The following is a 129,491-nucleotide window of genomic DNA, read 5'->3' as shown; positions in this document are numbered from 1 at the left end:
CCTCGCGCATGTCTTTGCGCTCGATGGAAAGTAAAGAACATCCTGTGTCGAACCATTAGATAAAACTGCGGGAGAGAATGCGAATTTTTCACCCTTTCGGGATGAGAACGGAAATAAGGTTAAGGTAGAGAGAAGCCGTCAGCCGTGGTCTCGCACGGAACAATGAGAGAATGTGATGACTGCGAGAGAGGAGCGGAAGGTGACGCGCCGCAGTCCGGCTCCTAACCTCTGAAAAGGTTCAACGGTCGGAGCCGGTCCGGCGAGCGACAAACCAGCACGCGTCTTGCTTGGAAAGCGCCGGGTGGACGGATTCCGTGCGCAAATACTTGAGCGGACCTCGGAGGTGCTCACCACGCGAGCATCTCCATCACTGACTGCAGCGGGTAATATCTGGAGAATTGCACAGGCCTTTGTCGCACGACCGGTTCACTCGGCGACACGGTCCCAGACTCCGGGGTTCCTGGGATGGTACAGGTCAACACAGCCCCGTTGTGGACATCGGGAGCACCCGATGCCCAGCTCACACCGTCCCAGCATGACGGAACACGACAAGAATACACGACGCAGATTACCGAAGCCATCGGTCATGCGTTTCTTTCTTTCTGCGTTACCCTTCAAGCAGCATCACTGCAGAACCCAAAGCGCTTTGCCAGTCGGGACAGCCGATTCCAGCGAGAGTACCACGGACATCCTCGGGTCATTATTTAGCCGAGAGACACAAAAAGTAGCCGCAGAGCCACATCCATCAAAGCGCAGTCAGGTATTCAAGCTGTAGAGAAGGCAGAGAAGGGCACAAGCCCAGATGAAGGGTAAAACACGTGGCGTCCCTTTGAGTGATCTAGTGAGCTCCTCTTTTATGATAAATCTTCCATTGAAGCGTGAAAGAAGGTGTCGTGCATTTAAGGTGTCTTACTATCTCTTCGTCGCCGCGGCTGAGCCGAGATAACCGTTCCGGAAGAAGAACGGGTGTTCGGTAGTCTGGATTTTAGACGCCATCCTGTCCAGGTGCAGCTGCTGACTGCTCAAGCGTGACGGTGTCGAGTGGAGGTAGAGCAGCTGTAAGCCGGTGCTGCAGAACCAAAAGTGCTTTCAGGATACACCGCATCGTCAGTTTATGGACGCAGTTCGGATCGAAAGTCGCCTTACGGCTCAATTTGCTCATGAATCAACTAAAGCACAATCACACACACACACACACACACACTTTCAGAACCACTTGTCCCATACAGGGTTGCAGGGAACCGGAGCCTACCCGGCAACACAGGGCCTAAGGCCGGAGGGGGAGGGGACACACCCAGGACAGGACACCAGTCCATCACAAGGCACCCCAAGCAGGACTCGAACCCCAGACACACCGGAAAGCAGGACTGTGGTCCAACCCACTGCGCCACCGCACCCCCTAAAGCACAATCAATGAAAGAATAATAATACAGACACCCTGTGATATGTTCGCTGGCTCGGGTCATAAAAAAAAAACAGAGACAAATCTATAATGGATTAAAAAAAAGTTGCGACGAGACTTTTGCTTTATTTATTTTCATCATCCGCTCATGTAATGCGCAGACGGTCCTCGGTCTCTCTCGGAAAAACAGCGTGATGTAGGAAACGCCACGGATGTTTTATTTTACGTCGAATTTCAGCCTCCTTTAAAACGATCGAAAAAATACATCATCTCCACAACCTCCTTGAACGATGACTCTTGACCGCTTCATCGCGTAAACTTGCGCAAACATTGTCGGCATCCGGTCGCTTTCAGTTTGCTTGATCATCTTCACAACTGATAAAAGTGCTATAACAGAGATGTCCTTCCGGGTATTTGCTGCATCGAATACGTGCAGAATCATCGGGCCACATCGGCGACAAGAACGGCAGTCGATCCAACGAGCGTTCGGGTGCTCAGCCATCGTTCATTCGTACGTCTGGGTCAGTTGTGTGTTCGCAGATGCTAAACCCCTAAGAGGCAGGGGAGACGGCACAGCGGCACCGTTTAAATAGTACGTGTCTCCAAGTCTCTCAAGTTGTGGCCTCGCAACATCCGCTGGAAAACCCGAAAATGTGGCAATTCCTCATGTCCATCTTTCGCAAATGGATCTAAAAGGCAACATCTGATACATTTTCTTTTTATTAGACACAACTGAGCTCCAGAAAATATCCCGATCCGCCGAGGGAACGGCAACAGTCGATGACCCGACGGCACCGAGCACTTTGAAGGAAGGTGTATGTTGGTGCCGTACAAGCCGCACGAAACTCAACGCGAGCGTGTTTTTACGATTCAAAATGTTGTTCGAAGGAAAGGGTGTGAAACGGTTTCTTTCCAAGAGGGCGAAGGGAAACGTTTGAAACGGGAGCGCTAACTAAACACGGTAATTTTACAACATATTCGAGCCATTAGGTCATTAAGGGTCCGCAGGCGGTGAAGCGGGCAGAGCTGATGCCCGGTGCTTCGAGGACCCAGGTTCAAAGTTTTACCTCCTCCTGTATTCCGAACGTGACTCGAGACGGATGTTTACGGCGCTTGTTCCAAACCAAACAGGACATAAAAAATGCAGAAGCGGTCACCGTCCAGACGCACGTGTCAAAGGTGACTGAATGATCTCCGACGCAGGCGAGCCGCGCCGGCCAGCTGGACTCAGCAAAATGACCAACATTTATTCACATTTAGTGAACGAGAGCAGACGAGGTCGCCTAAATTTGACCATCGCCATAAAATCACCGCATAAACAAGGTGGTTTCAACCTTGATCTTGCGGAGTCCCTGTACCAAATAAAAAGTGATTCATTTTTCTTCCTCATTTGTCTCGTGTTGAAGTGGGTAATCGGGGAACTACCGAACTGATGCGGAAAAAAGGGACTTTTTCTATAACTTATTTATGAGTTTAAGGGTGAAAAATTAGTACTCATTGCTGCTCTTTCTAAAACCTGCAGGTTCTCCTCAAAAAAATACCAAGGTCTCTGGGGTAGAATTACTCTGGGGTAAGTCAGCTGGGGTGGCACGGGGCCGTACCAGGCAGAACCGCTGCCGCACAGCGTCCGGGCCCGTTTGGGCACGGTCTATGCGGAGTTCGCATGTTCTCCCCACGCCTACTGAGCGCTCCTGTCGCAGCCCGAAGGCGTCTTTTAAGGGGAATGGTGACACTAACCCGCCGCTAGTGCGTATATGTGTGTGTGTGCGGCAACCTTGCGAGGGGCCGGTGTCTCGCCCAGAGCGTACGCTCACTAGCTGCATGTCCTGCGCTCCCGGGAAAGGCTCCCGACCATCACGACCCCGACTGGGACGAGCGGTTAACGATGGCAGGATATAAGTGACATGTCAGCTGTTTAACACGATAAATTTAGGGGTAAGACGGGAAAAAACTGAATACACGGGGAACCGGCATGGCGAGGGTTCGGGAGGCATGACTGGCTTTTTGAACCGAATGAAACGTTGCCGCGCCCAGCGGAACTTTATACAGCACAGCGGACAACGTGTCAAACGCAGTAAAGGTTGTGCAATTCCACCAAAGCGAGAATGACTCAGAAGTCGACTTGGCACGAATTACAGCACGGATCTTCCGTCACCTTTCTCCACGTTTTTTTTTTTTTTTTTTTTTTTTACACAGTCAGAAAGAAGCCCTTTTTTTTGAACTGCGGGCTCCTTGCGTCATGCGCCGCGGCTTTCGGGCCGAAATCGGCCGAGTAAGTCTGAATCGCGTTTCGGAGTGCTCGGATGGGTCCATAACTAATGTGAATGTTGTATAATGCGAAGACGCTCCCTTATGTCAGCATGTCGGGGCAGAAGCGCTGCACAGCAAGAGTTCTGGCATAATCTGGAAAATGAAAAGTGATGAGAAGCCCTGAAAATCCAGAGGTGATGAGTGCTCTCCTGCCTCAACCCCAGAAACAGAACAAAAAAAATCACATTATGAGGGTTCATTCTTGAAAAAAAAAAGAACGTTTAGAACCAAACAAGAAATGTTTTAATCATCGTTACTATATAATAAACACCGTACCCAGCTGTATTCCACCGTAACCGAAGGCCAGATTCAGATGGTTTAGAAACAAAGGGCATGCGAACGTCTGCTGGTGAAAAGAAAACATAAACCCTGCATTCTCTCCCTACGGCCAGCAGAGCGAGCCATGGGCACAGTAAATGAAGGAAAATACCGTGTTTTTTCCCCCCCTGCTGCCCATCCTGCTCTCCTAATGTTCTGCTGCGTCACACATCACAAGAAGTCCTCTACAGGTGCCGTTTGCACAAAAGTCTCCTCCGCGGAAACCATCGAGTCCTGTACACCGATATTTACACAACTTCAGACACAGAGCACAATGACAGCATTTGCAAAAGAGATGACATCAACTCTGAGTTAAGGACAGAGCTGTGAGTCTGAGCAGCTGACGAAGCAGCTAAAGTATTTTACAGATCTGTCATTTTATTTGGGCAACGGCATTGTGGCACAGTAGGTAGCGCTGGTGGCTCACGGCTTGGGACATTACTTCTGATCCGGCTCAGTCAGTATAATAATAATAATAATAAGAAGAAGAAGAAGAAGAAGAAGAAAAAGGTGTGTAAGATCACTCATACTTTGAACATATATTGAACAGCAGTGTTTTAAGTACGAATGGGGGTGCGGTGGCGCAGTGGGTTGGACCACAGTCCTGCTTTCCGGTGGGTCTGGGGTTCGAGTCCCGCTTGGGGTGCCTTGCGATGGAATGGCGTCCCGTCCTGGGTGTGTCCCCTCCCCCTCTGGCCTTACGCCCTGTGTTGCCGGGTGGGCTCCGGTTCCCTGTGACCCCGTATGGGACAAGCGGTTCTGAAAGTGTGTGTGTGTGTGTGTGTGTGTGTGTGTTTTAAGTACCCTACGTTTGTTTCAGTATCACGCAGACTGCACACGGCACGTACGCCACTCCAAGGATAAATCTGTAACCGAACCAGACGTGGAGCTTACGAGCAACAGAAGAATAATAGATCGTAACAGCAAAGTGCACCCGGAAAGTTTGACAAGTTTCGGTGTAGAAAACGTGATCGCGGCGAACGGACAGGTTTGCTACATACCTTTGCAAAACGCGGTGTTGTCCACGTCCTTCGCACCTGCAGGCAGGAAAAGCAGGAACACCTGTTCACTTTACAGCCCTGGACTTTGTACACTCAGAACTGCTGATTAGGACCAACGCAGAGGCAGAAAACAATGTTATAATGACGACAACAACAACAACAATAATAATAATAATAAAAATAATTTGCTGACACCTTTGTCCAAGGCATCTTACAGTATTAGGTAATCAATATTGCAGTGATTTACGCATATTTGTACAGCAGGGTGTTATTACTAAGCACTGTAAGAAAACTACAAGAAAAAAAGCACTTTGAAAGTACTGCTGATTATTATGGCGATTCACCAGCAACAAGAAGAAAATATCACTTTGATCTGTACTTCATTTACCTGTAAAACATCTGAAAACCTCACAGCAACTGAGATATGATACGTTGCAATGCCCCGCAGCCTCACAAATAAAGCTGGACACTTTTCATCGCGTGCATGCTTGAAATATCCATAAGCACGCAACAAATCTTTTCACATTTCTCAGACGTCACGCACCCGAATTACATTTTCGTGTACAGTTCGGTGAAATGAAGACACTCACGAAAAGTAGTTCAAGGGTATATGAATGAATTTACCTTTAACATGCAAATAGGACAAGGGATTCATCTCACGGAAGAGGAATGTGTGTCACGAACCTCGGAACATGAGATACTCCAGCAGCGCTGTCACACCCATGGGCCCTGTACACAGGTGACTGAGAATGTGCCTTTATATTATAAGCAGTGCATGGCCGTACATGTAAATAAGGACGAAAACAAAGCATATCCAGATCCCACTTGTGCGATCTGTCACACAAGCAGTCCTGTGACTGACCCTGTGTGTGTGTCTAGTGATTATGTACGTTATCCACGTGGGAGAAAAATCAGACCCACGAAAAGGATTTCGTTCACTGAAAAAAATGTTGGAATGTTGGAACGGTTGTGCATGTGCTCAGACAGAGTGACACATCTGATTTCAATACCGTGACAAGGGTAAATCTGCAAAGTTGAGCGCCGATGTCAAAACTGTAATAAAAGCAATAAAACTGAGAAAGAAAAAAAAAGAAAAAACACAAGACACTGCATCATCTGGGCTTTTCTCTCTAACGCAGAGAGGCTGGAAAATGTGAAATGCGCAGCGAAGAAAGTTCGTTATGTCAAGCAGCTCCGGGGGGCTCCGATTTCTGCATTTTACCCCGTTTCATCAAGCACTGGTACTGGCTCTTATGATGCGCTAAAGGAGATTTGGGAACAGGACTCGTGTCTTTTGGTCATTCGTGAATGGTCATCTTTATGTGCTAAAGTCTTCCCTGGCTGCACTTCCCTCAGCGTGCAGGAACAAGACCGCACGTTCGTTCACAGAATCTCCCTCATTCCAGTGCACCTTCACAGGAAGCTCCCAGGGAAATCTCAGCTGTGTCTTCAATATAACGCCCTTACACACAACGAAATACATTTATCCTGGGAATGTGATTAGACAAAAACTTTTTGGAATGGTGCTCACACACCATTCGGAAAATCTTTAACAAAAAGTTCGGTTCGTCCCCATCCAGTTTCTTGTTGGACCACAACCCAAACTCCTTTTTTCATGATGTTATGGAATGTAGGCTAACAGCAGCAAAAATGTTTAGTGTTGTGGTTTAAACCTGAAGTTCCCTCTGTAAAGGGAGGGTGGCTTGGTGGCACAGCAAGTAGCACTGCTGTCTCACAGTGCCTGGGTGGTGCAAGAGGATATGGGTTTGATCCCTGCTCTGTCCGTCTGGAGTTTGCATGTTCTCTTGGTGCTCTGGTTTCCTCCCACACTCCAAAGACATGCTGTTCAGGTTCCCCATAGTGTGTGAGTGACAGAGAGAGTGTGTTCCACTGATATATGGATGAGTGGCCCATTGTAAGTAGTGTATCTAGCAGTGTATGTCTTTGGGTGCTCTGGTTTCCTCCCACACTCCAAAGACATGCTGTTCAGGTTCCCCCATAGTGTGTGAGTGACAGAGAGAGAGTGTGTTTCACTGATATATGGATGAGTGACCCAGTGTAAGTGCTGTATCTAGCAGTGTAAGCTACCTTGGTGAATAAGGTGTGTGGGCTGATAAAAATTCATTGGAAGATGCTTTGGAGAAAAGTGTCTGCTAAATAAATAAACGTAATGTGAATGAGTGAAGTGCTTAACTTCCTTCCACTTGAAACATTTACATTTGTTTTCCATGACAATTCAGAGCAATTTTGAAATATCTAGACACCCTTCAGGAACTTATTAGACAGAGTTGTATTCATACCTGTAATATGCTGTAACCTTCTGACCTTGAGCCCTTGCTTTATGTTTCTCCATGTGCTGCCTCTGCCTCTGCGTTGCTCTGGCCCAGTGCTGTTCATAAAAGCAATTAAAAAATGTGTGCGTATGAATTCTAGGGCATATCAACATGTCAGGTGTTGGCGGTTAGCAGTAGTACTGAATGGAGTGAGACACCAGTACAGGAGGGACACATTAACCTGGGCTGAACACTGGGGAGCACAGCCACTGCACAGCCACTGCACAGCCACTGCACAGCCACTGCACAGCCACTGCACAGCCACACCAACATGTACAGTCTCCCCACACCTTACGAAGGTAACGTGAAAGCCCTTTGTTGGGCTACGTCAAGCACGTAATTGCATTGGTTCCAGCAGTAAAAATTTTTGTTTCCCTGAGCACCGAAACTGGCACCCCTTTATGCTAAAATGCCACCAAATCCCATTAAAATGGACAAAGTTAATTCAATAAGGCGGCAGAAGAAGGCAGTTTGCATTCATTGATTACCGGAGCTGGGTAGTAATGCAGTAAATGTAATTCATTGCTCGTACTTAAAATTTGTCATTTCATTTGTCATAGTTAAATTTGTCATTTCTTTTGCTGTAAGTACATCTGAAAGAAAAACATTATTTTTACATCATTATATTTCTAGAACCCTCTTTTCGTTACTTTTCAGTTTTTCACATTTAATATTTTCAACTTTCCTTCAAACAATTTTCTCTACACCGCAACTTCAATAAATATATAATTAAACCCCTTTACTTTCCGCTGTCCTCTGCGGATTTCATCGGCCTGCATGCAATAAACTAAATGAACACGTCTCACAAACATGAGGGTCACGGTCAGCGCATTAATTTTAACTCGTTCTTTTGAACTGCATATTTTACTTTACTTGGAAACCTGCACCCGGGGTAACGTTATAACACAGCTTCTGTTACGATAATGTTAACGTAACAAATGTTTCAGTACTGATTCTCAAATTATTTGGCATTTATAGTAGCTTAATATTGTGGCGCGCAGCACCGTGGGTTTGGATGGGGTAAAGAAGGATGCGGAGGCAGTGCTCATAACGAACGGTTTATTCGAAGACCAGCACAAGGGAATAATGCTCTCTGTCCAAGGACCCCTTTTCCTCTAGGACCTGCACTTACAGCCAGCCCGCCTTAGCGCCCCTAGACTCTCCCTACACAGTGGCAGACACAGTCAACCCACCATTTCCCCCCGAAGTGGCCCCAGCGGTTACAGACATTATTTACAGATTTCCCACAATGCAACTATTTACATTAAATCAGTAACGCGGGTCGTTACAATATTGACTGTAGCTTCTGAATATTGTGAGAACATCTTCTAGTAAAGCTGGACACTTTCTCCCCACCGTAGTCCCGTTTGACACCGCTACCTCGCACTGGAACCGACAGTCCGCTTATGCATGGACGATCAAGGGTACATTGGCTACGCACCCACTTCACACGTGCGCTGCGCTCTTTTTCTGCCAAAGGATGTAGCGTTCCGTCCTGAGAACAGACTTGGAGCGCTTTCACGAGGTTACGGATGAAACAAATGAGAGCCATTAGTGCTGGAACATCATTTAAAACTTAGGTAACAATACAATGTGATATACTGTATGTCAGCTATAAAAGAGACCTGATAATAACATGTGGATATGTGAGTTTTCAAAGCGATGTGAGACAATTAACATGTGCGGGTTAATCGGTCACGAAAAATGCGGAATAATTTAATGTATCAAGGGGAACAGTTTCGATGACAGCGAGTGCAAAACATGTGGTCACTGGTTAAAGCTCATCGGCAAGGATACGTGGACGCTACGCAGGATAGCTGTTACATCCCTCAAAAGCACACCCTCAAAAATTACAACAGAACTGAATCGGCACCTTTGTGACCCAGTCTCGACAAAAACGGTACGTCGCGAAGTACATGAAGCCGGAATTTGTGCCGAGGTTGCCAAGACCACAGAAGCTGGAAGCCTGAGCAGTGGCAAAAGTAATATGGCCCGATGAGTCATCTTTCACATTATATATGCTACATCTGAATGGGTTTATGCTTGGAGAAATCCAAAAAAAAGATGCCTTCAACACACTTTTATTGACAACTGTTAAACATCGCAGGGGAACAGTAAGGGTACAGGCTACCATTTTTTTGGGAGTCATTAGGTCCGATGACTGCTCTGCATGGTCACGTAACGCCTCGGAATATGAGTGCGAACCCTATGGGGAAAACACTGTTCTGTCACGATGCTCCCAAATTCCAGGATGCTCATAAACACCAGGAGGAAGTCGAATGCCTTCCATGACCTCCTGGGTCACCAGAATGAAACGTCATTGACGCTCTCTGTGGAGTACAGAACATCCGACCAAGCTAAATGGAAAATTGGAAAATTAATGACATAACGTCTGTCATTTGAGGCATACTGGTAGCATAGGAATCACAGCTGTCACCTTGCACTCGAAGGACATGAGTTTGTACCTCAACCTCTTACTATAGTACCCTTGAGCAAGGTACTAACTCCGAATTGATCCGTGTTACCCTGTTGTATGAGGGAATCAATTGCAATCATGAGTATATCTAATTTTATTTGCTCAGCACATTTAATTTGCTGACAAGATTATTTGAAACTGTATATTGTAGCTGTTGACATAACGAGCGGCTGAAAACCTTAAACAGCTTAATTTGAATAAGAGTAACTTTTTACTTTTAGCCAAGTACAATTTTGGACCAGTAGCCACTTTTACATTAATTATTCCTTTTTTGAAAGTAATAGCACTTTTATTTGAGTACCAAGTTCTGCTACAACTTCCACCTCAGTTAATTTCTATATTATTCGTTAGGGCCAGATACCCGTACGCTGAACAAAGTGTTCGTTTCAGAAGGTGACTCGTATCGCGTGTGTCCGGCGTGACTCTGCTGTACAGATGTGTCGATGACTGTAGGCCTATCTAACACGGTAAGTCACCTGGGACAGATGTGTCGGGTAAGTAGTACGTGATCATCGCCGCACATCACTTTGAAGAAAAGCATCTGCCGAAAGGAAAATCGTAAATGCGAACGTCTCGAGGTGCTCGGGTGTCGGAAGACGCGAGAAATCCAGCTTCGGTCTTCGTAAAAGCGAACGAACGCCTCGTAGGCCCAAGCAGAGGTGTCAGACGAAACTCTCTAAGTTGAATTGTTGTAACCGGAATGGGCGAATCCCGGGCTGTGACTCTAGATCCGTAGGCGGAAACCTATATCCGACCGGCAATGCCTTAAAAATGCCAGTAGCGGACAGGTGATGGGGACAGCTGCAATGTCCACCTCTGGACTTAAACTCTCTGGCTAAGGCAGAGAGAACACACACGTGGGCACGTTTTGTGCTTCCAGTTGCTCTCTGCTGCATGATCTTCGCACCATGAAAAACAAATGAATCATCAATGCGCGAATCATCATCATCATCATCATCGTCGTCACCATCATCCTCTCCCACACACACAACGAGGCACCCGATATCACAATTCGGTCCCCGGAGGTTGCGGACCTTCGCTTCGTGCGCGCGCGCGTGCCGTGCGGGTGCCGAGACGTGCAGGAGATCGCCGACCGCAGCGGCACGGCACGCAAACGCACACACGCGCACACACGCGCACACACCCACCCAGCGATCCCGGAGCGGGGAGCGAGACAGACTAACGCGACTAGTCTGATTTCACACATGATGATCGGTCACTGTGTGACTTTACATGGACGGAAAGCAAGGAGGGGCACCGACGACGTGTTCGGACGTCAACAACAACAATGCGAGCGGAGTCGCGCAGCTGGAACAACAACAAGCCGCTGCTGTAACGGTAAGAGAGAAAACGGTTTGAAACGGTAACGCAGACGACGCGCGCTTCCCCACGGAGGCTCTTCTTCTTCTTCTTCTTCTTCACTTTTTTTTTGCCATCTCCAGCAGCGGCAGCAGCGAGTTCTGGAGAGTTCGTGGATTCGTACATTTGGTAAAGCGCTGGCAAAAAAAAAAAAAAAAAAAAAAAAGAAAGCCAAATATTTCACAACAAGAGAGAAGAGAAGAGTTCTCGGGTGCAGCAGAGACTGCTGGCGGCGTCTCGCGCTCACCTCCTGTGTGTAATGTGGCAGCGCGCGCGCCCTCACTCGCCGCTCCGCTCGTCTCCGCGAGCGCGACTCGCGCGCGCACCTGTCGAAGCGCGGTCCCCTAACCTAAGTTAAGCCGCGTCCCGCTCGCGGCCGCCGCGATGGACAACTGCTCGCTCGGCAACGGCACGTGGGAGGGCAACGCGACGCGCTGGCGCGCGGAGCACCCGGCGGCGCACCTCTTCCCCGTGCCCGTCCTGACGGGCGTCACGGCCACCTGCGCGCTGCTCTTCCTCGCGGGAGTCACCGGGAACGCGCTTACCGTCGTGCTGGTGGCCAAGTTCAAGGACATGAGGACGACCACGAACCTGTATCTGTGCAGCATGGCCGTGTCGGACCTGCTCGTGCTGCTGTGGCTGCCGCTGGACCTGTACCGCGTGTGGAGGTACCGGCCCTGGGGCTTCGGCCAGCTCCTCTGCAAGCTCTTCCAGTTCGTGAGCGAGAGCTGCACGTACTCGAGCATCCTGAGCATCACGGCGCTCAGCGTGGAGCGCTACCTGGCCATCTGCTTCCCGCTGCGCGCCAAGGTGCTGGTGACCAGGGCGCGCGTGCGCGGCCTCCTCGCGGCGCTGTGGCTCGTGTCGCTCTGCAGCGCGGGACCCGTCGTCGTGCTGGTGGGCGTGCAGCACGAGCCCGGCACGGACCCGCGCGCCACCAGCGAGTGCAAGCCCACGGAGTTCGCCATCAGGTCGGGGCTGCTCACCGCCATGGTGTGGGTGTCCAGCGGCTTCTTCTTCCTGCCCGTGTTCTGCCTCACGGTGCTCTACGGCCTCATCGGCAGGAAGCTGTGCAGGAGGAGCCGCGCGACGCCGGGAGCGCACGCGTCTGTGCGGGACAAGAGCAACAGGCAGACGGTCCGAATGCTGGGTGGGTGCCGAAGCCGCCGCCGCCGCCGACGCGCTGCTGCTGGGACCCGGTCGGAAGCCTGGCCCGGCCGGGCCGAGCGAGGGGACGCGGCCGGCGCTCATCATTGCTCATCATTGCTCATCATTGCTCATCATTGCTCATGATGACATTGCCTCGCGGCGCTCCGCTAGAACGGCGCAGACAGACTCGTGTCGTGAGTGCGGGGGCTGCTTAACTTAAGTTAAGGTGCGGGTCACTGACCGTGGCGCGGTGGACTCCGCCGTGCGTGGAGGAGCGCCGCCGCCGGTGGGCGAAGGCAGAGACGAGTGAAACGTTTCGCTTCACTTAGTTAAAGTTAGTTAGTTGCTGGACAAAAGGACCAAGCAGTAAGTGAAGTGTAACTGTCAGCGTCGCCTAAGGAGCCCAAGTCACTTGCCAACTTGCTCCGTCACTCAAGTGCCTGCAGTGGCCCTGAGAGCAACTAGTTAGTACCGCGCTCTAACGCCAGGCTGTGTATGTAACAGTGTGGTTACATTGATTGATTGCCCAATCATGTGGAGCCCTAGGTGTGGCGGGACGAGCGCATCCCCGTCCCCGTCCCCCACTCCTGAAACAAGTCTAAAAATGTGTGTAAGACTCCACCGAGTACCATTGCTATCAAACGCTTGGTGGCCAGAACCCGACAGGTTGTTTACACCATCGCCTTGAACCTCGGCGGTGATCTGCAACCACTCTCGCACATATTATCTCATGGCTTCTCTGCTGCAGCCGACCTTCCCTCCCATCACCGTGTGCAGCTCAATATCTCCTGAAGCAGCTGGGGTTAAAAATCTGACTGGGGACCGTTGGAAAGCAGGGGAGCGGCAGCTGGTACCAAACTGTTTAGACCTGTGGAGCCAAAGGGTGCGGGTTTGAATCCCGTCTCCGGCTGCAGTACCCTTGAGCAAGGCGCTTACCCTAAATTGCTCCAGTAAAATTACCCCGGTGTATAAATGGGTAAATAACTGTAAACACTTTAACATTGAAAAGGGGGGTCTGGCTGGTGCCCGCTGTGTGGTGGGTCCAGGGTTTGAGTCCTGCTAGGAATGCCTTGCGATGGACTGGCGTCTCGTTCGGTCTGCGTCCCCTCCCCCTTCGGCCTTGCGCCCCGTGTTTGCGGGATAGGCTCCGGCTGACCACAACCCCGCTTGGGACAAGCGGTTGTAGACATTGGTCGGTTAACACTGTAAATCCTTTTAGAGAAAAGCATCAGATAAATATGAATAAACAGCAGAGGCTCACTAGTCAAAGATCTGCTGCTTCCCTCATTTCCATGGCCAGCGACTGCGTGGTGAAACAGTGTAGAATCAGGTACAAAAAATCCATGAAGCAGAGCTGCTCAGACAGCGTCATTCATTTCGTCCTTTACAAATTGATTGCAGCCGCTTACGCGGGTAGAGCCTTCCCCTCGAACCCGACCCACCCGCACCCTTTCCCACGTGGGGGCTGCTTCCATTAAGGATGAGCTGCGAATGCCGCAGTCATACGAACACCCGTCGCTGTGCCACAGCATTTCCCTGTCGTTGCTGTTGTTAAGCGTCATGGAGTGAGTGCCAGCTCTGGACGACCACACAGATCCTTCCGGAAACCTCTGTCCTCCACGCGTGTCCTTACGGTTGAGAGCGTTCTCCCTGTGAAGAGCGAGTCCCTGCGTCCGGTTGCTGTCCTAACCTTCCCTTTCCTTCGACTTCCCCAAACATTTCAGTGTTTCCAAGAGGGTCCCGTCTTCGCGCGATCGTGTGCGTGACTTCAGTCCCGTCGTTCGTCCTCGTGATCGGAGTTCTGCCCTCGTTTGATTTAAACGCCGCGTCACTGCGGGAGAAGAGCGCTCTTTAAAAATAAAATAAATCCAATTTGATCCAACATCTCTTTGCTTTCCTTTCCCTTCACCGTGTCCTCAAGAGTCAAGTCCCGCACCACAGTTCAAAGGAGTCCAACGTTTTTCCCGTCCTTTTACTTTTCAATCCAACTTTAACACTCATGAAGTGCGACAGAAAAAAATACTATTAGGGTATTAAATACCATTTCATATTCAACACAAACGAAACATGGCGAACAGGTGAAAAGTAAGTGCTTGGAATACCAGAGAGAAAGGAACATCCCGTTGTGCTTCCTTAGCCACAGTAACCGCTGTAAATCATTTCTAAGGATCTTTGAAAACAATCCTGTGACTCATGGAACACCCCCTTAAAATGAGAATGAAACATTTCTGTGTCGACCACAATACGTTTTGGTTCTGACGGTAAACTGTGTCCTTACCGTCCTTACCAGCTCGGTTTAATGCTGAGGACAATGTGGGCGCTTAGGTCTGATATGGACAGATTGCTTTAATTTGGACTAATTGGTCGATGACCGTGACCTTCCAGGATGGGCCTGTTATCGGCGCTAGAGGAGATCAGTCGGCGGGAACACATCAATCCCCTGCGCACGTGGCGTATAATTAAATGACAGCTGGAAAAAAACGTCGAACCGCAGACGTAAACTGGTTTCGCGGTCCATCGCCAAGCGCCGCGCGTCATTTTTTAAAATAATACGGGCCAGATACAATTATCCGTTTGTCATATTTCCCACGCGGTTGCTTTTCATTTAACGCGTCGTGACGATTTTTAACGCTGCGACTGGACTAACGACCAGATGCGACGGCAGCTTGAACGCGCGCGTGCGAAGTCGTGCATTACGGCTTCCGTGGACTTTGTTCGGCGCAAGGCGAGGCCGTCCGCAGGGTGCAACGAATTGCAGGTGAAAATAAGTTGCGGTCTGCTCTGCTCAATCTACCTCTCTTCTTCCTTCTCCGCAGCTGTGGTCGTGTTCGCCTTCGTGCTCTGCTGGCTGCCCTTCCACGTGGGCCGCTACTTGATCTCCAAGTCGTCGGAAGCCGTCTCGCCCCTCCTGTCTCAGATCACTCAGTACTGCAACCTGGTGTCCTTCGTTCTCTTCTACCTTAGCGCTGCCATCAACCCGGTCCTCTACAACATCATGTCCAGGAAGTACAGGACCGCCGCGTGTCAGCTTTTCGGGGTGAAAAGGGCCCCTCGCAGGACCGCGTCCGGCGTTAAGGGTGACAGTTCCCTCGGCTGCGCCGAGTCCAGCGTGAGCCTGTGACACACACACACGGTTCCTCCCTAAGACACGGTGACGTTTGCGAACGGATTGCTTCTGCGAATACGTTTGGCAACCAGAGCAGCGTGCGTTTCGCGAATGACTACCGCCTGCGGCGCGATGCAAGCGGTCAGCGTTACTGAGCCGTGCGCTCTGTAGATAAATGTCAGGTTTTTCTTCGGGGACGGTTTCGGAAGGATGGCATCACCCTCTTACCCGTGCGAGTCCGACGCCGGGAGTCTGCGCAGAGCGCTGGAGGAGGGAACCGCGCAGCTCAGTCAGTCGCTTGCTCCGTGCTCTGCTTGCCGCGCAGCGCTCGGAAGTGGGAACTGTCGCGCTCGCCACAGACGAGTTTACACGTGGAATATAAATATTAGCCATTTAGGATTCCCTGTAAATTTGGCGTGAAAGGGTCACCAGTTTTAGCGAGTCAAGGAATGACGATCGTTTGACTTTCGTTGACCCCCCAGGCCTTTCAGTCGTTTATTTTAGCTTGGCGGAGACCTGAAATGTGGGGGAAACCTGTTTCTGATACGTGAACTTTGAATTCATTTTACAAACTTCTTTCTGGTAAGTTTTTACCCTCCAGAGACCAGAAATACCGTACAGGCTAAAAATTACAGTTATAAAACTGTGTTCATTTACACTTCTTGGGAATATACAAAGTTTGTATAGAAGGATTACAGCCAAAAGAAAAGTGACCGCAGGAACCTCCTTCAGCCCTCAGGTCGAGCGTCGCCTCCCAAAGTCACAGATATCGCTTGATATCCCTATGATTTATCCTTGACTTCTGACACGTCAAACATTAGGAATTAGCTCAGCAGGTCGTTCGCCTTACGAGGGTTCGCATCTGGCCCCGGATCGGTCTGTGCAGAGTGTACCTGCTCCTCCCGCGTTCACGTGAATTTTCATCTTTCTGTATTTGGTGGCCTGTGAACACGAACAAATAAACTACGAATAAATAGTAGGGGGTGTGGCAGTTTAGAGTCGCTGCCCTTTTGTGAATCCCAACTCCCGTTGTAGCGCCCTTGATCAAGATACTTACCCTCAATGAATACGCTATAAAATACCCAGCCGTATAAATGGGTACATCGTTCCGAGCAGAATGCACACTGTTTCCGTTCAGTGGTAATCTGACCGCAGTTTAAATTTTGATTTACAAGCATGAATGAGTAAGAATGAGTAAATGTAAGCAGCTCTCAGAAAAGCATGACCGTTTTCTTGTAAATCGGGGTTCGGGGTTAGTCAGTCTAGAACTGAGAACTTTTCTGAACTGATGCCTAAGGAGATGACCGATTACTTCTGTGAGACTCCAGCTGACGCACGCAGCTACACTTTACATATCTCTGGTCACTTTGGCTGCAATGTGAGGCCGGAGCCAGAGTCCAGTTCTCTGGGGCGGCGCCTCGCTTTAGAGCTACTGCTTCGTACGGCCAGACCCCTGTAACACATTCGCGTTGTCAAGTGAGAATTCGAAGGTTTCTTTTCATCGTCGGGTCACCCTGACGGGGCTGATTAATATTAATAGTAGGTGTGCCCACTGCTGTCCTCACTTTGGTCGGAATTCACTACAGTAAAATGCAATAATTGTGCTCATGTTCGGAGAAGCCGTGTTTTATTCGCTATACATGAGTCTTGAAGTAGTAGTAGTAAGTCCAAGCACTCAGTGACAGTAGTAGCCAGCCCACGTTGCCAGTCTGTCCTTTACATTTCAACAAAGGTACAGACCCAAGTAGTTTATTCATTACCCTTATTTACTGTATCTGGATCACAGGGACACAGACAAACATACGGATATACAGTATAGGTAGTGAAAAAATATGAACAGCAAAAATCAGGGGTAATGGCACAAAAGTTAACTGCAGATTTTTCCCTCTCTGTATGTTACCACCTCACGGACTCAGTTGCATCCTGCATTTTTTAAGATAAATGACTTGTTTCCAATAAGTCATCCTGAGACAAAGTGAAAACCTCATTCCCTCTGTTGATAACTTCATTAGAAGTTTTTTAAAGCCTTATGGATTAAAGCTGTAAAGTTACTGCTAGAGAAAAAAAATCTCAATCATAAAAGACATATTGCAAACACAATATTACCATTGTGTCTTTTGGATCCATAAAAAGCCATAACTGCAATATCAGAAATAAGGCTGCCTTAAAATCAGAATGCATTTTTTGAGGGGAAAAAAGGAGCATTATAAACTACGCAGAAAGATGCAAAACAGTATGTGACTTGTGCCGTGAACCTCACGTACTTGTGCAGTCCATGTGTTTGTGGGCACGAATGTCCTTCACCCAATACTGCATCACGTGTAGCCAGCGACTGCACTCGGCTTATTTGCAGCGGTACCAAATCACGTATAAGGGAAATGACACATGTCCAGAATAAAGTCAGTTTCTTCACTGAAGCGTTACTGGCATGTACCGGCAAATTCACATTGTTCCACGTTGTAAATTCCACCTAGAATTACTGAATGTATAACTGAAATGCAGAACAAGAAAGGTGTCTTTTTAAATGTTATTTATTAATAGTATTGCCAAGCATATTTTAAATACCAGTGTAAAAAGAGTGAAGAATTGTTATAATTCTTACTGGAAGCTCGGTTGAGAGAGTTCTGTGTGGAACAAAGTGTTTTATTATGCAACCCAACACAAATGAATGTAAATGTCTGTACATCTGTATGGGCACACTAACTATATATATATATATACATATACATATATATATATTTACATTACATTTTCATTGTGATGTCTTATCTTTTTGTCTCCATACATGAACAGTGAAGGCACTGTTGTAATAAAACCCTTACGAGCAAAATCAGCAATGCCTCTCTTGAATTCATCTGACTATTTTTGCCCTAGGAAGTTTCCAAGACAAAGACGATACTCTCATATGTCGTGTTTTTATGCCCCTTGTACCGCAAAGTTTTCATTTCATTCCGCTAAAAAAAAAAAGCAAGCTACACAAATAAAAAGAATTGTGAGCGCTAATTACAGCCCTTTAAATAAAATATTACAAATTACATGGAGTGATACACAAATAAATGGAGATGCAGTACGGATACAAGGATAAATTTAGAATAAATGTATCTGAACAATCCAGACAGACAGTAAAAGACACTTTTTTCATTGTGAACGAATTTATAGTTCTCCTGATAATATGTTCTTTAAAAGCAGTCAAAATCATATTTCCATTAAACAATGTTTTTGTGGTGGCCAAACTTTTTTCAAGTAGAGCAGCATAGTTGTTTCTTTGAGGGCTCCAGGCTATACTATTAGTAAGTACCAAGTCCCATAAACATTGGCTATTAGACCAGAAGTTGAACCCTGAAGGCTCTTGCGTTACCCTGCGATCTGGCTGTTCAAATGTTCACGAGTATCTAGAGTAGGCAGAGACCACAGCTGTACTCGTGGTCCCGCACTTGCTTCTCCTTTGAATCCCTGCCAAATTGGTACCTGGAGTCCTGGAAACACATTACACGTGACTTTTTCTCCATACTCTCATCCTTGGTTGCTTCATTCAAAGAATGCAGTCTCATACCAGCAGCGGCGCAAGACAGTTCAGCCCTCAAGGCTCCTGTTCTGTAGACCAACCCTGTTGACTCATGTTTGAGTGTAAGATTACATATTTAATCTTTCATGCTGCTGAAAGTGCTGTGTGAAGGATGGATCCTCAGAATAAAGAGCCATTTTTGAGCCAAGAACTCAGTAGTTTTAATAGAAAACCGTAAGAGGCTATCTGTCTCATTAGCTGTGATGTGTCGGATTGAGATGTTGATCATCCCTGGTCTCCTTGTCGGTTGCTGATGTGCATTACCCCGGCTCTTTTTATTAAGCTCTTATTATTTAACTGGGGTCATACGGTATTACACTGAGCTCTTTATTTCATTCTATAGGGACTAATTAGAAATAAGAATGTGGCCATTCTTCTTGGTCATTACAGCATTCCACCTGGAGCCCTCTGGTTTTCAGCTCAGAGACCACATCCTGAAGCCAGACAGCTGTTTGAAGGCAGCGAACATAAAGAGGAGTGAAGCCCAGTCCGATACAGAGTTCTGCACCCAACAAAAAATGCGCACTCAGCAACTGGCCCAGGAACAAAACAACATCCAATTAAAATAACCTCTTCTCTGACCAAGTGATTTTTAAATATTTTTTCCAGGCTGATCTGTAATCAGTCACTATTTTCCATGACTCTTACAGGTGTTGCATTCTTTAAGGCATAGGGGTTATTTTTCAGTTTTCCCCAAACTGGAATTTTTTTCTGAAATCTGTACTGCAAAATTATTTCCAACAACTTGCTTGCACAAATGAAATATAATAATGATTGACGATGACTGGTTTTGAAAGGGCCAGAAGGTGGTCTATAGAGAGTCATGAGAAACTGACCAGTCTTGCCTTGGAGGAGTGAGGGGGGGAAAAAAAAAAAAAAAAACATAGGGGAAAATATTAAGACATGGGTTTAAGATTCCATATTTACCCAATTAAAAGCAATTTAGGAAGGACATTTCATATTTATGGAAAGATTCAAAAACACATTGCTTTTCTGTATATTGTAGAACACCGATCCATTTAGAATTCAGTTTTATTATTGAAACATTAATGACGTTTCAGACTACAACAACCTTCCTGGTGTCAGCAGGGGACATGGGGAAAGCTGGACCAAAGTGCAGGATTTTTTCCTCTGGAACTGAGGGATCAGGCGGTTGAGGCAAATGGCCAGAAGCCAGGAAATGAAGAACAGGAACAAGGGATGAAGGCAAACAGGACTTAAGCGCAAAAGGGACAGTTGTCTCAATGAGATTCCGCGAGTAAGAGTAGGCTGGGGAGTGTATTTCGAAGGAAAGTGCTCCGATAGCTGCCTTAATCTGAGTCAGGTGCTGCTGTTTGAGGTGTGGGCGTGGATGTGACACCAGGCTTTCACGGGTTCTTCAATGATGTTACATCGCTACGATTTGTTTGTGCATGCAAGCTCTATAGCATTCATGTTCAAAAGTTTTAATCCAAGAAACATTTCATAATCTTACATTACACAAATGAAATAACATTTAATGTATGTTAAAAACAGAATGCCAAGGAATTTCAGAAAAAATTAAACATTTATTGGGCATAAATATATTACATATACGCTACAGGTACAGTTTTAGTCATACATACATAGGGTAGTATTTGCAAAATCTATACATTAGAAGTGATATGGCAGTTTGTTTTATATAATGCATATGAAACTGTTTAAAATTTACAATAAAAGATGAAATGTATTTTTTTCAAATCATAAAATTATGAAAAGCTTGGAATGTTTGTCTGTGAGGTAAAAATACACTATTTCAGACATTGTTGCATTTCTATACATTTGTCTGGGATCATTTACTGTGGCTGTATTGACGATTAAAAAGACACCCTCAGTTTGGTCAGATTGTTCAGCTCTTCCAAAAACTGGTTTTCAAACATGCTGAAAATTTCAAATGTCACTGTACTTTGAAAAAATACTTTGGGGACTATTCAGCTCACCTGGATCACTCAAGTCCCAGTGCCACTCATATACTGTATATCCGCACTGAGAATACATTTTCAAAGGAGACAGAATGTAGTCACAGCGTACAGAAAAAGTACACCTTCCTCTCGCTTGATTCCTTAATGCCAGAATTGACCATGTCCACAGAGGTTTGGTGAACATACTACAGACAAATTTGACAGTACTGACAGTTTAGCGTTTTAAAAGTGAATAAACTTGCTTAATTAGGCAGTTTAATCATGATACATTTTATAAAGACTAATGTTTTGCTTTCAAAAGTGCTTCATTTCTGTTAATTGTATCTTTATCATACTAAATCTATATAGCTATCTATATATATATATAGCTATCTATATATATATATATATATATATATATATATATATTTCATTACCAAAATACTGAATAAGTTCACTATTAAGCTATGACATATCACAAAAAGAAATCATTTGTCCCAAAACATAGGTTGATTGTTTCTCTTTTCAGTGTGAAATCATTTTTAAAAGTTCATTTCAAAGGGTTATACACTTAAATGGCACACTTTGTTTTACAAAACAAACAAAAGAAGCATGATCACACAACTGATAATATCTCCTTTTCAGGATTGCAATGCACTAGTGTCACAAGGGACTTGTCACATGACCCTTTAAATAAACACCATAAAGTTGACAAGCCTTTGCTTTGGCAAACAGTATAATAAGCTTTATAACACTATTTAGCAATTGTCAAAATGTAGCTAAATACATCCCATTACAGACACAATATCCTGGATAAACATATGCTACATCTTCCTAGGCATAAAAAAGATCAATATGTTGCAAGTTCAAGCACTTGGTTTGGAAAGAGATGAACAGGATTTTTTGGCTACACGTAAAAACTGCACAGATATTTATGATTTTTCTGCATTACATGTTCCCGCTGACTGAAGAAAAATGTTTAAAATGGTTATTATTGATACGGAAGAATGCTGGCCTGTAATTATAAATCTAAAATACATACAAAAACAGAAAAAAAAAAATAACATGCTACAAGGAAAAAATTAGTACATAACTACACTTATCTCTTATTTTTTAAAAAATAAATAAATGAAGATTGCACTGTAATTGGCATTTAAAGTACTGAATGCAATATATAGTATAAATAAACCTAGAAAAGAATGATACCTCACTTTCCCATAAACTTTGGCAAAGGTACTTTTGAGCCAGTAAACCATTTTTGCTTATGGACATGACAGAGCAAGGCACAGCTCAGGCAGGGAAACAATGCTTAGAAGGCGAGTTTGAAGAAGAAAAGGCTAATAGCTCACAATGACAGCAATGGCAAAACCAAAACCGAAAAAACTTAGTGTTTGCAGCATCCTTGCCGTATTTGTTTTCTTCACCTTTCGGTCAGAGTCCCTGAGCTACAGGCTGTCAATCAAGGAGAGGGAGGGGCCTGCTGTGAGCCAACTGTAGGCTGCCCCACCCCCAAAAGCTCCCCAAAATCAACTTCAAAAGAATCTATAAGTGTGACTTTCGACAAACTCTTTGGATTTGTGGAATCTGCTGGTTTGCACGTTTCCTTGGCTAGCAGGGGAGCAAAGGTCCCCTTGGCCTTTGGCACGCACTTTTCTTAGGGCTTGTCCTTAGTGTCAGAGGAGATCGAGGGCTTTGCCACTGCTTTGTCTGCGGCTGCGACACCACGCCAATAAAGCACCTTATGAAATCGGAATCAGAATCACTGCGAGAAAGACAAAGAGAACCAGAAAGAAAAAGAGGGAAGGGAGAGAGAGGGTGCGAGAGGGTCTGCGGCACGGCATGAGACTGGGTCTCAGAGTGACCAGCTAAATGCAGGGTTCTCTGTCAGAAGGTTTTCCCACGCTCACAGCCCTCCCAGCCCACCGCCAACCCTCATAGCCTGCTACCGTGTACAGCTCTGCTCAGACGTTCACCAGGTCCCAGCAAAGCAGATAACACAGCACACACAGGCAAGTCTGCAACAGGCTCCAGGAACTGGAGGTCGAGAAGAATAGTGGGAAAGAGTGACGGGAAAGTGGCTGTGGGCTGGATGTCAGGGCCCCCAGGTTCCAGAAATGCATCAAGACCAGAGAAATACTGCAGCTGCACGGAGCACTGGGTGCCACAGTACTTCATCTACTCCAGACAGGCCACATACCAATCCACTCATGTGGACTACTGACCACAGATTAAGCACCGTTGTATGCGTGCCGACTCCTACTCAATCTGAGACTTTTACTTCAAACCCATTATCATTTATATTACATTACCTCTATAGATTTTATATATTTAGATACACATGTATATATATATATTAGATAACTGGTTTCATTATTTAAAAACACAGGATAGCAGCATCAATTAAACCACACTTGGATTGCAAAATGCTTTGGCAGCTTAATGCTGGTGGCTTTGACTTGCCAAATGGATAATGTGTGTAGAGTTGTTTTCCGAGCTCTGTGATTTTTAGTCAACGAAACACAGTACCTCAAACTGTGTAAAATCGCAAAAAAACAAGATATCAATTGACCTCTCTGCACGTGTTATGACGTTAAGTCACAGGGCGACGATAAGTAACATGTTAAAGCTATTACATCTAAAAAGTATATGGCTGTAAAAAAGGAAATTCGGATAAAAACATTTAAGTAAGGCCATCCATGTAAAGAACCATACATTTTTCTTAGTTTTATACATTTAAAACATTACAAAAACATGCACATCAGTCTGTTAGCAACTGTGCTTGCCCACAACTTCTTTTTAAGGCTTGTTAAATTGATATGCTTTCCCAAACAAGGTGCAGCAAAGAGCTAAGGCGTCTGTTGAACATAATCCGTACAATACAACAGAGAGAGAGCGAGAGAGAGACAGACAGACAGAGAGAGAGGCTGCAATGAGACATGAAAAAAGACTCATACAGGAACAGGAGGAAAAAGCCTGTATATGTACTGAGACAACAAGACAGAGCATTAAAAATATACCTCAAGTTTTCTTTTGTTTTTAAAATCCGTCTCACCCCCTAACCTTCCTCTTTTTCACTTCATGAAGAAGTACTGCAGAATGAATGCAATGAGGATGGAGAGGCTTGCAAAGCCAAGAACTATGAGTGTGGCAAACTGTTCATCGGAGGAGATGAGGCCCAGGGCCTTAGCAGCATGTGCTGGGTCTGGCTCCCCAGCGGCCACTGGCTCGCACCGCCGCAGTGTCAGCAGCGAGGGTGGACTTGGTGGACCACACAGCTCCTGGCCGCTGTCCTGGCAGCGGCGACATACGCACACACGGAAACGATAGTCCGTACTGGCCTGAAGGCCTGAGATTTGGAATGAGCTCTCATCTCCCTTAAACACCTATGGGGCACAGAAAGAGAGAAAGAACAATGAGGTTTTTACAAAGTTCACTGAGATAGCCCTCTAGCCTGTTATTGCTGCCCGAATTCGATATCAATATGTGCACGCACACACATACAAACACATGATCACTTGGCTTAGCTGTGCACAAAAGTACAGTGTGAAGTGTAAAGGGCAGGATTTTGCTAGACTGTCTGAAGTAACAGTAGTAAGCACAGCTCAGTGCTAAGGTCAGTGCTACACATCTATCTAATATGAGGAAAACGAGGGAACTATAGATTCAGGCCACTTCGGAGAGACAAGGGGTGCAGGCATTGGCTCCAGGCAAGACAAAGCTCACTCCTTTCCTTGTACCACTATGTTGGAGAGATGCACGGGTGGCACAGTGACATAGCGAGTAGCGCTGATGTCTCAGAGCACCTGGGTGGTGTAACAGGATGTGGGTTCAATCCCCACTAAGGCTGTGTGGAGTTTGCATGTTCTCCCTGTGTCTGCATGGGTTTTCTCCCATAGTCCAAAGACAGGCTATTCAGGTTCCCCCATAGTGTGTGAGTGGCAGAGAGTGTGTTCCACTGATATATGGAAGAGTGACCCAGTGCAAGTAGGGTATCTAGCAGTGTAAATCACCTTGGTGAATAAGGTGTGCGGGCTGATAACACTACACAGAGTTCATTGGAAGTCACGTTGGAGAAAAGCGTCTGCTAAATAAATAAACGTAAAACGTGTATGTAACTCACACAGGCAGTTAACTGCCATATGTTTCTTGCAGTCCAACTTTAAAAAGGACTATTTGCATGCTACATGACAATGATACAATACTGACAAAAGCAAAAGCAATAAATAGGGTAAAAATGTAGAGCTGTGTCCGTCAGGGAAGATTCTGATCAAATCCATTCAGGTAACAAATTGAACCAATTCAAAGAGAAGGATCTCTCTTTCTATCTGCTCTAATGTTTCTTTACCAGGAAATTAAAATGAACTGGAGCTTAGACCAAGATGGGCTATTTGCCTGGCTATTCCCACTTCAACATACTATCAGCACAGAACCTCCAAAAAGGTAATGATGGTACAACCAAATCAATTTCTAAGGAAAAACCTTGTTAAACAATCGTTCCTGCCAGCACTTCAGCCCATTTTCTGGATTATTGTGGTCAGTGAAAAGGGGACCTTAATGGAATAGCACCAGACCCTTGAAGGGGACAGTTAACCTTCTCTATGTGAACTGCAAGTTAAGCTTATGCATGTAGTTGAAAACAAAAACAGAACAGATGACACACTAACTCACTATTTTTGCTCTTTGTTATAGGGCTGTAAGCATTCTGGGATTTCAACCTGCATCGCTGATAGGTAAAGTTCGATGCTTAATGGGCACCCAATTTTCCATCCAACCTGAAACACCACTGAGACAACAAAGAATTTCAAGGAAAGGCTCGAAACTCCCAGAAAATAATGCGCAGTGTGACCGAGTGAAAATATTAAAGTTTCATATTGTGTGTCATATTTAATAGCAAAATCCAGAGCTTCTAAAGTAGAGCAGGGAGACATTAAATCAGTAAATCCTGTAGTCAAAGCAAAGCGGCAACTGATGACTGGAAATAAGTAAAGCAAAGTTACAGACTGTATTCCGATACGATACAATCTAGTTTTCAAACTGGACAACTCACTCATTTCACCTACCGCCTTGGCTAAGAGTCTGGGAGCAACGATTGACACGAGTCTGTCTGTCTTTCTCTCAGCGCATCGAAGCCACAACCCGATCCAGCAGATACATCCTGCATAATATTCGTAGGATCCGTCCCTACCTCACAATTGACTCTGCCCAACTATTTGTCCAGGCCATGGTGACTTCCCATCTGGATTACTGCAACTCTCTCCTGTGTGGCCTTCCTGCTACTGCCATCAAACCTCTGCAGCTGTTACAGAATGCTGCTGTACGAGTTGTGTTTGAGTTGCCAAAGCGTTCTCACGTATCTCCTCTACTCATTTCTCTGCACTGGCTTTCTATAGCTGCCAGAATCAAATTCAAGACCCAGGTTATTGCCTACAAATGCATCAACAGAACTGCTCCCAGCTATTTACAGGACTTGATCAACCGCTACACCCCAGCCAGACCGCTTCGCTCGTCTACTTCTGCTCGCTTGGTGGTCCCGCGCACGAAAGGTAAAGCACGGAGGTTCTCGGTTCTGGCTCCGTTGTGGTGGAAAAACCTTCACCTCTCACTCAGAACTGCAGAAACTGTCTAAATTCAAGAAAGGTCTGAAAATTCACCTTTTCCGGACCCATTTCGCCCAAGATCTCTCCAGCTCACGTATGTTGTAAATGTTCGTGCACCATAACTTCATGAGCATCCCCAGATTAGCCTTTATACAGCCGCCACTCCACAATTGTATGTCAGAGTTTATATTATAAATAATAAAAAAATTGGAAGGAGGTTATCAGGATTCATCTATCCTGTGTTTTATGCACCTACTCAACTGATGCACATCAGTGCATCAGGTGGAAGGTAGCAAACTAGGTTTACTTAAGAGTCACGTCCGCAACCATGTCTCTTTCTCTTAATGTAATGCACAAATTGTATTTTTGCTGAGATGTACGTAGCTTTGGACAAAAGCGTCTGCTAAATGAATAATATATATTCCACTCTTTTAAATATGCAAAAAGCTCAGTAAGTAAGTAAGTAAACAAATAATGTCCACAACATAAACTGGTCATGGTTGCAGTGTGAGACACACTAATGTCGTAAGAGACATTCTGTACATAAGTAGGCCTGTTTGTTTCCCTGAATGCCTGGATATTCAGCTTCCTCAAGATCATGGAGGCAGTGCCTTCCTCAGGAATACAGCATAGAGTTTTCAGACATCTCGGATACCTTTAACTACCTTGTCACCTCTTTCATATCAATATGATCTTGTTTGTTGAATGTTTGCATTTACATATTACCAGGGTCATAATGAGATGAGGCAAAAAAGTTGACATTGCCTGGTTCCACAGCCATAAACAACATTTTACAGAGACAATGATGTGCACAAACAGCTGGGGACTGTTGCTCTGAGCTACAAAATTATAAAGTACCATTCAAGTTCAGTCTAAAGAGAAACATGATTTAACCCTCTCCAGGCAGACATTGTCTTCAATTAGCAACAGCTGGTAAAGACTTTTCTCAACTTACATTTACATCTATTTATTTAGCAGACACTTTTCTCCAAAGTGACTTCCAGTGAACTCTATGTAGTGTTATCACCCCTCACACCTTATTCACCAAGGTGACTTACACTGCTAGATACACTACTAACACTGGGTCACTCATCCATACCATCAGTGGAACACACTCTTTCTCTCTGTCACTCACACACTATGGGTGAACCTGAACAGCATGTCATTGGACTATGAGAGGAAACCAGAGCACCCAGAGGAAACCCACACAGACACAGGGAAAACATGCAAATTCCACAGACAGCACGGGTCAAACCCACGTCCTCTTGCACCACCCAGGCACTGTGAGACAGCAGCACTACCCGCTGTGCCACTGTTAACTACTGCTAGTATTAATTTGGCCCCAAGAAGGTTAGATATAAAAGCATAAATGACAAGACTTTTCTGTGAAAATCAGAAATGTTGAAGTAAGCCCTAAATTGTAAATAGAGAACAATTCTCAGGTAGGTGACATTAAAAAAACTGAAGCAGCCACACACTGACATTATGCCATTATTACCTTTTTCATTTTGCCCCTACATAGAAAAAGAAGAGACTACTTACTGATTTTGTTAAAGTCTAAAAAGTCAGAGATATTTAAATAAAACTGACAAAAAAAAAAAAAAAAAAAAAGCACATGCTTAATTAGTGAAGTACTGAAGGAAGGAGGACTGAAGTATAACCAGAATAAGTGCAAGAATCAGTTAAGAGACAATGTTAGGTCCGTTTTTTGAGCAAGGTAAATTGTATAGGTAAAGTACTGTGTATGAGTAAGGTATGATTAGGGTATCTGCATTGATTCAGACAACTTTTGAAATACAACTGGCTCTGAAGAAAGTGATCTGAAACAGCTGGTGCAAAAATTAACTTTTTTCCCCCCAAATAAATATGCCTTGAACTCCCAGGATCAAATACAAATGTTGCTGTGTCTTTGGAAAGCTACAAGGAACAAAATGTATCTAACACAGGTAAGGGATGGCATTCTCTCCCTGCTCTTCTGTGAATTGACCTTGGTGCCCATAGTGTCCACACCACACAGAACTACATGTTCCAGACTTTAAAAATGAATAAATGTTAAAACAGCAGAAGTTCTGGTTCTGAGCTCTTGATGCCACAGGACTTTGTCTCAGCTTCCAAGAACCATACAGAGGAAGTGGTGCAGCAATGTTGATAATCACCCGGTAGGAGCCAAACGCTGTTGTAATAGAGAAACTGCCTCCTGTTTAAGACAGTTGTGTGACAATGGTGTAGCAGTTATGGAGTAAAGAGTGACAACACATTTATTGTGGGATACAAGTTTGAATCCCTCTACCACCACACACTGGACTGCGGTCTGGGTTTCCTTCAGACAGACAGAATGAGGTTGGTAAGATATACAACACATGCAGAAAGCCAAACTCTGGTGCACCACTGGAAGGCACATTTATGAATGTTTGGGGTGTGTTGGGTGTCTGCAGAAGGTTAATTAAGGGACTGAACATAATGAGCAATAATCACTTGTAGCTCATTTCAGTCGCACACATTCAGGCAACTCCAGCTGTTCTAAGGCAAACCATACTATACAAGGCAAACTTGCACCTAACACTTTATGTAGGAAAGCAACTACATGTACATTCAGAAATAATCAAGTATTATTTCTAGAGCAACTCGTAGTGCAGTGATTAGAGTTACTGTATCCAAATCCCAAGGTTACAGGTTTAAATCTGTAGTACCTTTACTTACCCTAAATTTCTCCAAAAATACTGAGCTTTGTAAATGGTTAAATTTAACTACATGTGCCTTAACTTTATAAGTCACTTTGGAGAAAAGTATTACTTATATCAGTAAATATAAAAAATGGAAAAGTTAAATCACATATTTTTGTCAGTATTATAATGACAAAATGGGCTGTTCAAAGTGACCCAGTGTTTTTAAAAACTGGACCGTTCAACGGGCATCACAGGGTCAAGTCCTAGCCTGTAAAAATCAGTACCGAACACTTTAAAAAGCACAAAAAACCCACACTTGAGACCAAGTGTACTGCCATTACAATAGTGCTAACAAATGCAGTTCCATTGAGTGAAGTCTGAATGAGACCCAGCTCCTGGAACCATTATGTAACGAAACTACTCAATAAAATCAAGAATAAGGCTGACAGGGACTGATAAACACTCACTATAAAGCTGAGTGATGCTGGCAAAAGTAAACGAAACAACAGAGTTAAACTGCAGCTTTTGTCACCCTGAGTCATAAAAACCCTGCATGACAGCCCCACAACTGCAGCATAATTATTACTCTTGGAGGGATGTTGACTAGCATTTGAAAGAAAGCCTGCAAAACCTCTAACCTCCAGTGGCAGAAGCAACAATTTCGTTCTTCACAAAGGAAACCCTTGAGTCTAACCCTAGGCCTAAGGAGACGAGAGTTACTGATGTAAGTTTGAGTTGGAAGGCAGACTTTGCTCTCTCCAGAGATGATCTGGACCATGTGACCCAGTGATGTGCTAAATAAATAATGCCAGTGCGTGCAATCAGTTTCTTGCTGGTACATTTCCTTTTGGTAGTATATACTGTATCTACTGGTCTAATACCACTGAGACAAAAAGATTAGTTCATGTTTGTATTTTATTTTCATTCCTTTATACTTCAAACACTTGCCTATAATAGACCATCATCTTCTGGTATATTTTGTACCTGTTCCTCTTCATATTTATGACTCCTTCACTTCTGTAACTTAAGCTATATCTGTTCTGCTACACCTGCCACTGTGGAAAGGACCTTGACTGAACCTTCACTCACCTGTTTGTACTCTGAGTCTCTCCCAACTAGAACCTGGAGGATGTAGCTGACAGGATCTCCTCTCATCGGGGGCACCGTCTCCCACGTGACTTCACACATATTTCCATCTAGCTGGACCACTCTGGGAGCTGCAAAATGAAGAAAAGAAAAAAAAAAAAATATGGGATGGGTAGATGATATGGTCTAACATGTTGAAGGTGCAGAGCTTCAAAAATGTAACTCGCAATTTAAGATGCAGATAAATCTGAGACACAAAGGTGCCAGTCATACATTTGACAATCTTGCGAACAATGGCACCCACTCCTTTAAGTGTCTATACCTTTCAGAGCAGGGGGCAGGGACTTGGTGGTGCTGAAGGTGTAGGTGTCTGAAAATGGCCCCTCTCCTGCCTCACTCAAGGCTTGTATCCTGAAGTTGTAGATACTCGACTCTGCCAGCCTCTGTACCTTGTAGGTGTGGCTTGGCCCACGGTAGATGGTCACGAACCTGGAGAAAGAAGAGGGAATGAAGATTCAGGACCCCTATACAACCTGCAATAAAAGGTCGTCAAAGACTACCGGCAATGGCTGCAGGATTAAGATAACTGGCGTAAATGGATACGGTGGATAACCAGCTGCATCCTGGGAAAGGCACGTTCTTATGTAGGAAGGCATATGACCAGAGGCCTGCTCGCTATGGCCTTAATCGTGAACTACCACTGTGTCCTACAACTGGTTCCCCCCCTCCCCACATCCGCAAATCCTGCAATCAAATGAACGGACCAATGGTAGGATGGGGTTCTGGTCATGCAATTGACCGTCACGCCATCATGTACATAAGTTTTAAAAAAGAAATCATTTTGACAATATAGTAACCTTGTAACATGTAAATATAATGCCTTAACATTTTTTCATTTCATCGGTTAACCAGCAACTGAGGAGAAATTACTAATCATCATGATGCCGTGCTGGAAAGAGGTGCAGGGTTTTGGACACTTCCTTAACAAAATCTGCATTTACAACTCAACCTTTTTAATTGAAATTTAACAATTTGTGTTTCGCTTTTTTCTGCCTTTCTTCAGACAAGTATTGACAAGTAATTTGTTTTTCTATAATGTGCCACTGAAAAGCTTTTTCAGCTACTTTAAGAAACCAATAATGAATGTGCAGTTTTCTTGCTGTGTGTGCAATACATTTATGGCCACTGGCCCAAACAATAAAGGCTTCAATGGCTCATTCAAAAAAGGGCTATAATTTTGTTGCAAGGGCTTTGCACTACAGGAAACTGTTCATTGAATACAGTGGAAAATAATTTCAGTCCAAGACAGTAACAGGGTACATTTTGCTGCATTCTCTAAGCTAAACAAGGACATACATAAAAAATGAAAAGTCAAAAAAACAGAAACCACTTCGTGCACTGCAGTCAGTGGAGGTTTCTTTCTGCTGCGTGAATGGACTATTTCACACCATAACGCAGTTCCAACTTGACTACATACCATCACTGAAATGTATTAGGAAGACTCCTGACAAGACATGACATAAACACTAGGTGTGTAGGTATATGTAAAATGTTGAGGCCAGCACTCACAGTAACAACTATATATGCTTTCTATTCAGTGTAAACACAAAATTGATGCTGTACCACAGATGTGCCATAAGAAACGATGATCTCGGTTCCCCTGTAGCAAAACATTTCAGTAATCTTTCTGTGGGCTTTAGCACCTATTGCAATAGTTTCTCCTGGGTTTTGGTGAGCACGTATTTAACTTTCCATTATGTGCAATATGTAACATGTCATACTGGTGTTTCTATTCTGCATCACTGGTTCACTAATACATCTACCCAGGCTGCGAAAGGGAATCAAGCTTGATCCCTAGTCACTGCATGGGGGAAGGGGTGATGGGGTGGCCTGTGACTGAGAACTGACATGCGGGAGTGAACTCTAACTTCTGATCTCACCTCTGACCTGCCTTGTGGGGGCTGACCTGTGATTACAGCTGTAAGTAACTTGTGGACAAATGAAGCACTCTTTCCTCAAAGCTAATGTTTGCATGTTGCACAAAAATAGCAAACATGGGCAGACAAACGCAGCCCTGCTTCTCATGGGGAGACAGCCCTCCAGAGCATGTCTGCCAGAGAGGCAGGATGACAGTTTATTTGGCTTCCAAAAACATCTCTCTAGCTTTCATCAATCAGCATAGTCTGATAGGGCTGACAGATTGACAAAAACCTTGATAACAATGAGGACAGGGTAAGAAATCTGAGAGAGATGGAAGCCATCTGTGGCCAGGGAAAGTTAACCGCAAGTGCACAAACATTTTAAAAATATGTTCTGAAATAAAACAGTGTATAATGGACATCACACAAATATTCAGGACACCTTGTAACACCTGTGGAAAGACAAGACCACGCTTTCAATCTGAATCTTCCAATCAATCTTGCAGAATCATCATTCTATAAGAAACAATGAACACTGATGTAAAATGTACCCTTGAAAAATGTCTACCATAATTTATTAAAATAAACACATCCATCAATTTGGAACTAATCAGTGAACTCTAAAAGCAAATACTAAGCAAAAAAGAATGGCAGTGCTACAGTGGGATGAGGACAAATCTGAGGAATGCCAGAAAATGGTATCATGATGAACACAGAATATTCCCAAGAAGGGACCAGAGACTGAATATGGGAGGTATCACACAAAAGATGGGAAATCTGTGACTACTGGCAGGAAAAAACAAAAGGCAGCAAAAGGGAAGTAACAACTGGGTGCTGTACCGTCCACTCCTGTCTTCTATCTGGAGGGAGAAAACCATGTCGTCGCTCAGCAGGACTCTGGTACCGCTGCTTTCTCCCCACTTCAGCTTCAGGCTCTGGGGGCCAGCAGCAGAGCACTCCAGACGGGGTGGTAGTGGGGGTAGTGGCCGGGTACGAGCCCGGAGCGGCGGGCAAAAAGGCCCAGGACCAATGTCACTGACAGCTCGTATCTGCAAACTGTGCAAGGGAGAGATGGAACTGGACTGTCACAACAGACACACGAAGTGTATGTTCCCAGCTGCAGTAGGATGTCACAATTTCACATTATTCAGATGGTACTGGGCATCTGTTGACATGACACCCAGCAGTAAAAGGGTGTGTTTACATTAGAAAGTACATTTCCATCTAGGACAGCAGATTTCAACCATGATGGTACGTGGCAATAACGTATTCAAATAGTAACAAAAGCCACATGCACAATATAATCACAATATTCACAAACTGCAAGAAGTACAGGGCTCCTCAGAGGCTGCTGAAGACATTGTGCTCAGATTAGACTTTTTGTCCCCCCCATGCTAGGTTATGGCAATGTCATTAGTCACAATGAATGTGAATAAGCTCAGTGCATGTGTCTGGGTAACCCAGGTCTAAACAGCTAAATTCTGATTGATGGCTCTTCTGATGAGCACTGAAAAAACACAGTAATAAACATCCCATGGGTCCCTCCTCCCATTTGCAGCAGAGCGCTGCAAACAGTTCCAACGGGTCTTAGAACAGGGGCCGCATATCCTCAGTAAAGTCTTCAAGCCCAGAGTGAACCAATACGACCAAATATTAATCATGACAACTAAAAAAATGAAAACACCACCAAGCGGTCCTTGTCAAATTCAGTGGGACTAAACACCCAGGGAAGGAGAATAATCAATGAAAAATAACCAAGGATGTTACAGGATTTGCTGCTTCCTTTCCATCTCTCTGTGCTCACTGTGCCCATTCTCCATCAGGTCCTTCTCATAAGAACTAGCAAAGGTTGTGGGAGCTTGGGACACTTCCAAAGCATAAATCTGAATAATTTCCATTAGAGATTGATTAGTATCAAAAACCCAAGAGATCAAGGGACTATCATCTATGACTGTTTGTTCCATGGTGCGCAGTCAACAGAGAAAAAGACTTGTGAAACCTAACATGGAGCCCTCTTCATACAGGCTCATGTGTGCACCCAAACATGATTATACGCAAAAGGCAAAACTTACACACAAGGAAAGAACCAAAACAAAGCTCAGAGTCTTTTACAGGACAACTTGCCATCAATAAAGCTTTACTGGCTATAAGATGTCAAAGCATAGTGGTCCATGAGGGGTGGGCCCAAAAGTAAGCCCGGCACCCCTAATCAGTGCCTGTTGAAGAAGCTAAGAAGCTCCTGAGGGACAACTCATAATTGCTGGAGATGGGGAAAGAGATAAAGCTTTCCACACAAGCACAGGCAGAGTGATGGAGAAAGCTCATTGCTTTACTGACAAAGTGGCTACAAAGCACCCTTTTCTGATTGTGCCTAAGTGCTTTTCTATCCTGGGAGCTGCATGACGGAGCAGCACCCATTAAGTGCCATGTAGAAAGAGCACAACATGTATTGCATGCACACTGTGCCTATGGTGGGGTGGGGGTCTGGAATTGCAGCTAAGCCATGAGGATTTGTGAGAAGAGCTTTCCATATCACCTTGGGACCCTTATACTTCTGTACCACTGTTGAACAACAACACAGGTGCTGTCTTCCAGTCCTGAAAAGTTTTTACATACATATATATATACACACACACACACACACACACACGCACACACACACACTCTTCCACAAGATGATGCAAACACAAGTTACATTTATTAATTTTCTCTGTGCTAGTATGGGTTTCTGCCAGATGCTCGTGTTTCCTTCCACAATTGCAAAACACACATCAGAAGAACTGGTGACTCTAAATTCCATGTAGTGTGCTTGCAAGTGAATTAGCTTGTGTGTTTGATTGCCCTATAATAGCATGCTGTACTTCAGCAGGCTCTGGGTCACTGCAGGCATTCACTGGACATGCTCTGGGTGATATTGGATTGAAAGTCAAACATAATGCTCCACAGGACTTCTTGTGTTATGGCCCGGACCACACCCCAGCAGAGCACACTTGACATTTCTTATCCCATTACTTTAAAGGTACAATGTAATAAAGATTTTTTTGTTTTTTTTTTGACAGTATCAAAAGTAGTTCAAATACACAAATTTCCTGAAATTAATTTGTATCAGAGCGGTCAGTAAACAACGTGTGAGGTACAGTGCGCAGAAACAACAAATTCGACCCTTTTACAGAAATAATACTTATAGCTAAGGCACAGATAATATAAAAACATACCAGATACGTGATGCATCCACTCACTCCTCTCCCCTCAGGACCAACAGGGGGCCACATGACTTTGACTACTGTTCCCACCCACCTGTACTCGCTGTCCGGCTGTAGGCCCTCGATCACATAGCAGGTACCATTGTCCACAGTGATGAGGCGGTCCTCCAGCGCAATGGTGTAGGATGTGATCTCTGCTCCGTTGCAGCATGGCTCCTCCCACTTAAGGGCGAGGCAAGTGGAAGGTGAGAAGGGCTGATTGTCAGCACAGTCTTGCTCCGCCAGACAGAAGGTGGACACAACGTCAGGTGTGCTGGCAGGGGTCTGGCAGCTCACCAGCTCACTGTACGGACCTGCTCCTGCCTGATTGGTTGCCTGTACACAGGAAACAGGAGGCAGGAAGTGAGTATGACCCTGTCCACTGAACTGTGAGGGTAAGCTTGATGAAAGGTAAAGGTTTTGATCTCATGCCTGAGGTGTTTCATGGTGTTCATATGATAATTCATAATCTGGGGAATCGTCTGAAACATATTTGACAGAATCAGTTATCATTTATTCACATTCCCAAAGTGCCAAACACTCCTCTTTTTTAGGCCCTCCCATTGCTCCTTCCTAAAAAATTACCTCAGATGTAGGCAGCAAATTAAGAACCATCGCACCTTACATGTCTGTTTGAAAATCTGTGTTTTTCAGAAGGCAATGCACCTAATAAGAATGGCAGATCAACAGTAAACATTAAAGGACAGTTATGTAAGATGTTAGTTATTGCTAATTTCTGCACACAGTTTGAGAAGTGGATTGCTATAATAGAACACAACTGAACACAAACAGATTCATCACCTAGAAGAATAGGACAAATGCCTGTCAGGAACCTAAATTACATTTTGCTGGGCAATGTTGCCCTTGAAAATCTCCAGTTAGCACCCATTGTCCTAATCCACTTCCAACACCAATACAATGTCTATATTATTCTTTCGCCTGTCAACAAAACCCTGTACTGTACGTACATCTCAACCAAGATGAAAATATTAAAGAAGCCATGAACGATGATCTTTATTAGCTCTGTTACATTACATAAGTCCTCAATGAGTAATACCTGAACAAATGGAAGATGAGAAAAACAAAAAGAAATGAGATTTACTTATGTGTAAACATAAGGACCTCACGTCACTCTGATCTCTGACACTATGCGCTCTCTTGTGAGTTACTGCTCTAAACTGAAATTAGTGGAGTCTTGTAAACTGTACTTAACTTCAGGAATTATGTGTAGTCTAACCCAGAAATTTGTAGTGTGTAGTAAGACTAAGTAATCGCCTGTAGTGTAAATCAGTGATTTCTGCAGTGGGTACCTGCAGTCTACAGCAGTAATGCGTCGCTGCAGTCAGGTTTGATATCTCGCACTGGGTGTCTGTCCCACAGTAGACAAGCTCAAAGGTGCCTTCTCCACAGCTCCATTCCAAGCGATATTCAGAGATGTCAACTCCAAGGTTCTCTGGACTCTGTGGACAACAATAAAGTTTCATGACTTGTTTTCAACAACTGCTATTTTTGGACCTTGCACAAGATGCATAAAAAAACAAGACTTTGCAAAAAAGGGGGGCGTGTCACATTTTACAATCTTGAATCAATTCAAAATCTATTTCCTGAGGAACAAAGGAAAAGATGATGTCCTTGAGACATGGATTATGTAGTTAGGTCGCAGCAGCACCAGCAGAATGCAATCACAATAAAAAAAACCAAGTTTAATCACAAGATCAAGGACTTGCCTTTAAAAATATGTCAGTGTCATTACAGGCCACTGAAATCCACTTACACAACCACTTAGACAGCAGCGCCTGATAAATGAGACATGAATGTGGGAGAGAGATAGCAGAGCACCAGCAATAATCAGCCCAGTCTGTGCAGCTAAACAAGACTGGCATGCTGGTGTGATCACAGGGCACCATTAGCTCCATTATTCCTATAAATGTGTATGATCAGACATATCTTTGCAATTGTAAATATCAACTACCATAGCTTGCCAGAATGCAGGGATACTGAGAGGAATCATACATCTCATCTACAACTGAATTCATACCGCAAAGGAAAATTACTGAAGAGAGTACCATCAGGTTTGTGACGTTTTTGTGATTGTGAAGGCAATATTACTTCTGCCGACTGCTCTTATGTTTTAAGAACAATGTGTTACACCTTTGCTTTTTGTCGTTTTCCACGTTTCACTTACCTCCCAGCTTGCCAGAACACAGGAGTTGGATATGAAGGTCAGCATGGGTGCCCCACACTGACCTGGTGGTCCAGCGGCAGTCGTCACTTCCGTGGCTGGAGAGAAAGGTCCATACTGTAAGAGACAAGAGGAGAGGATGCTGAGCCATGTACATCTCAAATAAACACACACATTAATTACAGAGGGTACTACCTCCCAGTGTTTTTTTTTATTGTGACAGAGGGTCAAGTTTGCATCCACTGTTCACTGATGGCTGTTTAAGTAAAGGACGAACACACACTTTTCAAACAGCAGCAAACAGTCACACAGATTTTGATTACATAACAGACAGCATTAATGAAGAATTTTTTTCCCAGGATAATATCAGAGACAGGGAGAACAAAAACAAACTTTCAAGGATTTTTAAAAAACACAAATTAAATTTTTTTTTTTAAGTGAAATTTAAAAAAGAAAAGAATTAGGAGGTGACAGTATTTCCATACAGGCACTTAACATGTTTATTTGTAATATATTCTCAAAGACTGACGTTCAAAGACTAACTGTTCAAGACCATACCATAAAGACAGAAGATTTTGACCACTGAATTCTACCCTGCGGTTTAGTGCATGTATTATGAAGAGCTTTTTAAAGAACAACTGACAAAAATCGCACATTTTCAGACAGGCATAACTCTATTGTTGCTCCAAAGGTAATCCTGTCTCTGTATTTTGGTTACTCAGTCTGATAAATTACGGTCAACCCCCAGCTGTATGTTTCTCTGGACTGCAAGGCCAGTAGATGTTTGGGCTAACACATGACTAACTGGTATCTCTGTCACACTCTCCAACATAAAGATAAAAAAATGCTGCACTCAAACTCTGGGGACCTTCAGTCTCTTTGGTATCAACCACAACAAGCATAAGCCTCTGTCATTACACTCCACAACAATAGCAAAAACCCAGAGGATCCAAAAATGACAGGCTTGGAAGAAAACAAGATATCACTCAGTTGCCTTTTCAGAATCCACACATTACGGACAGGTATCACAAGGCCCAGTTTTTATTTTTTCTGATCTCATTTAAGCCCTTTCTGGTATTTATGAAACCATTTTAAATAGGAAAAAATAAGGAGAAATGTGAAATTCTGTTCATCTTCACATGACTGGACTAACCGGGCTAATGACATCATTCCAATGTATCATAATTGTGATTTTCAAAAATATCTGACATCATTTGACATCTGACAATTAACAAATTAAATATTTTTGTGTTGTGTACTAAGGGCTGCATGCTCACAAGTAACGTGACATATTTGTCGCTCTGAGCAGAGTGGAGACCCAGGTGTGGACCTAATTGCAGGATGATTGCGGATAAAGATATTCAAGACACGGCAATACTCTCAGTTGGAGATAAGCGTGGTTCAATCCAAGGTGCCAACTGGGTCAGAGGAGAGAATTCCAAGATGTGGTTGATGATGCGAGGCGAGGTTCAATGCCATGGGAAACAGGAACAAGGACAAAGAGACGGGTGAGGGAACAAGGAGCAGGGAACTCTGAGGAGGACGGGAAAGGTGCCAAGGAAGAGTTGAGTGCCGGAGGGATGGTTGTCTACTAAGAGATTCTGCAACGGGGAAGGAGCCGGGAATGGTTTTTATAGATGAATGCTCAGATTACTGACAGGTACTTAATCGAAGTCAGGTGCTGCTGGTTGCGGTGCGTGCGTGGTCGTGACAATATTTAAATAAACTTTCAAATAAAATGTGCTTCAATTTGCCCAATGTCCTACCACTAGGGAACAAAATTACCAGTGATCTTAAGAGGTAGGAGGCTGGTGCCAAGACTACAAGAACTACTTTCAATTCAGCATTTCTTTTAAATAATAATAACAAAAAAAAAAAAAAAAAAAAAAAACTTTTGCGCTGTATTGACAGTTGTATGTGTGAAATCACTTTATATATGTGGGCTGATAACACTACATAGTGTTTGTTGGAGATTGCTTTAGAGAAAAGCATCTGCTAAATGAATAAACAAACATACATTGACAACGACATTTGCATTTATTCATTTAGATTTAGATGCTTTTATTCAAAGCAACGTACAACTCAGTGAAAGCAAAAGTTTTTCACCAACACAGAGATTTTTTTCTCTGATTTTTTTTTTTTTTTAAATTATGGAAAATACATTTTAAAAAATATTGCTAATGCACTGGACTGTCAGGTCATTCCAATGTGTGGTTACCTGAGCTGCAGTCATGTGTAGATTAACTTTCGAAACCAGGACATTAATTTGACAGTCTCCAGTTCCCATGAGCCTCCATGCTATCTCAGTGATCCCCAACCAACCATGACCACACTATTGCACATAATTAATAAAGCCTCTTTTCCCATGACAAAGCTTTTAGTAGTTCAAGGCAACGTACCCCAGCCTCATTGGCAGCACGCACACGAAAGCTGTAGGTAGCGCCAGGGAGCAGGCTTCCCACGGTGCACTCCAGGGCAGGCCCACTGTACACTTCAGCAGGCTCAGTGTCCACAGAACTCATCTCCAGGTTGTATTCTGTCACCTCACATGCCCCCTCAAAAGTAGGACAGTCTGGGAGAAAGGAAAGAGCAACCGAGGTGAAGGGAGGAATATGGGTGTGACCGCAAACAATGTTAACAACTGGCCTTAATGATGGATGGGGTTGTTGCAATGGGGACTTTGCTGACAGCACACATCCAGTTGAACCCTGACCAGTACACCTGTGACCCCCCCGACCCCCCCAAGCATCAGGCTGACAGTAAAGAACCGTGGTAAAAATTGCAGCTATGGTGTTTGTCTCATCGCTCACCACTGTTTCCACTGTTAGTGTCATAAGACAGAAGCCACTCTTTGAGGAGCGCATGGAGTATGCTATGTCTCTAAGGACTTGGAGCTATTTCACTGCTGATGAGTCATTCCAGTCAAAAAACTAATCATGACCAAAAAAAAAAAAAAAAAAAAAGTTTGTCTGGGGTGAAATGAAATGCATGCTTCGGTTGCGAAATTATTTTGCTGCAACAAAAAACAGAAATTGCTAGTATCAGGTTTTGCTCAAACAGGATTCCTTGTAATGTCCTGGCTGCCTGTCTCATGTTGCCGGACACAAAGCATGTAATAACATTTGCTGCTCCAGAGGTGATCCATTGACAGAGACAGTGCATTTTGGGTTTTTTTTTTTTTTTTAAAAACACAAAATTGGATAAGAACACATAGGCAGAAACAGTATACCAAGAAAATTCATACATGTTCAGATACACAAACATACAAGGGCAAAAGATCTCAGTTTTGAAACAAGGTAGCACTAAGCAACTTTTGAAAATCTGGATAATTTTTACTGAACCAAGTTTTGGGTACCTGTGTTACTCAGTGGTACTACTGTAGTAGGTAGAACTTGAACATGCAACCACTGGAAGCAAAGATGGCAGCTTTAAGTATGTACGAAGGTACCTGCTGCCCTTTACTGGAGTAATGTACATTTTACAAATGAAAAGTTTTGTTGTTGAATACTAAGCACAGAAAAGGAAAACTCTGACACAGGCAGAATGAAGACGAAGAAGGTTATGCACCTCAATGCGCCTTAAAAACAGGCACTATTCTTGTTAACATGGTATATAATACTGACAGCATATCCCTGGAAAGGTCCAGAGAAGTTAATTGTTTTTCCAATACAATACACTCATGAGGATAGCCTCTTGTCTTTTTTTGGGGTGACAATAAAACATATTTAGAGAGAAATGATAACTAGATATACAAACATTATTTCTGAGATGCTCAAAGCTTATCTGCAACTACTGTGTTTTTCCACTATCCCTTCTGATATCCATTCACAGATCCCAATTTAATTAAATGTCAAGGAGAGACCTGGTTAAGAGCCATTGAAGACCACAACAGCAGTCCATTTAGGATATCTGCAGATATCTCCCTCAAGTGAGAAAAGTATTGAATACCAAAAAAAAATGCTAAAGACTGAATCATACAGAATATCTGAGTAAAAGGTACAAATCTTAATTTCTGGCAAAGTGATATTTACTCCAACCAGTTCCTGAGGTCACTGTCAATTTCACCTTTCCTTACACCAACCCTCTTCTCTGATCATGCTGTGTGGATTTGTTTCAAAAACCACAGTGACTGACTGCATGCAGCACCCATAGAGGAAATAAAGGACATCTTCGGTCCATCTATGTCAATACACACTAGGCCAAGACCTTTTTAGTCACCCAAGGGGTGGAGGAGTGATAAATGAATAAATGTAAAGGTAAATACTGTGACAATTTTCTTCAGAGTAATTTACAATGTTTACCCATTTAAAGGGCAGAGTATGGGACATGGTGGCACAGCAGACAAAGTCAGCGTCTCTCAGCTCCAGAGCTGCTTGTTGGGCATGAGGTTTGATTCCATTGCAGGGTTTATAGTGTCCGTATGTTTCTCCCCGTTTGTACCCCCCAGAAATACACAGAAGGCAGCACTGATAACTGACTCTCATTCCTCCATTACCATGCAAGTGGTCACTATGCATTGAACTTGGCTCAATAACATACAGCAGTGTAACTTTTACTGAAGCAACTTAGGATAAATAGGTGCAAGAGTGTTACAGGAGGAGGTGATATTCAAGTGTGTGACCTCTGAATCCCAAGGTGGCAGTTCAACCCACTAGACTCTGAAGACTAAGTTATGCCAGCCCTTACTTGTAACCAAGTTGTTCTCATACAGAAGCTGTTGTTTGAGTCACACAGATTCAATACTTCGGAATACGTAAAACAATAGCATTAAATAAGCTTTTTTAATGTGGGACTTATCTAAACGGAAAAACAATAATACACCCATGAAATAGTCAATCAATGCGTAGTATCATAAAACTATACAGTGAATCCATTTTCTGGGAATGGTTTCAAAAAGCTTACCTAAACAAACAATCTGGAAAGGACTTTACAAAGGTAAAGCAAAAAACAGCATCAGAATCAACTTACCCCACTGTAAACTGACTTCCTTGTGCTTGGCTTTACCCATGATCCTCGGGGGCTGGCATGGACCTGGAGCCACACTCAGAGTACGGACCAGAAGGCTTTCAGAGCACTGTGAAAACATGATGCATTCATGATTCCTGCAACTTGTATCACATACATGCAAGTCAAGAGACATGAATATAATTTATGCATTCATTTACACAGCTTATTATTATTATTATTACTGAAGCACAGCAGATTAAAGCACATTTCTGCAAGGTAGAACACAGCAGTACAAGAATTTAAACCTGCAACCAATAAGCCATCTCTTCAACAGCACGACTGCTATTCCTCCTAGTGTCCATTTCCCTCCACCTGGCCCTGGAGCTGTACCTGGCTGTGGCCTCCTGTGCTGATGCTGCAAATTCGCAGTCGGTACAAAGTGGCAGGTTTCAAATGCTGGCATTCCCACTCTGTGGCAGGTCCACTGTATGCCACATCCCACTGGTTCACTGCCGAAAGAGACCACCCGAGTTTTAAGCTTTCTATTTACTGTACAATTAACTTGCCTTACATTGGTCATGTTTCTGAACCTGAGTCAACTAACACACATTGACTCTAGGGACGCACCATCAGAGTTTCCTTCAGAAATTTCCAAGAGATATGTCAAAATCTCAGATCCACCATTGTCTTGAGGAGGGTCTGCAACAAATGCATGAGAGGGTGAATTTGTAACTGCATTAAGAACAGCAAAAGTATCATGATGAAATTATGACATCATGACGAAAATAATCAGGAAAAAAAAATGTCTGCTTTATGCCCCTAGCCAGAGCCTGATAAACGCAGCATCTCATGTCTCATGCCCCATTAAGGTTTATTTCAGTATTTCCCTGGGGCAAGAAATTTGAGATGGCGCTATTTTCACAGCTCTCCAATTTTAGCTACAAAAACGATGCAAGTTCTCCTACTGGTACTGGCTCATGCATGCAATACACTTTCACTGGAATATTCTCTATACATCTCCTTGCCTATCAATGTCTCAGTTAATGTCTCCACATTAATACATTTCTGAATCTGTATTTTATAAACTTCTCACGCTAGAATTTACAAGTCAAATTTGTACACATTTTGGTACTGAATGTACTGTTTTCCTCATTCGAGGGGGCTGAACATTTTTGTTATTTGTTTTTCAGATCAAACTATCATTCGTACCCCATCTGACACAGAAGCCGTAGGGTGTGACCGCCCCCTTAACACAGGGTTTGGAAGGGGTGCCTGGCTTGTCTGGACTTGTGTTGCACACAAGGACCTCGCTGGGGCTGCTCCTACCCTCCATATTGGAGGCAATGAGCTGCAAAACCAGGAGGAGAGAGACAAAATACATGAACCATAGAGGCCCACAAGGACCGACTGACAACATGGTGAACCTTGTGAACCATGGTGGGGGAAAAAAAAAAATTAGAAGATGGAAGAATCAAGTGCCCAGGTGCAGGCCTTAGTAAATCCAGCATGTTCTTAATGAAAACAAAAACAAAAGAGTGCCTTTGTGTATCTGGCTCATTCTGACAACCTGTGGGGAGCTTTAAGCTTTTCTAAGCAGAAGCTTTGGCAACACCAACTGGGAAAACTCAAATGACTAAGTCATAAAAGATTTGTTTTTCTCCTCCCTTCAAATTTAAAAGCTTCAATTACCTATTCGAAAAGCTCTAATGCACACCTTAATTCAGAAACTTAAATTAACAAAATCTCTTTGCTCGAAGCGTTGCACAGGAAGGTTGCTTTTTAACCGAAAGACAGCCTTTGGTTGGGACGTACATAGAATGCCCTAATGAAAAATGCTCTTGAGGACAACAGCATCCGGGGAAAGCTATTAAAGAGAAAAACAGACAGATGCTGATGCCCCCCCCCACCTCTACTGTGCACTTAGCGAGGGAACAGCTGATGGTCCTAACCCTAATGCCTGAATGGTGGGCTGAACTGCCTTTATGTCAACATGACTCTATGGGAAGGAGGACCCTGCCTTTCATTAGTGATTTCAAGGACAGGGCTAGTGAAGCAAATCACCCCACAATGGCCTGCCTCGGTTATGACGCCAGTCATGGTAGGTAGGTGCGTGGGCTTGCAGTTCACCTAAATGTGTGCAGTGTAAACATAAAGCAAAGTATTGAATAAACAGAAGCTTAATTGAGATTCATACTGACCCTGAACTTATACTGTGTGCTCCTCTTCAGGCCGTCTACAGTACATGTCAAGTTTTCTCCAGTGTACTTTGGATGAAATTCAGCTCCCTGCAAAAGACAAAACTTCCACTGTTAAAACTTTGGGATGACATGTGGAAAAGAACGACAAACTATGTTAGAAATTCAGTGTTAATAACCACATTGTAATGACCTACGTTGCCAAGAGTCTGAGTGGGAGAATGCATCCATTGTAATTGGTTGAATTTGGGTGACGTACAGGGAACATAAGGGGGTGATTGCGTCTGCCAGAGGAGAAGAAAAAGGAGGAAGCCTGAGGGGTGCTAAGCAGGCTCATTTGGGGTGTCGGTCGTTGAGGAAAAGTGGTCCTCGGAACAAGAGCATTATATGTTTGGGTGTCAGTGTTCAAATAAATGTTCCTAACGAATACTGCCTGTGTGTCCTTCTTCACCCCATCCTAACCCAGAGTACAGCATGCCACACTGGTGTCAGATGTGGGAGGGGGCAGGACGATGAGAAGCTGGATTCAGGAGCTGTGGAACACCAAAGACGAAGAAGCAGGGACTGGCGTGAAGAAAGAAGGTAGCGGGGTAGAAGAACAGCGACCGGCAAAGGAGCAGCCTGACGGTGGAGATTGAGTCGGAAGAGCTGTCACAGAGAACGGGTGTCCAAGGGGACCGCAGGGAAGTGCGCACCCTGGTGAAGACGAGCTGCAAGGTCCTGCTGAAGAGGGGTGAGCAGGTTGAGTGGGGTCTCCCTGCACCCAGAGAGAAAGCGGCAAGTGGAGGCAGCGAACCACGGTCAAGAGCGAGTGTTTTGGGAAAGTTCCCCTGCATCCCCGGAGACTGATGCTTTCACCAAGAGGTCAGACAACGTGCTGGACGGCGCAGAACAGTGTACCTCAACTACGGACAGGCAGGGCTTCATAGCCGAGGTGGGGAAACCCTCAAACGCGAATTCGCCCACATACGAAAATATTGCCCCTTTCATGAAGAAAACACTCAGCCTGCCTGAAGCCCCGACGAGCTTTCAGAAAAAAGGGCGACGTGGTGGAGCAATTTATAACGCCGCAAAAATAGGAGTGCTGCACAACAAGAAGCAGTCCAGCTCACGAGCATCATGGCAGAATCTGCGTGCAGCAAAGCAGCAGATGCATGAGCGACGAGCAGACTGGCCTGCCCGGGTCCTCTGCCGAAAGATGACCGAGCGATGGGAAGTGCACGCAAGAGGGGTGTTCACCACTGCCGGTGGAGCTGGGACAACATGGAGTGGCTGTGGAGAGTCAACCTGATGGTCCCATGAAAGCCGGCCAGCTACGGGGAGCAAAAGGCATTTAGCGAAAATCATGTAGGCGCCACCAAGCCTGGCTATGGGTGTGTAAAACAGCTGTGCTGGGACCGAGGCCGGGCAGACAAGGGATGGGGATGGCGATTGCTGCCTTGGCCCCTGGGTGTGCCACCATGGCGGTCCACTTCAACACCCCAACAACCTGCGCTGAGCATCTGGGACCTGTACTTCCCACCAGAGACACACTTGAGACAGCGCCGGACAGTGGGGACATTTTTGGGGCAGGTAGCAACAGGGACACAGCCTTTTTTTTTTTTTGACGGGGGCAATGTAACGACCCATGTTGCCGTGGGTTTAATAAATGTTCCTAATGAACGCTGCCTGCGCGTCCTTTTTTGCTCCATCCGAACCCAGAGCGCAGCACCCCGCAATATTAATACAGTATACAATAGATGTGCACTGTATTATACATGGGTCCAAAATTGAGAAAGTTCTAGTGTTCAAAGGAAAGGAGAATTGAGTGTCATTAAAAATAAAGGTGGACATACAAAGTATTGAAAAGATAAGATTTTTTAATCTCACTAATGAAAGGTGTACTGACTTTTGTTGCATTAAGTTCCTATTGGTTGGGCCTCTATTTTTAATATAGTAAATCTAATCTGTTAGTTTTTAATTTTACATAAGAGCAAATACCCTACTGTTCAATTTAGAAGTAATGCAACTACTGTAAGGTGATACAATTTTGAATCATTTGACATTTAGGTGATATTGCACAGGGGTGTACTCGCTTATGTTGTATACTGTAACTACTGTGTTTGTACTAGTGTATAGCATAGCTAGTGGGTGATTAAGAGGGTGTTTGTAATTGAGGAGCAGTAAACAGCAGGGCTACTAGTTACTACATTGCCAACAGGACAACTGGAACAACTCTAGAACATTAAATGGGGTGTTAGTACAAGTGACCCTGTGGGAAATCACAGGACAGTTCAGATTTGAACCACGATCAGACATTGTCACCATGTATTTAGTGAAGAGAAGGGCTAACTACAGGCTTACTACAGTTTCCAGTAATATGGTAGCGCTAAACCATCATCTCACATTGTTCTCCTCCTGTATCTCTAAGGTGTAAGTGATAATCTCTTCTGCCGTGCAGCCGTCAGGTCGGGTCCACTCCAGTGTGATCCAGGTGATACCAGCTCGAACCAGCCGCGGCGGTAGAGGCAGCTGGGGGAGATTTCCCGTCGTGTAGAAGACCACCTCTGGGCTGAAACCACTGAAGGGTTCGGGGATAAGAACAATCACAGCTATCATAGAACAGTTCAGCTCATCCTGAACTGGTCATGTAAAAGTAACACCCATCTGTTCAGTTCCTTTCAAGTTTCAACAAATAATCCAAAGTCAAGTGTTTCTTTGTTTTCAAGTCTTTCAACAACAGACTTTGAAGATGGAAGAACTTTAATGACAAAAGAAACAATAATTACAATTATTTCTATGACCCAGGAATAGTAACTGCACTGCAATAATCTCGTGAAGACTACGGTACTAATTTTGTCCTGTTTAATCAAACTAAAACAAGATTAATACATTTCAAACATTTTGTTAACATACATACGAGGAAAGATAAGACTTTAAACCACGATTTCTTTCCAATACACATTTAAGAGCACAAAACAGTCTGTTTATGGAAAGAGACAAATATTCATAGGAAACCTATAAAGTCCAAGACACCACACAGTCATAGGGCTAAATAAGTGTAAATACTTAAATTGATTTTTCACTATTGATGTGAATGAAAAGAGAAGATGTAGTTTTTGTATGAACAGATCAAATTATAACAAACATTACATTTGTCGTTAGCATTTAGCCTTGGCTAAAGCACGTCTTGGACACTGCCTCTCGGGGAGGAGGTGGATTCTTACTGAACAAGATCCTGACTCGAACAAGATTCTGATTTAAAATCCTTCACTTCTGCTATACAGCACAACTGGATATTGCATCTTATTTGAGCAGCAAATGAACGCTTGCTGGTGCAAAAGCTGATGAAATTAATGCATTCAACTAAAGTCAACAGAGCTGAACATAAGTAGACAAAATCAAACATTACTGGCAGCTTCAGGTCGTATGGCTTTTGTGCATCTGACACCCATACTGACAGAAATTCCTCAGACATGAATGCCTGTTTATTTTTAGGTGATACAGGCATCCCTGTGCCGAACTGTAAAGATATAAAAACACAGTTGCTACTATTGCAGATGTGATTTATGTGGTCTTACCTTTATATGCCAAACCCTCTGGCATGTTCAGATGTAGGTTCAAATTCAGGTCAATCTGTGTATAATCTGCATGCTCGCACCATGTTTGTGTGCATGTTTCCTTAGTTTTCTTCCACAGTCCAAATACATATGACTCAAATGGATTGGTGACTCTAAATTGCTTATAGTTTGTATATGTATGAGCAACTGTGTGTGGGTATGAGAGAGAATGATCTGCGACAGACTGGCATCTTATCTCAAAGTTTACCCAGCCTTGCATTATATGCCGCCAGGATAGGCTAGAGAGAAGGATTATCAAAAAGTGAATTACTGTTTGTTACATTTACTATTCCATTTTTGTATGAAGTCAAGCTTATGGGACCCATATCATATACAGGTGAACCATTACTTGCAATTTCTACATTTTAAGCAACATCTCATTCTTTAACAGCGCGGTAAGTTGTGAGTCCACTGTATTGCTGATGCTTTCTAATGGAGACAGAACAGATGTCTTTGACAATGTGGAATAGTTAAGGGTGAGGGGAGATACTGCAATAATCCTAGCTAGGGGGTTGTGTGGTTTTCATACCTGGTGCCAATGTCATTTCTTGCTGCCAGTCGAAATGTGTATCCAAAGGCAGGGCACAGTCTTGTCAGTTTATAATGCCTTTGGCTTCCAAAATAACATTCTCTGAAAACATTGTTCTTCTTTCCCTAGAAAAACAAAGATGATAGTTACAGGGGTTGGAGTGACAAACCAGCTTCCCAATATACACAGTGCAACAACAAAGTTGATGGCAGTAAGTAGCTTTAATGTTTTAGCTTTTTAGGTGAATGATGGAGCCATGGCGGTTATTGGGAGACATTCTTAGTTACATAGAGGTTACCAAATCACAGCAAACTTATTTGACATTCAGCAGATGCTGAAGCAGCCAACATTGCATTAAGTAGTTCATTTCTGTCCATTTATACAGGTGTATGTTTTGGCAGGCAGCTCAGGTGAAGTGCAATTCCCTTGAAGCAGTGTTTCTGAAGTGGGATACATAAAACATTTTCAGGGGGTACATGGTGGAATTATTTCATAGTTTAACTGCAAATGAAAATGAATCAAAATTTAACACATGATTATGGAGTATAAGTGAATTATTATATTTTGTATATTGACACTGTAGGATTTGTTTACACTAAATGCAGAAGGAGAGATGTATAAACCTTGGGTGACACTCACAACAAATACAGGTTGTCTTAAAGGGCACACTTGGTGTCGCTGCTAAAATCACAGCTAAAAGGTCATTACGTGATGAATTCTCCTTGGGTTTATATTTTGAACGTGCACAGAAAATACATTTGCCTTTACAGCAGACAAGCAAAGCGATGTTGTTGGTTACTAGTGAATCCTGAAGTGTAGTCCATTAATTTACATTTCTCTCTTTTGTGATTCTTATACCCATTAATATGGATTTTTGGCTACAAATGGGATGACTAAAACAACAAAATAAAGAAATGAAAATTTTAGTAATAACTGGAAAAGAATGCTGCGATATATATGCATCAGACATCTGTAACGGCAAAATAAAGTGTGAACCATCTAATTTTATTAAACGGGTCAACTGCAAAGTAAAAAAATAATCCACAAATATGATTATCTTAAATTTGGATTTATTACCTGGTGATAAAACACCCTTTGTTTATTTGTTACAATCACAATTTAGATTATGAAACCGTTTAACCTGAAACAATACTTTGATACAAAAAATATCAGGGAAAGGCTAAAGAATTTTTCAATAATACATGTAAAGATTTCCGAAACTCCCAGAAAATAACGTGCATTGTGACAGAGAGTGAAAACATGAAAGCTTCATATCGTGTGATGTATTTAAAAGCAAAATCCAGACTTGCTGAAGGGGGAGACATTTGTAAACCCTGATGTCAAAGTAATAGGGCAAGTGAGAACTGGAAATAAGTAGGCAGTTATAGTTAAACTTTTGTTTATATATAATATATATAAATATATAAACAAATATGCTATATATTTTATTTAAGAAATAAATATAAAATAAAAAAATATATATCTTCTCCTTTCTAATAACACACACACACACACACACACTTTCAGAACCGCTTGTCCCATACGGGGTCACGGGGAACCGGAGCCTACCCGGTAACACAGGGCGTAAGGCCAGAGGGGGAGGGGACACACCCAGGACGGGACGCCAGTCCGTCGCAAGGCACCCCAAGCGGGACTCGAACCCCAGACCCACGGGAGAGCAGGACTGCGGTCCAACCCACTGCGCTGTTTGGTAGAATCATGAAAATGATTTAAAATGTAAAAGAAATATTATTGTCCAACAGAGCCAATACTATACAGTACAAGTATTAACGATTTAATTTAAGAAAATAAATTGGATGTTTTGGACTAAGCAAAGATAGCCCAAAAGTTATGAGCAAACGCACCAAGCATAACATAAAACAGAAACTTATGAGAAGGAATTACCTCATCCCACTCTAACAGGTAGTTGGTGATTTTAGATCCATTGTCTACTGGAGGCTGAAACAAGAAAAAGAGAATTTTCAAACAAAATACCATTTAACTTGACTGCTGGCTTTTTGTGGGTCTGTGGCCATACCTTCCATTGCAGTGTGAGGCTGCTCTTGGTTCTGTGAGAAAGTTTTGGTGGTAAGGGGCAATCTGGCACACTGCTAAGGGTGCTGAAGGACCCTGGTTCGGAGCAAGACCCCCTCACGGTGTTGCACATGGCATTTACTCTGCAAGATACAACAAAACACTGAAAGGAAGAAGAGGACAGCAAGTATGATAAAGAGTGGTCTCTTCATTCCTGAAGATGGCATCCTTTGGTCTGAGACTCCTTACAGGGACAACTTTCTTTGGTGTACTGACAAGTATTGATTTGGTCTGCTGTCCTCTGTAGAGATAAGGTTCTCTGCTCCACTGTTTCGCACAGATGGATTACTTTCTTTTGACTGGAGTTCCTAAAGAAAAACACTATCTTTGGGCTGCAGGTTCTGCAGATGTCTTTGGTTTACTTTAAGTTACCGGGTGTGCATACCATCTGAGATGTGGGAACCCAGATGACATTCCATAAAAATACATGACTGAAAAAAATAAAGGTCAATCCGAAGAGTCTCTTACCTCACATGATAGTCTGTTGCTGGTCTTAGGTCACTCAGGTTACACTCTAGTTCATCTCCACTAGGACAAAAATAAGTTAAAGATTGGAAAGACTGGTAAGGATTAAAAAGGGACTCATTTTTTTTTAGGAAGGAAAAGACCTTCTGATATTTCAATTGTTAATATTGAGGCTCCAAAATTGTTCAAGTCTCACAAAAGACCTTCTGTAACATCCTTGCACGGAGTACTCAGCTTTAGGTATTATAGAAAAATGTATAGGGCTCTACAACAAGAACACAAAATGATGAACTTTTGTTAAAAAAAAAAAATAAAGAAAAGAAAAAAATGCTGGCTAGGGAACAAACTGGGCTTGTACAATCATGAAATGAGTGCAGCCTGATTCACACATTTATTTAAACTATCCTTGCAGATGTGCCTGGGATAAAACGGGCACTGAGTGAGTGCAGCTCACCAGTAGACAAGGCGGTACTTCCCATCGCGGCCCTTGTCAGACAGCGACACTTCATAGATACAAGTGAACGGCAGGCCGTTGGTGTTCCTGTCGCGGTTCACGAGACCTATGGGCGGGGCCCAAGTCAGCCGGGCTGTACGTGCCTGAACACTGGACACCTTCAACAAAAACAGTGTAGAAACCAACCGCTTTAATCACATCTGCATTATCCAGGTGCTTAACAGTCAAATTCCTCTAACGCGGACTATGTATGTTACAGGGTTTTGATTAGCATGGAACCGGCAACCTTCTGGTCATGCATTTCCAGCAGTACTTAATGTCAGACTGTCTGTGGGGTATGAAAATGGAATTTGTTTCCCTATTAATGTACTTTATTGACATAAACATGTATAACATCTTAATAATATACAAACATTTTTCTTCATACTACATGTCTGGACAACTTTTTCCAATTGCATTATTTACCAAATCAATATTTATTTACACTGAATTTTTATTGTAACTTGTGTTTAATGATTTCTTGGAGACACTAAAGGTCTCACAGTTGATGAGAAATGGATTTTGCTTTTCAGAGCAAAACACAAGGAAGCCTGAAACAAAGAGGTGTACCCTAACTTCTCAAGGACATTTTGACAACACCGGCAAGAGAGCCGGCAAGCCTCCTACCTAAAATGATTAAGGTGACGTGTATTAAAGGGGACCTTGCACAAGAACTCATACTAATAACTATAGGCACATCTGGTCCACAGAGAGCTGGGACTGATCTAAGTGCCCCTGCTAGGGAAGGCCTATAGGCTGCATGAGACTTTGCACAGACTTCAGCGGACATTGGTGGAAATCATTTTCCCTAGGTACTTTGGGTGGAGGTGGCACAATCATGCCACAGCCTGGGCTGATGCATCACATCACCTGGACTGTGGCTATCCAGCAGTGGACAGGCATGCCACTCAAGGTGTACCCTGTCTAGCCTAGTTCCCTATGCTTCTGGGATAGGCTTCAGACCACTGCAACCCAGCACTGGACAGGCAGTTATTGAGAGTGAGTGAGTGAGTGAGTGAGTGAGTGAGTGAGCGAGCGAGCGAGCAAGCTTCAGGTGGAAAGCTGTTAACTGAATAATCAACTGCACAGTCCTGAGTGTCCCAAAGCAGTCATCATGGCCAACAAGGAATGTGCTAGAAAGGCACCAGTGTTTCACCAGCAAGAGAAACATCAACATGAGATAAAACTGTATAACCCCACCCCAGCTGGACAGCCCACAGCTCAGTTAGAGCATTAGTGATAGGGAGGCCTGATGGAACAATCAGATGTAGGGTGATGTGCAGATGCTTTTTAGTGTCTGAAGTTTACAGGATGACCGACCTAGATATTTAATATAATGAAAGACAGGCCATTACTGGGGCACAAGGAGCAGTTTTGGTGGGAAGAAGTGTCATGCATGAAAGCTTCAGCAATGTATAGACAAGGAACAGAAAGCATCCTTCATCCCAGCTGATTTATATGATCTGATTGGCCTGCAACAGGCTTTTATCCAAAGTAATGACTCATATTTCATTATCGACTCCAGGGAGATGAGCAGGTCTGTTGATCTTAGACGGTCCTCATGTGGACATATTTGGAATTTACGTTGATCTTTGGAACACATACTGTTTTAATGTTTAATTTAAACACAAATACAGATTTACCTTTTTCTACAGAACTAACCAACTGCAAGGCAAACTATTAGTGAAGTCTATCCACTTACCAATACCTGGGGACTAAGGCGTTTTCGCATTCAAATCTATATTTGTTGTATCAAAGCATACTTTTTTGTACTGACCTGCGGTTTGTCGATTCCTGAAAGCATATCTTGAACTCTTTTAGTCTCCGAATCGTGATCTGAGAAGAGAGGAACATTACATGCTCCACAATCCAGCAGGGGGCAAGCTTTAGTGCATAAGAATCTAAAAAGCACAAAACACTACAAGTAGAATAATAAATTAGAAACAAACAGACAGGAAACACTGCTGGGGGATACAATTTTACAAGATCAGAGAAATAATTCATAGCTAATGCTTACAGGCAAGACATTTCATTTCAGAAAGAAATGTCTTAAATCAGAATAATGTAGGAACAAAAAACAATGACGTGAATGTTGGTACTTCGCCCACGTGAGAGCACAGACTAAAAATAACATGTTACATATGTGTAAGTAGCTTCTGGGGATAACTGATGGATTATTGCGTCTGGACTGACCAAGGTTACTTAATTACACATTCAAAAATTTCTGCTGATGGCTTCACTAAAACTGACACAAAAGTGACTTTATTTTTCCTTTGGCAACCCTGTGTGGTGCTTCATGGTCTCTGATAAACAGTAAATTATCAAATGTTCCAATGAAGGGGGATTAACTTTACTTAAGTAACCAGACAAAGGAGGAAAGTTGAGCTGGACTGCAGTCTGAAAAGTCTCTAAAACAAGAGGATTTAAAAGTTATTAGTCACACTTTCCTCCGGAAAGACAAGAGTGCAATAGTGTGGCGGGTACATTGCCACCTTATACTAAGGATTGTGTATAGAAAGGAGATTTTCACATAATAACCCCAACTTATATAAGGAATAAGTTGTATCTTGGAATCGTTTTCAGCTCAGATTTTTCAGTTTTATCCAACTTCAAGATACAAATTCATGTGTTTCCATCTAAATGACAAAACGGAGCATCTTATGCATCAGTGGCTCCTTTCTGACTTCACCACAGTGGTTCCTGAAGCATCGGAAAGTAGTTGGAGTGGAACCACTTGTACAGAGAAAAGTGGAAATGCAACATGCCGAAGGGAAGTCAGTGGGATCTCTTCTCTAGACCACATGTTGTCTTTACACAAACTTACATATCGCATCTTCATAGGTATTAGGTCACACTCCTCAAAGAGTAGCTATACCAGTTTGAGTACTGGCTCCTTAATATAGCCAGCAGTGCTCTGTCTGAGACACATGTGGGAGCAGGAGGATGGTGATAGCAGAAAATGGGGATTAGGAGCTTGTCTGGAAGCCTAATCATGAATCATTGCAGTGACTTATGAAGAACTACAGCTGAACTCAGGAAGAGCATTTTGTATCTTTTTTTTTCCAGGAGACTGAATGCACACTTAGGTTAGCACCCTTTTCCCATCAAGCCTCAGCAAAGGACCAAAGAACAATGGTTACTACAAAGGTACACCCTGTCAACAGAACCCAGTCTTTACAGAAAACCATCAAGCCCATCTGAGAAACTCATTTACATTTATTCATTTAGCTGACACTTTTCTCCAAAGCAAGATAGTGTTAAGTTAGTTACAATAATTTACCCATTTATACGGAAGGGTAGTTTTACTGGAGCAATCTTAGAGAAATTACCTTGCTCAAGGGTATTAAAGCTGGAGGTGAGATTTAAACCTACAACATTTGGGTCCAAAGACAACAGCTCTAACAACTACACTACCAGCTGTCCCTACCAACTCAGCTGTAAAGAGCAGGGACGGTCAACTTGCTAGAGGCAGGATATAGGCATCAGAGCAAAGGCTGGCATAGCAGCAAAAAGTTTTGCTGTGTATAGACTATTTCTGGAGGTACACAGAACAGACACAGGGAGTAACTGGTCTCAAAAATACCACAGTAAGAAACCCTGAATATAGAATCTATCATTTTACGAAAGGTTGTGAAACATTTATGTTTCTTTATACACCTGTATGAGTTGTTATCACTTATGTGCATGATCAGCTCCCCCTTGTGGCCTCAAGAAGTCAGTACAACTTCCAAACCATGCTGAAAGTGACGTCATCCTGTTGATAATGCCTAGTGGGAAGAAGACTAATCTAGATGCTCTGGATTCCCAACTGACCCACACAGACGTAATCCACCCACCAGCATTCGTTTGCCAAAACCAGCTTCTCGGCAGTGAAGGGAGATTACAATCTCAGAAATAAACCGCCACCTAGCTGCTTCTGCTCAACAATGACTCTGCCCCTGCCACCCAACTGAATTCAACACACAGATGGGTCTTACAAGCTGACTCCAGGGCTCATCTTTGGCAGGAGCACCAGAACCAGAGCCAAGAACCAGAATCGTCCAGGTCTCTGTTCCCATGATCTCCCTATTACACCCCTCAGCTCCTATGTTTTTAGCTGTCTAGAACACCCCAATACACTCATTTTTCTGCTCTCTTTTCTCAGGAAAATTAAGTGTCTGTGTTTAATTACAGCTTGAATTCAGCTGAGATAGAGCCATGGAAAGAAAAAGAACAAATGTGGAATGAAGAAAAAAGAAGAGGTGGGGGAGCTTGGCCAAAAATGAGTGAGACAGATAGAGCACAGAGTGGAGAAAGAATAAAAGTGTCCGAAGGTTGAGGAAATGTAAAGAAAAAGACCAAAAAAAAAAAAAAAAGTGTTTGGCGACACAGAAGGTGGTGGGACGTGGAAAGGGCTGAGATGTTTACTGTTTAAACAGACGCCTCATTCCTGCTGTCTGACATCAGCGGCAGCTGCTTTGCAGGGATCTCTCCATGAGATTCTCAGGCTGCAGGAGCTCAGTGTTTCCCCACAGGCAGCCAGAGGACACTGGCAGCAGGACAAAAGCCCAGCAGCTAAGGGTGTCTGCATCACCCATATATAGATTAATAATAATAATTACCTCAAACACAGTCTTAGCTATCCAGATGGCAAACCTAGTTACTGGTTAATAATTGACCGAAAGGAAAGAAATTAAAAACCCTTGTGCGCTCCATCCCCCAAACCTTGTTAGCACTATTAATATCATTCGCAGTTATAGTCATTGCTGCTATAGTCATCTATAACAACAACTACTGAATGAGTAATAATGTAATTTTTGAAAAAGGGAAAAAAAAAAAAAAAAAAAAATTTCACCATAGAGCTCACAATGACTTAGGACTGACACAAGACTTATGGGCTGGCCTGCTGTACTTTAAGCAGCACTGGCCACAGCCCCATGCCATAAGGCAGGTGCCCTGTCAGCCCTGGCGTAGAGGTTGGGAAAAGTAATAAGACTGCCATGACATTATCTACAAGTGCTATATGTGAAAATCAGGAACTGTTGCTTAGAGATACTTGAAGGTATTTTCTTACTTCACTTGTCTACGTATCTGAAAATAAGAAAATGCTTTTACCGTTACAGATCACTGACTACCTCAAACACCGAAGCAGCAGCAGACAAGGAGGACCACAACGAAGAGGACACTTTGTGGCTGGGCCCTGATGTTCATAAGGTTCTCATCACCACATAGTTGGCATTCCATCTGTTCAACAGCTGGCAATGTTAATCCTGCTCTCATAATGCCATCCCGCCTAGCCCATGGGAACCTAACGCAGAGTTTGCCCTCTTTCTGTTTGGACATGCTGGCGTCCTCCCGGACATGCACACACCCACTACAGGCCGGGCATCTGCAACATCTGGACGAGGAAAATATTGCTCATGGACTCTGAGAAACCAACCAAAAGATACAGACACTTGATAGCTGTTTGTGTCTGGGTGTCTGACTGCAGAACCTATGTTCAAAGATCAGAAAAAAGTTCAGCATGATCTGATAAGGCTGATACTTCTCCCAGGTCTGCAGAGACCACTTGAAGCCAACAAGCATAGGAAACATCAATATGGATGATTTGTGAAACCAAAAGCTATACTCTTCCAGCAGTGAAGGATGATGCTGTTGCAGAAAATTGCCTTTCCAAAGCAACTGAAGGACCCTACTATGGTCCTCTCCAGCAGAGTGAGTGATGGGAGAAGCAATACACTACAACTTAATTTAACTGAAAAGATAAGATCACCCTCCCAATGGCATATTCTCCAACATACTCAGTCAGTCACCCACAGACAAATACAGTACATCCACACATAGAAACACCCATCCTGTAGCTCTTATACACATATGTCCTGTGTAACTGGATCTTTGCCAACAGAAGCAAAGATGTCATTTGTTGGTATCTGGAGGGGAGGCATGCAGTGATATCCAGCACAAAAGGATAAACAGTAACCTTTTACCCTGTGAGCCAGGATTCACTCAAAGGTGCATTCTGTCCTTTCTCGCAGAAAAGTCGCTGAAACAATTCCTCTAAACAGAAAGAAGGGAGATACAAACATTCACTGGAGAGGCAATTTAAAAATGTGACAATTCAGCAAGATCCCTATCTGCTGGGAAGCCAACACAAAGAGCAAAGAAAGTCTTGCAATGAAGGGTCAAGCGGTTCCGCTCCATTTGTGGAGATGTCTTAGCACCAGCCACATGGAGGAATCACCAAATATGACATAGGGTGACTCTATGGAATACATGCCTGTGCTTGTCTTCTCTCTCAGCCCTACCATGTGCAGCAGAAATGTGAAGATGTGGATGTTCTGCCTCCAGTGAGATACTGGAGTCCTGACAAACCACCCTATACACAAACTCCCATGTTGACTCCGTGAGAATCCAGCGACTGATGCTATAACACCCTTACATGAACAGCAAAGTGTGGTGGAGAGGTGAAGAGATGCTGATCATCGACTGGCAAACCCAACACGTCTCGAAGTGTGAAGGGGTATACCGTCCCTATTCTGTAATATGGGGAAACTAAAACTAGAACAGTAAACAACTGAGAACTAAGCTCAACTGTCTGTTCTTAGTGTTCGGACAGCTGATGCCTCAACAGGCCACCTTACTGTATTCAAAAGGACAAAGAACAAAGGTTTCCCTCCGCCTTGGCTGGAATGCACACATCTGATCTCACAGTGCCAAATGGCTGGAAGGGAGGTAGGGCCCATAATTGATGGTGTCTCATTGCCCTGGGCACAATAAAATACCCAGGACTATTTAAAATACATTACCTGACAATCCTGAGAAAACTATCTGCAGGACAGTTTCAAATCATTATTTAACCCCTCCTATGCTGCGGACTGTTCTCCATCCCTTCATACTTAGGATTCTTTTGCATAACAGACTTGCATAACTCCACTTAGTGCTTAGACACTCTCACAAGCCACCTGTAAAAGAACTCTTAAACTTTGTAAAGACTGATGTGCAAGTCAACAAAATTATCAAAAGGAGAATTAAAGATCAGGTTCTCTTTTTTTAATAATTGTTGTGATGCATAGTGTGCATTTAGTGTAACTTATGAAACTTAAAGATACTTCTACATACTTCTGTTAAGATGACGAAATAATTCAGACCAAGATAAGCTGGCTACAAACTCCCTAACTACAAACACAGCTTATACCCCCTCCTGTGTACACTAGATTTTGATGCAGTTTTTATGCTATTAACTGTGGGACTGAATGGATAACAGGATTCAAAAATGACTGTTGATGTAATGCACTTGTGTGTTTCTCTGAGATGTATGTCACTTTGGAGAAAAGTGTCTGCTGAATAAATAAATGCAAAACCACTTCAAACAAAATCTGACTAAATGTGCATTTTTTTTTAGGCGGGGGGGCGTGGTGGCGCAGTGGGTTGGACTGCAGTCCTGCTCTCCGGTGGGTCTGGGGTTCGAGTCCCACTTGGGGTGCCTTGCGACGGACTGGCGTCCTGTTCTGGGTGTGTCCCCTCCCCCTCTGGCCTTGCGCCCTGTGTTATCGGGTAGGCTCTGGTTCCCTGGGACAAGTGGTTCAGACAGTGTGTGTGTGCACGCGTGCGTGCGTGCGTGTGCGTGTGTGTGCGCGCGCGCGCATGCGCGCATTTTTTATTTTGTTAAAAGGAGACTGCAAAGTGTGTTTGCACCAGTTAATTTTTAACTGAACTGACAGTTTCAATTTTGAGATGGCATGGAAAATAATTAAGTGCGAGGTCTAGAATGAACACCTTCCATATTGCTGAGATATACATTCTAGAGGTTGTCATGAAGACTACCAAGGTAGAATACTGGGCCACTTTCAAAGCTTAAATTACCTCAGCACAACCAGAATTTTGGTGTATCGCTATCAACATCACTTGATAGCGAAACCGACTCTCTGAGCAGTCTCTCTAACCATCCACACTGACACATGGTCATTTTTTTACTGAAATGTCAACACATTTAAATTTGCAGAAGCTCACCGACAGCCTCCACATAGCTATAAGGGCTTCCTGTAACTCCATGTTCACCACTTCCTCACACTATGTGAGGAAGTAATGTACAGAGTGACACAGCAGTTAAAAGCAGTGTTTTAATACACAGTGCAGGTGTGTAGTGTGATGATATCACATGGGTTTTGTGAGACCAAGGAATGCATTATATCCCCTGTGTGGTTACAAAGGGTTGGCTGATTGGTTCAGAAAGGCCAGGGTAATCAAAACTGCTGGTCAGAAAGTAAGAGCCAGCCTATTCAGGCTGCCGACTGGAGGGTGTGGTGAACCGTACACAAAAGCGACATTGTGGGCACAGAGAAAAATGATAGCTTTGAGGCTGCATATTTGCTATATTGTTTCCACAACAACCTCCCAGGTTCTCACCCTCTCCTCTCCACTTCTGGGGAAACAGCAGATTTGGGGCAGAAGAGATAGACCTCAAAACAATAGTAAGAGAGGCAAAGCACAGCAGTAACACAAGCAGGAGGTGCAAACTGCATGAAGACAATAGATGGGAGGAGACAAAAACTGCAGTAGCTACCTGAACACTGAAACGGTTCTAGGCTAACACCCGGTAATGCACCATTGTTCTTCTACCTGAGGGTTTGATGAGCAAGACGAGAGCTAAATAAAAAATAGTGAATAAAGAGGTGACTTTACGAGACTGCAAGATAGAAACAACTTTCACCGTAGTGTCCAAGTGACTTCCTCTTCAGTTTTTGTGCTTTTATTTATAGTAATGGGTGTTGCATAATCACAAAGCTTAAAGGTTTTCCATTTACTGTCTTTCCAAGAAATCAAAATGAATGACTCCAATCAGAGACAGCCTGTAAAATTACCATCATTAAAATCATGACGGTGGTTGATAGTCATATGTAGGAATCACCAAAGACTGACAGCCCATCTGTGATGTATTGTCAGCTTAGCAGACAACTGCAAAGATTGGGATACACCGATCCTTGCCATCCCACACAGCCAATCACTGTCGATCAAAAATGTCAAGGGGCTTTATACAAAACAAAAAAAAAAAAAAAAAAAGCATGAGGAGCACTAGTCGAGAGTAACCGGATCTGGGTGGTACAGGTCTGATCTGATGAGCAGGTGGGAGGGAGCATATCATATGCAGGCTGGTGGATGCAGGTCAGAGTGTCCTTACCCTGCAGGTCCTGTTCACTAGTTCTAGGACTGCTCCGAGCCCGACGGTCTGGCTTCTTGGCACCAGGGCTACCACCGCCACCCCCTCCTCCCCCACCCACATGGCCCTTGCCATTGTAGATGGTGCTGCAGCCCGCACTGCCCTTATAGACAGAGGAGGGTGGGCTGTTGAGACGGTTCTGACGGTCCAGCTTGCCCTTCTTAGACTGTGGCTTGTACTGTTCATCTCTGGCAATGTAACTAGACATGCCATACACAGGGATGATCTCTGCAATAGCAGAAGATGGAAAAGAGTAACAATGAGATTTTCATATACATTTTCATATTCATATATTTCAGTGTTCATATTTTTTCCCACAATCCCTACACTGTCACACCACTTTTAAAATTTCATCATTCATTCATTATAACTACCATTAAAGACTGTCCAGGGTGTGTGCACAGCTGTTAACTTTGTCAGTAACAGCTTGTTATTAATTATGGTATTACTGTCTATTGACAGAATCTTTACTGTACAGTTTTATTATTGCTTTCCTGGTGCACTTGATGTTGAATTCTAACAACACTACTGGGAAACCAAGTGTTCCCCATGTGACACATTTCTGAACTGAAGTGGCAACACCCCTGAATTATCTAATCTAGAAAGGAAAGTGGGGTATTACTCTCCAGGGAGCATCTTTTAAAAACACGTTCCACACATATGAACTCCTTACCTTCGCCATACATGTGGGGGAGGTGATGCTGATAGTACTGATGAGGCGGCATCTCTCCTGGGCTCACTGGTGGGTAGAAGGGTGTAGGGGAATTGGGGATGAAGTGGGGATGGGTCAGGTAAGGGGGCAGGTGGTGGGTGGGGGAGATGGCTGGTGAGTAGCTTGGGGGGTAGCACTCTGGAGACTGGGGGGTTACCACCACCCGTCGAACCCCAGTGTTGTCCTCTAGAACCTGCAGACATGCAAACGATAAAGCATAAGTATCCTATTAAAATGTGAACTATGGTGCAGTACATTTTCAGAAAAGGCTAAGAAATCTCTCTCTGTTGTGTACATGGGTGAGAACAAAAAAGGCTTCAAAAAGTCAATGAAAGTTTGGGGGAAAAGGTTTTCGGGGAACGGTGTAAACTTTTGACCTCATGTCCTTAGTGAGCTTTTCCAGCTGTATATTGGAAATCATGTTCTGACTTGGCTAGGACTTGTAGCCTGAACAGGAAGACCTTATCTGCGTTCAGTTTCAGTGCTTTCTACTTTTCTGTCCTTAGGCCAAAGCTGACACGAAGCCTAAAGTGTTCGAGAGCACAGCTATCCTCGTTTACCCTCTTTTTTACACAGACACACATTTTCTGATCATCAGTAGCAAGTTTTACATCGCAGGGCCTCACATTTGATCCGAAAAATCATGGGTCGCCAGCCCTGCAGACCAGTCTCAGCACAAATAAAATAAAACATGTGCTGCCCATTTAAATACTAAGAGAACAGAGTGCTAGGAAAGCTAGAAACAGATTAAAACCAGAGCACGTTACACAGAACTCAACGTGATAAAGGTGTATGTGGTGCTTTGTGGAAGCGTCACCCCACTGAAGAGACATTAGTGTTTCTGCTGCTCCGTGTTCCCAGAATGTTATATAAAATCACACACAAAGAAAACTGGTGTTTACATACAAACAGGACCACAGTCAATAACACTGTGTTCAGGGCCTGGGCTGCTCTTTGGCTTTCAGAGGTATGTATACTGAGCAAGTGCAGGCCTGCTGGGCCTGCAAACCATAGTTTGAACTCTACGGCCTTCACAGTGGGCAGCAGGGATTCAGTGACTCTCAGGGTTGTTCCACTTACGAGTAGGTGGTCAAGTGCCCACCCCCCACCCCAGCTCCTGGAGCAAGTGGGCCTGTTTAGCGTACACAAGCTTGACTTTGCTTCCCGCTCACCGCTGGCACGCTGGCCGTGCATTTCCAGTCAGCTCTGGGCTCAGTGGTACTATGGTAACTGACACATGAGGGGATTAATGCTTTGTCTCTATCCAACACTCTGTGCCTCAGTGTTCACAGTTGAAAGCTTGGCAACAACCTTTCTGCAAGTCTTCTTTGAGTGACCTTTCTGATCATAGCAAAGGGGTAGTGACAGGGCAATGATTCACACATGAGTCCATGAGTCCATCCTATAAGCAATCTCTGATTAAGCTGTAACCTCTGGGAACCATGACCACTAAGGTCCTGAGTATGCAATTCCTAGATGCTTTCCCAGTTTGCCTGCACTGACTTTGCAAAGTAAATCTCTTGTTTTTAGCGAATTTAGTCCACTCTCATGGAATAATGCCGTTCTGCACTGGAACGCGTTTGATGTTCAACATCTTCCCTTCAGCATCATCTAGTCAATCTCAGAGGTCCTACATCTAAAATCATCTATGGAGAGGTGGGGGTGCCACAAAAAAAGGCACCCCCTTTGAGTTTACAGGACTACCTCTGTTTTACAGCACATTACTGATTGTTAGAGCAGCCAGTATATCACAATTAAACAGGCCACTGCCATTATGCAATATTCTCAGGGATCTCACTGTGACTGGGGAGGAGAGGATACGCTTTCATTCTGTGTATTTCACTCTGAAGAGCCATCTCGCAAACAGCGCTGAGAGGGCAAAATGCTTAAAAAAAAAAAAGTTTATTTTTACATGAAGTTGCTCTGTTACTACTGTGTTAGGATGAGTAATGAAATCTCTACAGGAAGCAAGAGATACACCCAGGGGGGAGGGAGGAGATTGGAAAATAAGTTGGGAAGATGGGAAGAAGATTTATGGGGGAATTGCTGCAGTGAAAGCCAAAGAGCTTATACTTGAGAGCAGTCAAGGAAAGGAGTTTGTGCAGCACGCCTCAAGGCTGAAGGCAGAGAGGGACTGTAGCAGAGCAGTAAGAATCCCCACATTCACACACGCCTCCAGGAGGGGGAGGAATACAGGGTTTCCCGCTGCTTCCTGCTCTTACGTGGCAGCCCTGATGTTTATGTACTGGTTACAAAGAGACTGCTGCCACAAGGGGGCACAACAATCAGAAAGTCTGGCCTCAAATTATGAACATGATATGGAATGAAGCTCTGATCACAAGTCAAAATGTATTTCTATGACTTGCAAACAATAGGCAAAATACAGTAGAACAGTACCAATTAGCTGAAAAGCTGATTTCAAAAGCTCACGTGATATACGTTGCTTTCTCACTTCAACTTCACAATTTCTGCTTTCTATAAAGTGGATTTTGTTAAGAAACAAAGGATTTAAAAAAAAAAGAGGAAACTTCCCTTAGTGGTAAGAACAAACTGCTACAAAAACAATGACTTTTTTGGAGGAATATTGGGGTTGCTGACAAATGTGCCTATAGTGATGAAATTTGTGACCAGGTTTGTTCATATCTCAGACATCATAAGACAAAGGGTCCAGCTAAGACAGGCCTGTGGTATGTCACATTTTTCCATGTCTCATGGGAGACAGGTACACAACAAAATGCCTACCCATTATGTGCAACTCTTACCTGGGAGATGTAACCTGGGGGCACATGGATAGGAGGAATGGAACCATTGGGTGACATCATTGGCACTTCAGCTGGCCCTGTGGAGGAAAAGAGCTGTCAAACATTGAAATATACTCCATCTAATTCCCTCTGGCCAAGTGAAACATTCCAGCAACTGGTACCATTTATTTTTTTGCAACTTCGCCGTCAGACATCCTACAGCTCTGCAACACATCTCGTCTAACTTAGCAGACTGACATTTTCTCCAATGAGAAAACAAAGCAATGTGTACACAGGTCATAGACTCTCAGAATGGAGCCTTCTGAAACATACATGAACAAAAAGCTCCATTGACAAACATTTTAAGAAGCCTTAAGTGTAAGACCAAAGAGCTGAGCTCCCACATTAGGGTTATAATTACTAACAATGTCTTGGGTTCACCTTCATTCATTGTGGACTGTTTCACACTCAGAAGAAAGAATGGGGTAGAGCTCAAAGAGCTACACTCTCAACCTCATATCTCTTTGGGAACTAGCAGTGAGACATTTGACATTTTGTAGCATACTGGTTAATGGAGCCTGGGCAGCTTATCACTGTTTTTACTTCTACTACAATGGCATGGTAGTCAAGGAAAAGGCTTGAACCATAAAAATACAAATGAAAGTCAAATCTGTGAAATTTAAGTGCTCAGGAGGTTTAACACAAATACTTTACAAACATTGCACCGTACTCCTCGTTTTGCAATCTTCTGAATGGTCAGCCGCAGGGGCCTGCTGAGCAGGGGGACTTACGAGGAGTAGAAGGGAGCAAACAGGCCTCGCAACCCAAGCCAAGGCCTGCTTGCTCCCTTATCAGGGCTTAAAAGCCTTCTTCTCAAGCAAAGCTTAAGTTACTGTAAACATCAAGTCATGCTTTCTACAAGAAGCAAGTGGTAAAAACCATAAAGGTAGCACTTTATTTAAAAAAAAAAAAAAAAAAAAACAGAGAGGAAAGAAAAAAGTCACTCTGCTAGGCTTCTGCTTGTTTTCACTTCTAAATTATTTAAGTGTGATTTTAAACCCTTGACAAAAAGTGCTCTTCTGGAAGATAGAACGAAATCTCCACGTTGTCCTTCCATCTTTTTTATTTGAAAGGAAATTCACAGATGATCCAGGGCTACTGCTGATTTTTCCACAATTGACCCAGAGCAGAGCTCAAAGCTGCTAAACACATTTCAGCCCCCTCACCTTCCAACACCAGACAGGTTTCGGTAGTCTACACTGTTATAAATCACAAGACCACCATAATGAATTTTACAGCAAATAGTTCATTTATTTCCAAAGACAAATCCTCTACTCAGTCACAGCTAGGTCATATCCTGAAGGAGTATACCTAACTTTAAATAGCCCCCCATCAATGAATGGGCCTTTCATGGACAATAAATGCGTTGGAAAATTATTGAGCATTTATCAGACAAATCACTGAAAGAAGCTGCATTTAAATGGGGAAAATGTGCATTCCTCAATGACTTAAAAGCCAGTAGGTTTTTTTTCTAGCAAATTACAGAATAGGATCAGGCCAAACCCCAAGCAATTAAACAAAATCCTGGTTGAACAGTCTTGCAAGGAAAGAAAACTCGGTCAAACAGACTAGTTCAAGCTACCATGCAGCCACATTCAAAATGTCTCCTGTATGCATGGCAGAGAGAACCATGCCTGCACATTGCTTTAGAAAAAAGCATCTGTTAAATAAATAAATGTAAATAGGTGTATCTTTCATGCAAAGACACTGCTTCATTACAAATATACAATCATACGTTGCTGCAAGTCATAACTAAGCAGGAACAGGGCTAAAACAATGATACAAAGGAAGAGATCCAAAGCTCAGTGTAACGCAGCAGAACAGAAGACATTCTTACATACACCAATCCACACTGATGCTGTAGGTCTGACCAACCTTAAGTACCCATGTTGAGAGTGGTCTCGCATTAATTTTGTTCATAACTTGGTGCAAATGCATGCACAAGGAGAGGCTGGCATGTTGCCTGGGGAAGCATTAGATGTTCAGGCTGCCCCTCCACTGGGCCTGCACCACTAAGATGCCTAAGCCACTGCAGCTCTATCGACACAGTACAGAGTGAAACAACCCCCATCTCGTGGTGTAAGGGGGGGGTCATTTCTTGGTATAAACAGGAAATCTGGCAGGAGGTACTGATAGGGAGCCAAGATGGAAGCACAGTTTTTCCACTTTTCATTCTGCTGTTTGTACGTCTGTGTGTGCGCGTGTGCACGAGCAAGAGAGAGACTGCATACATACAGGGGCTGGGACAAGCTCTGGAACAACAGAAATATCTCTCACGTATTTAGCTAAGGTACCAACTTGGGCTCCTCGAAGAGCAGCATTATCCAGCTGAAAGAAACTGCTTTGGAAAATGATTAACCTCCCTCAGTGAGCTGGGATTTACTAGCTCAGGGTTCAAGCAAGCAGTTTTTGACCCTTTATTATTCTAAGGGGTTCAACATCAGCACCTGACACACCACCAGCGCCTGTTCCTCCTTCATAACTATGCTTGTCATACTTACGTGATTATCTGTGCCCTATACTCATTCTCTACGAAAGTTCAAGATTGGTGTCGAGGTCCTTCTAAACAAACAAATGCCAGGCACCATGAGGAAAAAGCAGGGGTGGGCAGGCTGTTACTGGAAGTCCAGCTGCATGATACTGAGCAAAGTCTACTGTGTGGGCATATATTTACATTTTTAGCAAAACAAGTTTTTTTTTTTTTTTTTTTTAAATTTAAAAAAATTAAAAAAAAAACACACACTATTAAAAATACACACCCTGGCCCAAAGGTCTGAATTTATAACACTAAAAAGGCATTTATTTATCTATCTCCTGGTGTTCTATGACCTATTTTAGTGGGGCATAGGGCTGAACTGCACTGTCTATTAGCGTTAAGAAGAAGTTTACACTGTTAGATGGGGAAGCAGGTCAGACCAAACTACCTGCATCAAAGGACAATAATGTTTGACAAATTTCATGACTGAAATCAATTTAATATGGTGGTGATGGTCTAATTTTGGCGAGACATGACCTGGGACTGGAGAATGACTGGAGCTGAGGGTCCTGACAGAGCTTAGAGTAAAGTCTGCATTTTGCAGTGACATAGTACATCTTGACCCAATAAATACAATGGGGCTATTATTTCTACCTTTGTAGGACTGTGGTGCACGGAGTGATCCATCTACTAAAGAATCTGGGCAAAAAGTAGTGGAAATGGAGAGGGAATTTTCTGCTGAGATTTGGAAGCAAAATGTACTAACAATTACATCAGCTGTGTCTGAATATGATGACAAAGTCTGAACCTGAAATTGAGCGTAGTCTCTTATGTAGTGGTAGTGGACTTCTCGCACACTGATGTCAGTGGTATATTAAAAAAAAAAAAAAAAAGGGACAGATCAGACCATTTGAATTGAAAACGCACATTAATCTGTACATTTTCCACTTATTTTGCAGATAGTCTGAAAGCTCCAAACATTATCAACATACTTACAGGTTGTTACTATGAAGGAAACCTAGATGCGGGGAACTTCCACAGTAAAAGCCTACATACAGTAACCTATAGTAGTCTATTTCTCTGTGGGATAGTTTGACATAAAGCAAAGCTCAGCTGTGGCAGGGAAAGTGATCCAACCTCACACTTCAATATTACAGCAGAACAGTAACACTTTATGAGGCCCTAAATGCACAGAAATGAGACCGTATCTCCATTTTCAACTGACAATGAAATATTGCCCAAAGGATCATTATACACTCAACACTGACCAGTGAATTACAAACCAATGCAAAATTAGTATAGTTTTGCAGAGATTTTTTTTATAAAAAATAAATTAAAAAAAAAAATTAACAAAAACCACACATACTATTGTATCACACATGCTGTAAGCATGGTGACACTTGCAATGCTGTGGAATTTTAACAATGGAAAACACGGCCTAGATTTGAGCATTCCTTCCAATGTCTGTCTCTGTTTTTTCACCTTGTGGATGTGGGATTAAGCTCCAGATCTGGGCGTGACAGCATTCTCCAGCACAAAGTCGTTAAGAGAGTGGCAACAGGCTGGAATGAGAGATTTGGGATGGGTGTGTGGGGGGGTGCCTAATGATTTAAATTCCTGAGGGTTTTCGGGAAGGGTCAAACAGGACGCATGTTTAATCTTCAAAGGAATGTCCTAGATAGTTGTGCTCTGTAAGCCCAATAAAGCTTCTGCTCTTTATCTGACAAAATTTTACATAGGTATGTCACTGAGGTGAAGAAAACCAATGCTACCCCTTACCCCCTAAAAGCAGCCTTCTTCTGGACCCCCATTCAGGCTGCAAGTTGGGGGTTGTGCACAAAGTTGCACTGCTTCCAGGGAAACTCAACAGGGCTCTGGGATTTCAGCACTGTTGTCTGTTCAGGCTCGAGACAGGAGCACCCATTCAGGGCCCGGGGCCCAGGACCCACACTCGCAGCACAGAGACGGTAATATGCTGCTGCTTGGCAAACACACATCTGTTTGTACTGTCTCAGCAGCGCTGCACTCGGCAAACACACGCATTCCACCAGTTCTGCGCCAAGGAGAATCAGACACTGCGTTCCCACAGCCAGCCTCCGGGACCCAGTGGGCTGGACCCCCACCAAAACAAGGCCTTCTTTGTCTCCCCAGGCCTCTGCCTTTAGAAAGAGGGAGGCCCGCTGCAGGACTCTGTGTGATGAGGAAACCCCCTGCTGGGTGAGGTGCTCTGTGAGGTGGCTGTTCCATATTGTGTATTGTGCATGATGCAGACAGGCTGCTGGGGGCAGGGAAGTGGTATAAAGCACTGGCCAGAAAGCAGTGGAATTCAGACCTTCGAATAGGATGGGAAACCTTCAGAATGGGCAGACTGTTGGAGAACTGATGTGGAGCACAGATTTATGTAGCCTGAGTATTATGCGACATCACTTCAATGCCAAAATCCCCACTTTTCATGAAAAGGTCATACACAAACATGTATCCTCTTCATTATCAACCAATACACAATGATCTCATTAAATTACTCTGAAAAAAACTACACTAAGCTGAGAGATGAGGCAAGGGCTGCTGGTTGTGCATCTGGCAATGAAGAAAGTGATTAACTGACAGGCTCACATTACATTGAATCATTTAGGAGATTCTTTTCTCCAAAGCGACATACATCTCAGAGAATACGATTTGTCCATTATGTCCTTTCACTTGTAGCAAAATTGAGACTTTACACATTGATGTGCTGTTTTTAAAAATGTGAAATCCATGGGTTATGAAAAAAGACCTGAAAACACCAACAAACAGGTCAAGAAAACACAAATATGAAAATGATTTTTTTTTTTTTTTTAATAAAAATGCTATGTCTGACATGTCAATGTTTTAACAGACTTAACAGAAAATCAAGTTATCAGGATAACAGTTCAGCACCGCAAAACACATAAAACCTCTGGGATTCTAACCTTAGCCTAACCAGCTTTCAGTTTGAGATCACTTGTTTTCAAGTAGAAAAATAAAATGTACTATGGTGTGCAAAGACCAGGCATGAGTATTGCAAAACTGATTGTAGAACACCCCCCCCCCCCCGAAATCAACATCACTCCCGTAAAGGATCTCGGCCACCTGGCCAAGATCCAAACCTGCTGTTGTAGGGTCAATGAAACCATGACCTGTCTTGTATCTGACTGGACTTCCATGTGCATGTCTAGCATAGGTCCAATGGCTGTGACCTGGTCATGACTGCTAACCGAATGTTTATCACAGTTCTCATGAAGAATGAAGAATGCCAGAAATCATTTAAAAGTACACAGCACCTGTCATCACATTGTTTTCTTCTTTGCTCTGCTTTAAATACCATCTCCTTTTAAGAAAATTACCATAATCGTGGAGGTAGTACTTTGGGCTAGTCCTCCCAGAGAATGCCAATGCATACAGTACTTCCTTTCAGAGTATGCCGAAAAGGAAGATGAAATATGAAATGGACAAAAAGACATGATACAATGTGTATCTCGTCCCAAAAAACTGCAGCATAATCCAGAGAGCAATGCATCAGTTCTCAGTTTCCTTAAATTTTTTCAAGCCTTTGATTTCAGCACTGGAGGATTCTGGAAGTACCACGTCTGAACAGAAGCACCACACAGTCTTGGGAGACCCAAAATGAAAAAGCCCAATGATCAACACTTTCACAAGCAATGCAATTCATGCTCAGAGGACAGTCAGTCTCATTGTTGAATGCATAGTACTGCTGGTTCCAGATATGAACAGCTTATTTATGTACTCTTGTAAATCAAACCAATCCAATGTCCAGTCAGAGGTGCCGATGAAAATTTCAGCTGAGGCCACTTTTTTGAATGTTTTTGCAACTGTGCCATATCTATCACAATAAATCTCCGTGTGTTTCCCAAGACAACTTCAGCAAAATTTAAATACTGTGGTAAATTACCAACGAAGAGCTGATCTCTGACATATTTCTATGATCACATGGCAATTTGTAGGTTTACAACCCTATAAAAATTAATGTTCCCCCATTAGCTTGTGAGTCTAATGAATTCATTAGGCTATGCCAATGGCCTGAAGCAGAGCACACGTAGGGCAGAGAGCGTAGAGCACAAACAGCCTGCCACCTCCTCCCATGAAACCTCATTCCCCAGCAGCCTAGCTGAGGAAAATCCCAAAGGTCTCAGAACCCTAAAATCCACTGAAGCCTCAGTCTTATCGCACATTCCACACACATGCTCACATATGCACATACCTGCTCATGCTCTGTGTGTGTAGATGTTTGTGTCAATTTGCTGGAAAACATCTGTTTTTGACTGCACAGACCACCTGTGTTCCAACTGGACCAAGCTGCTTCCACATGGTGTGAAACCCTTTCACGTTTACATTTTAGAAGAGGAAGTCTACGTTTCACTTTCTTAGAAACAGGATGTCTCCATTCCAGTGCAACTAATGTCTTCGGGGAAACAGAAGAAAAAAACCAAAGTTCTTCAAATTCACTTGAAAGGTTTTCTGGGCTCATTCTTACCCCTCACTGGGAATGAGCCTATCAAAGACCCTGATCAACGGATAAATAACATAGTAATTCAACATTAAACTGCATGAAAAATTTGCCTAAATACTACAGGACAAAGAAAGAAAGATAAACCTAGCTCTTTAAATTCTCATGGTGAGCAGTACTGTTGGATTTGCATAATCCTTGAAATTTGGATTAAGTGAATATTTCTTGAAAGACAGTTGTAAAAGGCATGCATCTTTTAAAATAAATCGTGATTAATGGCATGTTAAGTCTTTTCTAACAACATTAGGCATCCCACAGGCAGTCTCATATCACATCAAGCCACATTTTCCACGTTTGTGCTTCACTTTTTAAACATCCACTTAATTTGGGGTACTCAATTTTTATGTGTGATTTTTTTTAACGTGACTTGCTTTCAACGACCAGCATTTTCCAGTTCATTTCAAACTGAACAGGAATATCTACCTCTAACCACAGCAATCTGGTATTTACGCTCAAAAAATGTGAAAAACACTGCACGTTTATAGTGCGGTAAACAAATTTGAAATTACTAAAAATATATGTTCTTATTGATTGATTGTTCCCATTAACATGCACAGTATTTCTCATCTTGTAATTGATCACCAACAGAGAAATACCAGACACCAGCTATCCTGCACACTTACACTATTTGGGTAAATTTTCCTGACACCTACTGGACAGCAGAGTAGACATAGGTTGTGTTCCTTCTGCAATGAAAAAAGTAAGAAAATGTAATTAATAGTAAACTGGAAAATGTTTTCGCATTTGAAAATGCATTAATTTAGCCATTCCTAAGACAAGGAGCCAGAGAGTCCTAAACTTATTAAAGCTGATTCACATCATTCAGATTAAATGAATTTAGCCGATTTAACCAGTGCAACAAGTCAAGGTACTCAGTGTACAGCCCTGCTCCTCCATGTTGAGAGCCCCTTTACTTGAGTTATGGATGCAGATGGCTGCTGGTTAGCAAGACCCCCAAATGCGCCTTTTGTGCACCGGAAAGGAACCAGCTGGTGACTAAAGCAGATCATGGAAATGACATCTTAGAGTCGATGTGAGCCATTGTCCATAGTAGACAAACTTCCTACTCATCCTGGCTTCCGCTACTGCCTTCACTGAGTCTGGAATCAGACCCATAAGACTCTGCTTTCCTTACAAGCTTTTGAGTCAAGACAAGCAGGTCTCGACAGCATCAGCGTAACCCAGGACTCAAAGCATAAAAGATGACACTGGTGACTATAGTCTCAAACAACATAAAATTTTGCCACACGCTAAATGACCTATAATTTGTAGGGTTCTTCCAGACCGGAAAGAAGGCGTTGACAATGTCACATTATTGTGGATGCGCCTGCCACACTGCATTGGAACATTAAGCCGCAAGTGAAGCTAGACACCATACCACTTCAGCAGCTGTCAGGCTTGAGCTGCACGGAGCTCGAAAAGCAGGACGTTCACTGACAATAAAAAATAGTTTCCAATGTGGGTAAAGTCACATATTTTGAAGCTGCGATACCATGAGGGGTGAATGCTGAAGAATGCCATGGTTCTCCCCTCTCCTCCCCTCCCCTCCCCTCCTGACCCTTATTCCAGGTGCAGCCTCAGCAGGTCCAAAAATTCCCACAAAGAGACTAAATTGAAGAGTAAGAGGAAGGCAGAAAGAGTAGGGAGAGTCTGTATATCCAAATCAGAGAAACACACCAGGGCAGTAACTGTTTTGAGTCAAGACAACATATATGAAATAGCAGCAATGCAATGAGGACCGGTTTTGTATACCAGAGCCTGCTGTCACACATACACAGAACACATATAGTAAAACACACACAGAGACCATTGCGAAACTGGCTCTGTGCTGTGGCTCATTAAAAGGTCTGAAACCTTGGAAGACGCTGCTGTGTTTCCTGGGACACGGGGTGGCACCTTTTCCACCCTCCAGCTGCTGCAGCTTCCTCACAGGGGATTGTAACGCAGGCTGAGCAAACACAGCTGACACACTCCTCCTGGCAGACCATTGCCTTGAGAGGGTCCAAGGTGGAAATGAGTCAAAGACACGTAGGGCCAGGCCTGGGAGGTGGGCTACCCAAAGGAACTCGTATCAGTGCTCACCACACAAGTACTAAGTACATTTCCAGCCTAACAGCAAACGGAACAGATCCTAGTAAACATGTGGGGAAATGAGGCCAGTGTGATTCTTGCTATAGCTCAGTAGGAGCCGGCTGTAAAGGCTGATCGACGAGCACCCACATAGTGGCTCGACCACAGGGGTCTCTGTGTGGTCTCCGGGTGGGGCAAAGGGCAAGAAAATACAGCAAAGCTTAGGCTAACACACCACACATTTTCTGTACATCTCAGCACAGCTGCATACCCTGGATGCTGTGTGTTCTACACGGCTGCTCCCATGTCTATCTGCTGCCCACAGCTGATCCTAAAGGCCTTCCCACTTTCCTATCTCTCTTAATGCAACTTCAAGCCTTCCTGTTCTGAAGCTTAGATCTTCTTTCCATTCCTTTCAGTTTGCGAAAAACTTTCCACATGCACACATCCAAAGACACTCATCATATAACTCTTGAATAATCAGTTTCTCTGAATTGCTAAGAGAACCAGACCGATAAGAACATATCCTCTGGAATTTTGTTGTTTTTAATCACCTAGCAACACTATGGAGACAACATGGCCCCTCAGTCCCCCCTTCCTGTGCCACTTGGCTCCCATTCCATGAGACAAGACACCACCTCAGTTAGCTGCCCCGCTCTCCATGGAGGGCTGATGAACATTGCACTGCCACAGAAGGTGTGGAACCAGCCACAGCACAAGCTGCACTACATATCCTGAACATCCACTTCTATACCCATCGGTCTTTCTTTCCCTGAAACGAGAGCGAAGTCTGTGTATATATATACATATAGAGATTTTCTTAGACATGGCAAAAAATGTCCCTGATAAACTGTTGGGGCAGCGTGCAACACATAAAAGTCCAAAACACAAACAAAAGCTGACGGGCAGAAGGCCATGGAAATGACCACAGCTGAGTGCACAGTCTCAATATCACAACTACTCCTCATGGTGAGGAAGACAGTGTGGGAACCACAAGAACATGTTCTACAAAGCTGGAGAACATCGCACTGGTGGTCTGGTTTCCAGGGCCCTCTCCCCCCAACCAGGGGGTGTTTCCACCGAAGTGACCCACTTCTGAGCTGGAATAACTCCAGAGCACTGCCGCCAACGTAATGTCTGGATGGCTACTCAGTCAGGGCTTTGTTTGTGTGGCCTGGGAAGTGTGATGAACTTGACACACCCAGAACATCCAGCAGCTCTCCTCTCACCACTGTGCCTCTGCACATCCAAGATTTATTTTCCTGTACCCTCTAGGAAGCAATTTGCAATAAGAATTACTGGCAAAGTGGAAGGGTATGCCAGTAAAGTCCCTAAAGGGGAATGAACTTGCAACCTTTTGGTTCATCTCCTGAACCACCGAGCAGAACTGTTCCCAGCTATGCGATACACATGGAGAAACACCATGTGCCGAACTATATAAAGACATCTCTTCTGCTTCCTCCTCCTGTAGTGACATACCATTTTTTAAATGAACGTTCCCAAGAGGAAGTGTTCTTTAATGAATCAATGAAATGACTGCACGTCAGACAGCCAGCACTGCTATGCTCATTAAACACAAAACACAGTGAAGTGGCTCACTGTGCTTACTCTAGACTGAGACTGGAAGTGACAGGGTAGACCATGTGCTGGGTCCAATATAGAAAACACACATCACTGAATGACAATGAATCCTAGCACTTGTTAACAACTGTAGAATGACGTCACTTCCTTCTGAGAGGACCCCATAAGTGGCAATGTGGCCGACTGACCCACGTATGCCCCCGACTTGTTCCTTGGAAACTATTTTTTTTAATGCTGCAGAGAATCTAATCAGTTTAAAGAACTGGGTCCTGGTGACTCATTTTTCTTGCTCTGCACACACAGCCACACACAGAGAAAATAAGCCAACAGATGTGAGGCAGTCACAGCTGCATGCATGTCAACTGGCCAGGGACTGCAACAGCCCAGCTGCACACAGTGTACTTCCGGTATAGCGACCTTTGACTCTCAAGTTTGTGGAATACATCTACATGTCTGAGGATGGGATAGAATTCCAGATGACATTCAAATTAAAGACGAGTCCAGCCCATTCTTTGCCTGGCAAAATTAATGCCTTTTATTGAACTACTCTACAGAAAAGTTATGAAGAAATGTATTTTTATTAGCTATTAAAAATCTAAGGGTGGAACAGCAGTTTCACTTTGGTCACAGTTCCAGTGTTTGTCTGGATAGGCCTACATACTGAAGCCATGGACAAATCTTTAAGGTCTGCTCCTTTCCTCATGGTTATTGTTTTCTTCTGTCATTATGATGCACACAAACAAGTAGTTCATTCATGCTGCTGAATTATGAGGAAAGAATCTTTTCATTCTGAAGATCTGGAAAGAAGGAACACGTAAGACTGGATCCAAGGACTCACTGAAACAAGACAATTACGAACTGGATCATGAACAGACAGACATTAGTGATAAACTCAGTTAAAAACATGCACTTTTCCTTCGTTTTATTTAAATAAAAAATAAAAAAAGAAACCCCAAAAAACCTTCAGAGCCACGCTTCCTTTATTCTGGAATTAGAGAGAAACAGACCATTAAACCTTAATTCCACATCATTGCTTCAAATGCACTGTCACCTAACAAAACAGGCCTGAAAAAACATAAGATTAGTGCAGGCTGCTGTCCTCAGTGCTACAGTGAAGCTGGGAAATAATGAGAGAAAAAAGAATCCATGTTCACCCAGGACAATGTGCTCCCAACATGTTCCACCCAGACATCCAAGAACATATCTTTCTCCTACTCCTTTTGTTTCTGCAAATCTCTCATACCCATAAAAACAGACTAAGAAATTTCCCAGGTCAGATTCCACAGAGAAGTGTACTTCCACCAAGGACAAAACAAACAACAAGACCAACACAAAAGCAAGGCCTGGTAGACACAAAAAGACAAAAAGGGTAGGCTTACAGCACTGTGCAAACACAAAAACTTGGGAAAAAATTTCAGTCCTGTACTGCTACTCTTTTGCAAGAATCTTGAAGGGGTGTGGGAAAAGGAACACTTTTTGTTACAAGCACCTCTCACATTTGGGCAAGGGCAAGCCTTCATATCTGCTCTGCTTTTTTAATCCTTGGCAAAAAAAAAACTTGTACTTTCAGATTTAAGTAGGACATGTTAACTTCAGATAGCAATGTGTCACAAAGCATTTACTCAGGTATAAAAGATGAGCCCAGCATGAACCTGGGAAACTCCACATTGGCAGAGATTAACTTCTCCTCTCTTATGACATTTATTCAACAACACATTCAACGGCTTCCATGGCAATGGTCATCCGAGCATTCATGACTGCACATATCAGTAGTGATGTCCCTGACTAAGAAAGATTACAGTCACCACGACTAACTGAGTGGATGATGACGGCTATGCTCCAGACAGCACACAAATAATTAACATGCTCCACATTTGGTTACTATGAGTCACCCTGCCGACTGGGGACCACTTCCAAAGAGAGCTCCAAAACATCCAATTAATGTACCAACCTGGCAAAGGAACAGTTACCAAGCAACCATCAAGCTTAATGGAAAAATTTTTCTGGGTGAAAGAACCAATTTTGCCACTCATGTTGGGAAACTCTTCAAATAAGCCTGCCAGCTGTGGGGTAACCAAAATCCTAACCAGGGAGATCCAGTTACATATGTACTTTCATGCCCCTCTGCATGAATGTCTGCAGCACCCAAAATAAATTTGGATAAACACGTCAATATTTGTTTAGGAGATCCAGCACTGTTGGGTGGTGAGGGGTTTTTCACAGGTCTCCTCTAAGGTAATTCCACATTTATCATTTCTGCACCAATAGCATGGCCCTTTGACTCCAAACCTCCACAGTACAAGTGAATGCAGTTCAGTGGCAGAAAGGATTAAAAGAAGGATATCAGCAGCTACCCTGCTGAACAGCCATTACCCTTCATCAGTAATGGCTTGTTCAACACAGTTTCATAGTGGTTCAGAACCTATCCTGAAGCATAAGGTATGAAGAAGGATACACCTTGGATGGGACACCATGGCATCTCAGGACAATCACACAAAATGAACTGAAGGCAATCTAGGGTCACCAATTCACCAGAAATACATCTCTTCAGACTGTGGGTGTCTAATTCTGAATGGGAGCCCTTGGGTTTACTTCTTCCTACTAAAGAATCATGGCTAAGAAGCCTTGAGGCTTTCATGTACTAGAAACAGTTTGTAGACCATCTCAGAGGGGGATTATGGCAAAAATCCTGGGGTAATTATGTTTAACAGAGATGAGAACAAGCAATTTGTGTTAGATGGGAAGAAGAGACAAATCAAGACTTAACATTTGCAGCAGAGAATACATACTTCGTTATTTTGCTTTTGAACCATCAAACACCCTCGCTCATCTCCACAGAGGTCTTGTGGACACACACACAAACGCCTCTTTCAGATGCAGCCCTTTCATACACTCTAGTGACACACAGCGCCTTTCTCGCAGCCTGTGTAGTGCCCAGGCCAACTAAGGTCGCATTCCAATGAATGGGAAATACTGGCATCCCTGACACCATATGACACGTTTCACACCTTATCAACTGTACTGAAGGAGGATGTTGCAGCTTGGGCAAGGGCATCATAGAGGCTAACAGCAAAACACCATATTGGGGTAGAATTCAGCAAGGACCTGTGAAGAAAATCCTACTGACCTCTAGAAATGAAGGTGCTGAGAAAGGACTCTTTGTAAATGGCACAGACTGGCTGAAACCCTCAAAGGACACAGCACAGGAGCTGGCAAGCTTGCCCAATTTACCCACACCCTCCTCATATGTAAACACAGAAGAGAGACCTTGTGCAGCACCTCCCACCTCTTTGGGACTCTCGTGCATTGTGAATGAGCAAGCACGGGCTGGTATAGGAGGTGGAATGGGGGTGGGGGTTGCTGCAATTACAGTTGAGGACATGGGCCAGGCCTCCTCACTAACTTTGATCCCACCTACCCTCCCTAGGCTTTAGAAACTTTTGGGGAAGGAAACCCCACACAAGCTGGTTCAAATGAGACGAGACAATATTTTGGCGGAGAGGCAGTAGTGACAAAGCTTTTCACATTCTTTACACTAAAAGGTTAAAAAAAACCCAAGTCTGGACATGTGTATTATAAGAGTGTTCATTAAGATGATACGTTGCTTGGCAAGAACCTGTAAACTGGCTACACACCAATAAAACATAGGCGTTTCCTCAGACAAGAACCTCTAGTCCCACCCTACAGTCATGGCACCCCAGTAAGACCAAAGGGCGCCGAATTCACAGCTTAAGGCTGTCGTTTAACGTACCCAGAAGCTATTACAGCTAGTTTAATGGTGTTTGTATTAGGAAAAGGAAGAGCAGGTACATTGCGGAGTGCCAGGTGTCCAGCGTTAGAAGATCAATGTTTGCACATATCCAGTATGTGCCTGTCCCCCCAGGCCTAATGTCAGCCTTGTCCTCTGCATCATGTCCTCTTTCCCCACTTCAGAAACTGAAGTCAATCTATCCATGAGATTGCAGTGCAAAACAGCACCACAATGAAAATCTCAAAATTAATTCCCATAATTCAATTTCATACAGCATTACCACAATTCCAGAGATTTGACCACAATATAAATTCCTCTGGTTGGCAGAGAATAGTTGTAGCAGATCAGGGCTATCATAACAGATAATCAAATAAATCCAGAGTGAACATCATCATCCTTCAGTAATATGTACAGATATGCAAACAAATGTCATTTCAAATCAATATGAAAGGCTCAAAAATTGTATGGATCAAAAAACTTGTAATGTGGGGCCAAAGCGAACACTTTATAATGCTACAGGAGACCCTGTTCTTTTCTCATTAAAAATAATGAAAAATACTCACACACAGTCTGAAACCGCTCGTCCCAAGTGGGGTCGCGGTGAACCAGACCCTAACCCGGCAACACAGGGCACAAGGCTGGAAGGGGGGGAGAGACACAGACCCAGGACAGGACGCCAGTCCGTCGCAAGGCACCCCAAGCAGGACTCGAATCCCAGACCCATCAGACAGCGGGACCCGGCCAAGCCCACTGCGACCCCCATAAAAAAAAAAAAAAAAAAAACACTCTTGCGTCTCAAGACGTTTTCTTACCCACTTGATTCCAGAAAAGATCGGGGGAGAGAGCATTCCTGAGTATGGCTTTTGAGAGAGTGTCTGTTGGAGCATGGAGAGTAAAAGGAGTTCCATTCATGATTTTCTTGGTGTGTTGGGGCTGTGTACATGTGCAAATGCACGACAGCATGTATTGCACAGCTTTGTACTGTTGCCTTCCCTTTAGGCAACATCATACAAGTTTTGGATTATGCCTTTATACTCTGCTTGCATCTTATCCAAAACACTCAGAATGTTCTGTACTCATACTGGACACTTGTTCCATAGTCAGTTCAAGCAACAATAAATCAAATAGAGTGCAAAAAATAAGCAGGATTCTGCCAACCCCTGCCAGTTAATAGCAGGACAAAGTCATGTCCCAGAAGAACAGAAACAAAATGAGTCAATATTTAAAGACTAATGAATATTTCAATACAATCATTGTGCAAGAGAGCAGTAAGATGAGGGGGCTGAGGAGAGCAAGGCATGGGGGAGGAGAACGAGACCTTCAGAAGCCCTGACACACTGAAGCCACGTCAGCAATGAGTGGGGATGCCTGCCAGCGTGCACTCCCACTGTCTGGAGCAGACTGACGGAAGGGGGGGGGGAGAGAGAGAGAGAGAGAGAGAGAGAGAGAGAGAGAGAGAGAGAGAGAGAGAGAGAGAGAGAGAGAGAGAGAGAGAGAGAGAGAGAGAGAGAGAGAGCAAGGGAGAGCAGGGAGCGAGTAGAAAAATGGTGAAAGCAGTGCCCTGTTGACACATACGTTCATGGAGAGAAAGGGGTCGGCAGGCTCACTTTTCTTTACTCTGAAAGAAACATACAGCTTGACAGGGCAGCAGACATCAGGTCACTCGTGTGTCAGATATTCAGGGAAGTTTGAAGGGACTGGGCTGGATGGCAAAGGTCAGAAGGACCTGACCTTTTCTCTGGCTCTCCAGGCACTCCTGGTAAATCCAGTGTACTGGACCCAGCCTTCTCTCCCCTACACAACTAAGAAGATGTAAGCCAAAGCTGATGGCATAACACACATCTCCTGACTTCTCTGATGGGGGGGGGAGCTTTTTGCAGCTCCTCACTCTACCACAGAAAGCAGGTCAAACCACCCACTCTAGCACTAGGGAGATATCTGAATTCTATACTACACTATTAAAGTATCAAAAGGACACAGCAGAAGGTCCTCTTCTACAGACCAAACTCTCAACCTTTTCATCACGTGCATTTGCGACGCTACCACAGGATAACTGCGCCTGCACACAGAATGGCCGCACCCCCCCCAAAGCCACTGGGACATGTGCAGGCAACGTCCAGCTTAAGCCATCTCAGCCAATCCCCTTCCTGGTTCCTGGATCTTGCCCTCTGGTGCTGATATATGAATCATGGGGAGGGTTCCCGCTTGACAGGAATCTGAAGCCAGGGATAGGGGGTTAAATCCTGCATCCCCACTGGACCATAGTAATGGGCACAGGCTCCACCAAAAACAGCTGAAAGTGGTGATTGGAACTGTGGACAAACAGTGCCAGACAAGTACTGATGGCGGTAAAGGGGTGCAGGGATGGTGTGGAGCATCCGCCTGGCCATTCACTGGGGCACATCTGGAAGCCTCACAGAGCAACTGTGCAGCACTGTTTTTGCGACGGTTCCAAACGCACCCACTGACCTTTCTCGGCGCATACTGCTGGGGCTGCCGCCAGGAGACAGAAGAGGAATTTCTGATCCAGAGTGGGGGGGGCTGGTTTTTCTTCCTTGCCTGCAGCCAGTCACCCAGTCCAAATCAAACAGCAGTGGAGGAATATTTAGCAGCGTTAGCAGCAAATGCTATTCTTTTAAAGTGACAGCCCACTCACAGGCAGCTTGTGCAGAATGGCCTGCACATCAGTGATGGCATGGCACAGCCAAGGAGTCATCAGTACCTTTTGCTCCTGGAAAAGTTCCATTGCCGTAATAAGGGTGGTCGCGAGAGAGACATTACAGTAGGAAAAAGCTTGCCAAGGAAGCAGCTGAGAAATTGCCTAAATGCTTCAGTGCTTGTGAGTTCTCCATTAACCCTGTTCCAAACTGCAGTAGACGTTCCTGTTTCGAATGATGACTGGAGTTTGTGCTCACATTAGTTATTCTTCCAGTTGAGCATGGGATAAACAGCAGGCTTATTTTGTTAACCCCCCTCATGCACAGAGGAGGGGAGTGTGAGGACCACACAGCATTCAATGAGCCTGCTCTGTGCTCTGCTCTCAGCACTCATTGCACATTGGGCCCCTGGGCTCCTGCTGACACACACTCATACACAGGGACACACAAAGCAGTGTTACATCTGTCTCAAGGTAAACAGGGTGGGATTAATTATTAAATTAATGAAAAAACTAATGAATAATATTTCATACACATAAATAAGAATATAAAGTTACTCAACTGTACCAACTTTTTCCTAGACACTTAAGACATTCACACATGGGCAGTCCATAAAATAAGTGGAATGCACAGCAAGAGCAGAACTACATAATTACATTATGTCATTCTAGAAGCTAAAATGCCACACATGAACATCCTCCCATAACCTGGCCCTCAGCCTGAGGGTGGTGGATGGTAGGTGACCCTGTGTCTAGGCAGCCCCAAAAGTCAGCCCTGGTCTTTGCCCCCTACCACAATATGCAGGGTCCTTGCAGCACTGGGAGGTGTTGCTCATGCCTGGAGCACCCCTTCTCAGAGACATTCCTCTGGAGAGTTGCCATGGCAACTCCAAACCCAAAACGGGAGCATCTGCCTGTGGCCACAGGCTAAAGATTTACCACCCAGCCACACAGCCACTGAACCTAGGAGCACCTGCCATGTGCTTCTGTTATTCAGGAATCTACAGGCAGCTTTGCCCCGCAGGATTAAAAAAAAAAAAAAACATCTTCACTCAAAGCAGCTCAGAAATGTCAGACTACCTCAATGTCACTCAGAAGACTTGGGTTTCAAAAGTTTGTAACATTAAGCTTCTAGCTGGGATTTGAACCACCAGACTTCTAGTCAAGAGTGCAGCCATCTCTGTAGCATTTAGAATTGTTACCCAGTAATCCCTGACTGTAGTATTCTTCTGCAAGGTACTTCCCTGAAATTAATACAGTAAAAGCTACCCAGCTATATAACTAGCTAAATAATTGCAAGCACCTTAGCACACAAAAAATTGTAAGTTGTCTTGCAGAAAGTAACAGCTAAATTAAAAAAATTTAGCAAGTAAATACGTCAATTTTAGCTATTTTCCATGGACCAGAAACACTTCTGATCCCAGACAAGGCAACTACAATGGTGATTAAAACCAAACACAATTCTAAGAAAGGGGACTTATTAGAAAGGAGCAAAGGTGCATCCAAATTAACATCAAGTTCCAGTCCTTGAAATAAGACAGCTTTACTTTTCAAAGCATTTAATTTATAAAATATCAAGCTTAGAACAAAGGAGATTCATAAAACCAGCAGTACTTCCTGACCATGTCAAGCACACTTTCACTATAGATTAAGCAGGTAATATGTGTTCTTCAGCAAATCACATTCTCTACTGGCTCCCTGACGTACGACAGTCTGCTCAGCTCAATCTTACAGCTAAATTACTAAGCTGAAAAGTGTACAGCTCCTTGGAAAAACACGTAATTACAGCATACAGACTGCTCAGCTCGTCCTTTTCTCTCTGAACAAAAACAGTCCAATCCACAAAATTACATAGAGACAATATGAATGTTAAATTTGTACCCCGAGTCGGCACTACAAGTGTGCTTCGATGTCGGGGTACATCTGTCTCGGCAGAACATGGCAATAATGAAAGGTTGCTTCAAGGTCCCAGTGCCCTGGACAACTCGTAAAACAGACGACCAACGAGAAATGCTTTGAGTTCCACTCTCCTTGCCAATTCATGCGTTACTCTGTGACTCCAAACCAGACAGTGCCTGCCACCACTCTCAGATTATTCACAGCAATTGGAGACTATAATGTCCCAGACAGGGATGCTTAAGGGATTGGCGGGGCAGAGGATGGGAAACACAATGAACACTCCCAAGAGTTCAGGTTGTCTGGCTCTGTAATGACAATGACCCTCCCTTGGTTCCTGATACTAATATTATGACAAAACCCACAAGGAAGTCCAGACACGGGAACTACTTCCTGCATTGTTTCCAGACTGCACCTGAGGAGTGCAGAATTATGCGTTTCCAGATATACCACATGTAGCAAGGCCTCATCACTTCCTGTCCTGGTTGGGGACAGTAACCACAAGCTTTAGTTGCAGCCATATAGTGGTAGTGGATACTTTGGCCAAAACAGTCTCGTCTACCTTCTGGCTTCTCTCTGCCACTTTAACAAGGGCTTAGGGTAAGCTAAGAGGACAGGATTTACAAAAAAGGACTGTTTTCCATGACTGCTCACAAAGGGAGATGAGTCGGCTCTCAGCCAGAGACGTCATGCACATGAAAGGCTGGAAGGTCCCTGCCTTTATCAGTGCATACAAAGAGAAGCAGGGCGTGAATCGCCAACATCTGTCTGAATGTATTAGAGATGAAAGGCTATTTTTTTTTCGTTTCACTTTATAAAGTCAATGAGCTCTGACCAGATGACACAAACAGGAAACGTGAACAGCTGGGCCGAGCGGCGTGACGCTTTGGTGCCGGGGCCCAAGCAGATGGGAAAGAGAGGGAGTCCCGTTTGGCTTTTCTTGAGCATCCCTGCACCCTGATGTCTATATTACAGGACATTCATCAGGTAGGAATTCCAAGTTCAACTTCCTGCCATTTCGACTGCATGACCAACCTGAATTTTTTCCTATTACAAGTAATTCGTATAGAAATCAAGTGAACTTGTACATGTGGGAATTTTATAGATGTTATCCATTAATACTAGGGCTGTGGAGTCAGTAACACAAAACCTTTCACTCAAGACTCCAGTAACCCAATAATTGCTTCCGACCCTGACTCGGACTCACGACTCCGACTCCACAGCACTGATTTATACTGCTGGATATATTGTAATCACAGATTATCTTGTACATTTATACAATTTAAGTCTTTTCTCTTCCAACAAACCAAGTTTTTGACATTGACATACAAACTGACCAGAAAGATCACCGGAGTGAAAAATTTTGATGGTCCAGAGCAGGACACCACAAAATCCTGTAATTTATAACACAACAGGTTGAACTGAAAAGAGAAAAAGTACATTTAAACCAAAAAAAGGCAAAAAGCGAGGTGGATCCAATAGGTTCTGCAAGCAGACCAAACACTGCTCATCCGCCTTTGATCTGGGTATGCAAAACTGGATAGATTCCTCATGACGGGGAAATCAATGCTGCAAGTTTCTTTGCTCATGGCCACTCCAAAAGCTAGTGTAGAAAAGTCACAATTTTAAACTGAAGATTACAGTTAGTCTTCTTATACTGTAATTAGCACAGATACAATGGGCAGGGGTAATGTAATCACGGGGTTTATGTCGAAGGATATAGGGAGAGAGTATTCTTAGAACTCAGTGCAGGTACTAGTACAAGCAAACAGGTTGTTGATGGGAGTCGGATAGAACCCAGATTAGGAAAATTAACGTGTAAACCAGAATAACTCTGCAGAAAACTAAATAAGACAATAACTTGTGCTTTGCAATGATGTGCGTAAAGTCCCAATAGCTGGATAAAGATTTCCAGTAAATGGTAATCATCAACATTAAGGGATAACTATTACATTCATATTTTCTATAAATAAATAAAAACAGATTAACTGGCTTTCCTTCACAGATCCCATCAGATACCTTCAGAACCTGCAGCCCTCAGTACTTTTTTAGGCAGTGACTGAGAGGGGTCACAAATGGACCGTGGGGATCGCAGGGCACCTGACTCCAGTTTACCCGCTGCACAGGACTGCAGCACGCCGCCAGCAGGCAGTAGCCAACTGTCCACACACTAAACAGCAGTTACTTTATATAATGTTAAATTCATGGTTCTGCCCTGAGGTTAAGATAATGACAAAGAGCCTCCTCTCTCCAAAGCTGGGGTCTGTGCCCAAGAGGAGATGCTGTGGCTCTCCACACGTTCGGTTAAAGCCAATAACTTCCTGCTACACCGGCATTCTCTCTCTCTCTGACAATTATTTTATTACCTTGTTATTTTTTCATGTCTGACACACAGATTTGCCTGAGGAACTACTGTTTTCACGATACCATTACAGATCACTTACAGATAATGCCCGTGCGCAAGCAGAATACAGGACTGTGCAACCGTTCCCAGAAAGAAAAATTCCAGAATTAAAACCAGCTTGATTCTAGACTGAAACTCTGCACCTTTCTTGATCCATTAACCAGGTCACCACTATGAAAACTGGTTGAGGTTCACAAGGGGCGTGTGCATCCAGGCTGAATTGCAATGTAGCCTTGTTTTCATTCTGAATACAGACAAAACAGTCATTGTGTTCTTTTTCTCCTTATTAAAAAGAAAACACAACATTCTGTAATTCTATATTCGGAAAGGAAAAAATTCCCACAAATAACAAAGACCTCAGTGGTGCCTCCTGAAAAATGGACACCAACATGTACAGATCTATGGCCCTATATGCAAGGCTCATTAGCGTGCTATGTGCAAGAGCCATAAGGTCCCAGTATACCTGTTGACTAGCACTTCTAATCACAGCTAATAGTGCCCAATGATTAGCAAATTGTGGCTAAACAAGTGTTTAACACAGACAACCAGTGAATTACAGAAGGTACCTGTTGTAAATCATTTACTACAGATGCTAATTTTGGCAGACCACACGAAGAACATGCTGGAGTCTTTCAGGTTAAATCTCATTGCTGCAACGGCTAGAACTAAACTGACTTGTCACAACAGAGTGAACCAAACTAAAGGGAACAAGCTAAGGCCCATGCAGCTGTGCAGCCTGCACTTTTTTTTTTTTTTTTTTTTAAAAACTACACACAGCAGGCTTTTTTCTCCCCAGGATTCTTGGTGCTTGCCAGCCAATCTCATGCGGGCGAGAGAGAGAAACAGATTAGCTGGATGAACGTCCGTAATCTCACTTTACTCTGTTCAAGACACTTTCAGCTTTGCATAAAACAAAAACTTCCCAAGGCCAAGATTCTTCCCATGACTTGGCACTGGCAGAATCTGGAAGGGAAGTGTAACTCTGCCTTGCTTTAAACTAAACAGCAGTGGAATCACATAATGGAGATTTTCAGCCATGTCCCACAATCCTACTCTTCAGAAATGTCTAGAGGAGAGCCCGAGAGCTTAGCATAGGTGCCCTCATCTCTTGTGCCATTAACTGCTATGTTCTCCTCAAAAACTTAAATCCAGGAAGAGGCTTCATGTGGGTTCAGAGGTACAGCCAGGTGTGTTAGAGAAGAAACTGGCACTGATGGCACAAGACAGACAGACAGACAGACACACACAAATGTTAAAAACCATGCCTTATTTAATTACAGCTTCCCAGACCCATGTCCTTAACATGAAGTACATAAGAAAGCAGGTGGAAAGAGTGGAACAGGGAAGAAGAAAGAACTCACTTTCATCTGTTAGTGTTGTTCTTGTGCAGGAGCAGTCTGATACACTTCCACAAATAAGATGCAAAGCAAACAGAAATCTGTATTTTTAGGGAAAATGCATAGTCATAATAGCGTAAAGAGAATTAGTTATTTTGAAACCGTTCCTCTTTTCGGTTATGTACAAATCTGAGGATTTCAACACTCTGGCACCTCTCTCACAAATACTGGCCAGTAAAATTAAAGAGGAATCACTGAAAAAGAATCCATTTTGATGAGGACATGGTTAAAAAAAAAAAGTGCCAAGTGACATTAAAATGTTTTTCAAACCTGAGCATGTAAACAGCATCTGGCAGTGCACCAATCACAACTAGATGCCAGGGAGTGGTAACTGTAACTGAGGAGGGAAACGCTGTCTAACCTTCTCAGCAGACCCAGTGTCTATCGTCCTTTCCCTCATTACTAGGGGCCTTCTGCAGAGAGACATCGCTCTGTGATTTGTTTCGTCTAAATTGAATTACACACAAAGTTGTGGTTCCACTTAGCTGTAAAAACAACAAAATGAGGAGGAAGGGGGAATCGCTGTCATAGTGTGCTTCTGTGCCTGAGAAAACAAGAGTGGCCTCTCTAACCACATGTTAGCCTGCTCTGTGAGAACCTGGGCCCTTATCAATCCAAATGCCCTTAAAATTGAAAGAATATGATTGAAAGTGAGAACATTGAGCATACTGACCTCTTTTTTTTTTATAAATCAGCTGTGAATTAACAATGGCTCTATTTAAATAAGAGCAAAGAACTGAACTATACCGCACTGTGAACATTGCAGTAGAACAAGCAAACTGTATAAAATAATAATAAAGCAACTTGATTTAGACCAAGTGGTAAAACATCAACAAAGCCCACAAGAACACAGCCTACAAATGAAATGTCTGATGTACCTGGAATGCATTGCAGAGTCCCGTCCTCTGCCCGGATGGTGAATGTTTCTCCAGGATTCACCTGAACCAGTATGACCTGCGGACAAATAAAATTGCGTTATGTGATGCCTTTTTTCCCCCATGGCCAAGCCCCTCAAAGATGAACACTTTAGAGAACAGTATATATGCATCTAATAAAGAACCTTTAAACAAGGCAAAGAGGGTGTGTCCCCTTTCCTCTAAAGTCATCTTGCATACCTCCAAAGAGATCTCAATGAGACAGATCTTCTCAATTCTCCTCTAGAGGGAAAAGCCTGCAAGTGACTGCATCCTCAGGTGTTCTCAAGTCTTATTTAATCATTGACTGACCCCCCCCAAACACCTTGTAATAGCAAAAATAATGTTAAAACCTATAATCAACAATGCTCAGATGTACCATTTCATTCCCAAAAAATACACACACAAAGGCACATATCTCTAAAGTCTTTTACTTTGAAATGTTATAACAACCAATCTAAAAGAAATCATTCGTGCTTAAAGATAAAAAAAAAAAGCCTTACTTTGCACAAATGTGTGCATCAGTACAGAATTCACAGCTTCTTACCATGTTGTCAAAGTACATGTTGCTCACAGTACACATATGCCGGTATATCTGCAGAAAATATGAGGCTATTCTAGGGATCGGCAAGCTCTACAGGTTAGCGAGGAAACGTCCTTATCGCCATTCTTCAGCTGCCAGTGCTTCTGGCAGTCCTCCCATCTCACCGTTCCAAACACCAGTCTGGGCATCTACTTCCTGCAGAACAGTCTGCTGTGGCAGTTGCTATGGGAACCCAAATGCTTAACTGTGTTTTTACAGAGTTGACCCAAGTTTAAAACATAGAGAATAAAACCTACAACAACGCTATCAATTTCTGCTGCCAGACATCAGTTTGCCCCCTACAGCTCCAGCCTATTGCCCCATCCTGGAAAACCATTAGAGCAGGGAGCCAGGCATTCAGCAGAAGCAATGCAGTTTGTTTCCATACCTTGAGGAGACAGAGCTCAAATCTACTCAGATAACACCATGGGTCAACAGTGGTGGCCAGGACACAATCTTCCCCTTTTACCTGTCTCACCACAATTTTCTAACAATATTCATCAGCAGGTGCAAGGGTGACTGATATAGTGGCAGTCTTAGTAACACCTGATCTTTCCCTATCTGCACCAAACCACACCGATGGATGACGTCTCGGTGTGAATTAAATGACCGAGAACAAGCCAAACACATTACGGCCTCTACCTTCATTACAAAATTATGTACCCATCTCTAAGAGGCAAAAATGAACAGACAAAAGGCATGGATGACCACCAGAAAAAAACCAAAAGGCTATATGTACAGTGAGTCTTTGGCTCTCTCAAGTTTAGCATGCAGGTTTAAAGACTAAGGAACGTAGTCTTCTGTTGGTCATGTGAGTCGTGACATTTGATTAGATCTGAATCCCTACAAACAGAAATCAATGTTCCACAGCCAAATTATAAATCATTGTGGAAAAACAAAAATGAGAAAAACTGACTGAAGACGAGATGCTTTTCAGTTTAAAGAAAATGAATATCTGTAACAGACCAGTACACCCTCTTTTATCCTTTCCGCAGCTCCTTGCGTATGATTCCAAGTGCTAACCTGTTGCGCTCCATCCCCATTAACCATGTGTGGCATCATGGCGACCTCCCCATTCATCATGGGCGGTGGCAGCTCCAGCGGCATCTGGTCTGTCATCATCATTGTGACGTACATTCATGGAGAACTTTGCTGGACTGCCTTTCTGTGACAGACACACAGTAGGAGAGAATGAAAGGTATACAGTTATTAATGAAAATTACAATGCAGTTAAATACAACACAGAAAAATGCAGGACTAGTAAAACACTGGTTATCTCACATGTTGCTGTAGTCTGAAATGCTCAAATACTAGAGATTTTTTGAAAAAATATGATAGACTAAGATAGCTTTCAGTAGTAAAAAATGCAATACTAATTTTTTCCGTATTTAACACAACTGCCGAGATACTGAATGGGAATGTAGCGATTACAGTAGGGTTTCGACTGAGGGACAATGAAGCAATTGTTCTGAATGGTTAATATGGAAAGAGAGGGGGGGGAAAAAAAAAAATCCACCCAATCATGCAACAAAAGATTCCCACATCAATTACAAAATGCCAAAAGCATTCCAAGTGAACTGATGTCATGCTGTGGAGAAACATCTCCCCAGGAGGACAACTGAGCAGCCAGCTGTGGGGACTAGAGCCAGCCATCCAGACCACACTGGCCATTAATGTACCAGCACTGCAGTCCAGTAGCAGTATTCTTGCTATCAGCACTTCACTGATGACTCTGTGAAGAAGTGGAGTGACCTGGGGAGTGGCAATGGAGGTTGTCCGAGTCAGCCTGGGGTAATAACTTTCTCCATTTCATAAGTAATCAATCATTCTGTGGTCCCTACTAGTATGTACACCTTGCCCTGCCCTTTGGAGGGCTAGAGGTCAACATGACCACTGAAGGGGCATTGTCACATGCTAGCCTGATCAATGGGACATCTAAATTACAGCAAATGATTCCATTTTCAATCACACACCAGAAAGGGGCATACCTTTTGTTTATACAGAAGACGAATGGAGTTTCAAAGTCACCCTCCTCACCATACACAACACCACAGAACATTACAAAACCGAGAACAGGGTTAAGGACACAGACATGCAACTTGGAGGTTCCCGATTCAACTCCCACTTCACACTCGTACTTCCCTTGATCAAGGAACTTAATTGTTCCACTAAGAATAGTGTGCTGTATGAAGTGGTGAACATAATCTTAAATAAAAGTAATCAGATGAGCAACTAATTAGTAATAAAACTTGTTTGTAGCTCAAATGCCATTGAATTAACTGATACTGGAGTGGGATTTGAATTAAATTATTTAAATGCACTAGCTTTATATTACAGGTGTTCGTGATTTTGGGAAAGGAGGCTCAGCCCTCCGATAGTGATTTCACTCTGACAACCAATCATAACATGCAAAATAATCCATTTTGACGAGAGTTCCCCTTTAAGAATGTCCGCTTCTAAAGCTTGCTTAGGTGGACACAATTGTTAAAGGCCTGACACTATTTTCTCATACCAGTATATGAACACACTCTCTTCCTCTTTTTCAACCATTCTTTCACTCTGGTTTTACAACTTTGGTTTTTTTTTTTACAGAGGGAGATATAAACAGGAGAGTAAATATACATGACTCTTGCAAATTGCTAGGACAATTTAACTCCCCAAAACAAGATATACCAATGTCTTCCACGTCACTCAATTCCACCAGGTGGGGGTCGCAATATAAACTAGTTCTTACACAGCTGTTGGCCAGATCATCTCCGAGCCAGGGCACATCAATCAATATACTATTCAAAACATTTGTGCCCCAATCTCCCTGCGTAACCTCCTCCTGGGTCTACACAGTCATTCCCGCTTGCTGGCACATGTTCTCAATTCAGCACGGCTGGCGGATGGGCAGGCTGGCTGGCTGGCTGGCAAGCTTGGTGGATCAGCCAGAGACAACCATGTTGTCCTGTGCAGTTTCAATCCCCAACAGCAGTAGGGCTGGGAGTTATTAGTCAAGATAAAGTGCCAACAGTACTGTAGTGTCTGTTAGATCCCATAGGTGGACCTGGATGTGCAAGATGTCCAGATTCCCCAGGCAATCCCAGTACACCCCACTCTCCAGCCAGTCCCAGAGCACCCAGCTCCTCAGCCACTCCCAATGGTCCTGCCAGCAGTTTCTCCTCCTTTGCCTCTGGCACTTAGTTTTCCAGTTGAAAAACTCACTGTCTGGCCGTCAAAGATCTCAGCAGGAAGCTGACGACAAGATCAGCTCGCACTTCATGCAACATTCTGTCCCAGTGCAGAGCAAGCACGATTCCCATTAAGTTTCATTCTGAGGCACAGAACTGAAAAATCTCAGTTTACTTTTTATTTGTTTAAAGAACATGTCTGTTCTTTGGGTGTTGCCACTTTAGCAGAACACACATTATACAGAAAATTACATCTATGCTTGTTAAAATGCAACCACAACAGAGCAAAGTAAGGCAAAAGAATACACTAAACACAGGATGTCAAGAAGGTTAACTTTTGTGTATTTTATCGTTTGGTTTTATCATTTATATCTATATTTTGCATTTAATAATTTTCCCCACTTCACACACATTCCATGCTGTGTAAGCCATTCCCCAGAAAACTAGTAAGTCTAATACTAATATAGCTAATAGCTGAACTTCAAAAGTAATAGTTTAAATTTATTCATTTTAACCTTGTGAATTATTTTGTTTGAAAGTATATTAAAGGAAGGGGGACACAGTGGCACAGCGGGTTTGGCACAGGTCTGCTCTCTGGTGGGTCTAGGGCTCGAGTCCTGCTTAGGGTGCCGTGTGACGTACTGGTGTCCCGTCCAGGGCGTGTCCGCTCCCCTTCCAGCCTTGCGTCCTGCATTGCTGGGTTAGGCTCGGGACAAGCCGTTTCAGTCAGTGTGTGTGTGTGTGTGTGTGTGTGTGTGTGTGTGTGTGTGTGTGTGTGTGTGTGTGTGTGTATTTAAGGTTAGCCTTAATTTCACTAAAGTACAGTACATCAGCTAAAGTTATTGCTCTGCGATTCTCAAAGGTCCTGCAATGTAACAACCCTGAGAGCAAAAGCTGCCTTCAACAAATGCGTCAGTTAAATAAACTAACCAATACAAGGGACTAACAGAGTGAAGGATGATGAAGAACCTTTCACAGAGCATGCTAGGAGTAGATGACCTCCTGGCTGCTCACTGTTTGGTCAATCACCACAAATGAAAGTGCCATTTCTCCCACATTCGCATTCCTGCCAGGGAGGTCAAAGGAGGAGAGCATGTATACTGCTCCCCATACATCAGTGTGACAACAAACCCCGAAAAACTGCAGTCCTTTCTAGCCTTTCGGGAACAAGCAGCAGCTGAAAGAATTAAAAATAGATAAACGTAACACTGAAACGTCTTGAGGTTAGGAGCCCTGTTTACGCTTGCTATTCACCCCAACCACACTGAACCCCAAGGTATTAAATTTATAACTTGTTAGCCTGCAGGGGTTCAGCTTGGAAAGGGATAGACACGTAGACTAATGCTGAACCAGTGGAGGCAAGGGTCCTCACTCATAGAGCAGCCCTGTAGCTACCCTCCTGTAGAGAAACTGTTTTGGGAACATGGCAATCTCATAGTGGGAATAAAAGTGTTGCATTTCCCTTGTGAGCAAATGAAGGAAAACAAGTTGATATCCAGCCTATATATATCCTATGGAAGTTTCTCACCTTACAGGTTCTACTGAGTGGACTATGTGGGGATTAGCAGGGGACTGATGATTTTCAATCCCAGTTGTTTTCTCTCTCTTTCCCTGAAGGTCTGTAAGGACATCAGACAAACTAATGTCCTTGCACGAATGTATAATCAGGTGTGAAACTGTAGTTCCTCAAAAAAGAAAAAAAAGTACAATGCCGACATAAAGAATGTGATCACAGAAGACCCAGGCTGAACCCCCTAACCAGAAGAACAAAGATGTTCCTTCTTGCTGCTCAGAAGTAATAATGCCATACCATTGAGGTGTGGGGGCTGATTCTCCTAACCCCTACTCCACTGTACATTTGCCTTGCCCACCAGACAGCAAGCCTGCTGACTTGTGTTAGGTTATCCAGAGGAAGTCTAGGAAAACAAGTAATTTCATTTCACAGAAACACTCTATTCAGTGCTTTTAGTGAAGTGCACTATATATTACTATTAGTTTCACCTCTCCCATACTTCTGTCCTGGAACAAGAAGGTCTACATCTGGCTCCAACTCCACTTAGCTGTACTTGCAATTTCATACAGCAAGCGGATACAATTTGACCAGACCCAAACTAACACAGCCTGACTGATGGAAGGTTTAAATGTTCAGATTTCCCCCTAACAAGCTATTGTTCCTGAGGCTCAACATGCCACTGCTGGTCTAGGCATGACAAGGATTCTCCTTAGAATGACTTAGGCATCCTCCCACTTTGGGCAGGGAGTACATAATGTTAATACGGCAAAATCTCAAAACACACTTGTCAGTCGTTACAAATTCACTTTGGGGTATGTGTACGCCCCAGTCTAGTACTGTGGACAAAAAAGGCTCAACACTGGAAGAAAACACCATGTGAAGCCTGACCATTCAGTGATGAGAAAAATCAATCAGCATCACATTAATATCTCAGGACTGCAGACCAAGGCTTTACTTTGTTTTCTGTCTATTTCAAGCAACTGGACTGTGACCCTATTAACAAAGGACTCCCTCTGTTAGCTTAAGACAGATGCTAGTGCTGAAGATCTGACAGTCTAGAAACACCACTCTCCATTGCATCTGTTCCATATCCATCCATCCAAACCTTCTTTTACTTATCCTTAAAGCAATGAAATGAATTTTCTCTAAGTCTGGCTTTGGGTTGAAGGGATAGCTGGTAGCATAGGGGTCAGAGATGCTACCTATGGACCCAAAGGTCACAGGTTGGAATCCCCCCTCCAGCTGTAGTACCCTTAAGCAAGGTACTTCCCCTAAATTGCTCCAGTACAATTACCCAGCTATATAAATGGGTAAATAATTGTAATAAGCTTAACACTAAGTCATTTCTAGGGGAGGCTGGAAGTGTAGTGGTTGGAGCAACTGCTTTTGGACAAAAAACCCTTTGCGGATTTGAATCTCACTTCCAGCTATAGGGCCCTTGAGGAAGCTACTTACCCTGAACAGCTCCACTAAAATTAACCAGCTGTACAAAAAGCTAAATAATCGGAAGGCGCTTTGGAGAATACCTTCAGCTAAATAAGTAAATGTAATGTGGGATGACAAACAGTATCTTTTTCCCCTGCATCAATCAAATGCAACACTATAAACCCTATAAAAAAATGCCAGTGTACTATAGCTTTTGCTGCTAAGTCTTACATTACTGTTTTATCATTTGAGCTCCTTCTTTTCGCAGATTTGTATAACAAACAGCAACAGGTAATACAGAAGTGAAGCTGTTGCCTTGCAGTAACACAGAACCATGTTCAAATCCCTCCACCCATTATAGCATCCCTGAGCAAGGTACTAACCCTAAATTTTTCTAGTATAAACTAATTAAAGTATCTTAGTATATAAAGCGGGGGGCGCAGTGGCGCAGTGGGTTGGACCAGGTCCTGCTCTCCAGTGGGTCTGGGGTTCGAGTCCTGCTTGGGGTGCCTTGCGACGGACTGGCGTCCCGTCCTGGGTGTGTCCCCTCCCCCTCCGGCCTTACGCCCTGTGTTGCCGGGTAGGCTCCGGTTCCCCGTGACCCCGTCTGGGACAAGCGGTTCTGAAAATGTGTGTGTGTGTGTAGTATATAAAGCTAAAACTTGAAGCAAGCTACAAAATGAGTAAATGTATACAGATTAAGTTGGCCATAATGCATTTCCTGTTCGCAGATGGTACAGAAATTGCCATGTCCAGGCAAAAGCAGATGACCTGAAAAGGCCTAAGCAAACAATCTTTGCTGGTCACTAGAACAGTACAAGGAAAAGACACAGCCAGTAATGCTCAAATATTAAAACAAATGATCAGTTAATAATATCTCTCTGAAGGAATGGAAAAAAATAAAAATAAAGATCCAACACCACCACATCTCCAGGACCTGTGGCAACAGGACTTGATGCAAAACCTCTTACAGAATTCTGATAACAGCAACAGATGTCAGTCTCTGCTGCAGAATCCATGGATCATTTGGAGAGCTGTCTCACACGAACAGGCTGAGCACACTCCCTGCTTCCGGTTTCCTGTCAGAGGGAGCACACCCTGGGGCTGGCCGCTGGCACACATGACGGCAGCCCCAACTCCCCCCGAGCAAGGGCTTCCTTTTGTGTCCCATTGCTCAACTCCTCTTTCCTCAAATCCTTTGATCAACTCACTGTGCTGTCTTTTGACATTGATATGAGTGATGTAAAAAGTCTGAACTTCAGGAAAGCTGACCCTTGCGTGTCCAAGTAATCACAGGTCGTCTTATTCCCTGCTTCCTTTTGGTCTTTTCATCCACCTGAATTCTTGCCAAAGCTTTTCCAAATAAAATGGCTTATAGGCAGTTTTATCATCCTCAGACTGAGGAATCAGGACAACGCCCACTCTCATTTGGTCATAAATACTGCTGAAGCTAATTAAGTGCCTGGGAGTCTGAAGGGGAGGCTATGATGACTGGGCTGTGGCACAAAGCTTCCTGTCACATGCCATCGGCCTCTGCAAGCAGGACCGGCACGAAAACAATCCGGTTAGCGCAGCCAGACAGAGAGAGCCCGGCCCAGACAAAAGCTGCCGACGGAGTGCATGCCAATTGCCGGGGCAGTGCATACTGGGACATTCTCAGTGGTGGACTAAACTGACCCTTCAAACTTCTCCACCCACACTCTCCACCTTTACTGGAGGAGTACCTCTGAACCATTATGCCATGATGCAAGAAACGTTGCTAAGTATTGCATTCATGTTATCTTTACTCCTCTTTACCTGCCAGTCAGTCAGGCAATCATCTCCCTACATTATAGAGAGAAAGAAAAAAATAAGCAAAGCAAAAATTTAATTCTGCAAAGATGACTTGAGAAATGAAAGACTCTTACTGGAGCAGTTGGCTTTCTGGAATGCAAACAAGCAAGATGATTTTTCCATTGGCCGGGCCTGTTTGCCTTGGGCCCCCTGTGAACTGCCGGCCATCTCCTTTGCCTCTTTTTTAAAACACACACACAGCTATCTGAAAGATAATACACTGTGAAAGAGCTCAGTGAGAGCCAGAGGAAACAGCCTTACAAGGAGGGGCTTTCTGCATGGGATCAGATGGCAGGGCTGCAGCCCATTCCCATTCCCATTCCCATCCATCCATCCATCCCTTCCGTTGTCACAACAACCCATCTGCTTGCACTGGATGGGTTTAGCAGGAGCCAGAGCCATCCATCCTCTCTGCGGTTCAGAGGGATCTGGAGAAAACGTTGAGGGTGCTGCCAGAGACCATTATGGTGCCAAAAGAGTCTTGCAATGATTACCTGCAATTCCAAGAAATGGGGGTTGGTCAAGGAAAGAGACACCACAAGCAAAGATCTCGCCAAGGTTCTTATTGGTCATTATCATGGTAGTGGATGGGAGGACTTTGTTGCCAAAACCATGCCAGACAAAAGGGGTGCCAGCTAAGAAGAGTACTGTTATCAGTTCCACAATGCAGCCAAGGTTCACAATTAGAAAAGTTTCCCTTAAAATGCACTGCTCTGGGGGGGGCGTGGTGGTGCAGTGGGTTGGACCGGGTCCTGCTCTCCGGTGGATCTGGGGTTCAAGTCCTGCTTGGGGTGCCTTGCGATGGACTGGTGTCCCATCCTGGGTGTGTCCCCTCCCCCACCAGCCTTACGCCCTGAGTTGCCGGGTTAGGCTCCGGTTCCCCGCAACCCCGTATGGGACGAGCGGTTCAGAAAATGTGTGTGTGTGTGTGTGTATGCGCGCACGTGCACTGCTCTGACACTCATTCCTTAACACAGAGCCAACAGCTCCAATACTGCAACCCATTTCCAGTCAGGGGAGATAACTAGAGAATTGAGACTGCTGCACAAGCCCTAAGAGGCACTAAGCACATAGCAACATAACCCCACCAAATATGGCCTGACATCTCACTAGGCAAGGCCTACAGGAAGGCAGAAGGAACATCCATATTCCTATCTGGGCCCTGGTAGTTTCAAAGAACACAACGTAATTTAATACTGGGCAGCAAAAAATAAATAACACTGAGAAATAAAAATGCTCCACTGCAGACATGAGCTCTACCTGAAAGTATGCACTGAGCCGGCGGACAGCAGCGCAGACTGGAGTTGTCATGTCGTCTCGCAGCTGCTTATTAGAGCTGCTTCACTGGGGCTGGTCTGCAGCCACTGTGAGACATAGTCTCATCCCCCCCCCCATTGCTATCCACAGTCGAAACTTCCAAAAAGCAATAAGTCAGCAATAATACCAATCAAATACCAGGCTTATTAGCATCAAATAACCCCATGTCAAAATTTCTTTTTAAATGATTAAAATAGATTAGTAGTGTCTTTTTGCAGGCAAAAGATGACTCCTCTATTGAAGAGGCCCACAGCATGGAATATGAAGTGCTTCTATGGTCATTACAGACATATCTATTACAGGCTGGTAAAACTTTGCCTACAGCAAAAACCGACCATGGTACAATGGTGCAAACAAGGTGACCAGGAAGAGTCGCTTCAGTGACGCAGTCCTACTGGTTACACCCGAGCCCTATCCACTACACATTCTTCTTGTGACAGGCATGCACCAATGCAGGATATCAGCAACATTTTCCCAGGGTTCCAGAACAAAGGTACGGCAATCAATGTCACCCCACACAACAGCATTGCTGCTATCTCTTACACTTGCCTTTGGATGCTAAAGAACCAAATTCAGTGCAAAAAAAAATGGCAATGCTTTGAAGGTTCCAAATTGCACACAAGTCTCATTTCAACAGCACCTATCATTTCTCATAACAAAACCATTACACAGAGCTTTCTTTACTTCCTCAAATACAAGAGAAACAAAATGTGGCTTGTTCATCATAATGCAAGCTGTGCAAAAGTAAACTCTTCAAAAATACAAATTAGACAATGGATGACTGTAGCACATGAAACCATGCACTAAATCAGAAAGAAAGCTTCTAGAACCACAGGCTCTGTGGTATGACAGGAGTGTTTGGGACATGCCCGCACTTCCTTTACGATCGCACGTACACAAAGAGGAACACTTTAAAGCAACCAAAAGCACCCTGGGAAAACAAATGTCTAAGCTCTCTGACACATTTCTCATTGCACATCTACCTACCAAGTGGCAACATGCAGCCAAATCAGCAATCATACTGCATATCTCCAAGCCACAGTGACAAAGATGCATGACCGGAGAGTAAAGGATACTGCCTAAAGGGGACCTCCAACATGAGGTGTGGGGAGTAGGAAGCAGTTAGTTAATAAAGGCTTGGCTCTTTGCTCTTGCCTCATCGGAAAATAATACTGTAAGCTGTACAGCTGGTAGCCCTTCCACAACAGCATCCATCTGGGTATTTCAGAGATGAGAAACCTCTTTACATGACTCTTCAGTTCAGTTTCTGAGTCCTCAACAACAGAAGCCCTACCAAGAAGGTAGTACCTTTCTAAGGTAACCAAAGGGAGGAGTGTGGAGGTCAATGGGAAGAATATCAAGGAAAGCATCAGCAGAAGAAAGCAGGACCTCAAACATCCCAACGTGTAACACAATCGATCATTAATCACATCAAGCAAATCTTGATGGTAAAACACAGTCCACAGAACAACCCATGGCTGGTGCATTTCAGCTCTGCCAAAACAGCTCTAGTTCAGTTTCACTAATATCTGCATGATCCTATAAAGATTTATAGCCCTGAGGCATCCAGTAGCATTTCAACTTCTGCTGCCTCAAGGGGGGGAACACTGCAGAAAAGAGAATATATCCAACATATTTTAATATAAGAAACTGGACTAAAATCAAGCTGACTGAAAATAGAGTAACTGAACATACAGCTCCTTCATGTCGCCTGATAAAAAGCATCCCCCGTAAAGGGGTAATGACATTCCAGGTATTCTGCAGGAATTTCCCCTCAAGTCAGAAGCCACTTGTGAATGCAGGAGGTAATGTCCACGTTTGCTTGCCCCATCTTGTCCGAGTACACTCCCAATAAAATCGGCCATCAATGTTGTGTGGAGTGAAGGGATGCCAGTATGACCTCCTGACCTTTCCTTTCTCTGGGTGCAAGACATGATTTTTTTTTTTGGGCTCTGTTCAGGCTAATATTTAAGGTGGGTCTGACATGCCAACTCTGCCACAGGTCTCCAAATTTCATTCTGCAGTTTACTACAGGAGCTGGGAAAAAAACTCAATTAGAAAGAAAACCCCATTACAGTCAGATGCAAACATTTGAAGGCTATCCTTTACCAGGCAGGCGGACACATGCCCCACACCCAGAGATAACACTGTGCTACAGACCACATCGCCTCACATCATGATCAGGAAACTGGTCAAACAAACTTTCTCAGCTCCCTGGTGACAAGGCACAAGGTTTTGGAATTCAGCTTTATTTGCCCCAAAAAAGCAGATATAGGGGGCATGGTGGCACAGCAGGTTTGGTCTGTGCCTGCTCTCTGGCGGGTCTGGGGTTTGAGCCCTGCTTAGGGTGCCTTGTGACAGACTGGTGTCTCGTCCTGGGTGTGTCCCCACCCCCTCCAGCCTTACGCCCTGTGTTGCCGGGTTAGGCTCCGGGTCACCACGACCCCACTCGGAACAAGGGGTTTCAGACAATGTGTGTGTGTGTGTGTGTGTGTGTGTGTGTGTGAAAGCAGATATTCTCGTGATAAAAATGTAACTTTCTCTGGAAATATTTTTAACAATAATTGGTATTTTTGCTTTTGAATTGTATTCATTAAAATATTTTGCTTCACATGTCACAGTGATGTCTACTGCATACACAGTGCAGCAGAACAACTGAAAGCAAGTAATCCCAGCTTCCCATAAGGGCTTCAGCAGGCAGGTTTTGGTTAGTTGACATCTTTTGGACCTTATTACATTTTACACTTTGGTAGAAGTTTAGTCTATGGTGCATAAAATGGTTGACCCCAAACACAGGTCTGCCAGAACAGCGTTTTTTTAATCCTCAAAGTTCATTATGTTGTCTCGATTACTATATATGATTACTGTCTTTCACATTAATACACCTCTCAGAGCAAATTAAACATTAAAGATTAAATCCCACTTTAATTGCAAGGTGTAATCACATTACATGAAAAATGGCCAATGAATAATCTCCTTAGTTGAAACTCTTAACAGCGAAGGGGAGTGTGGAAGGTGTCCTTCAGGATGTAAATCAGTCCTTACACAGTATATACCCATCACCTAATATCCATGAGATTAACCTATAGGTCACCAGGAACCCCAGCCCCTGGCGGATGGGAAGAGAACGGGCAGTGCTGCGAGGGGGAACGGCCTAGCCTGTGAATTGCAGCCCTGTTTGAGCACTGGGTCAGGGTGAAACCTAACACACTTTCAAACCCCCTGCCAACCTGCCATACAGGGAGCTCTGTGTACATAGCGTAGTGGGGGAGGCGAAGGGTGGCTGAGGGGTGGTATCAAATGAAATCTCATTCTGTAATCAAGAATCCTCTGAGGTTAACAAAGACATTACCCAAAACCGCCAACACAGCTTTTGGAAGCTGCTTTCAGTCCACTAGATCATTTCCATGATGACAACCTGTACAGCACAAATCCAATGAAAGAACAAGTAACAGTTGGGAAGGACCTGTACCCCAGTCACTTGAAGATATAACCTTCAGTTTAAATGCTGTTAAGGACACCACTTAAAAAGATAAACAATTTTCAAGATATGTTCATGCATATCTGATTTGTAATTCCTTGGGATGGAAGAGGCACAACTATGTCACACCCTGAAGCAACAGATTACCAAACTGTGTCAGTGAAGAGTCAGGGTGTACAAATCTGTGCAAATGTGAAATCCAGCTTCACTTTGCATAAAAAGCATCTGATGTGCATATAAATCATTTTGTAATATTGGACCAAACATAATACTTGCCAAGCTATCACAGAACTACTCCACCAAGCTCCAACAAATACCAGCAAGCATATTATGCTAGTATGTAAAGAACATATACCCTTCATATTTAAGTGCTTCCTGTCAAACAAAATGATAGAAGGATTTCAGGAGATCCTCTGTGCAGATTCTTGTTAAGCAAGGTGAAAGGCTGGCAGAGAAAGTTAGTTTACTGGTGGCAAAAAAAAAAAAAAAAAACCACTTAGGAACTAAAGCAATAGTGATATGATAAGATGGACAGGTTATAGAAAGGCCAGAGACAGGACATGTCAAGTGCTCAAGCAGGTTTTTACACAAAGCACACTGATGCAATCCTCATTAGAAGTGTGAACAAGTGGAGAGGCAATAATTAAAACCATACAAGATCTCATCTGAAGAGCAATCATTCTAAAGATTAAATTTTGTAGTTTGAGCTCCAAGGTAATAGAACATCTAAACAGGATGTTCAGTATATTCCATTATTTGTAAATGTCAAACAAAACTGAAAACTCTCTGAAATAATAAAGCAAGCAAAAGAGTAAACCCATCTACTATCTTTCATACACCGGCTGCAGCAAATGGTCAAACATTACCTTTAAAAACACTACGGAATAAGATTTCTTCAGCCAGACGGTACTAATTACAGACAGCAGATTGAGAGGAGCACTGCAGGCAAACCTGGTGAAAACACTGAAAGCAGCATCTTCAAACAAATGAACACAGCTTTTGAACATGCACCGAGTGCAGAACTGTAAAGTTTACCTGCTCATTGGGGCCACTTTGTACTGATAGTAGGTCCACGAGCAACAGGGAGCAGACGAGTTGCTCCGATCCCCAGCCAACACTGAAAGTGATGCTCATACTGTGAGTAGAGCTCCTAACAGAGGACAGAGCTCACCTGGCGCTCAACAAATACCAGTCATTCTGCAGTAAATCTCTCGCATTGATGTGGCCAGGCACTCTGGCATGCCCAGACTCAGCCAGCAAAAAGCACAATCAGCATTTTTAACCGTAGTTTTTTTGCCTTTCTGGATGAGGGAATTTGTGTCTTCTCCAGGCAGATGCTATAATACTCTGTTCCTTAGAAAGCAGGCAACATGTCTAGCAGTTCTCCAATTGGCTTCCAGAAAAAACAAACAGGGAGACAAAACAACTACAGAATCGTAGCACTGCAGACACAGGAAAACCTTTATGTGTTTCTCCATTTCTGAACAGGTACATCATTTAGTATGAATAATTTCCCAAACAGACCAAAGTGAAAAGCTTTGCATTTCAGCAGTCTTGAGACACTCCTTTGTTCCCTCCTCTCAAGGTTACTTTAACATTTATTCATTTAGCTGATGCTTTTCTCCAAAGCTCCTTAAACTGATTTACTGGTTGTTCATGCTCACACAGGTAATACAAGAACCAGCAGATAGAGCTGTGGTGTGTATGGTAAGGTCATGTCTTTTACAACACTACAGACCCTCTAAGACTAATAATTCATTATTAAACTAAGCATTTCTTATGGTTTGCCCTACACCACAAGACTGACAGGACTAACAAGGATACATGCAATTAAGCTGCAGTCTTAAATCATATTCTGACTGAACAACTACATTGACTCCTTTAGTTGACACTTTCCTCCAAAGCAACTTACAATTATTTACCCATTTACACAACTAGGTAATTTTAACTGGAGGAATTTAGGGTGAGTACCTCACTCAAGTGTATTACAGCCAGAGGTAAGAATCGAACCAGCAGCCTTCAAGTCCAAAGGCAGTAGAGCTAATCATTACACTAACAGTTGTCCAAGGTGCTGCTAGTAAGTGCTACAGTACAACTACTAATAAGTAACCATTGCTGTAATAAACCCTTAAAACAAACTGAAAATGCTGCATCCATGCTCCAGACAACCAGAAGAACACAGCGAAGGAAACAGTACCATAAAACATCTGCAAACATATAACACATTAGACACATTACAACACAACCAGGAGTCTTTGCCTTCCAACAGCAAGCGGGGGAGGGAAGCCACCTCACGGAACATCGCTGGTGGAGCTTCTTTGAGATACCTCCTGATGCTAACATTTTTGTTTTCTAGGAATACAAAAATGTCACATTAATCTTTTCTTTCGAGTCCAGTTACAAATAATGGCCCTGAGAACAGCAGCAACCTGTAAAATTTAGGGCGCGCGCACACACACACACACACACACACACACACACACACACACACACACGACATCAGCTGCACTGTTAGCAAGACAACCTAATGAGAAAACAGCTGTTGAATCTTTCAGTTGTCACTGTCTATATATTCTTATAACTGAAAAAGTAGAGCACTGCTATAGCAGTAGGATAAAGCAAGCTGAAACTAGAGACACTTCCTCCACCACCTCTTGTCTGACTGTATAATCAACTAACTCTTATGTACTTGCTATACTGAGATCTCTTCCAAGGCACCGAGTCAAATACTATCCATGCTTGAGCAAATTGTTGATAGCCTCCCAGGACCTTGTCTGACCAGGTGGACAGGGCACAAGATCAACCATTACCCCTAGAATTTCTTCCTTTAGTCTAAAGAACCAATACTTATGATTAGCATGGGGCAGAGGTCTGCATTTCATCCAGCAGAGCACTAAGAAGTGGGGGTCTCAAAAACACATTCAATACCCTGCCAAACCAGACGTTGCTCTTTTTACTGTCAGTTCCATTGTCATAACTATGCAGTGGAGTTTAGCACTTAAAAGTTCCCAAAACTCATCTGTAGAGCAACTGGTGACAGAACATCTCAGAGAGTTCCTACTGTGAGATACTGAGTCATCATACTCATGACATGAAAGTGGAAATATTAGAGAAATAGGCAATGGTCAAACCAGCAGCAGAGTTAGACTAAGTACCTTTAGAGAATGCCCATACCTTAAGTACATGGATTCCTTGTCAGGACAATAACCTTTGCATGACTTGCAATGATGCGTTGATGGATGGATGGATGGATGGATGGATGGATGGATGGATAAAAACTTTACTGATGCCCAAGGAAAGCACATAAGGCTACAGCAACATATGCAGAATAAAGTAGTTTAAAGAGCAAAAAGGAAAAGAACTGGGATAAAGGCACAGGACAAATAACTGTGCACATCAAGGAACTGGGTAGAAAGAAACACATTATTTGATTGGGCTGCGCATCTCTCTGTGGACATACCATTACTCATCCAAATGTCTGTATGGCCCAGAGCAAGGTCCCTTGGGGAAACCTTCACTGTGAGTCATTTTTCCCCCTCCAAGAATCCCCCCCTGTGCTACAACAAAAAAACAGCTCATCAGGTCCCATGATGCAGGCTGGGACAAACATCTTTGCCATTACATGTATTCGGCCAATTACACGCTGGTGTGTGCTGGGGGGGGGGTTCAATCACCTCAGTGTAAAGGAGGACATCCACCTCCAACACCAAATGACCTCTCCACACAGCACTATCATCTCACTCATGATGCAGCACTCTGGCAAAGGCACAAGCAAGTTCCATAAATAGACAGCTACCAATAAAATGGACTTCATTTCCTCTACAACCACACATCGATAAACACGGATACAAACATTTTTTTGAAAACGCCACATTGCCAGGTTTGTTCTTGTTGCCAGGTTTTGGGCAACTACCATATGGAAGCTCAAAGTGAAACAGCAGCAGCACTGAATAAGAAGCAGGAACAGACACTAAAGAAAAAACACATTATACGTCAAGATAAGACAAAACCTCCCCTGACAAATCAAAAGAGCAGGTCTGTTAGCAATGAAAACTAGGTCAAAACCATGCAAGAGTACATGCCACTTCCCCAGTCAAGGTCACACGCGACTACAGAAAGGTCACTAAACTTCAAAGAAACCCGCACTTGCCATTACACCGGAGCAGGTCCGTGAGAAAGCCAGCAGCTACAGCCGGCTGTCAGAGTACCGCCCCACTCGCAGGACATCATTGCTACGACAGACAGGCGTGGAGCAGTGGCACACTAGGCGCTCTGTACTAAAGCAGCTAGAGAGGAGGTGCTGCAGACAACATGTCATTCACAAGGGTTTTCCCCCTCCTCTCATTTTCTCCAACAAGGCCTATGTTCAGACGCTGCTCCTTCTGTGAGCCAAGCAACCTCTCCCTTAGGCCAGTGCTCGCATTCCCCCCCTCCCCGAGTAAGATGATACTCTGATCAACGGAAGATGCTCCGAAGCACTGGGAGTCTCTAGGCACTAAAAAGTATGTCAGTCCATCATTCACATTATATATGGTGTCATTACTTATAGAGAATTAACAGTGGGTGTAAATTTTCCTGGAATGGGGGATTCCAAATCCCATTAAGTTTTTTTTTCCTGGTTTTTCTGCAAGAAAGTTCTCTCTGAATGCTAAAGTAATCATCTGTACATATTCCCTTGTCAACCGCCTGCCTGCAGTGCAGGAGTGTACAACCTGGTCAGCACTGGTCATTTCTTGCACATTTTCTCTCTTTAACCCACTAGCATTTCCCTTTGGGGAAGAGTGTAATTAAAATTCCTCAGCTGTCTACACTCACATGCCTCATGAAACTCCTTGCTAGGTGAAAAAGATTTCCCCCCCCCCTCTTAAAATCAGGCAAAGCCATTCTCACCTCCTCACTTACCTCCAGTTCCAGGTTCTCTTCCAATCAGTCCAACCCAAAGTCATGTTGTTCTGCTTCAACGCTTTATAAGGGGATGGCTCAAAAAGAGTCTGGGCTAATAAGCTCCGGCCAAACTCGACCCCCATAGTGCCATGGGCTAAGGCCGGGACTGTCACACAGGAGGAACAAGCTGCTTCCGATCGAAACGTAGACACTCTTCCTTACTACTTTGAAGCTTGCCATTGCCTCTGAACAGCAGGAGCCACACACCCTTCTGCTACCATTATATGGAAAACATTACATGGAGTTGGGTACAGCCAGAACAATGCTATTCTTTCAGAACTCACAGGGTACTGGAAGCCAGGGGGCCGGGGTGCTCCCTTGCAGCTGGCAGGAAGGAGATCCTAGAGCAGAAGCATTGTGCTCTCCCCATGGCCCTGCTCCAAAGCCTATCACTGGCCCGGCCCAGCCAAGTCCGTTACTGGAGGATTTTTCTCAGACTTAAATAGCTTCCTGGTCCAAAAGGCTCAGAACAGGCTCTAGTTCTTTATGAAAGTACAATAAAACGCGGAGAAAAAAAATGGATTCCTCCACCTCATTTCCAAAGACTAAAGCAAATCAGAACTGACAATGAAATGATCCTTTTCAAAGTCCTACAGAGGAAATACTAACAGTACACCTACAAAGTGACGGTGCAGGTATAAAACCTGACCTCCCCATTTATATATTAACTATTATTACTATTAGATTTAAACACTATTTACCTGACACCTTTCTCTAAGGTGACATACAACACCAGCTGATCATCTTCACGATGATTTTCCCATTTATACAGCAGGGAATTCATAGTACACCCATTAAGTCCAAGTACCTTTATCAAGGGAGTTAGACCAGGAGGTGGGATTCAAACCAGGGACTTTAAGCTTCTGAGACAACAGCTCTCGCTAGGACACCAACGGTGTGTGACAAACTGTGTCTCCGATGAAGCGCTCAATACAAAACCAGAATGCTATACTCGAGATCAGAGTCCTGTGCCCATGGACCACCACAGACTACCGATACTCAGGGGAAAAACTGACTTTGCAGGAAGATTTTTAAAAAAATTAGATCTTACTTTCATACAAGAAAAATTAACAGCGCATCACACAGCTTTTTGGAACCCATGGAGCTTGGAAGGGACCTCCTGGTGACTAAAGTCTAGGAAAGTGAGTGGGTGGCAAACACACACATAGCCCCTCTGTCTCTTCTAGGGTGGGGGACAAATTAAACAGAACACAACCAGGCTCTGTCTGGCACACTACATGAGCGTGACGAGCAGAGGGAAAAAAAGAACTCAAGCAACCAGGGTGAGAGGACGTGCCAACGCCTGGAAGCTGTTAGCCCAACAGACCCATGACTTCCATGTTGCCACAAGCAGCCATCAAATGGCACCCAGTTCTTTACCCAGAGTGCTCCAGAACACCTAAACCTCAAGCACTCATTGAGAGGACTCTTCATAACCTATACTAGCAGAGCAATGTGGAAAGTATTTCAGTGGTACAGCAGTTCTGCCAAAAATTGGACAAATTAAAAAACTGACAGACAAGCTGAATCATGTGTCTGTCCCACACCGAAAGCCTTACTTTAGCACTTTCAGAAAGAGCCCGCTTATCAGCGCAATGCAGAAGACATTAAACAAACTACAGAGTTTAGTGGGCACATAGAAACAATGCCTACTGAGACCAACACGCTACATCTTAGCCCTACTTCGACTTGGACTCACAGACCATTGCTCCAGTGTCCGTAAGTTCATAAGCTTTTTGACTTTGTATTTTAACTTGGCCTGGTAAATTTGTATCTAGATCTGGGAGACAAGAAAACGGCTCCACTCCCACACACACGTGAAAATGACTCACTGAGTACTGTGCTTCCAGACTTTCATTGTCTGTTTTTTTTTTGGGAGCCACAGTTCTTTGCTGTACCTTGAACGGACTGAAGCTCAAACACAAGCAGAGTTACTTATATAAATTTACAATGCAATTCATTCTTATATAGCACTCTATCCTGATGGCAGATTTAGGGGCACTGTCAGAGATTACAGATAAATAACAAATAACTGACCAAACCAACAAGACATCCAGTTGGATAAATCGTTGAAAAACTGTAGACAGCTTAGCGTAAAACATCAGCAAGAAGTTTATAATATAAACCAGAAACCCACCCCCCCCATAATCAGAACCCCAGTCCCCCTCCCATCTCACAGTTCACATGCAGTAATAAATTCCGATTGTGAAAACTATGTTGGAGGAAATTCAGCAGTTTGCAGTGTTGGGCACAATAAACTAGTCCTAATCTATCAGCTAGTTGGTTGCATGTAAACAGTGCAGGCGTTGTGATGTCATATGTGGAGAGGAAAATGCGCATCAACCAGAGGGAGATATTTTAAACACTTTTGGGGAAGGTACTAAGCTACTGAAGCAGAAAAGAGCTGATGCAGTACATTATAGCATAACGAACAGATTACAGAGCAATAATACTACAACCAAACACACGTAAACAGGTCTTCATAGCACAGGCTGTTTTCTATAATTAACAATTCTAGTCACGCTCTTGAACTAATTGTTAATTTTATATTGTGTCCACAAAATTCCAGAACAATAACCTACTGAGCAGCAAATAAATCCTAATTAACCACCCCCCAAAATGGACACCAACACTGAAATGTATTGTGAACCAACCAAAGGTCAGGCTTAAATCTTATATTTACTCTCCACTTCTACCCCCACCCCCTAGCCTTTGAGACTCTCCCTACCCGTTCACACCACTGTGTGCTTGGGTTACTCTTTGCTTTTCCCGTGCATAGTCACTGTGAACCGGAGTCACATTTCCACAGACCCCTTTGAACTGCCATCACCGAGTACCCATTCCTGGGGGCCTGTGAGATATGGGACCACTGACATAAGAGATGTGTGGGTACAGGATTTTACAAATGCTATTTGTTCTTCCAAATCATATAAATACCCCACCTGGGTAGCTCCCTTATTGTGAACTGCAACTCTTTAAAGTTGTGGGACAATCCTGCCAGCCACACCTCAGCCTAAAAGGTGGATCCCTAGTTTAAATAAACAGTATCACTTCCCTCTAGCACCACTCAAAGGAGTCAGTCAAATGCAGTCACAGAGGAGAACAGCAGAGAACAACCAAACAACCCCCTTCTGTCTCCCACCCAACTCAGCTCAGTTCCTAGACCATGCCACCGCCTGACCACACTGCACAAGCAGATTGTGTATAAGTTGAACCTGGAGACGGTCAAAGCAACGTGGTGTCATCACCACTGTTCAGAACTGCAGGCTTCACGTCCAATTAAGCACTCTACATTCAGACTCCACATTCTTACGCTATCTATAATTATTTACTCATTTATACAGCTGGGCAATTTTTACCAAAGAAAATTTAGGGTTAGTACCTTGGTCAAGGGCACAACAAAAACAGAGATTTGAACCAATAACCTTCAAATCCAAAGGCAGCAGCTCTAACCACAATGTTACTGCAACTAACAGCCAAGCCATGGGATGTGAGTTTTTACACCTTGTTCAGAAAACAGCAACTCTTCTCGAGGCCGAATGTGTCCAAAAAACCTTAAGCAAGTTATATCTGTTAGCCGTTGCAGTAAGCCCAAGACAATGCAGTTAGTTCACTATGCTCAGGTCCACTCACTCGTACCCATGCAAGACATCACTATCATTTCCCAGTATCCATGTGCACAGCGCAATGAAGATTCCCCACTGCTGTAAACACCACATATGGACAAAACACAATCTAGTAACTGTGCCACAAGGGAAGATCTCCATTTAGTCAAAAACTGCAAGGTGTGGGAGAGAGGGGACTAAAACTATCACGTTGAATGGAGAATGGTCAACCCCCCTCATGTCTAGATGTCATGGGGTCACATTCCTCATCCTCATTCAAGCCTCAAGATTTCACACACAGGAGTCAGAGTGGGTGTCACAGGGGAGGGGAATGCTACAGCTGAATGGTTTTGCCAAGGTTCCTGCACCAAGATGAGCTATGACTGGGGGGTTGGGAGTTAAGGGAAACAGGAAGTTGCTGATAAAAAGGCCACGCTCTCTGCAATGAATGGTGATGTCTTTAAGGGGACTCAAGGAGCCACCCCTGTCCGGGTGACTAACAGGCAAAAGTCACTTCCAAAATGCAATATCAAAAGTGTTGCAATGGAAGACATACAGTGGCATTAAAAAAACTGCCTCCCAGCAAGTACCCATCAAAATGCTCTCAAGGGCTATTTCCTAAAAAAAGAAAAACCTCAAGACCTTGACCAAAATAAAGTCCAAGTCCACCAGGACTTTACAGTAAGTGAACAATGGCGATAGTGGGCCCCTCCACTTAGAAAAAGGCAGGTTGCCAGTGCTTAAGGTCAAGGTGCATCGAGGAGCAGGAACCTGAAGGGGCAGTTTCACCTCATTTAAATCAACTGCGGACAGAAAACACAGCAAAAGGCTAAGCAGAAAAGGAAATTATTACAGTCCCACAATCTCACAGGCAATGGATTCATCCCATACAGTAGGGCAGGTCACAGACTAGTGTCACAGAGAAAAGACCACACAAGTTGCACAAAGCTACTGTATATCATCTTTTGGCAAACATAGCCACATATCTAAACTCAACAAGAGAGAAAGTCCAGCTTTAGTTTGACCAGTGAAAACAAGACTTTTGGATGATGAAGTTCATTCAATATCATTTCCCCAAGCAAATCTCTAATGCAACCATACCCTTTGTCAGTTAAGCAGAATAAGGATTGTTGTCTCAGAATCCTGGGTCACCTGAAGCTACTAAGTGTTCAAACAGTAGCAGAGCCAGATTTTACGGGAGACATAAGCACCCAGGTACGCTGCTCTCTATAATGCTGATAGAACAAGGATACTCTATGAATGGAAATCATAACTGCGCATCTTTTCTTTTCAAACAATGTGAAGAGTCACACTCTCTTGTGCTTACTCACAAAGAGTATTGCTCTGCAAACTTCTCTCTCAGCTGAAGAGAGATCGCTGCTCCATTAAAGGCCTACAATGGAAGGAAGACATCCCTGCTCAACATAAGATGCCAATTCATCAGCACCGATAACTGTCCCAGCTGCTTATCAGAGTACTGGCTATAGGGGGAAAGTTTTAAAGGCAGGCAGATAGTGTTCACGCCTTCTGTGAAGGCCAGCTAAATCTTGTTGTTGGGTACCAGAGTTGATGTTGACTCACGGCGACTCTATGGATAGCTGTCCTGAAAAGCATTCGGTCTTCCGCCAACCACCTAAGACCTGAAAGTGGGGCGTCCATGTCTGTGGTGATTGTGTCGGTCCACCGCGTAGCTGGCCTTCCTGTTCTACGCTGACCTTCCACTTTGCCCAGCATGATGTTCTTTTTCCATTGACTGTTCTCTCCACATGATGTGTCCAAAGTAAGAGAGCTGAAGTCACGTCGTCTCAGCTTCCAGGTTAACACAGGATTCTTCCCCTTTCAAAGGCGTCAATTTTTTTCCTGTCCGTCTTCTTCACTGTCCAACTCTCGCATCCGTATGACATGACTGAAGACCATGGCTTTAACTAGTTGGACTTTTGTGTAGAGTCAGATCCCTGCACTTGAGAATTTTGTCCAAGCTCTTCATGACAGTTTTCCCCAGAGAAACTCGTTGTTGGATCAATAAAGAAGTGACAAGCAGCCAGGAAATCTGAGTAGACTGAAATTATCTAGTAGCTCCATTTCTTCTCCATCAGGTGTGAAGTTTCCCAGTTTGCCAGTTGTGAACAGCTTCACCTTCTTCACGTTGAGATGCAAGCCCATTTTCAAGCAATTTTCCTGAATCTTGGTGAGGAGATGTCTCAAATTGTCCTCACATTCAGCTAGTATGGTCGTATCATCAGCATAGCCAAGACTTGAGTCTCCCATCGATTTTCACATTCCATTTCTCTTCATACAGCCCTGCTTCCCTGATGATCTTTTCCACATATAAATTGAACAGATAGAGTATGCAGCCTTGTCTTATGCCCCTACCAACTTTGAACCATCCCATTTCTTCTTGTCCCGTTCCAGCTGTTGCTTCTTGGTTGTTGTAAAGGTTGTGCATGAGAACAACCAGGTGTTCTGGTATACCCATGCACCGTAGCATGGTCCAGAGTTCCTGATAATTCACACAAGCAAACGCCTTACTGTAGTCAATGAAGCACATGTAGATATCCTTTGGCCTTTTCAAGAATCCACCTCACATGCTGCAATATCCTCTCTGACCAAGAAACTGGCTCAGCCACCAAACTCCTCCTCTACGGGGAGGGGAGAAAGTCCTTTTGGTGGATAAGGAACTAATTAAAACTCAGAGAGCTGTTTAATGCTATAATGTGCTTATGAGCTGTTGTCTTTTTCCCTTTACTTCCCTAGTGGTTTCACTTGCATGGTTCTGTGAAGGACCTTTGCCTGAAAAGGAAGCCATACACCATAAACAACAGACACGCATGCACGCGCACACAGGAATTCAGACAACCAGACTAGTGCCCCCCCTCTGCTACCAATTGTGTTTTGTTGGTGTGAAGTAGGGACATCAGTGGGGTCTGAGGGGAGGGGGGTTCTGGAAGAGAGATAAGACTGTGTTGTTCCCATTAAGTACTGCCTGCTTTCAAGTGCTCAACAGACATTGTTAGTCCACATGTTTATGGATACCTTATCATGTTGCTCTTCCTTTAATCATGTCATAGGTTGTGGATGCACGCAGAAATGGAGCAAGGAGCACAGTGAAAATGTTCTCATTTTATCTCAAATATAGGACAGGCTCACTTCAAAGTAAGTAAGAGGATGATTTTCAGACCACTGCCAAATAAGCCCAACATACATTCTTACAGAGACAAAAACAGGAAAAAATAAAACTGGAAACCTTAGGCAACATTGCTAATTTTCTGGTTTGTTTTGCCATTGCAGGATTTCCTTTACATCTGCAAAACCTAAATGAGCAACATATAACAACATACTAAGCCATGCTCCTTTGCAGAGTTCAGCTTTGCACAAAGGCTTATGGCAACTGAGCATCCCGTATTTTGGAGAGAAAAAAAAAAAGCAACAATTTCTGATACAATGTTGGCTCATGGCCTTTGAGCCAGTCTCCAATTTTTACTTCAATACACACATTGTTTCAATACAAACAAGGAAACATCTGTGCATGAAGACAGTTGTACAGAGTGTATGCTTTACTGTATCAAGATATGTCAAATTAAAATTTCAGTTTTTAAGTACAAGCTGTTAGTAACAGCCTTGTTCCAGAGATCAATCTACTTCATTAAGCACACACTCCTTAGTCACCAACTCATGGTCTGATTTGTTAGTACAACTCGCATTTCGTTATTGTATTCAAAATTTGAAAGGACCATTGCAGTCAGCCACTCAATGAGTGTGTGTGCACACATCCACGTTTCTCTGGAAGCATGCTGTGTCACTCATGTGTAAAATAAGAAAAAAAGCAATTTCCAATGCTGTAATTACTGGCACATAAATAACACAGGTCTACAGTTAGCAGGCAGCTCTTCCTCAGCCTGATGATAGCCTGTGTAAAAACCTACTCTACATCCAGCCTCTCCCTCCCCCGAACACCCCCAGCTGCAGAACAGTAGCCCCCATCAGTGAAAAACTGAGCTTTAAATGCAGAGTGACTGAATGATGTCACCGCATCCCTGTTACAGACCGGGCTTCTTTGCAGGTGTGGGTGTGAGAGGAAATGATGACTGAGGGCCACAACTTTTTTCAGACTCCAAGGATGTAGTGTGTAGGAAATGGGATTCAAAATGTAGCCTATAGGAAGTGCAGTGAGGAAACAATGACGGTCTGCTTTCTATTGACACATAGTGGGAATGACATCAGACTCCAAATAAACAATTAGAAAGTCAAAATGCAACATAGATGATAATTCCAAAGTTTTTGCTCTTACCACTTTTTTTTTTTTATCTGCAACAATTTTCATTATCACCTACTGTTTATGACTCAGTGCTAGATCCACTACACTAATCCTAGCAACAATCACATCTATATAAGAAAGCAATGTGACACATTCATTCACCACATACACTCACTATAGAAAATTTAGAATCTGACATGTCTTTGCACTGTGAGAAGAAACCAGAGCACTCAGAGGAAACCCACAAACACGGGGAGACCATCCACAAACTGAATAGAGACCAATCCTGCAGGGGTGGCACATGGTGCGTTGGTTAGCACTTCCACCTCGGGAATCTACAGCTGCAGGTTTAAATCCCACCTCCTGTTACAGTACCCTCAAGCAAGGTACCCACCTTAAATTTTTCCAGTAAAAATTTCCCTGCTGTATGAATGGGTAAATCATTGAAAGGTGCTTTGGAGAAAAGCTTCAGCAAAATGAATACATTTAAACGCTGAACTGCACAGCCCAGGAGCTGCGAGGATTCAGTGCTACCCAACGACATTGTGCCACTGATGCCAATGAGACAAACATGCACTTTGCACATACAAATATAGCACAAATGTCTACGTAGAAGATCCTTCAACACAACTCAAACGAGAAAGGAATGGTGGTGAATGCCAACTTCTACGTGGCACAGACACAGACCCTCATTCACAGACAGAGGAGAAACCTTAGAATGATTTTTGAGGCTTGCATGTTTTTACCTGACTGTTAATGAAACTCAAATTCGGTCCTGTCAAATTCATCACAATATCCACTGTTTAAAGAACTCGGATTATGAAGTTTAACCCCCAGGAAGAGCAGAGTGACGTGGATTGAAAGCAGCGGAGTCGAAGGACGCGCAGCGAGTCGCGCTGCACGCGGTCACGAACTGCTGTAGGGTCGCGAGACAACCGCGGGAGCTACAGCAGGACCGCGCGCTCGCTCATTGAGCTCCGTCGGGAAACAGCTCGAGCCCCACGCGCGCGCTCCGGAATGTCGCCTGACGTCATGCGCTCGAGATCGGGTTTCTGCAGCCCATCATCTGTTTCTTCTCTCCAACGTGGCCTCTGGATCCAGACTCGGGAGGAAAAAAGCAGCTCGAGGCCACACATTCCTCAATAAGCACCCCTTTAAAAAAGAGCCTCACCTGAGAAACGAGCGGAAGAATCGGCAGGAAAAAAGCTGCACACTTCACACTCATTTTTACAGACATACTAATTTACGGTATAAAAAATAACTTTGTCTCCTGTCTTTATTTTACTCAACCTCACTCCCTATGTCGTCGAAACCAATTACATAAAACGGTGTCGAAATAATCCCAAGTGACATTCTGTAGACTATATTGCTATGTATTTGGTGACAGGAGAAGAACAGCTCAAGTCGTCAAGTCGTTATTATTTACCGGGCTGCGGAGCCGCTGCTCTCCGAACTCCTCAAGACTCCCTCTGGATTACTGGGTTATGATGGAGTTCACGGTGACGGTACCGCCTCGACAGTGGCTAAACACGTCGGCAAAACCACAAAACACCTCCTTTTGAGTTCTTATTTCTCATTTTACACTAGTCAGTGGTTTTCTGCACGACATTTGACACAGCACAACGAGGGAAAAAGTGGAGTTCTGAAGTGTCTTGACGCTGCTTCTTCTTCGTTCGTCCCGAATTTTCTCAACCACAAAAAAAACTTCCTGAGGATACAACTCCCGTTCCAGAGCAAAAAGGTTAACACATAGTCATCTTTACAATGTCCGAATTCAAGATAACTATAAACACTCACTGACTCAATTATCTTTTAGCAAATAATATCTGAATCCACATTCACTAGTTCATCATGCCTGGTCTGAAGTGGAAACAGCACCGAAGCCGCGCAGGTTACAACGCAGATAAAATATCTGAAGTCCATGTCTGGTGAAGTTTACATAAGTTAACTGTAAGTTTCACTTTCCGCTGCCACACAATTGACTCTCTTCCCCCCCTCCAGAAAGTTAGAAGCACCGGCGACGTCACTTTTCGAAACGGCGAATAAACTTCTTCATAACTTCGAGAGAAAGCTTTAATATATCACACTCTGCATCTTCAAGTCTCCTGTTCCGAACATATTTTGGGAAAAACGAGTTTTTCTTACCTTGCTGTAATAAAATAAAGTTCACAGAACGACACACCTCCACTTATGTCCAGTAATGATTACGGCGACCCCCGCTCGCCTGTCTGCCGCGAGACCGCTCTCCGGGACATTCCGCCATATCAATTATGTGCCGCGCACATGCGAGCTAATGCCCGCCCCTTTTCTACCGTAAACCTTCTAATAAACTGTGAACGGAACGCAGATGAGCGAACGCGCATAAAGCAAATGCAGCGCAACCAGAAGGAAAGTAATGACGTGTTCGTTTTATTCCGGAGAAAAAAAGTCACTTTAGTACCATCAAATGAGTTTATTTAATGTATTATCATTATATTTTGGCTATTGCTCGACCTTAATATTTAACATTTGCGGCATTATTACATTTCCCATTACAAAATGAAACGCCGGTGCCTGGTGATAAGTATTAACAGATATAGTTACATACAGTAAAGACAAGATTTGTTCGGTTTCGGGGTGAAGCAAAGTTTTTGCTAAGATTATGTGTACAGAGGTGAGCAGGGTGGTCAAAAACAATACTCACGCAAAAGTACTGTAACGTTAAAAAGTAATTACACAGTTGGCAATACTCCTCCATATTTACTTCATTAAAGGCAGAAAAAGTATCAGGTTGAAAAAATTCTGAAGCAGTCAGCTGATTCTGACAACTGAAAACTTTGGTTCTTAACTACTTGCAATGTTAATAACTATAGGGTCTGGACAACATACACACACACATCTGAACCGCTTGTCCCATACGGGGTCGTGGGGAACCGGAGCCTAACCCGGCAACACAGGGCGTAAGGCTGGAGGGGGAGGGGAAACACCCAGGATGGGACGCCAGTCCATCACAAGGCACCCCAAGCGGGACTCGAACCCCAGACTCACTGGAGAGCAGGATGAGGGCCAACCCACTGCAACAACATAACACTAATACCTAAAATATATTGAAATGAGGGAGCTGGTAATAAGTAGGGTCTTAGCATGCAGAACAGCTTGAGTTGGTGCTCCAGTGCTGCCATACAAGTGCTCAACTGAACTAATGTAATGCATAAATTGTACTTTTTCTGAGATGTACGTCGCTTTGGACAAAGGCGTCTGCTAAATGAATAAATGTAAATGGAAATGTGTAGCGTAATATTGCGCCACTGTGCGGGAACGAACCCCGGCCAAACCCGCTGCACCACCGCACCCCTAGGAACAATAATAATACTAAAATAAATAACAAAAAAAGATCAAATCAACATTAAGAAGTTACAGATATGCTAGAGCTAAAGTGAGAATGATTACTCTAAGTGCACCTCCTGTTTCACCATGCTGAGGAGTTGACAGGCCCTTCACTGACATTTTGGAGGCAGATGGATGTTGGTAAGCAGGACTCCTAAATGCACCTTTTTGTGCACCATAACAGAACCATCTGGTGACTAAAGGAGTTCATGGTGATTATCTCGTGGAGGGGGGTAAGCCATTGTCCATGATGGACTTTAACTTTCTCCTCATCCTGGCCTCTGCCACTCCTTTTACTAGGTTGGGGATTAGAGCCATGACAGAATCTGCTTTTGTCCCAGTACACTACAGCATAAAAGATGATACCGATGACTGCAGTGTGATAAAACGTATAAAATTTTGCTGCACAGGTTAAACAACCTCAGTCTTCTAAGAAAGGACAGCCTGCGCTGTCTTTGCTTATACAGTGTATGTGTGTTGTGAAACCAGCCCAGTTTGTTATCGATGTACCCCCAGGTACATGCAGAAGTGAAGAACCTCCACAGCGGCACCTTCAATGATAATGGTGAATAAGGGCTCTCGGACGTGCTGAAAGTTGACCGCCAGCTCTCTCATGTTGATTTTGAGGTTAGTGTGGCAAATGAGAGGGAAGAGGATGGGAGACATTTTACATGCACAACTCTGCAGATCTTTTCAATAAATGACACATGGTGTGGGTGGCATGGTGGCACAGCAGGTAGCATTGCTGCCTCGCAGTGTTTGAGCTCTTTAGGCATTGGTTCAAATACAGCTCTGTCTGCGTGGGTTTCTTCAAGATGCTCTGGTCTTTTTTTCCCTCCCTGGTTTTCAAAGACATGCACTTCAGCTGAACTGCTAATGCTAAATTGCTGTGTGGATATGCGGCCGCCCTGTGATGGACTGGCGTCCCATCCAGGGTGCACCACTGCTAGCCTAGTGGTCAGTGATTCTGGGATAGGCTCCGGACTGCTCCGACTCTGACAAGGACAAGCAATTACAGAACGTGAACGAGAATAAACCTCCTATCCGAACAGCGTTACATATTAAAACCTATAATGTTAGGTTTGCAAACTAAGCTCCATATGCAATTATTTTCCCTTTTATACAGCGTGGTAATTTTTACTGCAACAGTTAAGTGTAAGTACCTTGATCAAGAATACAATAGCAGGAGCACGGACGCCGACTCATGTCCTTTGACTGCAAGGTGACAGACACCTTTACCCAACACACTACCTGCTGCCCCAAATTAACTTATTTCATTCATCTGCCACTTAGCTGACACTTGTATCCAGAGGAACTGTTTACCAATGGAGAAGTGTTCGCCAAACACCAGCATTTACACTAAAGCAGCGGCTCTCAAAGTGTGTTGGACGGAGGACCACCTTGCCAAAGTAAAAGGTACTATGGACTATCTATGGTCTACAGCCGCTTCTCAGTACAAATTCTCCATTAAAATTATGATACAGTATGTGTTTTATTAAAACTATACATGCAAAAATGTTAATATTTTTACATAAAAATGTGTATTGGTGAAGTTCTTGTTGAATTGAAAAGCTTATGTGAAGAGCGAATTTGCTTTTGATGAGACACGAAGGGGGGGTGACATCTGAATGAAAGCTGGAGAGCTTCAAGTTCATGTCAGGCTCAATTTAGTCATTTTTATTTACTTTGACAAAGCAGATTAAAATCGGTTAGTACAAGCAAAAGCATACATTTGGTGACCAATGTTTATCGGTATGAAAACAACATAAAATGTAAAGCGATTTGACCGCAACGGAGGCACACGTTGGGGGTGTGCACAAGAAGTTGCACATGGAATTGGTGATGGATGTCCCATGGAGTTGAAAGACAAACATAAAGACAAACCCACAGTGACCACTCATTTGCTCTCCATAGTAAAGGCAACAGAAGTGCTTCGCCATTGCCTTCTTCTGCGCATGTTTTTTTGAGGAGTAAATACAGGGAGGACACAAAAACCCTCTCTCCACCGCATATACAATTGACAGGAAATACAAGGGAATTGTGACGGATAATTTAGTGCAAATTTTCAGAGCAGACGGGAGATCTGGAGAGAAAGACTTGCACACGCTTAAAGAGATGTGTTTTTGTTTTTACCATCTATGAAGTTTAAGAGGGATTCAGCAGTTCTAAGTGAGGGAGGGAGATCTTTCCACCGCAATGGAGTCAGAAGAATTAAGGTTTCCTGGAAAATATTTAACTTTATTATCGGTTTATTGAGTGCCCTAAAACTGAAAAAGTTAAGGTCATTGTCTCAACTTTAAATACATCCCACAGCCCACCGCATCATACATATTATACAGGGTGAAAGTGTAAGTTTATAGGACTATCCAGTATTATCCAAAATAGAAGAAAAAACTTGCAGAGTCACACATATGTGAAGTAAATATTTTTTACGTTCTTGGAGGACTGCTGAAGGCCCACTTGGTGAGCAATCCTTACATAGGCTGCTTATTTGCTTGTTTTCCAGATCACGAGTCAAAAGGAGATCAAAGTCCTGCAAGATTCTTCTTTCTTGTGCAAAATGCGCGTTTATTTTTATCTCCGGAGCGTTACAGCGACTTGTTCATTTGTGCTGCCGTAACCGTTTCAGCTGACTGTCAGGCTGATATTCATGCAATGCACATCTACCATAGAAGCATGACTAGGTAGAGGAGCTTGAGTACAGCAACCAAGAGCACGTACAATATGGAGGATAACTGTCTCAAAACTCCGCTCAGAAGAAAGAGCACATAGAGTGGTTCAGAGGGCCAGATCGCCACACTGATGCTCAAGGGTAATAGGAGCGGTATTGCTGACACACTCATTTCAGTTCAATTCCATTCAATTCAATCCATTTTTATAGAACACTCATCTCGCACAGTGACACAGCACTGAAAAAAGGGATAAGACAAATAAACAAATAGATAGCTGGCTATATACTAAATTACTACATTACCCATGCAGTTATTAAGACTGTGAGTATGCCTACTGGCCACGGAGGAAAGGAACAAAAACTCCCAACTGAAAGTCAAGGGAGAAAAAAGAAACCTCTGGGGGTCCAATTGCCAGTGGCTCCCACCCCTCCTGGGCATTCTAGATTAAAAAGAATTTTAAAGTCAATTTAAAACTAATAATAACATTGTAGATGAGCGGTAACTTGATGTCCCGGTTCATACAGGCACGTCTCGTCCATCATGGCAGGTGGTCATCAGCTTCGGTCGGCATGAGGTGCTGGTATCGTGGTCAGCTGGCCTCCTCAGGTCTTATCATAGGACTCACAGTGAGATCAGGACCCTGGCTGAGCTTGCTGAAGGATGGGCTTCTAAACTGTCCTTTGTGTGTGTGTGTGTGTGTGTGTGTGTAGGCTGTGTTGCTCTGCTACACAAATACAGTATGAGTAGATACGTAACAGATGTGAGAGTATCGCTATAAGTCACCCCGAAAAAAGGCATTTGGTTAAATACTACATAATAATCAGTGTACGTGGCTTTCGAGAAAAACACCTGCGAAATAAGTTGTGATTAATTAAACTAAATGAGTAATAAATAAGTTGTTTGGGGGCACTTGAAATCCAAATTCGATCCTCGTAAATGTAAAGAAACGCCTCGTGAGCCGAAATCCTCATAAAGTCAAATTCTCTGAACTCCTCAGCGAATGACTATATTCTTACTCCGTCAGTTGAGGGTAAGTACCCTGATCAAGGTTACTACGACGGGAGTAGAGTTTAAACTGGAAACCATCAGGCTGTAAGAAAAGAGGTGAAGCCATTACGCTCCCTGCTGCCCACAAATTCTCTCATTTAAGGGCCAGACAAGCAATGTCCGGACATCTCCCAGTGGATCAGTTAGAGATGTAAAGAGGATTTTGACGACCATTAACTTCATTTGTTACCTAATTTAGGATACACTCAACTTAATTCATGAAACAAATAATAATACATTAAGAAAACACTGGGCTGAAACCATAGGGGGGTGCAGTGGTGCAGTGGGTTGGACGGGGTCCTGCTCTCCGGTGGGTCTGGGGTTCGAGTCCCCCTTGGGGTGCCTTGTGATGGACTGGCGTCCCATCCTGGGTGGATCCCCTCCCCCTCCAGCCTTATGCCCCGAGTTGCCATCTTAGGCTCTGGTTCCCCGCGACCCCATATGGGACAAGAGGTTCAGTGAGGGAGTGGGCTCAAACCATTAGTTCTTGTTATTTTCAAATACGGAAAAATATTACTGCTTTGCTGCAGAAACACAAAATACGTTGGGCGGTTAAAAAAAAAAAAAAACAAAACTATGATTGAAAACGAAAAGAAAAATACAGTTTGAATGGAAACGATTCAATCAGCACTGTAGCCAGTAAACTCATTTTTAGGTATTAACACAGTAAATTATGGAAATATGTGGAGAGGAATGCGAGAACGGACGAGCCGAACACTTCCCTTGGCACAGAGAAAAGACAAGAAGAGAGCCTCACGTCGCCCTCCTATTCTGCGTCCTGCGATCGTTACGAGAAGGATGAGCGTCCTCGCCGGACGCTGGAGGAGGGAAAGGAACGCGGAGCCCTGAGTCCCTCCTTCGCCCAACACCGCGTCGCACCCCCGGTCGGCGGCTCCCCGGGTGAAGAAGATGCTCGGCATGCTTGAGGGAGGGTGGCCGGTGCTCAGCCCGCATGGAGAGGCTCGCACACGCTCGCACACACAACTCCAACTTAGACAAAGACCGTGCAGTTCGGAGCATTTAGGGAGTAATTACCGCATTGGCATGCATGCTTCCTGCATTTTGAATTTCTGAGAAGCACAAAAGGCCAACAGGAAGCAATAAGAGGTCAGACTTGTACTTGCGGAGCAGCTTAAAATAGGCCTGTGCAGAGGTCATTATATTCCATGGACTCCGAGGACTGTGTGTCTGGACCGCGTGGGCATGTTGCTGCATCTCTTACCGCTGCTGGACTTGACACTGTTTTTCCAGACCCCTCCACCACAGAGAGCGTCCAGCGTGTCGCTCAAGTTAAATCCCGGAGCCGTTTCGGTGTCGCGTACTCCGGCCGCTCCGGTTAATCGTTTCGTCCCTACACAACATGCGGTCCGTGCCCCCGTGGGTCGTATTGTTTCTCTTTCGATACGGTCAGCGCGGTGCTTTTCAGACAAGCTACGCGCTTGATACAGAACGCTGCCGCACGAGTTGCGTTTGACCCGCCCGAGCGTTCCCATGTATCTCCCTTCCTCGTCTCTCTCGTTGGCTTCCTGTAGCCGCCTGGATCGAATTCAACACTCTGGTTGCGGCCTACGGAAGCGTAAATGGAACCGCTCCCCGATATCTACGAGACCCGATCATCCGCTGCAGCCCAACCGGACCGCTACGCTCTTCCACCGCTGCCCGCTCGGCGGTCCCGCGCACAAAAGGTCCAAAAGCTCAAAGGTTTTCAGTTCTGAGTACTCTGAGATTGTTAGATGTGATGGAGTGACCTCCCCCCGTTACTCAGAACTGCTGAATCTCTCTCTACATTTAACAGGGGTCTTAAATCTCACTTCTTCCTGACTCACTTTTCCTCTGACCCGTAAATGTTCGTGCTTAATAAATTTGCGTTCAGAAATTGGTAAGATAGGATAAGATAAACCTTTATGCAGCTACTTGTGTGATGTGTGCTGGTTCATATGGTAGGATGTGACAATAAACTGTGCTTTAGAATCCTGTGTCTGCATCCAAGTGTCTCCTTTTGCTGATGTAATCACTCACTGTATTTTTCTCACTTTGGAGAAAAGCGTCTGCTAAGTGAATAAATGAAAATGTAAACTGCGTGGTGGGTCTGCGGTTCGAGTCCCGCTTGGGGTGCCTTGCGATGGACTGGCGTCCCGTCCGGGGTGCGTCCCCTCCCCCTCCGGCCGTGTGCCCTGTGTTGCCGGGTTAGGCTCCAGTTCACCACAAGGGCTTTCAGACTGTGTGTGTGTGTGTGTGTGTGTGTGTGTGTGTGTGTGTGTGTGTGTGTGTGTGTGTGTGTGTAAGCTAACCTCAGGTGTGTTTGGCGTAACCGTGTTACTGCAGTCCTATGGGTCCAGGATAAGGATTCGGAAAAACGGCAATGACGTCAGGACATCGTTAACTGACACAAGACGACGGCGCTTGTGCTTTTTTGCGGACGTTATCAGGAAGGAATGCGTCTGCTGCCACCAACCGGATTGCCCTCGGAACGATGACGTCACGCTCCAGTGACCTCTGCAGCGGAAATTGTTCAGGGGCTTACGTGTAACGGCGACAATGTTCAAACAATTCCGGTATTCTACGAAAACAGCACCAAGCCAATGATTTGAGCACTATTGCACGTTGCGTGTCATTCATCTGGGTATTATTTTTCATCATTTCACCTTAATTATTCTCTATTAACACGATGCCTTCGTCCAGGGTGACTTACAGGGATATGACCATTTTTTATACCTTTGTGTAATAAAGTCCTTTCCTTAATAAATTTTTCCAGCTTTTAGACGGGTTGACAGAGGAAGGGCAAAGCAACTGGAGGAGTAGTAGTTTTGGTTTGAGAGCTTTGCTCAGAATGAGGTTGGGTGAGTCACATTTCGGGGTAATTCCTGACGAGAATTCCCTTAAATTAGTGGAATTTAGGGCCCATCTGAACGTACACCAGTTTTCGTCGCTCGGAACGCTACCTTCGCTTTTATTTGATTAATATGGTTTATTTTACTGAGCCACTTACCGGTTCCGAGCACAAGTCCCTAAACGTGAAATTAGTTGGACGTCGGCTCTTTAGCGGCATCCGACACGCTTGGGCAAATCGCCCTCGTCGTCGGGTTCTCTTACACAAACCATGTGCGTTTGCTTCCCGCTCGTGCCCAGCTCGCCCTTCATTTTCCCGCTTCGAGATCATTTACACCACACCAGGCTTTTGATCTTGCAAAAGTGGAAAATCTCCAGCGCTTGTGATTTCATTCTACGCATTTTTTTCTTCGGTTTTACAAGCTGGCTCAGCAGAGAGCAACCCAGCGGTGCCCGACGCGCGCTTCGTTTTTCCGGGCCGGCATCCAAGCCGCTCCTCCGTGCCCTAATTTGATTTTAGGCCGGAGAGCAAGTTCTCGCCTCATTGTTTAAAGGTATTTCGATGGATCCTCGCTGCAGAAAGCGCGCTGCTGTCCTTTCACACGGAGCTCGCCGTGGCCCCGCGGGAGCCGCCTGGCCTGGCTGAGTGGAGACATGCCAAAGCACCCACCCCTCGCCAGACCTGAATGTAGCGGTTAGGAAACATGCGCTGAAATAAGACTGCCATCAACAGGGAACGCTTCGCTATAGGTTTACGTACACAGTTTTCCCCATGTGCGACTCTCATTAGTTGCATTACAGTGTGATATATATATATATATATATATATACACACACACACACACACACACACACATTCTGAAACTGCTTGTCCTGAGCAGGGTTGCAGCAAACCAGAGCCTAACCTGGCAACACAGGGCACAAGGCTGGAGAGAAGGGGACACACTCAGGATGGGACGCCAGTCCATCGCAAGGCACCCCAAGCAGGACTCGAACCGCAGACCCACCAGGGAGCAGGACCTGGTCAAACCCGCTGCACCACCGCACCCCCCTTGTTCATCACTCGAGTACCTGAATAAAACTATCCAAATATTGACAATTTCTTAGTAATTGAAAAAAAATACATATATATATATATATATATACACAGGTGGTCTCCGATTTACGATGGGGTTACGTTCCCCAAAACCCATAAAAAGTCAAAAATATTGTAAGCCAAAAATGCATTTAATACACGTAAGACACACCTCTGCGTGACAGACTTGGAGATGCGGATCGCTGCTGCTGCTGCTGCCCAGCATTGTGAGAGAGTATTGCTCTGCCTATCGCTTGCTTGGGAAAAAAAATCAAAATTCGAAGTACGGGTTCTACTGAATGTTTGTTGCCAGACGTGGGGGGGCATGGTGGCGCAGTGGGTTGGACCGGATCCTGCTCTCCGGTGGGTCTGGGGTTCGAGTCCCGCTTGGGGTGCCTTGCAATGGACTGGCGTCCCGTCCTGGGTGTGTCCCCTCCCCCACCAGCCTTATGCCCCGAGTTGCCGGGTTAGGCTCTGGTTCCCTGCGACCCCGTATGGGACAAGCGGTTCAGAAAGTGTGTGTGTGTGTGTGTTTGTTTGTTGCCAGCTCACCATCATAAAGTCGAAAAAATCGCAAGTCAAACCATCGTAAATCGGGGACCACCTGTATATATAAACATTTACGTTACATTGCTGGGTTCTATAGCTGCAAAACTCTAGATGCAGATTTCTGTATAGACTGCAAAATAATTATTTTCCTGCTTGCATTCACTCCTGACAGTTTGAGCGGATTTTAGATGCTCTGTAAATAACAAAAGCGTGGCCCGCTTTTCCAAAATCCGAGCACTTCTAAATTAGAAATCCTTTCGAGTAAGGAATTTTAATTTAGCTGCCAAGGAGACGTTTTTATCCGAAGGATCGAACAAATGTTCTTGATCGCCTTAACTACCTTTCAGCCTGCTGCTCTTTGCCACCGTTTGGGTTCCGGCCCCAGGGGAGCGCAGAAAACAAAAGTGCCTTTTCAGACGGTTCCGCGACATGATCAGAACCCTTAAGCCACACCGGAGAGAAAGGCACGAAGAGGGCAGGAGAGACCGAAAGCACAACTTTGACTGTAACCGAGAATTCGCGTCAGGAGGACACCCTCACGTGAGGCTGAGAGTTCATCCATGGAGAGGAAGACTCGAAAACACCTAAACGAGGTCGTCTAGAGTCAAACCCAGGCTCCCATGGCCACCTTCTCCCAGGTGAGCTTTGGTGAAGCTGTGAGATGTTTGATTTCCCCTCACAGTGCCATCTGTGGGGAGCCCTAGGCCTCGACAGGCTTCTGGAAGGCAACCGTGAAAGGACGCAGCAGGGACTCGAACCCGCTCCGGCAAGACGCTCACAGCTTCAACGTGGTGGAAAAGGAAGCACCGCGAGCAAGAACTGCACGTGTGGGGACTTTCGACAGAAGACCGAGCTTCCCGGACCCACTTGGCGTTGAGCTCTTCGCGACGCAAACTCACAGCTTGCTCGGAACGGAAAAACTCTGTCCGAGTTCTGCATTACTGGAGCGCAGAGCTGCGGCGAGTCGAGAAGTTCTCCTGCGGACAACCCCGTTGCGCTTCCTCACAGCAGGGTGCGGAATGCCACCCTCTGCCAATCCCACGAACGTGGGAGCCTGGTCCCGCCCGGCGTTGGGTTCAGGTTCCAAGCCGCTCGTTCAGGGGATACAGAGAGAGGACTTCTCTTAGGATGTGAACTTATAGCCTCTGTGCTCGGGATTGAGCCCGAACTCCTCCCTCATCTGCACTTTTTTCAGGGGAAAAACAGCTCTGAAACCAAAATGTCTGCGCTCTTCAAAATACTCTTTCCATTACTCATCCACTGGCGTTGCTGCGGACGAAATAAATCACAGATCTCATCGAGCGGGGAAGCAAAGGGTCTTCCGATGTAAATGAAGCCAACTGGGTGATTTTATAGGCGCAGGAAGTGGAGAGCGCCCCCTGCAGGCGACGCGCTAAACTAAATGAAGAAAACCAAACAAAAAAAAAAAAACCCTACAACAGTAACAGAGGAAAAGAGGATATTTCTAAACACAAAAACTTTGAGATCTCCACACTTTTTGTTTGTTCCCTGTAAATAGTAACTGTGCGTGTTTATTGCTTTGGGTCCTTTGCTTTTCTTTCCTACCCCTTATCGCGCGGCATCCAAAGTGACTTCAAGGAAGATGTGTGGGATGTGGTGCCGATGGGCATTGCTTTTCTGCAGCTCCGCTAACTTCTCCTGTCTCCGTCCAGATTTACACACACACACACAGAGTCCGAAACCACTTGTTCCAAGCAGGGTTGCGGCGAGCCGGAGCCAAACCTGGCAACACAGGGTGTAAGGCTGGAGGGGGAGGGGACACACCCAGGACGGGACGCCAGTCCAACACAAGGCACCCCAAGCAGGACTTGAACCCCAGACCCACCAGAGAGCAGGCACAGGCCGATCCTGCTGCGCCTCCCCCCCCCCCCCCCAGATTTATACGAGATGTTCAAAATGTTTCTCAAAACACAGAGGAAACCCAACAAACAGGGTCACGACGACTGTACGAGTTTTGCTTTATTGTGTCATCTTTGTCTGTTATCTGTCATCGCACGCTGTCGTGAACTGAAACAGTTCTCGCTGATACACTTCTCTTCTCGACCATAAAGACCGCGGGCAATGAAGCGACATAAAAATCCAGCAACAGCTTGAAATATTCTTTACTGACAGTAATTATTTGCTTTGACATGAGAAAAAGAAAGAGGGTGCGGAACATTGCTCAGAGCGCCAAGGAGCTCCGTTTCGATTTCTGCGAAAACACAGCGAGTGACAGCGAGTGACCAGCAAGTGACCGTCGCAAAGTAGTGCAACATCTCTGTCAAGAGTCATTACTACAGACGTTGCATCCGCGTTGGTCACGTCGTCGCACGCAGACCGGTTCACTCAAAGGAGCATTCGGTAAATACTGCCATGGTGATACCACCTTACTGCAACAACACATGCAGTGTTACATAACCAAATTTACACTAATTTTGCAAGGCCTAAAAACTAAGCACACTGGGGCACCTGGAGGGCCGGCCAACGCGCATAACCCAGTCAAAAATGGCTCGGCCCAAAATGGGAACGTGGAGCCTCGTAAAAAACGTGGAAAGTGGAGGGTGGCGGTTGGGCACGATGCCACTCAAATGGCAGGCATGAGCGGCACAGACCTAGATGAAGAGAGGAAATTGGCTCTGGGCACGTGGAACATCACCCGTCCGGTGGAGAAGGAGCTTGAGCTGGTGCAGGAGGTTCAGCAGTGCCGGATGGATGCGGTTGGTCTCCGTTCTACATGCGTCATGGGTTCTGGAAGCAAATGTGATCGGAGTGGTCGCCATCCTGCCTGGATTTTATCCTCAGGAAAGGCCCCGTCTGGGTGTCGAGGTTCTCACGGGGGCCCTGCCGAGAGCTGTGCGGCTGGAGTTCTTCTCAGTGGGTGAGCAGGTTGCCTCAAAATGTGGCTGATGGTGGGAGAGAGGAAAACTCTTCTTTGTCCACACACGTGAAGTAGCGGTTCAGAGTACTCGGCCTTCTCGGAGAAGGCGCCACTTTGAGACTCCGTAGCACTGCAGCGGGGCTTCAGTGGCCACAGCGGCAACGATGGAGACACCTGGGTGTCGCATCCGAATCCTAGCACTTGCTGGCGGACGCCAGAGCCGAGGGAAGCTGGTGAGCTGAAGGAGGAGGCTTTCCGAGGAATACTTTCTGGGTGATCTCTCCAGCAGGCCTAGAAGCCCACTATGAGTGTTGTTGCAAAAGCAAAAGCGTGGAAATTGCAGGAGGTAGGAGAGACCATGGAGAAAAACTGATGGATGGGATCACAGTTGCAGAAACAAAGCATTCTGGACCTGAGGAGGGGAAGGTGTGACCCTGCCTGTGGCTTGAAGATGAGCGCAGGGAAGAAGGGCAGAGTGCCTGACAGCAGGGTCAAAGCACCCAGGTACGAGCTGGAGCGCCCCACCATAGCAGAAGAGGCCTGCCAATGCGAGCAGACTCCAACGCTCCGCTCCGGGTGCAAGCGGGCATCCTCAGC

The 129,491-nt window shown here is 44.1% G+C and overlaps 2 protein-coding genes across 6 annotated transcripts; one reads left to right on the top strand and one right to left on the bottom strand.

Moving 5' to 3' along the window:
• The first annotated feature begins 11,583 nt into the window (after positions 1-11,583).
• ghsra (growth hormone secretagogue receptor a) lies at positions 11,584-15,469 on the top strand. Its single transcript, XM_029250156.1, has 2 exons — positions 11,584-12,349; positions 15,165-15,469. Exons 1-2 carry the CDS (start codon positions 11,584-11,586, stop codon positions 15,467-15,469), a joined length of 1,071 nt encoding a protein of 356 aa, XP_029105989.1.
• A 5,972-nt stretch (positions 15,470-21,441) lies between these two features.
• Positions 21,442-116,742, bottom strand: fndc3ba (fibronectin type III domain containing 3Ba). 5 transcript variants are annotated; one of them, XM_029250192.1, is made up of 27 exons: positions 115,905-116,546; positions 115,225-115,630; positions 89,956-90,097; positions 88,314-88,389; positions 64,623-64,699; positions 61,822-62,053; positions 61,110-61,376; positions 53,730-53,788; positions 51,914-52,071; positions 51,463-51,522; positions 50,939-51,077; positions 50,806-50,859; positions 48,901-49,025; positions 47,158-47,332; positions 44,776-44,862; positions 43,787-43,925; positions 43,205-43,276; positions 42,968-43,086; positions 42,599-42,704; positions 40,030-40,202; positions 37,634-37,747; positions 36,759-36,908; positions 35,504-35,784; positions 33,047-33,262; positions 30,610-30,776; positions 30,291-30,418; positions 21,442-24,321 (listed from the first exon to the last, which is right to left on the bottom strand). In XM_029250192.1, exons 3-27 carry the CDS (start codon positions 90,067-90,069, stop codon positions 24,010-24,012), a joined length of 3,600 nt encoding a protein of 1,199 aa, XP_029106025.1. In that variant the 5' UTR covers positions 90,070-90,097; positions 115,225-115,630; positions 115,905-116,546; the 3' UTR covers positions 21,442-24,009. The 5 variants fall into 5 exon arrangements, with proteins under 5 accessions (XP_029106025.1, XP_018609061.1, XP_029106024.1 ...); XM_018753545.2 differs by lacking the exons at positions 115,225-115,630; positions 115,905-116,546 and adding an exon at positions 116,624-116,742; XM_029250191.1 differs by lacking the exons at positions 115,225-115,630; positions 115,905-116,546 and adding an exon at positions 116,624-116,742 and having other exon boundaries at positions 89,956-90,093.
• Positions 116,743-129,491: the final 12,749 nt, after the last annotated feature.

This window comes from Scleropages formosus, chromosome 3 (genome assembly GCF_900964775.1).
Source record: "Scleropages formosus chromosome 3, fSclFor1.1, whole genome shotgun sequence".
NCBI classification, from domain to species: Eukaryota; Metazoa; Chordata; class Actinopteri; order Osteoglossiformes; family Osteoglossidae; genus Scleropages; species Scleropages formosus.
Note: the sequence above shows the minus strand (reverse complement) of the source record. Positions and strands in the feature narration are given on the sequence as shown.

What these genes read in the sequence shown, in the direction of transcription:
- ghsra (XM_029250156.1), top strand. Translation starts at nt 11,584, where the DNA reads ATGGACAACTGCTCGCTCGGCAACGGCACGTGGGAGGGCAACGCGACG. An exon ending in GCAGACGGTCCGAATGCTGG is followed by an intron (nt 12,350 to 15,164) that starts GTGGGTGCCGAA and finishes CCTTCTCCGCAG; the next exon opens with CTGTGGTCGTGTTCGCCTTC.
- fndc3ba (XM_018753545.2), bottom strand. Translation starts at nt 90,069, where the DNA reads ATGTACGTCACAATGATGATGACAGACCAGATGCCGCTGGAGCTGCCA. An exon ending in AGATACAGGAGGAGAACAAT is followed by an intron (nt 44,863 to 47,157) that starts GTGAGATGATGG and finishes TGTCTTTTGCAG; the next exon opens with GGAGCTGAATTTCATCCAAA. An exon ending in ATAGAAGACAGGAGTGGACG is followed by an intron (nt 30,777 to 33,046) that starts GTACAGCACCCA and finishes TTCTTTCTCCAG; the next exon opens with GTTCGTGACCATCTACCGTG.